The sequence below is a fragment of the Cetorhinus maximus genome, chromosome 15 (genome assembly GCF_964194155.1).
Source record: "Cetorhinus maximus chromosome 15, sCetMax3.hap1.1, whole genome shotgun sequence".
NCBI lineage: Eukaryota > Metazoa > Chordata > Chondrichthyes > Lamniformes > Cetorhinidae > Cetorhinus > Cetorhinus maximus.
Window position 1 is genome coordinate 41,843,799 of NC_135893.1, and position 144,179 is coordinate 41,987,977.

The 144,179-nt window shown below is 44.0% G+C and overlaps 1 protein-coding gene across 2 annotated transcripts; it reads left to right on the forward strand.

The window, feature by feature from the left end:
* The first annotated feature begins 39,013 nt into the window (after positions 1-39,013).
* LOC144690619 (mucin-5AC) lies at positions 39,014-96,485 on the forward strand. 2 transcript variants are annotated; one of them, XM_078558299.1, is made up of 16 exons: positions 39,014-39,205; positions 43,206-43,234; positions 55,287-55,320; positions 55,420-55,440; positions 61,279-61,453; positions 61,553-61,650; positions 78,118-78,292; positions 78,401-78,498; positions 81,820-81,994; positions 82,103-82,200; positions 85,491-85,665; positions 85,774-85,871; positions 89,147-89,321; positions 89,430-89,527; positions 95,175-95,349; positions 96,051-96,485. In XM_078558299.1, exons 1-16 carry the CDS (start codon positions 39,178-39,180, stop codon positions 96,151-96,153), a joined length of 1,755 nt encoding a protein of 584 aa, XP_078414425.1. In that variant the 5' UTR covers positions 39,014-39,177; the 3' UTR covers positions 96,154-96,485. The 2 variants fall into 2 exon arrangements, with proteins under 2 accessions (XP_078414425.1, XP_078414426.1); XM_078558300.1 differs by lacking the exon at positions 39,014-39,205 and having other exon boundaries at positions 42,572-43,234.
* The last annotated feature ends 47,694 nt before the right edge of the window (positions 96,486-144,179 follow it).

Genomic DNA, 144,179 nt, shown 5'->3' on the forward strand with positions numbered 1-144,179 from the left:
TGCAGGAGAGGGTTCAGAGTGTCGATGTACTCTGCTAGGAGGCATTCTTGAAGGTTCTTCTAGCTTCAACTGTTTCATCAACATTGGTTTATGTTTCATAAGTTTACCTTTTATTTTATAGATTGACATTATTTCTTGCTCACTTATAAATGCACATTGCTCAAGTGCATCTATCAACCTGTCACACATCTTAATAATATTGTCTATGGGCACTTTCTCTACTGGATTCACTATGTCATTTTTGTCATTACTGTTCCTATCATTTACATTTCATGACCCGAAAATTGCCTTGCTCCATCAGCTGAATTAATGATGTTACGTTGCGGGGGCAGCAAACAGCGAAAACACTGTTCTTCACCAAGATTTCAGCAGGGGGATGTGCTTAACAATTGTCCACACGCAACATCATTTTACAGCTTTTTTCTGATACCTGACAATGCACACATGCCTCTGATACAAAGTAGCTGTGAAACAAGTCAGAAAACATGTCCCTGGTTACCCAGTCTCTCTTATTGGCATAATGGTGAACAGGTGCTGCCCGCATACCCTTGAAGCTCCTGGGACATTTGCTCTTCCCAGTTACATCCAATTTACATTTGTATGTACCAGTTGTATTGGCACAGCCAAGAACAATCAACCTATCCTTAGCATCCTTAACACCCGCTGGTGCACTCTCCTCAGCCACTGCTGGCATTTTCCTGGGGACGTGCCACCAGAATAGACTCATTTGGTCAGCATTGTAAATTTGTTCAGGCGAATGATTTTCTTCTGAAAGTAGTATAGCAAACTCATCAATAGATTTTCCAGCGGTGGCATGGTCTGCAGAGGCTTTATCACCACAAACTTTCAAAAACTTGATAACATGACACTTCTTGGGTTTCTGAAACCTATAATTTCCACCACGGGCCCGGGTCCACAAGTGTGCTAGAGGGAGAGGCTGGTCTTGTCCTTGAGTCCTCTGCCGATCGGTGACATCACAGCCAGGTTGTGACGTATGGTGTTGGATCTCAACACGTCAGGAGAGGGGTGCATTTTGTCTGACAAATATGAGTGCTGAAACCCGGCTTATGAGAATTCTTGAGCGTGCTGGTGTTATAATTAAGTTAATTTGATTAAATCCACACTGACATTTTCAACTGCTGCGTAGAATTATTTGTGTACAATTTAGTAATGGTCGTAAATCCTGGGGAATGTGTTGCCCAGCTTCCTCCACATAATTTCTGAATGCATTGATTACAGAAGCAGCTGATAATTTAAACCACTTGCAGAGAGAAGCTATTGCCGATTCTCCATAACTTGGTGGCATTTCAGCTGGCCAATTGTCTTTGTCAAGAAAGCGAAATTGGTCAATCAGAGATGCATAACTAGATAGGGCTGCAGAAGCTGAACGAGAGCCTTTCAATGACAAGGTTGTGAACATTTGATTTTCTAAATTATTAACAAGACTGGTAAGAAACTGCTGATAGTAGATGCTGATAACCTTACTGTTGCTTCCCAATGAGACCGAACCAAACTTTCCCTGTGCGACTGCAACTTTGGCATCAAGAGTATTTGTGCCAGGTCGCTCTTTCAGTCCATGCAAAAAGTGTATGTTGTGAAGGATCAGTTTGTCTGCATACACAATCGTTCTAGTGCGTTTCTGCAAAGACTCTGATAGCATGCCGAGTTCACCACTGGACACATGGGAACATTTATACAAAGGTAGAAAGCTTGAAGACATCAGAGCTGTGCTATGCTAAAAGCAAAAAACTGCGGATGCTGGAAATCCAAAACAAAAACAAAAATACCTGGAAAAACTCAGCAGGTCTGGCAGCATCTGTGGAGAGGAACACAGTTAACGTTTCGAGTCTGAATGACCCTTCAACAGAACTAAGTAAAAATAGATATATTTCACCTCTCTTCTATTTTTACTTAGTTCTGTTGAAGGGTCATTCGGACTCGAAACATTAACTGTGTTCCTCTCCGCAGATGCTGCCAGACCTGCTGAGTTTTTCCAGGTATTTTTGTTTTTGTTTCAGAGCTGTGCTATGTTCTGCTCATAGGCAAAAGTGAAACTAAGAGTAGAATCATCCCAGATTTGCACTAAGTGCGGTAGCGGGTGGGTAAAATAACATTTTACCCACCGGCCGCGATGGTGGGTTTTCACACCTATTGTCCCAAACCTGCCATATTATTTATGCATTCCCGGGAAACACGACGTTTCCATGGCAGGCGGATTCTCATTCGCCCGCCTGCCATCACCCGGCTGCTGCATCATGCCAGGTGCCATATTTAAAGTCTAGCGCACGCACACATCTCAGTGCTTCCAGCCCACGACTGCTGCAGGGGAGATGTCCATGAAAGGCAAGAAGACTGCAGCCCCCAGGTTTAATGTCACATCATTGAAATGCCTTTTGGACACCATGGAGGCCCACTGCGATGTCCTCTACCCCCGCTCTGGCTGTAGGATGGGCAGCAGCATCACCAACCAGGCTTGGGAGGCAGTGGCAGCGGTGGTCAGCCCTTCAAAAGAGGACAGCCACCCAGCCAGACAGGAGTCAGACATTCCAGAGGCTATGTGAAGATCTATGGCGTGTCCTCACCGCATGTCATCATCATCCTCCTGCAATCAAGCAATTATTAGGGCTTCCACTGTGTCTCCATGACAGGAGCATTCTCACAGAGGTATTCGTGCTGCCATAGGCCAGACTGGAGTCAAACATTCAAAGATACAATATGAGGATCTATGGGGTCACCTCACTGCATATCGTCATCATCCTCCACAATTCTAGCAGCTACAAGGGTCTTGCGAGTGCACCTGCTTTGTCTAGCCAGTGCGAGGGCCTCATCCCCATCATCGTCGCCTTCAAGGACCTCCTCACCCTCACCCTCACCCTGAGTGCCACATGAGTGCAGTCGATTGCACCCTGCACCTGTGGGAAACATGAGATCTGGGCAAATCTAATTGCTCTTGCATCTTGGCTGTCCTGGTCCTGGGCGAAAAGCACAAAGTTGTGTGCCCTCGTAGATGGTATCCATGATCTCATGGGTGCATTTGTGGGTGGAGGCTTGAGAGATTTCCACAGAGGTCACCTGTGGAGCTCTGAAAGGAGTCACTGATGTGAAAATTGAGTGCCACGGTCACTTTCACAGCCACTGGATACCCTCCATGTCCCTGTGGCGCCAAATCCTGCAGCAGGCGGCAGATCTGACTGACCAGTTCCCTAGACATGCGCCTGTGAGAGTATGGAAAATGCACCCCACTTCATCACCGAGGAAGTAAATATTAAGATTACCCTCTCTCATAGACCTCTCAGTCCTCCCCCTGTATCCCTTGATCTCATTGTTCTTGTGGTATATATCCATTAGTTAGCCCATGGACATTTTTAGGTGGAGATGCCTATGTCTTGTGTCCACCTCAGCCCTCAACATTGTGAGGCCACTTGCACTGTTAAACATGTATCCTCACTCACACCCAGGGATTCGTCCCCTTCATCAAGCAAGCCCTCTCCCTGCTCCCAATCTCCAAACTTGCCAAAGTCTACTTCCCTCCTTCGCCAAGCAAGGCCTCGCCACACAGCCATTGCAAAGACACCCCCGCTTTACCGCTGGTCTGGTGGGTTGAGACTTTCATGTTAGCCCCCCTGAAACTGATGTGGTGCTGCCAGTGAGGCCTGGCACTGAATACCGCAAACACTGCCTGAAACAAAGTTGGCGAATGGTCCTCGAGTTGAGGAACAAAGTGCAGGTCGCCAGTTGCACCTCATTTATGAAACATTCGGTGTGCAGGGTCTCATGATTTAGTTTGGGGGGGGTGATTCTGATGAGCTGAGGTTATAATTACATGCAATCAATGGAAATGACGTTCCTGAAGTTCAGCAGCTGGAAACGTGCCCTGCCATTGATGGTAGGAGCAGACGATCACAAATTGGTTTTACAACAACGTAAAACCGACTTTTGTGACCTTGCGAGATTTTCCACTCCTGCCCGCCATGCTGCTCGCCACAAATGAGAGCAGAAAATCCTGGCCAATGATGTTCCCTCCATCATAAGGCCAGAAGTGGAGATGTTTCCTGATGATGGCACAGTGTTTAGCATCACTTGCAACTCCTCAGATGCCGAAGCAGTCTGTGTCCAAATGGCCCCTGGGTTCAGCCTGTCTGCCAGCTCTAACGTGAACTCTCCACAACTGTCCACATCAGCACTCTCTGCTCATGCTCACTTGTACCATTACAATCACCATGTGATATCCCATCTAACTGTCTAACAGGCTCAACCGATGTGCTCATATCTGCACTGGTGCCTGCAATGCACGTGAAATGTGATGGTCCACCTTCAGCAGGAAAGTGCTCCTCTGGGGAGTCCATGTCATGTCCGAGAAGGGGCTCATTTTATTTGTGTGATGGGACTGGAGGAGAGAAGAGACTGGATAAGATTTAGTCATGGAACTTTACAAATGTTAAAATGCACATGATTAAAGTGATCACATTTCATTAAGTGTCAAAGCCAACTGAAGATGACTTTATGTTATAGGAGGTGTGGCTCTGAGAGGCTATTATTTCAACCCCTGCAGCAACACATTACCACATTCAGCATGAGTAAGGCAGAGATACTGTTAATTTCCAAAGCCTCCTCCTCCACCGGCTGGGGATCAGTCTCCAGTCCTCATTCTCTCTTTCTGCTCTCTTCTCTTGCAAAGGAGGAACAACAGCCCTATGAGTCACTCTGAGGCTTGGGTGGCCCCAATGCATGCAGTGAAGGTGACAACCATATACATGATGAGCAGCTCTGACGTATTTGAGAAATGCATTGATTGAGTCATTTAAGAACATGTATTAAGAATCGAGGCAGCTGAATGAGGTGATAGCAGTTTCCATAATGAGGTTCGAGTGATTGGCAATGGTGGATGGAGAAGGAAGTGGTGAAAATGTGGGTAACCCTTTCTTTATGAAACTACAGATGCTGATGAAAATGAAGTGTGTGTGAGAATTGCTGTGAATAGGATACGGTTGATAAGGCAGAGTAAAAGAAAGTTCACGACAGGTTGTAGAAAAGCTATTTCCTCTAGTGAGAGAGTCCAGAACAAGGTGACATAACATTAAAAGTAGAGCTTCAGGGATGATCTCAGAAAACATTTTTTCACACAAGTATGAAACTCTCTCCCCCAGAAAGCTGTTGAGGCCACTTCAATTGAACATTGCAAAATTAATAGAGCTTTGAAATTGGAAATGTTATTCAGGAACTATCCTTGACTTCCTCTTATTTCTCATCTACAAGCTTCCCCTTGGCAACATTATCTGAAAGCACAGCATTAATTTTCTCATGTATGCTGATGACACCCAGCTATACCTCACCACCACCTCTCTCAACTCCTCCAGTATTTCCATATTACCAGGTTATTTACCAATGTTCAGTACTGGATGAGAAGAAATTTCCTCCAATTAAATATTGGGAAGACTGAAGCCATTTTTTTAGTCTTGGCTCCAAACTATGTTCCCCAGCTACTAACTCTCCCTCTTACAGGCAACAGTCTGAAATTAAGCCAGTCTGTTCGTAAACTTGGTGTCACATTTGATCCCGAGATGAACTTCTGCCTCATATTCGTGCCATCACAATGACAGCCCGTTTCCACCTCTATATCGCCTAACTTTTCCCGTCTCATTTGTTACCTCTCAACATGAATATTGCAGTGCACTCCTGACTGGTCTCTTGCATTCTACTGGTTTGTGGTTTGGTTTCCACTTTGAATACTCTCTTTATGTAACTTGTGGCCTGTTCTAGATTGGGAAGGTTTCCCACTACTTATGAGTGACTTAGGTCTAACTTCAGTAGGTTTCTTCAAAAACTCCTTGATTTATACAAAAGTACATTCTAAGCTTTTAGGCAAGTACATCTTTCTCTTGTACAGACTATTCCATCTTCGCTTCTCAGTCTCTTGCACATGACTGCTGATGTCACTGTTACATTATGGTACACATCACTATCTCATTACCATAACTATTAACCCATTGTTCTACATTTCCCCTCAAGTATAATCTCAACTATTTTAATACCAATCCTAAAGTATTTGCATTACATTTCTGAGCTTCTGTAAACTTCCTGTACTGTTACAGATTCTATCCAACTCCTACCCTTCCCCCGCTCCAAATCACTGTCATAAAGAGTTTCAGTCTCCAACTGTGTTCTCAGCTCTTTTGAACAACATTGTGGACATATGCGATCGCTCGTCTTTTCCCTGGAAGAAAAACACAGACAGAGTGAGATAGCAGCTTTGCATGACTGCTGATAACTGGGCTGTGATCTCTGTGGTGACTAAACTGTAAGGGTCGTAAAACCTTTTCAATGAAAGACCGATTCAAGTGATAAGATTTCAGGATATGGACAATCACACTTTCCTGAACAGGAAGAGGACAAACTGGCACTCTCTCTGGAATCTTCTGCTCCTTCTTAATATACTGGAGAAAGACCTGAGAAGATGCAGTTTCTTCAACCTTGTTGAAGAATTTCACAGTTGTATCATTCACTGTTGCATTGGGGATGAAAAAGGTATTCAATATCTGAGATTTGAAAAAATCTGGAAGACGAGAAGAATGATAGAAATCATGTAGACATGGCAGAATATGAAGAAAATACAACTTCTCTACTACACTTAGGAATCTGGTTACACTTTCTGTAGACAGCGGTAACATTGCCATGCTTGCTTCAGCATGGGGATGCTCCACTGTAAGCAATGGGATGACTGTGTCAGCATAACAAGGTGAGGCTACACCATCTTCAAAAATGGAATGAATCTCCAGGGCTGAATCTAGATGAAGTTCCTGTATAGGACTCTTCAGCTGTTGAAGCTCTGTAGTTTTGGGCGCTGCTTCTGCACTGAAGGATGACTTTAGTGGAAGGATGACTTGTTGAAGAGATTGAGGTATGGGCGTCAACTCACTTGCACAGAAACTAATAGGCGCTACCTTCTCTCTGGCAGTTTGATCTAACTTGGAATCAAGCATTTGGTTTTCCCTGGTCAGCTCACCTTGGTCACCCAGCAATATACAATGCATCTCATTGGTGGGTTCAGTGGGACAAATAAACAAATTCAGCTCATCAATAGCAAACACAGCTGATTCCTCAAAAAATACAACAGAGATTTCATATGCTTTGGTAGTAGATTCAAAAAGTGTAATGAGGTTTAGCACCTCATCCTCCAATGGATCATCCATTGCTACAACAGCCTCCTTCTTATAATCTTTGTCAGGAACGAACCAACCTAGGTCTAGAAGCTCCTCTAGCAGATGGTCACCGTCTGCTTCAGTGCCTTTTATTTCCACGCCTTCTAGCCAGAATACGAAAAGAACTGAGAGATCAGCAATCTCCTCCTGGGATCCAGTGGATGGTGCTTCCGTAATGAAGAATGCCCCAGTGCTCAATGAATAAACCTCACCAGCTGCTGCTGAATCAAAATCCATCGGTTTGTCATCCAACCTTGGAAATTCCTCCTTGAATGGTACCCGGCTGTCCTGCTGTAGGACTTTGTTTACCTTTTCCAGAGACTCAGTTGTATACATGCATTTCTGCTCAGTAAAGATGTGCTTTGATTGTTCGGGATGTAGAGGGTCTTGGTAATCTCACACCCCTTGTGGTTAAGGGTGTCTGTCTGGAAGTGTGGTGGAAGCAGGTTTGATTGAGGAATTCAAGAGGGCATTGGATGATTATTTCAAAAGAAACAATGTGCAGGGTTATGGGGAAAAGGCAGGAGGTTGGCACTAAGTTAAAATGCTCAGAGAGCCAAATGGCCTCCTTCTGCACCATAACAATTTTGTGATTCTGTCTGGGTGGCAGTTATCTGACCTTTTTCTTGAATATCCATACCACCTGGGCCTTGCAATTTAATTCTTGGTGGTTGGATATCTACTGCTTTGAGCCATTCCAAATGGTCACGTAGTATTGTAACACCGGCACCAGTACCAAAGTTGAACTCAGTTTTAAAGCCTTTAACTTCTAAAGCAACTGACCAGAACTTTTGTTCTTGACCCTTCACTTCCCCAAGGAAATCTATATTCCCATCTCTTTTCTTATTCCAAATTTCCTGGGTTGTCTGCTTTTCATAGACATTCTCTTGCTTTCTTCCCTTAATTTCATATTCAGATTTACAGAACTGTTTGAAGTGTCCTGTCTTTCTGCATTGGAAACACTCTGTGCCCACTGCTGAACAATCTTGCCTTCAGTGCTGCTTTTTAACTAGATTGCGTTGGCACTTTAAAATGGCTGCTGCTGGTTTACCCGCTTTTTCCTCTGATTTGGCAGGCCTTTGAGTGGGCAGGGCTGCCACCTTTGGGCCTATCCAACTAACAGACTCATCCAAAACCTCGATATTTCCATGGATTATGGCACAACTTTGCTCCCTAAGTTTGACCTGTTTGGTGTGTTGAACTGCTTGTTCGAGTATTAGGTCATATTTTGTCTGCAAGAAAAATCTGTCAGCTTTTCGTTGCAGTCATGAATAAGTTTGACTTTTAATGCACCATGCCCACAAAATCTGGCTAACCTATACAGGTCTGTAAGGAACAATTCAGTGGATTCCCCTGGCCTTTTGGATCTCTGATTGAATCGCGCTCGCTCAATTATGAGGTTCCATTTTGGGTTAACATGTGCATTGAATACTTTCAGGACGGTTTCAAAATCTGCAGAGAGCCCTGCCTTAGGACGACACCATCACAATGGACCTTACTGCATACAGGAATGTACTAGCCTGGTGCTTCTGCTCTTTGGCATGCAAACCCGACACTACTTGATACCTCTGGAATTGCTTTTTCCTCAACTTTCCACATTGGCCTCTTTATGGACATTCAAAGTTTTCAAATGGCTGTGCTAAGTTGTAGCCTGCCACTTTGTTCAGGTCCCCCCTGCCCCAGAACCAGCCTAGTGCCTCAAAAATCTAAAGTCCTCCTTTCTGCACTATCTCCAGCCAGGCATTAATTTGCTTTACCTAGCTATTTATTGCGTGCAATTCTGGTCGCCACATTATCAGAAGGATATGGAGGCGTTGGAGAGGGTGCAGAGGAGTTTTACCAGGATGCTGCCTGGTCTGGAGGTTATTAGCTATGAGGAGAGGTTGGAGAAACTCGGATTGTTCTCACTAGAGCAACGGAGATTGAGGGGCGACTTGATAGAAGTTTACAAAATTATGAGTGGCATGGACAGAGTAGATAGTCAGAAGCTTTTTCCCAGGGTGGAAGAGTCAATTACTAGGGGACATAGATTTAAGGTGAGAGGAGAAAACTATGGAGGAGATGTGCGGGGCAAGTTTTTTACACAGAGGGTAGCGAGTGTCTGGAATTCGCTGCCAGAGGAGGTGGTGGAAGCAGGTACGATAGTGGTGTTTAAGAGGCAGCTTGACAAATACATGAATAGGGTGGGAAAGAGGGATACGGATCCTGGAAATGCAAAATGTTTTAGTTGACGGGCAACATGATCGGCGCAGGTTTGGAGGGCCGAAGGGCCTGTTTCTGTGCTGTACTTTTCTTTGTTCTTTCTTCTATTTCTATATTCACTAGTATTTGGCACTGCGGTAATCCTAAGATTACTGCCTTTGAAGTCCGCCTTTTTAATCTCTTTCCTAAATCTCTAAAATCTACTTTCACAAATTTACCCCAAATACTCAATGATGGGGGAGAAAAATTCAAGAAAGGTCACCCCCATATATTTTGACTGAAGCGTGGGAGTCAGAATCTGTGAGGTGCTGCTCCTCCAATCACAGGTTCTGTCTCTCCGATGTTGCTGCTCCAGTTTCTCCAATCACTGATCCTCTCCCTCTCAGTCAATTATTTTTTGACCTTGTCCTTTTACCTTGTCGAGGTGTCTGGTTTTCTTGGGCAACAGCATGGCCTGGATGTTGAACAGGACCCCGCTCTGGACAATGGGAGCCCTCCCATGTTGAGCTTGTTCAAATCTTCATCATTGCTGATGGCGAGCTGAAGGTGGGGGAAGAATGGTGCATTTCTGCTGGTTGTCCTGGCCTGCATTGCCAAGCAAGCTCCGGGATCACAATGGCAGTCAGGTAAGTGGGGGCTCCGATTTCGATATGCTTGGTATAGTGACACTAGCGCAGTAGTTGGTGGATGTGGCTGATGGAGAACTGGAGACTGGATCTGGAGAAGCAGCTCTTGGCTTTGGCCTGAGCTGGTACTAGCTGCCATGGCCACTGCCCATCAGGGAGGAGTTGTTAATGGTTCTACTATCTTTACCCCCCTGCAGGGGAAAGCTAACCAGCCAAACTTATTGTTAACCTAAAACCTCAACTAAGAGAAAATTCAGATCATTAGGAGAACTTAGTCAGCTTTACTATCTATAGACTGGGTCCTCCAATGAAATGTCCTCCCTCCTAGGGGTTTTCAAACTAGCAAAATTATCTCAGGGCAGAATATATCTATAGGTATATTTTAACAGAAACAACTTTTCTTAAGTTTACTAATATCAGCATTTATAATCAAAACTTAAGAATTCTAGGATATTATGATCTATATGCGGGCTCGTGAGAATACAAGTATGAGACTACAACTCTTTTATACTTGCTTATGAATATTTATGATAAGAATCAATTATAGGTTACATTGTAGTAATGAATACAATATCATAGAATAAATGGTACGAAAAGTCAATCACTTCACTTATACAGATAGGGTGGAATTGTCCCAGATTAGCCCAAAGTGTGGTAGCGGGAGTGAAGAAAGTCGTTGTACTGGCCGGCCGCAATGGCGGGTTTCCGTGCCATGTTGTCCCATTCCTGGTGCATCCCACCTCATTAATTACGCATTCATGGAAAACATGCCAGATTGCTGGTGGGGCAGCCTCTGATTCGTCCGCCCCACCGTCACTTCAGGCCTTCAGTAACCCGGGCGCTATATTTAAAGGGTGCCCCAACACAGAGTGAGCACTCTCTAAGTCATTGGAAGCTGCTGTGAAGTCATAGCTGCCAAAGGGAGGAAACAGGCTGCCCCCAAATTTAGCGATGCATCCCTCAGGTGCCTACTGGATGCAGTGGAGGCCCCGCTTTGAAGTCTTCTACCCCCGCTCTGGGCGAAGACCAGCAAGCAAGGTCAGCAATCCAGCATGGGAGGAGGTGGTCAGTGCCAATGCCCTGCAAAAGAGGACAGCCACCCAGCGCCGAAAAAGGACGAATGATCTCCTCTGTTGTGCCAGGGTAAGTCACTCTCTTGATCACTCTCAACTCACACACTCACAAACCCATCACACACACACAGGGATATCACATACTGCTAGTTCAAGGGGCATCACCATTCACTCTCTCTCACATACCTTCATCTGCCCTGTGGATCATGTCCCCATCTTGTCCAGGGCACCACTCACCACCCACACAGGCCAAGCATTCTTCTCATCTGGCCTCGCAGGTCCTGCTTACATGCTCTCCATCTGTATTCGTGCAGGAAAAACTGGCACACCACAAAAGGGAGAGGTCGCAGACTGGTGGAGGAATGCCCGACATCAAGGTCCTCACAGACTTTGAAAATTGTCATCCAGTTGGCCAGCGATGACCAGGACCGTTCCTGTGCTAACTGTGAGGTCGGCGGTGCTCAACCAAGTGAGCATCCAGCAGTGCAACCTCTATCAGACAGCCATGCCGTGAGTCAGTTCCCCTGTTCCGCAGATCCCTGCCATGCACTAATGATCTCTCCTTGCTTTCACAGGCACATCTGGGAAGCCAAGGGGATCCACAAGCCAGGTCCTTGTCTCAAGTCCCGAACACACCTTGGAAGAAGAATCTGATGACACCTGAATTGAAGACCCATCACAGCGGCTCACCCACACCCTCCACCCATAGACACACACCTTGGTGGGACCTAGTTCTAGAGTAGTCTGGTGAGCACATCAGAATGTCTGATCCACAGCAGGCGGTGGCAGGGACTTCTCAGGTTTCCGGCACTTGGAGCACTGCTGGAGGCCAGAAATCTGCTGAGTCTGAGTCAGATGAGGAGCCTCTGGACTCGGTCATACCTTAGTTGCTGGAGCTGCAAAGGCAAGCTCGGGAACATTAGGAAGGGATGTTCGCTGCACTCCTCAGTTTGCAAGGCACAATAGGGGAGTCTGTCCACCTTCAGGCTGAGGTGATGGCACCAGCATGGCAACGCACCGAGATCAACACTGGTAGGATGGCGGCTGCCATGGAGACCTTGGTCCAGGACATCACTCCTGCACTGCTGTGCGGACTGAACTCCAATGCTGATGCCATAGTTGGCTCCAGCAGTTTCAATGAAAGAGGAGTGTGGGGCAGCTTGATCTCATTCCAGTTTCTGCTTCCCCTCAAGGAGTCAACCAGGGGCCATCGGGCACCCATAGGGACGAGGACCAGCAGCTCGACAGCCCGGGGCCATCCACCCAGGTGAATCTGGGAATGTTCTGCCCAACCAAATCCCCTCTGCTTGTGACCCCCACATTTCCAACTCAACAGGCTGAGGTGGGTGCAGCTGGCCCACAAAGTGCAGCACCGCGCCCCTTAGGTGCAGAGTAAGGTGCAGCAACGGCCTGGCACCGGCTCCTTGACCCCAAGATCTCCAGCTGAAAATGTGGGGCCAACCCCGCCAGAATTGGAGTCTAGGTGACTCAAGTAGAACCCCTCCCCCCTTTGACACTCCAGGAGCCACGTAGCTTTGTCTCCCGGAATGGTATGGGTTTCCTGCAGGATGCACAAAGCATACTTCCCGTCCCTGAGGACCGAGAAGTTATGGAACCTGCGTTGTGTGTCCCTGCTGCCATGGATGGTGAGGCTGGCTATGGTAGTCTTCATTGTCAGAAGTATGTGCTACCATCACCTAGTGCAAAGTGCAAGAAGGAGAGGACTATTTTAATCCTTCCTCTCCTTCAGGAGCCCAGTGAGAAATGTGTGGACCCTTCTCTTAGTGTTCCAGTCCAGCCCAGGGGCCTTGAGGGACTCACGGGCGGACCAGAATACAAGAGGAGAAGAATGCCACCAGTCCAGGGCTGCCTGAACCCTGTCTCGGTACCCGCAATTACTTGATCAAAAATCCTGGAGTTCTCTTAAAGAGATGAGGAGCGAATTGGTGGGGGGCAATGGGGGTTCAACCCCCTCACCCGGGTGCTCACCACCGAAACCCTGCCCTCCTCCAGGTCATTGGCTCCAGCTTCCAACCCTGCCCCTGTATTGAGGACAGGGGCTGGTTCACAGCTGCCAGTCAGCTCCACCTCCACCTCGATCCCACCCCCTAGGAGCAAGGGCAGAGGGGTCCTCTCTGGTCTCCTCTTGGGGACATAGGCCAAAGGGTGGCAGCGGCTAAGAGCCCTGCTACCCCACAGGCACTGGGTCACCCGGCAAGTCTGGAAAAAGCTCTGGACCTAGCATGGAGGTGCCCGGCGCTGAAGGTTGGGAGGGAGCCTGGAGGCTTTCTTCACCACTGCTGACCGATGACCCAGTTGTTGGGGCCATGAAGGGGCTGCTGCAGGCCCCTGGTGGGCCTGATGGCATTTCGGGGGTACAAGGTGGGTCACCGCCACAAGGGCGTTACCCTCACCGACCCCCGAGGGGCCCAGCTCATGGGACTGCAGCAAGGGGTCAGGGATTTGGGCTCCCCCAAGAGAACAGAGCGAGGACTAATGGGTTGGAGATGCCACCACCTTTTCATTGGGGGAGGTGACACATCCGACCTCGCGAGTGACGAGGTCCTCCTCCTCCGAGGGGTGGCGTCTCTTCAGGGGTAGGCTGGGGGCTAGGGAGACCTCCATCTGTGAGGCACCCGCCACCTCGTCCAGCCCTCCCGGACGTTCCGACCTCTGGGGTTTGGGCAGGTCCACCCTATTTAATAGATCCACAGGCTCGGGGTTGCACGCCTCACCACTGCTGGACCCGGGAACCTGCGTGGGGGCAATGCTGGGCCCAGCACATGGCGCTCAGGCATACTCGGGCCCAGGAGCTCGCGCGTTCACGACGCCGGGGCGGGATGCATTTTGTCCCCCCGAGCCAGTGTCTTCAGGGATTTGAAGATCAGCGTGGGTTTGAGGAGTTCAGGGGGGTTGGGGGGGCCGCCTTCACATGGTGGGCCTTTTTGTGGTTCAGGGTCTCTCCCCGCTGGCCTCGCCGGCAGCCGAGATGGTGGTGGCTGCTGGCAGCACCTCCTCATGCGGGGAAGAAGATGGAGTGGTGGCCGTGGATGGAGCCGAGAGGTGCCAGCCGCGGCCGCCTGAGTGAAACTGGCAGCCTTGGAGACTGGGCAGTTCTTTTGGGTGTGCCCCAACTCCTTGCAGGCATGGCACCGCACGCCGTCCACCCACCAGAAGGCATCCCCTCAAAGGTGACAACAGAGCACCCCTCCGTGCACTCCTTCTGGGCTAGGCAAACAAAGACCTGGCGCCGGAAGGAGTACACATGGCGGAGACGGGCTCCCTGAGGCCAAGCAGAATCTGCACCACCTCAGACCATTAGCTCCCCCAATTGGTGAAGATGGGGGAGGAGGAGCTCACCATGAACGAAGGATAAGACAAGCCTCTCCATGGAGGCCTCAAGAGGATCCACCGCCAGATAGGTCCATCCTACAGTGAGCCTCTTGGCCAGGGCCAGGTGCACTGCCCGCTCGGACCTCAGGATGAACACCGCTTTCCCATACATGCACAAGGCTGCATCAATGGCCGAGGGGCCAACAACCCCGGCCAAAACCTTCACGCATGTTTCTACAGTCATCTCGGGGTGAATGTAGCCCCATGGCCCTGGTCTGGAGGTGGAACGGTGACAGGGCTGCGGGAGCAGCGGAGGCCACAGAAACAGTCACTCCTGCATAGGTCTTCTTGGCGGGCCCCACACTGGTGATAGCGCCGCCTCCATAGTTGTGTGGGTGGCCTGGCCACCGGTGACCCTGCAGCAGCATTGTGGGATGAGCCACACTCACCCTGAGCCCTGTCAGTGGTAGCAACAACATTTATGAAAGGGGAGAGGGGGAAATGAAGGATCACCCTGTCCCTCCTGATGGTGCATAAAGACGGAAAGGGAGGAGAGAAAGAGGGAAAAAGAACAGGGGGGCACAGAAGAGGAAAGGGTAATGAAGAGAAGAGTGCAGGGTAGGTGGACGTCACTGGGGCAGGATGGTGGGGGCCTGGCTGTTTTTCCCGTAGGGGGAGGGCGATGTCTTTGCCAGGCAGCCAGTACTGCCTGGCATATGGAAGTCAGGTCCGTCCCTGTTCACCAGGCAGCACTTGCTACCTAGACTTGGACATGGGCAGGCTGAGAAGGGAGGGGGCGGTGGAAGATCTTAAACAGACACATGCATGCATCCCTTCTCCCCGAGTCCATTCAGCAGTCTTCTTCCTCCCCCTACAAAGCAACACGGTCTTCACAGCCCCCACTAAACAAAAGTCCAGACACCCACCGTAGATGTAATGAAAAACAAATCCTTGCCTCCCTGTCTTGCAGCACCTCCTTTCTCTCTCTCTCTCTCTCCTCCAATTCTTCAGGCCTCAAGCCTTGCAGACTCCGGGCCCTAGCAGGAACAGCCACAGGAAATTCCACAGCAACAGGAACAGTCACAGGAAATTCCATAGCAGCAGCAGGAACAGACCGCAGGAAATCCCACAGCAGCAGGAACAGCCACAGGAAATCCCACAGCAGCAGGAACAGCCACAAGAAATCCCACAGCAGCAGAAGCAGCCACAGGAAATTCCACAGCAGCAGCAGGAACAGCCTCAGGAAATCCCACAGCAGCAGCAGGAACAGCCGCAGGAAATCACACAGCAGCAGGAGCAGCCACAGGAAATTCCACAGCAGCAGGAGCAGCCACAGGAAATTCCACAGCAGCAGGAGCAGCCACAGGAAATCCCACAGCAGCAGGAGCAGCCACAGGAAATTCCACAGCAGCAGGAACAGCCACAGGAAATTCCACAGCAGCAGGAACAGCCACAGGAACACAGCAGCAGCAGGAACAGACCACAGAAAATCCCACAGCAGCAGGAACAGCCACAGGAACACAGTAGCAGCAGGAACAGTCACAGGAAATCCCACAGCAGCAGGAACAGCCACAGGAAATCCCACAGCAGCAGGAACAGCCACAGGAAATTCCACAGCAGCAGGAACAGCCACAAGAAATCCCACAGCAGCAGGAACAGCCACAGGAAATTCCACAGCAGCAGCAGGAACAGCCTCAGGAAATCCCACAGCAGCAGCAGGAACAGCCACAGGAAATCCCACAGCAGCAGGAACAGCCACAGGAAATTCCACAGCAGCAGGAGCAGCCACAGGAAATTCCACAGCAGCAGGAACAGCCACAGGAAATTCCACAGCAGCAGGAACAGCCACAGGAACACCGCAGCAGCATGAACAGACCGCAGGAAATCCCACAGCAGCAGGAACAGCCACAGAACACAGTAGCAGCAGGAACAGCCGCAGGAAATCCCACAGCAGCGGGAACAGCCACAGGAAATCCCACAGCAGCAGGAACAGCCACAGGAACACAGTAGCAGCAGGAACAGCCGCAGGAAATCCCACAGCAGCAGGAGCAGCCACAGGAAATTCCACAGCAGCAGGAACAGCCACAGGAAATTCCACAGCAGCAGGAACAGCCACAGGAACACCGCAGCAGCATGAACAGACCGCAGGAAATTCTACAGCAGCAGGAACAGCCACAGAACACAGTAGCAGCAGGAACAGCCGCAGGAAATCCCACAGCAGCAGGAACAGCCGCAGGAAATCCCACAGCAGCGGGAACAGCCACAGGAAATCCCACAGCAGCAGGAACAGCCACAGGAACACAGTAGCAGCAGGAACAGCCGCAGGAAATCCCACAGCAGCAGGAACAGCCACAGGAAAACAGTAGCAGCAGGAACAGCCGCAGGAAATCCCACAGCAGCAGGAACAGTCACAGGAAATCCCACATCAGCAGGAACAGCCACAGGAACACAGTAGTAGCAGGAACAGTCACAGGAAATCCCACAGCAGCAGGAACAGCCACAGGAAAACAGTAGCAGCAGGAACAGCCGCAGGAAATCCCACAGCAGCAGGAACAGCCACAGGAAATCCCACAGCAGCAGGAACAGCCACAGGAAATCCCACAGCAGCAGGAACAGCCACAGGAAATCCCACAGCAGCAGGAGCAGCCACAGGAAATTCCACAGCAGCAGGAACAGCCACAGGAACACAGTAGCAGCAGGAACAGGCACAGCCACAGCAACAGCACATGGCTCAGGCAGTAATAAACTGCACTTGCGCCCAATCAGGAAGTACCCTGGGCACGGGTGTTAATCACTTGTACATAACGTTCACTATTGTAAATAAACTCCCAAGAATGTCTCCCTGCCTGTGGCTCCTTGGTCGTGTCACTCAGATGTGAAATCTTGGTTCCTGCACAGGATGAAGGCAGGTGTCTCAGTCCAGGGTCTTTTCCCTGTGCAGTGTGTAACCTTCACACTCCCTGGACACATTACTGATGTCTGCACCTCAATGGTGCTTCTTATTGCTGCCACAATGTAATGGTCAGGTGTCACAGAGTTCAGTCATTCTCTCTGAGTGCTCTCAGCACCTTTGAGGTGAGGCTGCCCCACCCCCCAGCATCTCTTCAGCATCTGTGACGGGTGACGCTGTGCTCCTGAAGGGGTCAGGTGCTGAAGGCTGACAAAGGATCAGGTGCATTTAAAGTTTCACAGCTGCATCTCCAAAATATGACCCTGATCACAGAGCACAAGTGAACTGGCCTCAGCCAATCAGGAGTCAGGTATTCACAGAGGCAATGTGAAGATATGTGGAGTGTCCTCACTGCATGTCATCATCATCTTCTGGAATCTAGTGACTATTAGGGCCTCCGCTCTGCCTCTCCAAGACATGAGCCTGAGTACGGAGGGTATGTGCACTTGCAGCAGCAACCCAGGAGTCAAACATTCACAGATGCAAGATGCAGGACTGTCCTCACTGCATCCCTCCACAAATCTTACGGCTGTGAATGGCTCCCGAGCGCGCCTGCCTCGTCTGGCAAGTTTGATGGCCTCATCGCCAGCATCCTCGCCTTTGAGGACCTCATCATCGTCATCCTCTTTGACATCTTCCTCATCGGGTGAGATGTGCAGTTCCTCCATCTCCTGCTCTGCCAGGTTGTTCTCCCCGTTGCAGCACCAGTCTGTGTAGTGCGCAGCGAGCTACAATGTTGCGCGACACCCTCGGTGGACTGTATTGCAGTGCTCCTCCAGACCTGTCGAGGCATTGGAACCTCCTTTTCAAAATGCATGTCGCTTGCTCCACCAAAGTCTGGATCGTTATACTGCCACTCTGCTGTAGCCTGAGGCTGCCGCCTGGGAATCATCAGCCATATCCTCTGCTGGCAGCCTTTGGCCCCAAGGAGCCAACTTTGCAGCTATTCTGGACCCTGGAAGACATCAGGGATCTGATACCTGTTAAGGATGCAGGAGTCATGGACACTCCCTGGGAATTGTGTGCAGACCTGTAGGATACGTTTATGGTGGTTGCACACCAGCTATTGCCATGGAGATCTAAGCGCCATGCAAGGGCAGTCGATGGCACCCTGCACCTTCGAAAACCAGAGATCTGTGGAAATCCCAGCGCTCTTGCTTCCTGGCTTTCCTGATCCCGGGAGAAATGCACAAAGTTCTGTGCCTTCACGAGGATGACATCCATGGCCTTCTGGATACACTTGTGCATGGTGGCTTGTGAGATCCCATACAGGTCACCTGTGGAGCCCCGGAAGGAGCCACTGGCGTAAAAATTGTGTGCCGCAGTCACTTTCACGGCCACTGGCAGTGGATGCCCTCCATGTCCCCATGGTGCCAAATACGGCAGCAGGTGGCATATGTGACCAACCAGTTCCCTAGTCATCCGCAGTCTTTGATGACAATGGTTCTCAGTCATCTGCAAGAATGAGAAGGGCCATCTTAGACCCTGGGCCTAGCGAACGATGGCAAAAATAAAAAAATTTCAAACTAATTTCTAACATGTCCCTGCTCATGTGACAGAGTCACATGAGGGGACATGTTGTTAACATTTTTAAAATCTTTCTTTTTTATTTTCAAAAATCTTCATCTCCCTGAGGCAACTCTGTGCCTCAGGGAACTTTTCCTGCGCACACCCTTGCACATGCGCGAACTTCCACGCTCACCCTCCTTCCCCCTACACAGGCAGCGCTGAGCGCTGCAGTGCATGTTTCATGCTGGGAGGGCCTTAATTGGCCCGCCAGCGTGAAATCACAGTTGTGGCCCAATCACGGGCTTCCCGACCACTCCCACTCGCCCCTTCCGAGCCCACCAAACGAGGGCAAAACCCTGGCCATAATTTTGTAGTAAAGCCAAAATAAGGACACATCCATGTTTTTATGTTGATAATTTCATGCCTTTTTACTTCAGATATTAAGGCAGAATTTGGTAATTTTCCGAAAGGCTTAGTAACATTTAACTTTTCTTTGACACCTTGGGGTGTAAGTTCCCATCGCACTTTTTCAGTTGAAAGTGTTACAAATCCCATTTTGAATTGACCGAGCAAGCTATTTTTTGTATTTCTGATAGTGGTCATAATTTTTTATGAGAGAGTTCCATCTGTATCCTGACTTATTGTACATCTGCAAGCTGCCTGATCGGAATATACTTGAATGGTTTGAGTATATCCATTGTGTTCTAATCCCACTGGACACCTTTTTAAGTTGTCCACTGATACCTTTTTAAATTGTCCACTGATACCTTTTTAAATTGTCCACTGATACCTTTTTTATAACTTTCTTATCACTTGGTCCCGTAGATTCAATCTCGACCACTCCATCACTATGGACTTTTACTATCTGCATTGGTTTTTTTTCCGCTTTGGTCTCAATGAACCCTGTGCTGGGTTCCTTTTTTCTTGTACTGGTTCTCCAATTTGAGGAGGCCAGACTTTATTAAATAACGCTTTCTGTCATTTGTGTTCTCTCTGTTTCTGTTCAATTTCATGTATCATCGAGTGACTTTCTGTTTAAGCTGTAGCTGTGCTACTCTATGTCCTGTAATGTCTGCAGTTACTAGGCTAGTGTTCTGTGTGAAACCAAACAATATTAATGTGGAGTTACAGGTGACACTGTACCACTTGACTGTAGTGGTTGATTATTTAAAGCCATTTGTACCTCTTTTAGTGTGGTGGCCCACTTACTGCCGCATATCAAAAGTCATTTAATTAGACCTTTACTTCATAGTTTTTCCTTTCCACCATCCCTGCTGATACAGGGTGATAAGGAATCCTCAGCTCGAGGGAGATCTTTTTTTCTTTTGTCCAATCTTGATATGCTTTAGAAATAAAGACATTGTCTCGATCAGAGTTCAATACCCTCGGCATTCCAACAATAGGAATTAACTCTCTTTCAAGAGCGCTAATAAGTGCACTGTCCGTAACATTTTTGGTGAGATTACAGCATACAAAATTAGTACAATGGTCAACACAATCAAGCACATATTTGGTAAAGGCCCAATAAAATCAATTATAATCTTATCCAATGGATGGTCTGCCTTTTTAACCGCTATTGGTGGTGCTTTTATGGCAGAAGATTTGTTCACCTGGTTACAGGCTGTACAACTTGCAACATAAGTCTTGCAATGTTTCAGCATGTTAGGCCGCCAATAATGTTTTGTTCATTTACCTGACAGAGGTTTGACCTGAATTATGTAGAGGCTTGACTGCAGAAAGCCTCTGCAATGATTTAAGCCTGCTAAAGTAATGTCAATGAACAGGATTCCTCACTAAATAATCAGTAATGCACAGACTCACAACTCAATTTGAAACTCTGACCTCCTCATCTCTCTATTCCTTCTGGCCCTTATATCCTGCCCTGGATCCAGAAAGTCGAAGTAATCCCGAATCCCGGCTGCCCATATGACCCGTGCACCAAATGTAAAACTGCACAAGCCTCTCAAAATTCAAGACATTTGGACCTTTAATGGCCTTAATAGGCCCTTTTATTGACAATGAGCACGCTTCCAACATTTGAGCGCATCCGCCAACTGTAATTACATGAGCTGGCGCGAGGAACCCCTCCAGACATCATCACGTGCAATTTAATGCTGAGTCAGGACCGCAGGGCGTCCGCATGGGCCACGAAAAATTCTGGTCATGGACTTTCTCTCTATGGTTCATTGAAACAGGCTGGCATTGTCCATTGTATACCACAAAAACAATTATTTTAATAAGTCTTATCAATCCTTACTTTAGCTGTCTTTATGTGAACCTTTGAGGGTCATTTTGTTTTAACCAACTAATTTCTGTCACAGGTGTTTGGCTGTTTTCCAACAGTAAGACATTCAAGGTTCTTACGAATTCCTGCGCTTCTGTGTCGTGTTTTTCATGAGCTTCTTTGCACTAGCAAATGCTATATAGTGTATTTTGTTTTCTCAACTTCTAGTAATTTAAATAACACCTTAATTTTGTCAATAAATGGGTCACTTCCTTTACAGAGCTGCCACAGGCTCTGTGCTCACTCTCTGTCCATTGCTTGTTCCCCGGCCAGCAGAGACTAACTAGGCCCCGGCTCCAGGTCCTGGTGAATCCAGATTAAACTGTGTCCTGGCCTGCCGTGAACTGGGATGGGTTTGCACCATGTGAGGAGTCGGCACTGGTGGGCAGCAGCCCAGACTGTGTGTGTGTGTGTGTGCATGTGTACGTGTTTGTGTTTGTGTATCCCACTCTACCAGGGGGTTATTTGGAAGAGATAATAGAGCATTATCTGGTGGTTCAGTTTTTGTAAATTCTGTTCAGTAACTCAGTACTTTGAATTGACATTTCTTAAAAGGTGTCATAAACCAGAATTGAGTTGCAAGGATGTAATTTATCCTGCACAGTGAGGAAACATTCATCAAAGTTGTCAGCGAAACTCAAATGGCCTAAGATTGAAATTCTTGATTAGATGAATCTCATTTCTTACGTTAAACTTTTTCTGTAGGTTTTACTCCTATGCTCTTTTGTTATAATCCTGTGATTTCTGTTTCATTGCATCAAATAGTTAGACCTCGAGATTAATCTCATCTTAGTTTATTAATGCAAATTGGAAATTGCAATTAGAATCCAAATGTAAGAAAAAATACCAAGGAATTAAGGAAGAAAAGTATCCCGAATGCCTCATGTGAAAATGAGAAAGGAACCCCTGAAACTCAAAAAATAGCCCTTGAGAAAATTTCAAGAAGAGCCGTCGGAAAAAAAAATACTTTGACCCATGGTCAAGAGATCTTGTTTCCGGACCCTAGTCCTCTTGCTCATGCCTCAGTCATGCACAAACTTGCTCCCAGACTCTGCTAATTCTTTAGGTTTATGTTGTAGTGTGGCCTTGTCGCCTATATGTAATAGAGTTGATCTGCAGACAACTTTCTAAGTGGAAACATTAGGTTTATTTACAATATAGCCAGCAGCAGCTACACGAGTGCTTTCAACTCCACCTCTATCTCTACACTGACTGTGCAGGTAGCCTGCACTGCTAACACATTGGTTTACACAGATCATGTGATCTTACATCACAGGACTATTCTTAAAGGTACAGTCCAACATTTAACAAAACCATAATTACTACAGTTTACCTCTTTCCATGAAGAATTCGTGCTTTCCCTATCTTGTGGGTAAGTGAGGCTAGTGGCTATGGTAGGCATCATACATTTTAACTCTTCTCCATTCCTGCATTTCCTTTTCACAGTACATATGATTTTTCATGTCACCTGCACTAATTTGGTTCCCCTGTTTTTTAAGAATGCCACTTAAGGAATTGATTAACTCGATCTTTTATTTAAAAATTTGTTTAAATCTACCTCTTTTTGCTTAACTTTCCATGTTAATTTCCTTGCACCTACCTGTCGAAGGTAATCTACTGATGTGGCTAAATTTGTGTTTTCTTCATATTGTTTTTAATCTATTTGGATTTTCACATTTTTAATGCAAGCGCTGTCTGTTTGGGAGTTTTGATTGAATTAAATTTCTAGGCTGCGATTATTCTCTGTTTCTAGTTGTCTTTTTATAATTTTCCTTCCTTGTCAGAGCACAAAGCACTGCTTTCCAATTTTCCATTTTTTAAATGTTTCTCATTAGTATTTTAAGCAGCTTCCCTAGCTGTTCTGTTTTCTCAATCTACTCCTGGGGTTGCTATAACCGGCTCAAAATCAAAATTTCCATCTTGAAGGGAGTACATCTGTGTATTGGAAACAAATCAATCTATTACAACCCACTATCTCCAAATAATTAATTCATGTCCACTGGGGTGCTAATTGTTGGTGGATTTTCCCATCGGTAATGTACAACAAAGGGACACTTTGACCATTTAAATTATCTTAAAGTATCGTAACAGTGTCTAAGGTTAGTTGATCGCTCAGATCGCTAAAGTGTAGTAGATTTGGGTATCATTTTGACAAAGCAGCTTGACAGATCGCTGTAGGTCTTTCTGTAACAACTCAGGGAGAGAAGACATTTTCTAATCTATTCTTTCTACAAAGTGATATAATGTGGGAGGCTGGGATGAATCTCTGGAGCTTCAAGGACCTGTAGTGACACTTGTCATAGGGTGGCTGCTGTTCCAGAAGGACCGGTTTCTGACAGCTGCAGTAGCAAGAGGTGTAGTGTTCGTACTTGATGTTCCTCAAGTGAAGACATCAGAGGAAGCATGCGGAAACAGATTCATTACCACAGTCAGGGCCATCTATTAAAAGCAATGAAGAGGTCTATTGGGATGTTGGGTTTTATCTCGGGGTGGAGGATGGGAGAGGGGGTTACTTGGAATACAAAGAAAAGGAAATTATGCATCATTTATGCAGAGCCTCGGTCAGACCCCATTTAGTTATGGGCACTGCATCTCCAGCAGGATATAATGCCCAATGGGTAGGTGCAGTGAAGATTGATCAGAACAATATCAGGGCTTAGAGAGTTAAATTATGAGGATTGATTTCACAAACCTGGCTTGAATATATAATATTGAGGGAGAATGATCTGATCAAGGTATTTAAAATATTAAAACGATTTGATAGGGTATATTTCCTCTGGTGGGGGAATCCAGAGCATGGGGATATATGATTAGAGCTGAGCCATTCAGGAATAAAATCAGAAAGCATTTTATTTTAAAAAGAGCAATGGAAATCTGAATTTTCTTCCCCAAAAGGCTGTGGATGCTGAGTCAGTTGGAGCTTTCAGGACTGAGATTAATTGATTTTTTTTATTAGGTAAAGGTACCAGGAGATATGGAGCAAAGGCAGAAAAATTGGAGTTGAGGTACAGATCTGCCATGATCCAATTGAATTACGGAGCAGGCTTGAGAGGTTGAATAGTCCCTAATATTCCTATATTCCATTCCTTGCAGCCCACAGGTGTAGGGCACAAGCTCATGGGTATTATTAGTCAATGTTATCACAGACTGAATAAGCACAATGTGATCTTGGAAGCCCAGGGAAGTGAAGTGGTCAGACTGATTTCTGACAACGTACTACAGATGCACGCAATTATCCATCACCGGCGCAATATACATGGAAGCTATATGCACTGCCTCCACATAAGACTGGTGTTCCTGAATTGTTGTTCTTTTGAACCTTGGGCCCGAGGCCTAAGTTCCTTCATTCCTTAACCTCAGGCAGTCATTTCTCCCCCGGCAAATGCACACCCCCCTCACCCTCTCTTCCCCTCCCAGGCTCTCATTCTCACTGGTGCTCATCGATTACATAATAACCCTTGTGACTGCTTAACTCGTTTCTCATGAGTGGGTGCTTCTGTGTTATTTGCTTATTCAGGTAAGATGCCAGGGCAGAATTGATGAGGGTGTGGCAGCAGCTGTGGATCTGCAAGTGCCCAGGAAGTCATTAGTGAGGTTGGCATCTTCCTCCAAGGATGTGGAGGACAGAAGAGCTGGTTTAGCTACGCAAGAGTGACATTGCACTCGAAGAAATAGCAGATGAGTGTAAAGATATTTCACTAGTTTAAGAAAGCAGTTAAAGCTAAAACTGTGTGATGAGCCTTGACCAGTGTTTATTGTTCTTCTTCTTATCAGCTTACCTTCAACCTCATCCTTTTTTATAGGGTATCCTGCTCGTTTCCCTGTTAAGTCTAATGCCTCTTCTTCCTCCAGACACACAGTTTCCAATGATGCTGGTCAGGTGTTTTTTCTGTGGTGTGCTTCTATGCCATTGTTTTCCTTTGAAGAGAGAGAAAACTATGTTACAAACCAATGTCACCTTCCAAACCCGTGATCAATACCACCTAGAAGGACAAGAACAGCAGATGCATGGGAACATCACCACTTGCAAGTTCCCCTCCAAGTCACACACCATCCTGACTTGGAACTATATCGCTGTTCCTTCACTGTCACTCGGTCAAAATCCTGGCACTCCATCCCAAACAGCACCATGGGTGTACCTATGCTACATGGACTGTAACTGTTCAAGAGGGTGGCTCGCCACCAACTTCTCAAGGACAATTAGGGATGGGCAATAAATGGGCTAGCCAGTGATGCCCACATCCTGTAAAAGAGTAAAATAAAAACCTATGTGCCATGGAGACTTTGCTTCGGATTCAGTGGGTCATGAGTATGTGGAGAGTGGTAGAGGCAGGGTCATTGAATATTTTTAAGGCAGAGGCAGACAGATTCTTGATTGACAGGAGAGTCAGAGGGGACTGGGGGTATGCAGGAATGTGGTGTTGAGGCCACAATCAGATCAGCCATGATCCTATTGGATGAGAGGAGCAGGCTCAAGCACTGAATTGATTACTCTTGCTCCTAATTCATATGTTCATTTGTACTTGTCCCATATTAGTACACGCATGCCATGAGTGATCTAATGCATCCAAGTTTACAATGTCAGGTGGGAATGCAAACTGTGAGGAAGACACACAGAGGCTGCAAAGAGATATAGACAGGTTAAGTGAGTGGGCAACAAGATGGCAGATGGAGTATAATGTGGGGAAGTGTGAAGTTATTCACTTTGGTAACGCGAATAGCAAAGCAGAATACTTTTTAAAAGGAGTGAAACTTCTAAATGTTGATGAAGAGAGAGTCTTTTGTGCACTCATACAAGGAACACAGAGAGTTAGCAGGCACAGCAAGCAATTAGGAGGGCAAATGGCACATTCACTTTTATTGCAAGGGACTATCACAAGATGTAGAAGGCCTTGTGGTGCAGTGGGTAATGTTCCTGCATCTGAGGCAGAAGCTCCAGGTCCGAGTCTTACCCCTAGAATTAATGGCCAAGGAAGGTACGTTCATAATGCGGCCAGGCAGGTTGAGGATCAACCTTCAAATCCAACATACACCAAGAGCAGATGGTAAGATCAGGAAAGATTGCTGGTCAGCCATGTGATGGAAAGAACATTGGAGCCTCTACCATCACTATCCATAGCTCCAGACTACAAAATGCATGTAAAAGTGCATGTTATCACAGCATTTGGACTCCCTGAGTGAACTGTAACACATCACCAGCACTTTTTCAAAGACAAGGAAGTCTTGCTACAATTGCATACATCTTTGGTGAGACCACATGTGGAATACATTGTGCAGTTATGATCTCCTTTTCTCAGGAAGGATATATTGCCTTGGGGGTGTAAACGTTCACTGGATTGGTTCTTGTGATGAGAGAGTCAACCCATGGTGAAAGGCTGAGTAAATTGGGTTTGTACTCTCAGGGATTAGAAGGATGAGAAGTGATCTCATTGAAACATACAAGATTCTGAAGGGTAGATGTTTGCTCTTGTGTTCGGGGTCTAGATGGGGTTTCTTTAGGGTTTACCTGTTACCTTAAGAATGCTACCATAGACTGTTATCCGTAAAAACAATTCTTGTTTATTTACAGATCTTTTTACATCTCAGTGCTCTACACCAGGTTGCACTTCTGCTTCCCTCCAGATCTCAGTTTCTTAGTCATTTGACATTACACCACAGTTACATCATTTGTTGCATCAGTATCAGGTGCTCCTGATGTTAACCCTATTAGGAGCTCAAACTCATTCTATGTGGCATCTTTATTGAATTGAATGTATCATGGCTGCCTGCAGGGTGTACCTCATGGTACAGTTCACATGACTATGGTAAGCCAGGTAGGACATGTAGTAGTGACTGCATTTCAAAACCCAAACACCCCCTTTCCCATAATGAACGACAGACAACTTTGCATGTATAATCATGAGTTACCCAAGTTACCCACGATACCACAACTGTTCTCATGCAATTAGCAAACTGTTTGTTATTCTCGTCAGTCTCTACACATGCATTGCATACATAGTCATTAAATAAGGCAGGTCTCTTAATGGTGCACGTGTGCATTGTCATTGGCTATTCATCTGGATAATGTTCCCTCTTGGGGGGAGAGTTATTCCTGTAGCACCTGTTGTTGCCCTCACAACTGTTGTTGCTGTTCCATTTCCGTTGTTGGGTAACGGTGGACCTCTGGGAGTGATGGTCATTCTGTATTCTATGTAGCTGGTGAGATCCCATCTTTCTGATTGACCAGCTAAAGTGAAGGAACAGCTTCTCTAGTCATACAGACTGGAAACATTAACTCTGTCTTTCTCTCCACAGATGCTGTTAGACCTGCTGAGTTTTTCCAGCATTTTCTGTTTTTGTTTCGGCTTCTCTAGTTGTTTGTGTATGCCTGTGGTTGCACCAGTATATTTAGTTGCTCACTTCCACCATGTATGATTGAGGTGTCAACTGTTCTATGCATGTCTCAAGTTTCCACATGGGCTGACTCCTGTCGAGAGCATTGAAATTTTGTACCCTGACAAGCTCTCCGATGCTCAACTCTAGCAATAGTTTGGCAGTCTTGTCAAAATGAAATATGGCTTTCTGCCATTTCACCTTTATTTTTTTCATCAATGCCCATTACTACTTCTGGATTCACTAGCTTTATTGCAATTGGAAGAGTAGTTTGGGTGTGACATGCCATTAGTCTTTGGGCTGGACTAATTTCCATGCCTTCCAGTGTGTTTCTCCACTTGAGGATTGCCTTGCAAATCTAACACAGATGCATACTTGATCTCTTGATGATTCCTTTGGTGATTTTCACAGCCGCCTCAGCCTTTGCATTCGACTGGGGATAGTGCGGAGATGATATATAGTGTTGAATTTCCCAGTCCTTTGAGAAATGGCTGAATTCTTCGCTCGTGAACTGAGGGCTATTGTCACTCATCACAATATCTGAAATGCTGTAACAACTGAAGTGTGTTTTCAAGCGTTCTACTATCTCCCCTGTTGTCACTGAAGTTAGCTGGTCTACCTCCCAGTTGTCAGAGTAGTAGTCTACAGTGACAAGATAATCAGTTCCTGCTATAGTGAAGAGGTCTACTCCCAGTATCATCCATGGAATGTCTGGGAAGTCACGTGTCATCAATGGCTTTCTAGCTTGTTGAGCTTAATACTTGTTACAAACACCACACTGGCTGATGTGTTCTTTAATTTCATTGCTCATGTTTGGCCAGTAGAGCACTTCTCTTGCCTTCCTCAGACTTAATTCAATTTCTTGGTGGCTTTCATGGATGCGCTTCAGCATCTCTCCTCTCATCTCCTTAGGGATTATGACTCTATTTCCTTTGTACAAGATGCTATCTTGGACAGTCAATTCATCTCGACATGCCCAATATGCTCTTGTGACCACAGTTACGCCCTTGATGCTCTCAGGCCATCCTTTCATCACTACTTCTTGCAGCACTTTATTAGGTAGTTTGCTTGATTTGAGCAGACAGCCTCTGAAATTCCTGAGTGGATGACCCAGGGGTGTTCCGCTGCAGCTTCTCCTCCCTTTGGGTGCCCAAGGGCCCCAGCCTGACTCCTTGAGGGGAGGGAGCACCTGAAGAAACATCAAGGTGCCCCATTTCCCCCTCACATTGCCTCTGCAAAAATAAGAGTGATACTGCCAAATCTAGACCTCCCTGGTTGTCTAGAGGAATACAGGGGAAGATAAAAAAAAAAGAAAACGTATGATAGGCACAAAGAACTAAGCACTGCAGATGGCCTAGACGAATATAGGAAGTGCAGGGACGAAGTAAAAAAGGAAATAAGGAAATCAAAGAGAGGGCATGAAAAAAAGTTAGCAAGTAAAGTTAAAGATAACCCAAAGATGTTTTACCAATACATTAATGCTAAAAGGTTAGTTAAGGAAAAAGTGGAACCTATCAGAGATGAAGATGGAAACTTGTGTGTAGATGTAGAGGCTGTAGGAAGGGTTTTGAATGAATATTTTGTCTCCGTGTTTACAAAGGAAAGGGAAGATGTAGATATAGTAGTCCTGGAGGAACACTGCAAGATATTGGACAGGATAGTCATAAAGAGAGAGGAAGTACTCGAAGGGTTGAAATCCTTGAAAGTTGATAAGTCACCAGGGCCAGATGGATTGTTTCCGAGGCTGCTGATTGAAGTCAGGGAGGAGATAGCAGATGCTCTGAGGATGATTTTCCAATCTTCACTAGATACAGGGGAGGTACCGGAGGTCTGGAGAAATGCAAACGTAGTTCCATTGTTTAAAAAGGGATCAAAGGAAATGCCAAACAATTATAGGCCAGTTAGTCTTACATCGGTGGTGAGCCAATTAGTAGAATCAATCCTGAGAGATAGGATTAACTGTCATGTGGAAAGGCATGGACTAGACAGGGATGGTCAGCATGGATTTGTTAAAGGAAGGTCTTGCCTCACAAATTTGATTGAATTCTTTGAGGAAGTGACAAGAAGGATTGATGAAGGTAGTGCAGTGGATGTTGTGTACATGGATTTTAGCAAGGCATTTGACAAAGTACCACATGGCAGATTGGTCAGGAAAGTAAAAGCTCATGGGATACAGGGTAATGTGGCAAACTGGATAAAAGGTTAGCTTTGTAACAGGAAACAAGGGGTAATGGTCGATGGATGCCCTTGCGAATGGAAAGTTGTCTCAAATGGTGTTCCACAGGGTTCAGTGTTGGGACCCTTGTTGTTTGTGTTATATATTAACGATTTGGACGTGAACATGGGGGACACGATTGGGAAATTTTCAGATGACACAAAGATTGGCCGAGTAGTGGATAGTGTAGAGGATAGCCATAATCTCCAAAATGATATAGATGGGTTGGTGGAGTGGGCGGTAAAGTGGCAGATGGATTTTAACATAGAGAAGTGTGAGGTCATACATTTAGGGAGGTCAAACAGTTGCAGGGATTACACAATAAATGGGAATATACTAAGAGGGGTAGATGAAGTGAGAGATCTTGGCGTACAAGTACACAGGTTCCTGAAGGCAGCAGTTCAAGTAGACAAGGTTGTAAAGAAGGCATATGGAATGCTCCCCTTCACTGGCAGAGGTATAGAATATATAAGTAAGGATATAATGTTGGAATTGTATAAAACACTGGTGAGGCCACAACTGGAGTATTGTGTGCAGTTCTGGTCACCACATTACAGGAAGGACATAATAGCTCTGGAGAGAGTGCAGAGGAGGTTTACAAGAATGTTGCCAGGGTTAGAAAAGTGTAGCTACGAGGAGAGATTGGATAGGTTGGGGTTATTTTCCTTAGAACAAAGAAGGCAGAGAGGTGACTTTATTGAGGTGTACAAAACTATGAGGGGAATAGATTGAGTGCACAGGATAAAATTGTTTCCCTTGGTGGAGAATTCTAGAACCAGGGGACATAGATTCAAGATAAATGGCAGAAGGTGTAGGGGGTGCATGAGGAAGAACATTTTTACGCAGAGGGTAGTGGGTGTCTGGAATTCACTGCCCAAGTTGGTGGTAGCGGCAGAAACTCTAATCTTTTTTAAAAAGTACCTGGATCTGCACTTTAAGTGCTGTAAGCTGCAGGGCTATGGGCCGGGTGCAGTAAGGTGGGATTAGAGAGGGCACCTGGGTGTCCTTGGTCTGGCATGGACAAGATGGCCTCCTTCTGTGCTGTAACTTTTCTATGGTTCTATGGTTCTTTGCAGGAACTCATCCGTGGCTACCATGATGGAGTGCAGGTCTAGGCCCATCTCGGCATTCTGCTTGACCAGGGCCTCCATGGTGTCCACTATCCTTCTTATGGAGACCGCCATATGCGGTCTCATCAGAGAGCATTGGACGCACTCCTCTTCCTCAAGTGCCACTCTGTTGAAGGCTTCCAACAGCTCTGCATGATGTTCCCCCATCTTCTGCTGGCTCTCCAGGATGAGTTTGAAGTCCAAATCCAGAGGCTCATCAACTGACTCAGACCTCACAGATGCCTCTTCGCCAACAGTCCTCTGAATGCCAGGGAGCTCGGCTGAACCTGCCTCCTCCTGATGTTGACACGTGTCCGTGTGGTGACCACCAGATTGTGAACCCGAGCCTGCTCTAAATCCTGGTTCCACTGAGGTGTGTGTCTCTGCACTGGTGCAGGGTGCAGGTAAGCACTGTGATGGTCTTACAGGCTGCTTGTTTCCAGTTTTTCAATGGAGGAGGTGTCTTCTTGGCTGGAGATGAGAACGTGGATGGAGCTGAGGGACTGTCTGGGTGAGGGTGTCGGTCACTTGGCAGAGCTCCCAGTGAACCAGAGTAGAGATAATTAATGCATAGCAGCAGAGTCAAAAACATGTTGAGAGGGCACTCACAGTTGCTTTGAGAGAGGGATGATGTGGTGCAGGATCCTCACGTGGGTGTTCGCTGCTGACCTCACCAGTGTCACAGACACAGTCCACATCCTCATCAGTCAGCAGGATGGCACGTTCCTCAAAGTGAGTGAAGGGCCTAATGTTGGCCACTCCACCTCCAGTCTAGGACCTCTCCCTGCTGTTGTGAGCCAGCTTCTCCTGCACGAAAACAGATGGAGAGAGTGAGCAGGACGCATGGCACTGCATTGTCTGTGCGGTGAGTGGAGCCATGGGCAGAATGGGGACATGAACTCCAGAGGATATGAGCCTGATGGAAAAATGAGGGTGCGTGTGAGAGCTAGTGGTGTCGTCCTTTCAGGTGTGAGATCCCTGTGGATATGTGATGGGTTTGGGGGTGTGAGTTGAGAGTGATGAGATGGTTGACTTACCCTGGCGGAGCAGTTGAGAGCATTCATCCTCTTCTTGCACTGGATGGCTCACCTCCTCTGTGCTCCATTGGCACTGACTGACAATCCGCCTCTCAGGCCAGATTGGTGACTCTGGTGGACTTCCTGCGACCAGAGTGGGGGTGGAGGACACCATTGGTGGCCTTCGCCCCAGAGAGGCATCACTAAGTTTGGGGGCTACTGTCACCTTTGCTTTCAGGGCCATCTGTCGCCTGGAGAAGTCCTGGTTTGTAGACATGAGGCAGACAGCACTCTGGTGCACTTTAAATATGATGCCCAGAATAAGGAAGCATTGACAGCCCGCCCACCAGCGATCCAGCATATCTCCTGTGAATGCAATACTAATGAGGAGGGTGCAAAAATCCGCCAGTGGGTCACACTCTTTTCTCATGCCTGCTACCGCACTTAGTGCAAATCTGGGACAATTCCACCCTAAAACAATTCTATCTATAATGAGATCGTCTTTTAGGAGCCCAAATTCACATGATTTGGCAAACTGTGTTACTGCAGTCACAAACTGATCAATAGACTCTTTTTCACCTTGAACCCTAATGTTGAACACAGACTGTTCACTTGGGGTTTAAACCAGGCCTTCAAGGCATTCAAAATCTCTGTTGTCTGTTTTTTTTCTGTACTTCAGATAGAATTAGGATGGAATACAATTTGTAGCAGTCTCTCCCTAGCAGTGTTAAAAGTGTTGCCATTTGTATCGGCTGAGGCCTGTTAATTAAATCTGTTGCAATCTCATATTTTTGCCAGTGCAAGTGGAAAAACTGGCAGTTCTGCCACACATCACCTTTCATTTCAACAGGAGCTAGGAGTGGGAAATTTACAGCTATTTTGTCTCACTCAGTATTTTATTTTCAGCCCTTAGTTTGTGTTAACTTTTCCTTGTATGTGTTTTTTTAAGCAGCTATTAGCAGGTTGGAACATTTCAGTGTTCCTCTTTCAGCAGCTGTGGCTTCCCTTCCAGCTTTCTAAAACTCAATCTCAGCTCCACTTCGGACACCTTGCTACAAACTCAAAGATTATAATCTTTCTAGTGTGGTGTCTTTATTGAACGGAATGTGTCATGACTGCCTGCCATGATTGTCCCTCGTGTTGGAAGTCACATGACTTTGGCAAGCCAGGTAGGACATGTAGAAGTGATTGCATTTCAAAACCCAAACAAACCCTTTACTCTATGTCGCGGAAAAACGGAGTGAACACTCAGACCCTGGAGGCTTGTCTAGGAAGTCTTTATTAAAGTCGTCATACCACGGAGAGCCTAGTCGCATACAACGGAGCGAACCAGTCTCTGCCTAACACCTCTTTACACACATAGATATAGCAAAAGGTTCGTGACAGAAACTTGGGCAATTACAATAGTTTCAAATGGTTTCAAAAGATAGCGATCAGTGTTAATGGTTTAACGATTAGACAGGACAATGTCAATGGTTAAGCAAATAGACAGGACAATGCCAATGGTTAAGCAAATAGACAGTGCTAATTGGTTACATATCCTGGGCAATGCACACACACAATAGTTTTTTCTCTTAGATTTTGCCACCGTATCTGACATCTGGAGCCCCTTAGTCTGGGAAGGTAGCACTGGCCCTTTGATTTGCCAAGTTATGTGCTGGCTGCGTGACTGTTTGGGGACAGTCTACAGTAAATTTCATTATACATGTATTTTAAGTTTATTTCTCTCACAAATAGAGGTGTATTTTATTTATTTCACAATTGTACGTGTATTTTATTTCATTCACAATTATACACGTATTTTATTTCATTCACAATTATATACGTATTTTATTCCTCCACACTCTACAGTCGACACCAAGAAGTTATTTCCCTGGCTGGGGTATCTATGACAATAGCCTCAAGAGAAGAGGCCAATCATTTAGGACTGAGATGAGGGGAAATGTATTCACTTAGAGGGTTGTGAATCTTTGGAATTCTCTCCCCAAGAGGGTTGTGAATGCTCCTCATTGGGTATATTCAGGGCTGGGATAGATAGATGTTGGGTCTATACCCATTGGAGTTTAGAAGAATTTGAGGTGATCTTATTGAAACATATAAGATTCTGAGGGGGCTTGACAGAATAGATATTGAGAGGATGTGTTCCCTCATGGGAGAATCTAGAACCAGGGAGCACAGTTTAAAGAAAAGGGGTTTCCCATTCAGACGGAGATGAGGATATTTTGCTTTCAGAGGATCATTAATCTTTGAAGTTTTCTTCCACAGGGACCAGTGGAGGCTGGGTCATTGAATATATTCAATATTCAAGGCTGAGTTGGACAAATTCTTAATCCACAAAGGGGTTTGAAGGGTTATTGGGGTTAGGCAGGAAAGTGGCATTAAAGGTCATGATCCTATTGAATGAATAAGGAGGCTCGAGGAGAGAAAATAGCCTACTCCTGGTGCTATTCCTTCTGTCCTTATGTTCTTTCTAGAACTTCATGGCCTTGTGTGTACCCTGGTATCTTGAAATGTTTTGGTAATGTGCCAAGAATTATGGACAGACAACCCTTCTTTAAAATGTTCCTGGCTGTATCCTCACTAACTACTCACTGTCAATATACATCTCTCTCTGCCAGTTCAAGAGCAGAATGGTGCTGTTTCTCTGACACAAAATGTGATATATTACTGGTTATGATGATCTAAGGCTATCCTTGATAGTCAATGAGGCCTTGGTGATGTAACATCCTGTCCACCATTGATCTGTAAATGATATAAAAGAAGTTGTCAGGTAACTTTTTTACTGTAGACAAGGAAGGAATCCAATTGATCATGGTAGGAGCGCTGCCTCCAAGGGAAATAATTGTTGGAAGGAGAGAGGCAATCAAAGGGGGAACTCGACTCATCTTTGAAAGAATATCTGTTCTGTGCTCAGAATTTGATATTTAAAGGGAGCCTGACCCATCGTTGGAAGAGTATTTAAGGAAGCCCAACCCATCATCAGAAGGATATCTACGGTCAAAAGGAGTTCGCTATTCCGGGGTAGTTGTGTGATCACTTACTAGAGCATACTTGGGCATTGTGTTTCTAGAGCAACAGTATTGCTAAGAGTAGAGTGGGAAGGGCATTGTATTGCCAGATACATTACGAAGGTCTTATACTCTGCTTGAAACATATAATCGTACGTGTGTATGTGTGTGTGTGTAAATGTGTGTGTAAATGTGTGTCTGTGTAAATGTGTGTGTTTATATGCAGCGTGCACAAGTAGCATTATTGGTCTGAACTCCATGGTTTCTCTTTGAATCTGCTTAGAACAGTTATTGTTTGTGTTACATAGTTCAATATAATTTTACATGGTATGTCTGATCTAATAAAGCTTATTATTTCATTCAGATATTCTAGTGTGGTCTCAATAATTTTGCATTTTTCAAGCTACAGAACAACCTATCAAAGGTAGAAGATTACATCCTACAGGAAATTTGCTATTTTGCTGCCTGTTTTAAATTTCACTTGTTGTCTGCGATGTTTATCAATCCGATCTACGGCGACAGTGCTGTGATATTATTGGTTTTGTTTGACTTTCTTTTAGCTTTTGTAATTTTACATCCTCATTACTTTAAGAGAACTTTCACTGTCACTAGATATCTAGGTGTGTTTTGAGATTGTGTCCAAGTTTATGAAAAGAATACATTTCTTTAAAATTTAAACGGCCCTCAACCGTGTCTGACACATCTCCCACGTATCCGCCCTCACACCTTTCTCTCTCTCCCAACACCAGCCTCCGCATTCAAAGGATCATCCTCTGCCATTTCCGCCAACTCCAGCATGATGTCAAACACATTCCCTTCACTCTCCCTGTCAGCATTCCGTAGGGACTGCTCCCTCCGGGACACCCTGGTCCACTCCTCCATCACCCCCTACACCTCAATCCCCTCCCACAGCACCTTCCCATGCAGCCGCAGAAGGTGCAACACCTGCCCTTTTTCTTCCCCCCTCCTCACTGTCCAAGGGCCCAAACACTCCTTTCAAGTCACCCAGCACTTCAGTTGCATTTCCCTCAATTTGGTCTACTGCATTCGCTGCTCCCAATGTGGTCTCCTCTACATTGGAGAGACCAAACGCAGACTGGGTGACCGCTTTGCAGAACACCTTTGGTCTGTCCGCAAGCATGACCCAGACCTTCCTGTTGCTTGCCATTTCAACACACCACCTTGATCTCATGCCCACATGTCCATCCTTGGCCTGCTGCAATGTTCCAGTGAATCTCAACACAAACTGGAGGAACAGAACCTCATCTTCCGATTAGGCACTTTACAGCCTTCCAGACTTAACATTGAGTTCAACAACTTCAGATCATGAACTCTCTCCTCCATCCTCACCTCCTTTGATCCCCTTTTTCTAATAATTATTATATATATTTATATATATATTTTTCTTTTCCCACCTATTTCTATTATTATTTTAAAAATTTATTTCCATCCATTGTTTTATTTCCACCTTTTAGCCTATTTCGATCCCCTCCCCCCACTCCTCCCCCACTAGGGCTATCTGAACCTTGCTCAACCTGCTTTCTACCCTTAATGTTACCATTAGCACATTCCTCAGTTAATATCACCACCATCAACACCCCTTTGTCCTTTTGTCTATGACATCATTGGCAATCTCTCCTTTGCCTCCACCTATCACTGGCCCTCAATCCAGCTCCACCTGTCCCATCCTCCTTAAACAGCTTATATTTCACCACTTTTCTATTTCTATTTCTCTTTAGTTCTGATGAAGAGTCATACGGACTCGAAACATTAACTCTGTTTTCCTCTCCACAGATGCTGTCAGACCTGCTGAGTTTTTCCGGCAATTTTTGTTTTTGTTTCAGATTTCCAGCGTCCGCAGTGTTTTGCTTTTATTCTAGTTTTCCATGTTGTGCTCCAGCTTCCCCACCCCATCAAACCCATTGTCCCTCATTTCTCTGTCATCCTTCATCCCTTCCAACCCCACAATACCCCACTAGCCTCCATGTCCCCATTATCCCTTTCCACCCTCGGTCATAATGCTGGTCTCTGTTTCAGAGTGCAGCCCTGCCAGAGAGATGCAGCACACATTGGGTGCTGTCTTCCCACAGTACAGAAGCACCCACCATGAGCAGACCAACCCTACACCCCCAGCAGCGTGGCTGCACACTGGCATTGCTGAGAACACGGAGCAGGGCTGCTGCAGGTAGGCTCTGAATGTTGCACTCACCTCGATGTCACGAGTGGAGTGAGGGTGGACAGCTGCATGCCACTTAAATCCGATCATGATTTAGATCAGTCTAAATTCCCCCTGTCATGGCACGTAAGTGGGAGGGGAATGTGATTCCAGTGAGTCGCATTTCTAATGAGCCTCCATGACATGGTAATGCATGCAAATGGCGTTCCCGACACAGATCTGTGAGAAACCCGACCCGCCATCAGTTCGCTAAGGAAGTGGTGAGGGGAAAATTCTGATTCGATTTCCCACCAGCGGGATTCCAATTTTTGGGCTCTCTCTGAATTTTCCACACCTGCTCACCACGAAAGCCCCCGCTGGCAGGACCGGAAAATTCCGTTGTTCCTGCAGATCTGCTGCAAAAAAGGCTTTTCTTCTCTCCAGTGTTTTCTAGAGGAGGAATTCCCAAACTGTGCCATGGAAGGATACCATTTATCTTCTTGGGCAGAATTTAAAGCCCCCCACCTGAAGCGAGTTTAGTGCCAGGAGGGAGGCATTTAATCAGGTGGGAGGGTGGAGGTGCCTTCCTGTCTCTGCCGTAAATAAATCTGGAGTGAGAAAGCTCATGGATTGTCTTCCCATCCCACTGCCAATTAATGCCTACTTTAGGGCCTCATCCTACCACTGCTGGCATTCAATGAGCAGCAGATGAGGGACTCGCCCATATGGGAAGCCCAAAAAGCAAACCCTGCGGGGGTCGCTTGTGAGTTCTGGGAGGGTGACCTCATTCAAGGCCACTCAGTGCCTGATCAAGAGCCCCAGCATCGGGTAGGGGAGGAGCATGCTGAGAGCCATATCTGTGCTCTTGGTACTTCCTCCTCCCCTGCAAACCTACCCCTTGACTCACATTCCACAATCACTCACTTGTGGCCTGTGTTCCTTCAGTGATCCTGGGCCTCTGGTAGGTGCATTACCGGCAGCTACCACCATTCCTCCAGTAGCACTGCTGAGCAATGCACAGCTGCCAGCCTCTGATTGGCCGATAGCTCTTGGTGGTGAGATTTTTGCACCTGAGTTCCTTGATTCTGGGGAAGGCCTGCCACTGCCCAGTTAAGTGAGAGGTACTTAATTTGGTGTACCTTCCCAAAAGGAGGTGATAGGGCTGGCTATCCAGCTGGCCGGCAGGGCCCTGTCACCTCCATTAAACACCACCCACTGAGTCCACTGCAGGCATTTCTATCCCTTAATAGAATTACAATATTAAGATAATGAGCAGAAATTTAATATGTTGTGTGTAAAGCATTGCAGAAAAGCTAATGTTGCTTCATAGCATAAAGTCAGCTCTTTAGGGTACAGGCATAAGCAGTAGCTAAAAAGCAATGTATTCCTGAGCTGCATTTGTATGTTTTTCCAATACATACTACCACTGGGTTAGGTTCCATCCTGCCGTATGAAAGCAGAAAGTTTATCCTGAGCTTTATTGGGGTCCAATGTCAAATATACCAGGCAAGACATACAGGGCCCAGTTTAATTCTTAAGCCATCCCGGATATAAAGCTGCTGCTTCATGTGTTGTCCCTATCGCAGTTTTGAGGGTGCCAAAGAAATTACTAATATCACCAACGTGTTCCCGGTTAATGTGCTGCTAATGTCAACAAGACTGTTGTGTTAAAAAATAAACTGATTAAGCATTGCAATGCGAAGAAATAAAGGTTAATTAACAGTAGGAAGAAACACAAATGCAAAATATAAAAAAGGAATCTGAAAACAAAAGTAAAGCTTTTGAAACCATCTTTGTGTATTTAAGGATTGATTATCAGTTGTCACTAGTTCATAGATTACATGGCTAATCTATATTATGCAAGAGGAACAAGATGGGAAAATTGGCACGAGAGCAAGTTGCTTTTGCGTCAAGGCTAAAGTAAAACTTAGGCTGTGTTGGCTCCCGGCAGGGGTGGGGCCAGGGGCATTAAATGCACCCAGGACCGCGGTTTAACATTCCAATTAAAAGACAGTACCTCCAATAGTTCATCATTTCCTTACTATTACACTGAACTGGCAACACAGATATGCACTTAAGTCAGTGGAGTGGAATTTGAAACTACAATCTTCTGACCCAGAGTGAGAATGCTACAACTGAGCCACGGCCGAATTGGTTTGTTGCACACTTTAGTTATTTCTTACCATAATGTTAACGGTGTAATGCCTTTGTGTTGCATGTTAAATGTTACTCTTTATTTTTATCAGAGTTGTAAAGCTATTTCATGAATTTTCAAACAGTTCAATCTGTTTGCTTTGACTTGGCAAAGTTCATAAGATATGAATTTGCTAATTTCTGTTGGCCTAATGCTCTTCACGGAGGTATTTTCACATGGCTGCAGCTTTGCTAAAGGACGTCTAGAATCACAATTTACAAAATTGTGATTTAAAAAAAATATTTTTTTTAAATTTAAGGAAAGCATTTTGAATCTCCTGGAGTTTACAAGGAGCTCTGACAGTGTGTGCCTATGTATGGTGTGTAGAATGCTGTTCTATAGACATTAGAGGTGACTATTTAGTGATTAACGACCAGTACACCTATACTTAAAACTGAACTCTTTTGTAAAGTGAAATAATGTTGTATCAAAATGTTTGATGTGCTTGATCATTGTGCCATATCCTTAGTATAATTTTCAGAATATAATAACTAGGAAAAAATGCTGCTCATATTAGATTGTAACATTGGTCTGTTAAACCTTCCTATTTATCATTTTAACAATCATGATACTTTAGGTAAAATATTTACATAATTATAGCTCTTTGAACACCTCCTATTTCACTATTGATCCCTTGTGGATGAATATATAAGCATTAAGCTAATAATTGCTTCCACAACAATAGTGTTATCATCTATATTGTTGTTCTAGCTGGCTCCCCACAGGTAAGTTCTTTAATATCTTTGATTGACTATTCCTTCATATTCTTTTTAATTGAAAAACAAAGGTCATGGACCAAGACATATAGCACAGACTATCACCAGGATATGAGTGAAGTAGGGTAAAATACAGCCTTTTAAATGGGAAGCTTGTATTTTACAAGTGTAAACTTTGAGCTGGAATGAAATACTGAGAGAGACACGATGACAAAAGCAAAATACTGGGGATGCTGAAAATCTGAAATAAAAACAAACAATGCTGGAAAGACTCAGCAGATCAGGCAACAACTGTGGAGAGAATAGCAGAGTTAATGTTTCAGGCCTGTGAGTTGGGGATATGAAGATGTTTTAGAAGAATTGAAGGAAATAATCACAGGTGAGATATACCTATCTAGTTTAGAGTTTTTTAGGATCTGATAGGTATGATTTGTTGTATACATTTATTAATAAATAAACGATTGGACTGTACTTTTAGTACTAAGTTATAATATTGTTTGGAATACCTTGTATTAATCCTGTCCAGTTTTATTATCTATTCCCAAGCACTGTCAGGAAAGGAAGATTTCCTACTTTCACTATTTGTCAGGAAATGGTAAAAAAGTTCTTTATAAATGTGTTTGTTACTCTGTTACAAATAGCAAATAGTATTACACACCATTGTTAATTCCCATCATCAATCTCAATCCAACTGTAGAATAAACCATCATTTAATGAGCTTTGTGTAAAAAGGAGCTGGAACTCTGTCCCTGTATGGGAGCTAACCCTGAACTACGCAAATTTATGATGAAACTTTATTGTACTGGTAAACTGTGTCTTGGAAGAATCTCCTGATGTTCATCCCCTCAAGTGTCAGCTATAGCCCTCAGAATAATTGCCTGTAAGGTTGTGAGCTCAAGTCTCACCCCGTAGCTTGCAATTTAGGCTGATACTCCCAGTGGAGTACTGAAGGAGCAGGAGGAGCTGTCTTTTGGAGATTCTGGACTCTCCAGTAGATGGGAATAGATCCCATGACATTATTTTGAAGAAAAGCAAGGAAGTTATCCCAGTTAATAATTATCCCTCAACCATCTGGTTATTGTCTCATTGCTGTTTGTGGGAACTTGCTGTATGCAAGTTTGCTACAATGTTATATCACAACAGTGTCTTTGGTTCAAAAGCACTAAATTGGCTAGGCAACATATTTTGATGCCCTCAGTTTGTGAAAGGTGTTAACCAAATACAAGTCTTTCTCTACATGTTTCTTTTCTTTACATGTGCAATTATAGTTTCTAATGATATGTGAACTTCAACGGTATCAGAAAGTTTGAGTTAAAACTTGACCTGGACCTTCCATATATGTGGATAAAGTTCTAGATCTAGATGGGTGAATAAGAAGGGCTCATTTTACTTTATGACCGCCAATATTAGAAATCACTCAAGGCTCTTAAACGTTTCTAGAAATTTCCAATATTTTAATGCGTGTCTCTTACGATGTTATTTAATATGAGATTCCTGAGCCCCCATTTAGTCTTTTCTTCCTAGAAGAATGTAATTTTTTCAAAATGCTCCTTCACAGGCCTTGGGACAGGTTTCTATATCAGCTGTGGTATTCTGGGTTAGTTGTAATTTGTGAATGGCAGAATCAGACATTCCATTGGAGAGGTGATAACAATACAGGTGAGATTTTTGATGGAAGGGTTGTGGGGGTGGTTGGTGCGAGCGTCGATGCTGGTGCTTTAATGAATCAAGGCAGTCTTGGTGGTGGATTCCATTTGGGAGAAGAAGCTGAGGTTGGTTCAAGCAATGCACTAGCTGAGCTAAGCTTGAGGCAGCAGCTGACAAGTAAATCTCATGAATGTTTGTTAAGAACCAGTATTCATCATGTTAGATTGGAAAAAAATATTGACTTTGGGCATTGTTAATGGTCGAGGATAGGAAATCACAGTTCATCTGGTTTGAGCAGGGCAGCAAACTTGTTCTGGTCCAACATAGGAGCTTGAGGTGAGGGGCAGGAAAATCTTTTCCAATCGTATCATGAGAGCCATGAGGGTCATCGTTAGTCATAGTGGATTTTGCATGGAGACTGGTCACTAGTAGAGTCCTATAGGGTTCCAGGTTTGGACTATTACTCTACACTATCAACATTAATGATCTTGATGAAGAAATCAGTGGTCTTGTCAGCAATGTCACAGATGACATAAAGAATTGTGATGTTAGATGTGAAAAAAATCTACAATCAGGTTTAGTTGCAATAGCAGAATGGGCCCATGTCTGATGAATGAAATTTAGGCCTAGACACCAGATACGATCCAGGACAGTATGCAAGTATTAAGGTCATGAACAGGATCAGGGCTGCAGAGGCAGTTAGCAAGTCACAGAGGGTCTTCAGGTGGGTCTGGGGAGGGGGAAGCAATTGGAAGTGGGCTAAGCAGCAGTCCATGGTTTCAGTGAGAAGCCAGAAGCGGGACTGCTGAACCTCCCTGGCTCCACATTAAGGTAAAACATTAGGCATTCCTGCCAGGTGGCAGCTTCCAAAAGTCCCTTTAATCAATAGTTTGACTGCTCTGTGTCTGAGAAAAATAACTGAGGTATTCACATTGAGCGCATGCTGCAGTCAGTTAACAATGTAGTTTACAAAGGGCCTGATGCCAGTTTCAGATGGCACACTGAGTGACTACGAGGAGCTCTAACCAATGCAATGCTTTAGTGTCTAGTGCACTTTCGGTGCAGAGTGTGTGCTTGCTGCATGCCATACCAGCAGGAGCCAGCATCTGTTTATCACCTAAAAATGAATAATGCACATTCAAATTTTTAGGTCAAAATGCCGATAAATGTAGTGAGAACAAAGAACCCTTGTTCAAAGAGCTCTTGTATAACCTGAGGATTTGGTGAGGCTTCATCTAGAATAACAAGTCAAGTTTTTGTCCTCTCATAGTGAAACATGTAGTTCCAGGAAAAGGTTCAAAGGAGAGCAACTAGAACAATAGCCAGTTTAAAACCTATTAGTTATCAAGAGGAGCTAAGAGCTTTTCACTCTCGACTTCAGGGAGATTTGATTGAGGTATTTAAAATAATGAAGGGAACAGAACAGGTGGAATAATACATGGGCCTATTGGCCCTGTGTTCAGAGGTAGTCCCATTATAGTGTGATATTTTGTAAAGTAAAATATCCACACATCACATTAATATGGACATGTATCCTCACACTGTTTATGACATGTTTTTATTTTAATGGATCGTATTAATGAATTTTGTTTTCCAGAATTGGAGGAAAATTGTCAAATGATTTTGGTAAGTAAGTCAATATTCAATTTAGAGAGACAAATTTCTGTGTCTTCGCTAACTGTCTGTATAGGTAATATTAGAAGAATTTGCTGTGAACCCCTTTCAAGGTATGAATGTTATAATTGATTCAGTTTGTAGGTTGCAACTTGAATTTGTATCCTACTGCAGCATTGTCAAGCATTGGAAAGCATTCAAGAGCTTTAGGTGCCTGAGTGCTTGACATTGGGCAGCAAATAAGACAGCAACATAAAACCACAGAACCATAGAATGATTACAGCAGAGGAAGAGGCCATTTAGCCTGCTGTGAGATGCTGCCTCTCTGCAAGAGTCATTCATAGTCCCACTCCCTCACCTCTTCCCCATAGCCCTGCAATTTCTTTCTCTTCAGATAATGATCCAATTCCCTTTTGGAAGCTTTGATTGGATCTCCCTCCTCTCAGGCAGTGCATTCCAAATCCTAACCATTCATTGTGTAAACAAGTGTTTCCTCATGTCGTCTTTGGTTCTTTTGACATTCACCATAAATCGGTGTCCTCTTGTTCTTGACCCTTCTGAGAATGGGAAAAGTTTCTATCTACTCTGTCCAGATCCCACATGATTTTGAACACCTCTACCAAATCTCCTCTCAACCTTCTTTTCTCTGAGGTGAACAGGCCCAAATTCTCCAATCCATCCATGTAACTGAAGTCCCTCACCCCTGGACCATTTTCATGAATCTTGTAAACAGTTATGGAGAAACACGTTACTATATGGCATAGGAAGCTGTTAGATGGCCATACATTGGCATCTCCTGAGGTTAACCACCACTTTTCTCCTTTGGATCCAGGCCTCTTCTGAACATTGCTGATCTTGTCCAGCATTTTAGACCTCTCTCTCCTGGCAAGGGTATCCTTAAAGCAGACAAACCTCATTCATCTCACTTCGTTCAGTATGGTTTCAAGGGCGGAATTCATGTATTTGAATAGACAGGAACAAGGATCCTCCATTTCCCAAGAAGAGGACAGCTTCAGTACACTTCCCTTGATAAGTGGATCAGAATTCCACTTGCGGAATGGCTGCTTCAACCCTTTAAATGGCTACTGCAGCACTTTGAAATTCCTGCCAGCTGTATAAGTGTTTCCTTAGGAAACCTGTTGTGCAGCAGCTCATTCTGATCAACAGATTAAAGCAAATACATTGGAGATACCCATGTGATAAAACTCAACAAATTGTCCTTTCATGGTACGTTGGCAGAAGTATCGCTGCTCAAGAAGATACCAACCTCAGTAAGCAATACTCTTCTTGAGTTCTCTGCCGGGAGGCAGGTCCAACCCACCACACAACAGTAAGGAGGTAGGTCCCGAACCTATCACAGCCAAAACAGGGATCAATCCTCATGCCATTGGCACCAACCTAATCCACTGAGCTAACCAGCCCCCCAGGACTCCATGTTGCTGTGGCAACAAACACTTTTACATGCAAGTTGTAGCCTGGAGCTTTGGATAGTGATGGTGGACACTCCAATTTCTTTCCATCACACAGCTGACCAGGAATCTCTCCTGTTCTTACCACCTGCCATTGGTGTGTGTTGGAAGGATTTACAAACTGATACTCAGCCTGCTTGGCCAGGTTATGAACACACCTTCCTTGGCCATCAAGACTTGGAGTAGGATTTGAACCCAAAGCCTCTTGCTCAGAGGCAGGGATACTACCCACTACACCACAAGAACTTTTAGTGAACAATATATAAGAACATAAGAACTAGGAGCAGGAGTGGGCAACTCAGCCCCTCAATCCTGCCCCGCCATTCAATACGATCATGGATCAATTGGATCTCCTCTCATCCTTCTAAACTCCAGCGAGTATAGTCCTAAACTGCTCAATCTCTCCTCCTAAGACAAGCCCCGCATCTCTGGAATCAATCTAGTGAACCTCCTCTGAACCGCCTCCAATGCAACTACATCCTTCCTCAAGTAAGGGGACTAAAACTGTGCACAGTATTCCAGGTGCGGTCTCACCAATGCCTTGTATAGTTGCAACAATACTTCCCTATTTTTATACTCTATTCCTTTAGCAATAAATGCCAAAATTCCATTTGCCTTCCTTATTACCTGCTGCACCTGCATAATAGCTTGCAGTGATTCATGCAAGAGGACACCCAGATCCCTCTGCACTGAAGCATTCTGAAGTTTCTCTCCATTTAAATAATAAGTCACCTTTTTATTCTTCCAACCAAAATGGATAACCTCACACATATCCATGTTAAACACCATCTGCCAAATTTTGGTCCATTCACCTAACCTGTCCATATCCATTTATAAATTTCTTATCTCTTCATTGCAACTTACTTTCCCACCTATTTTGGTGTCATTTGCAAATTTACCTATAGTACCTTCTATCCCTGAATCCAAGTCATTAATATAGATTTTAAATAGTTGGGGCCCAAGGACCGAACCCTGTGGCACTCCACTAGTTACAGCTTGCCATCCAGAAAAAGACCCTTTTATCCTGACTTTCTGCTTTCTGTTGGTTAGCCAATCCTCTATCTAAGCTAATATATTACCCCTAACTTTGGGTGATCTTATCTTGTGTATTAATCTTGTGTGGCACCTTATCAAAGGCCTTCTGGAAATCCAGATATACTACATCTACAGGATCCCCATTATCCACTTTGCTTGTCACATCTTCAAAGAACTCAAGCAAATTAGTCAAACATGATTTATTCTTCATAAAACCATGCTGACTCTGATGGATTGCATTTTGACTTTCCAAATGCCCCATTACTACTTCCTTAATAATGGATTCCAACAATTTCCCAACGACAGACATTAAACTAACTGGTCTATAGTTTCCTACTCTCTGCCTCCCCCCTTTTTGAATAAGGGCATTATATTCACATTTTTCCAATCCACTGGAACCTTTCCAGAATCCAGGGAATTTTGGAATATTATAGACAATGCATCCACTATCTCCGCTGCCACTTCCTTTAAGACCCTGGGATGTAGGCCATTAGGTCCTGGGGACTTGTCACCCTTTAATCCCAATAGCTTGCTCAGTACTTTTTCGCTAGTGATGGTGATTGTTCTAAGTTCCTCCTTCTCTATACCCTCTGCACTACCTGTTACTATTGGGGTGGTACTAGTGTCCTCCACCACGAAAACTGAGGCAAAATATTGATTAAGCGTCTCTGCCATTTTTGTGTTCACCACTATTAACTCCCCAGTCTCGTCCTCCAAGGGACCAACATTCACTTTAGCTAGTCTCTTTCCTTTTATATACTTGTAGAAGCTTTTGCTATCAGGTTTTACATTTTGCGCTAGTTTTCTTTCATAATTTATCTTTGCTCTTTTTATTATTTTTTTAGTAACCCTTTGTTGATCTTTGTTTATCACAAACAAATTTATTTTAATATGGTGAGAAGTCAGGAGTTTCCATATTTAATTTTTTGTTGGAAAAAAAATCATTAGCAATTAATCATATGACCGTCATCTCACAAAATTTATTTTCTAAGCACATATGACTATCAGGATCCCGATACTAATCTCGCTGACAAGCATTCTCTTCTTTTTAAATCTCTTAAAATACCTTTCATTTGTCCTGTGTCATGAAATGTAAGGACACTGGTTCCTTCTCACGATTCCGTTCATGATTAGGTTAGTGTCAAACAAGCAAGTCGAAGGGCAAATCCTCCCAGAATTCTCTTGTGCCAGGCCTGCTGTTCTTTGCCAGCACAGAGTTGGTATAGGGTGCGACTAGACTGAGGGCTAAAGGAAAAAGGAGAATGCATTTTTTAAAAACTACCAGGGGCCAAAGCAAATAAATTTTTCTCCAGACTCGGGATTGTTCCTCTGCTCTGTAAGGTTAGACATTTTGTGAGATGTTCTTGATTTAGTCAAATGGCTGATAGGTTTCAATTGCCTCCAATATCCGGCTTAATTAATGAGTAGCTGGTAAAGTATATCTTCTGCCCAAAATAAGCTGCAGTATGAAGGCACTGCATTATCCCTCACTCCACACATCTACTTTGAACTGGAATGGTTTTCAGAAGCATTTTACTGTTGTAGTTTCTGAAAGCTTTTTATATATTTTGACACATGAGCTTCTGACATATCTTGCTTAGTGATTATGATGGGCTGTGTTCTTTTGTAAATACTTAAAACACTATCTGTTCTTATATTACGTGCATAAAACCATTTCAAATAAATGCAATAAATTAGTGCAGAGTGAAAGTTGGTATTCCCAACATAAATTAGCCCATCCAGTATCTTAACCCATATCAAGTTCTGTTCACCCATCACCTCTCTATACACTGACCTCCATTGGCTCGTGGTCCCTGAACACCTCCATTTTAAAATTCTCATCCTGATCCTCAAATCCCTCCATGGTCACATTTCCTCCCTATCTCAGTATATGCCTCCAACACTATAGCATCTGAGAACTTTGCATTCCTCCAACTTTAGCCTTTTGTCCAGCATACCTCACCACTACTCCCACCCAGCATTCCTTCATTCAAGCATTGGCAGCTGTGCATTCATTTTTTAATTCGTTCATGGGATGTGGACATTGCTGGCTAGGCCAGCATTTATAACCCATTCCCAATTGCCCTTGAGAAGGGAGTTCCAGGATTTTGACCCAGTGACTGTGAAGGAATGGCGATATAGTCCCAAGTCAGGATGTTGTGCAACTTGAGGGGGAACTTGCAGGTGGTGGTGTTCCCATGCACCTGCTTGTCCTTCTAGGTGGTGAGTTTGTAAAGTGCTGTCAAAGGAGCTTTGGTGAGCTATGCAGTGCATCTTGTAGATGGTACACATGCTGCCACTGGAGGGAGTGAATGTTTGAGGATGTGTTGCCAATCAAGTGGGCTGCTTTGTCCTGGATGGTGTCAAGCTTCATAACTTTTGTTGGAGCTGCACTCATCCAGGCAAGTGGAGAGTATTCCACCACACTCCTGACTTGTGCCTTGTAGTAGGTGGACAGGCTTTGAGGAATTGAGAGGTGACGGTAATGCCATTGATTGTCAAGGTGACAATCACCTTAGATTAGATTCGCTCTTGCTGGAGATGATCATTACCTGACATTTGTGTGGTACGTATGTTACTTGCCAGAATGTTACTTGCCAAGCTTGAATATTGTCCAGGGGCAGGATTTTAACCTGATTGGGTGGGTGCGGCGGGTGAGCCCAGGAGCAGCCGTGAAATCAACCACCGCCTGCGATTGGACCCCAACCGCGATTTCATGTTGGCTGGCCAATTAACGGCCAGCCAGCGTGAATTACGCGCTGCAACGCTTAGCACTGCCTGGGTGGTGGGGGGAGGAGGGTGAGCATGGAAGTCAGTGCATGCGCGTAGGTGCACTCAATGAAAGCTCTCTGAAGGCACAGAGCTGCCTCAGGGAGCTGAAGGTTTTTAACATTAAAAATAAGCAATTGAAAAATAAGGAAAACATGTCCCCTCATGTGAATCTGTCACATGAGCAGGGGCATGTTAAAAATTAGTTAAATTTTTTTTAAAAATCACTCGTTGAAACCTTATCCCGCCCGTGGATGAGGTTTCCTGAAAAATGCAGAGGCCGCTTGGCCTATTCACCCACCCACCAACTGAACAGTTGGGCGAGCAGCGAAAAATCCTATTTAATTAATTGATTAAGGGCTTTAATGGGTCTCTTAATTGACAGTGGGCGTGCTGCTGCCTCTCGCATGTGCCCGCCAAGTGAAATATCGTAAAAGTGCACGATGACATTGGGCTGCACTATTTTTTTCCTGTTCATGTCGGGCATGCGCCTGCCCAACGAGGGAGAAATTCTGCCCCAGGTCTTGCTGCATATGGACACGGTCTGCTTCAGTAACTGAGGAATCACAAATGGTGCTGAACATTGTGCAATCATCTGCGAATATCCCCACTCCTGACCTTATGATGGAGGGAAGGTCATTGATGAAACAGCTGAAGATAATTGGGCCGAGGACACTACCCTGAGGAACTCCTGCAGCAATATCTCTGGACAGGGCTGATAGTTCTCTAACAATCACAATCATCTTCCTTTGTGCTAGATATGACTCCAGTGGAGAGATCTCCCCCTGATTCCCATTGACTCCAGTTTTGCTAGGACTCCTTGATGTCATATTCTGTCAAATGCTGCCTTGATGTCAAGAGTAGTAACTCACACCTCACCTCTGGTGTTTTACTCTTTTGTCCATATGTGAACCAAGGCTGTATTGAGGGCAGGAGCTGGGTAGCCCTGGCAGAACCTAAACTGAGATTCATATATAAACTGAGCATATTGACTACCTCTGGAGTTTCCTTCCTAAACATTTCTCCTTTAAGGCCCTTCTTATAACATACCTCTTGGAAACCTATATGTTTGACCAACCTTTTTGTCGTTTGGCCTAATATCTCGGTTTTTGGCACGTTGTCAACTTTTTTCTGATTGCACTCCTATATGAACCTTGGGACACCTTTCCACATTAACTTGGTAGCGTTCCATCTCCGAGACGATGGTTTGCGCTGCTGTAGCTAACTCTGTGTTAAACATCACCTGGTGTGGCTCAGGAACCCAAATCTGGCATAGTAGTCTCTGCCGTATTTGCTGCAGAGGAAGACAGTGGGCTGAGAAGATGCATGATTCACTAGCCTCTGTTTTCTCTGGGTGGTCTTCTCTTCTCTGAGCTTTTCATTTCTGTTTGCCTTTTCAAATGCCCTTCCAAATAATCAGCCTCCAGAGGTCACAGCCGTCAGTGACTGTCTCCCAGTTATCAGTGTTAATGTCCGCCATTTTCGTGTCTTGCTTGCAGGTGTCCCTGTAATGAAGATATGGAAACCCAGGTGGTCATGACCAGTGGTCAGTTCACTGGTCTTTAGGTAAAAGGCATGGTCAAGCCAGCGCAGACATCTTTGGTTCAGCAATGGGTGAATGCTGATGAAATTAGCACAATCCAGGAGCTCTGAGTCGGTGACCTTGTCCTGCTAAGAGATGCTGAGGATATCAGCGAAGGTGGAAGCTGTTCAGCCTTTTCCTTTGCCTAGCAAGTGTTGTCCAGGCCTCAGCCCTGTAGAGGAAAGTGCTGAAGACGCAGGCCCGGTAGGCTCAGTTTAGTGTTCTCAGTCAGGTTGTTGTTGTTCCACACTCTCCTATTCTGCTCAGACAGAACAGCTGCAACTTTTTCAACGCACATGTTGATTTCAGCATCAAGTGACAGGTTGCTGGTGATTGTGGAGCCTAGATATTTGAAGCTATCAACAACCTCAAGCATCAATTGTCAATGCTGATTGATAGTACAATGGCAACATCCTGGATCAAGGCATTTGTATTTCTGATGCTGATGGTCACATCAAACTCTTTGCAGGTGTGACAGAGCCTGTCCAATTGTCCCTGAAGGTGTCCCTCGGTGTGGAATGTTAGTACGGCATCGTCAGCATAGAGCAACTCTCTGATGAGGACTTGGTGCACTTTTGTCTTGGATCACATGCGGGAAAGGCTGAACAGCTTTCTGTCAGTTCTGTTATGTAAGTAGAAACCCTGGTCAGAATTTTACGCGCAAGTAGAGGGCGCATGCATGACCCGGAAGAGCATTTAATCTCGTGAGAAAATGTCAGACGTGCGTCCCAACGTCATTGTGCACTTGAGTGATATTTCGGTCAGTGGGCGTTCACGGGACTTGGAAGCGCACCCACCGACAATTATTCAGGCAATTAAGGCAATCAAAAGTCATAGCACCCTCGCCTTTGAATCAGAGAGTTGTGGGTTCATGTCCCACTCCCGGAAACCAAGAACTGTGATTGTACTCGAAAGAGATGCAATCTGTGACTGTTGATAACTCGAAAGAGTTTCCCTGTTTTCAAAGGAGCCATTTTTTTGCTGATTGACCTGTTACCTTTTGGATTCCATCATGCATGCCCCTAGCATTCCCTGTGTTAGAGAACATCTGGATATTCCAGTAAAGCTATTACCAGTAGTCATTGGCGCACCGCCTATCAATCTGTTGGACTTTACTTGGGGCAACTCTTATTGTAACTTAGAGTCCTCTTACCCGGATCTCTCTTGCAATTAATGAGAGCAGACCACTTGGCTTCAATAACAGGTTATGTCACAGTGATGTTAGCCTCGAAACAGCCTCGATATGTTGAGAGTGCAGTACTGTAGATGGTGCCTTGAAGTTTCGCTTCTGCAATCTGTGTGAGAATGACAGAGAGCATCTGTTCAATCAAGTTGAGGAACTGTTGGTTTTTATCTGGTAGGCACTATGGCTGATGTTGATACAAGGAAGGCCTCCTTGCTTTAGCGATACGTTTAGAAATGAAAGCTGCCACAGCCTTGGGTTTAATACATGCTTGGGAAAAATTGATAGATAGCTTACCTGTTCTTAACTTACCTGTGACCCAAGCTATGTTGTTGATATCCCGAATTTGGTCTTTATTGTACCTCTGTCTCCAGTATACAAATAGTCATTTGGTCATACAAAACTGAGTATTGCTGAAAAAAGACCATACCCAACCAGACCATGCTTGCAAAACTCAAAACACAGGGCAGAATTGTTCCAGATTTGCACTAAATTTGGTAGCGGACGGGTAAAATGATGTTTTATGCATCGGCTGCTATGATGGGTTTTCACGCCATATCATCCCAAACCCGCCGCATCAGTTGTGCATTCCAGGGAAACACAGTGTTTCGATGGCGGGCGGGCGCTCATTCGCCTGCCATGCCATCACCTCGCCGCTTCATCAAGCCGGGCGCCATATTTAAAGTCCAGCCGCGTGTAAATATCTCAGTGTTTCCAGCCCATGACTACTGCAGGGAAGATTTCTAAGGAAGGCAAAAAGACTGCTGCCCCCAGGTTTAGTGACGCATCACTGGAACGCCTTTTGGATGCCATGGAGGCCTGCTGTAATGTCCTCTATCCTCGCTCTCACTTCAGGATCGGCAGTGGCGTGACCAACCAGGCTTGGGAGGCAGTGGCAGTGGTGATCAGTCTCAATGCTGCACAAAAGAATTTGGCCATCCAATGCAGATAGAGGATGAATGGTCTCATCCGTGCATCCAGAGTATGGCAACCATCTCATCACTCTAAACTCACACACTCAAGCCCATCACTGATTCACTGGCATCTCACTCACTGTCAGCTCAAGGGACATCACCACCCATTCTCACACACATACCATCACATGTCCATCTGGCCTCATCTCCTCTGGAGCCCTCACCATCTTGAGGCCACTTGCACAGATCAACATGTGCCCCCCCACACACCCTGGGTTACCCTCCTTCCCTAGTACAGTCCTTGTCCAGCAGCCTCTTCCCTTGCTTGAGGCCACTTCTCCCCCTTCGCCAAGCAAACCCTAGCCCTGCAGCCATTGAAAAGCCACCCACATGTGGCTGATATGGTAGGTAGAGACCTGCTGTGAGCCCCCTTAAAAATGATATGGTGTTCTCTGTGAAGCCTGGCGCTGATGACTGCAAGTGCAAGGTACGCAAACAAACCTTGAAGTCTTAAGCGAAGTGCAGCCCGCCAGGATGATTCCGGTGGTCAGGCCTAATAATGATATGCTGATATATTGCAATGAGGTTCCTGATGTCCAATGGCTGAGAACACAGCCCACCATCGGTGGGCTTTGCGGACAATCACAAACTGGTTTCACGCCATCGTGAAACTGATCGTGCCATATTGTCCGTTTAAGTCACCAAACATGTCCAATGCTGCAGTGTCCAACCACAGTTGTCCCGGCCACAGTGTCCAACATTAGACTTGATTCTGCGATTGGACAACATTTGCTAAATAATCCTCAATGTGCTCAGAATTACGCTGACAACCAATCTAAGATTGTCAGTCGGGCTCGCAGTGTGGCGTATTTGCATATACTGGAAGCTACATATATTTACACACAGGGCCCTGTTCTTTGCAGACAGAAAGAACATGTACACACATTGTGCCTGTTTCAGCTAAACAAAATAAGTGATAGCCATTCACTGGTTCATTCCTCAGGGCAATGCCTTGACCAATCAACGTCAAGCTACGTGGTTTAAATTTCGAACAATGCTTAGCAGTTACCTGTCAGTCACCATTAACTGGTGCATTCTTCATGGCAACGCCTCTACCAATCACAGTCCACTTGCCAATCAATCAGCACTCTCTTCTCATACAGTATAAAGTTGTTGCTCCTCCTGACATTGATATTCTTGCAATTGTCCTGATGAGTGCAAGATGGAAAGCTTCAACAAAATGTCCTTTTTCAGCAATACTCAAGCTCTGTACTACCAAATTACTAAAAATAAAAGAACTTTGAGGCTTGCATCCTAGCTCTGGCACACACGCTGTGGTTGCAGCATGTATTCAGAATGCTGTTCAGCGAGCCACATCTGATGATGATCAGATCCAGCTGGTGCCAATGATACCTTGTGGCATGGTTCATTCTGAAAGAAGGTGTTAGTTACACAAAGCTCATGGTAGCAGTGAAGTTCAAGTAGTCTCTGTCCATCTTCATTTATCTTTCCCGGACTATGATGCCCAAGGCAGGACGGCCACGCCTCATGGTCCTAATCCATTCCTGTTGAAATCCCCCAGTAGGTAAAGATATTCTGTTTTTGGGATTCTGCTGATAGCAGTGTCAAATTCCTCATAGAACTGATCTTTCGCCTCTGTAGTGGAGCACAGTATTGGAATATAGGTGCTCATAAGGTTAACTGACCCTGTTTGAGTTGATAGGGGGATGGAGAGAACATGTTCTGAACCATTTGTGGGGGACTTTATCATTGAGGAGTTGGCATCTTCTTTCTTTTTGTTTGTTTTGTTTGTTTGCCTGGTGCAATGAATTCCATCCACTTATCAAGCAGAGACTCCAAGCTCCAAACAGCCATTGAAACAGATGGATCATAGCAGGTCAGCACCTTACTAAATCGGAGTCTGCCCCCTTGAGAACCAGTGGCTGACCACTGGGACATGATGGTCCCTCCCACCATCAGAGTATGCATTCTCTACAACAATTGAGTTGAGCTTATCCCTCATAACTGCTGTCTCCCATGTTGGGTTAATGCTTTGCGGAAAAACTTGAGTTTCCTCTCTATGATGCAAGCCTGGTTAATATTTATGGAGACCCTGGGCTGCCCAAATGTCAGGGTTCCCCTCTTGACCTCCCCGTCTGAATCCAAAGGAATGCAAAGCACTACATTTGGCACTGGCATGGTCGTAGGAGCTGCCGGGGTGATGACATATTTAGACATCAGTCCGCCTTTGGGCTCCACTCCAGATTTTTTGTCAGGGTTTACTCTCTTAGTCTTCAACTCTCCTGAGGTATCCACAAGGCAGTGAAACTATTCCCCCATAGCTGGAGTGTCAGGGCTTGTCCATATGCTGGTGAACCTGCACACTGCATGTCTGGGGGCCAATCTCCTCCTAGTTCCTCTGAAGCCTTGGCCTGGGGCTGTGAGGAACCCAGTTTCTGTGTGTCGCCACAAGGAGGCACAACTGAGGAATTGCTGATGGAAAGACTGTGTATTAACAGGGAGAGACTTACACATTGAACTCTTTTTTTGCATTACTGCTAGCCAGCAGAGTGGGATGGAAACGAGAAGCAAACCAAGACATGAAAAGAGGGAAGCATGCTTACTCTCTTTGCCTACACACTAGATGCATCACATCGACATGTTGGGCACATTGCAAATCTTGCACAGTTTTCAACATTAAAGCTACTATATAAATGCAAAATATTGCTGTTGAGCATTCTATTAGTGCACAAATGATGAATATGTTTAAATGACAGTCCTCCATCTGCTATTTTAATTAATGGATTAATTACTGGGTGAATATTTTAGTTGAAATATAGGGCGCATGAATGTCAAACCTTAGTTTGCACATGTCGTGAATAATAATTACTTATCTATAGAGCTGTTTTGTGGTCTCTCCTCTGTGAGAGTTTATTAAATATTGTAATGCAGATATACTAAACGTTCCTATTGAAAGAGATCTATAAATCATAATTTATTGTTGCAAAGCTATGCATGTTTTAGTTGGTTCAACCATCACTCCCCGCAGTGATTCTTTATTAGCCAGGTGTGCTGAAATGTTTCTTAACTGTATCTTTATATCTAATTCTAGACATTCATAATTATTTCCATACTTTGCACCAACAGTAAGTGTTATCATTTATATTTTGCTGTTTAAGATCTTTTTATTCATTTTGAACAATTTTCAAATGGCATCTAACTGAACTATTTGTTTCTGTTACCAGGTTATGCTTTTGAATGCCAAGGTATCTCTCCAAAGAATTTGTTTTTTTTTGATCCATTCCAGCTTTTATAATTTTGACTATAATATCTAAGGTGTAATCTTAAAATCTTCATCCGGTATGTTTAATTTTAAGACCTGCTGCAAGTTAATTCACTTATTGGCAGGTCTCAGTGCAGAGTGGCTCTTGTAACAATGGGCAGGATTTTCCAGCCCCACCCAGAAGCAGGAATCTCTGGTCCCGCCGAAGTTAACGGATGTTTCAATGGCTCACCACATCTGCCACAGGGGAACCCGCCATGGCAGGGCTGGAAAATCTCTGCCAATATCTTGTGCAGTGTCAGTTACAAGTACATGTGTTCATTAACATATTCATCAGCATGGAATTCCGTTCAGGGCTGAGGTGGAGGAGTGGTGGATCTCCACTGCAGAAACCATGAAGCTAACAGCATGGATGCCCATTTGCCAATGTTATATTCTGGCCCAGATAGGCCTGTGTTCCCTCTGATGGGGCAACAGCGTCGCATTCAAGTTCACTCAGTCCACGGAGAAGATGTACAATTTATGCCATCATTGGCAGGGGTGCCAGCCCATAGAGTCAAGTTTTTAAAAATTATTTCACAGGATGTGGATGTTGCTGGCTTGGCTAGCATTTATTGCCCATCCCTTGAGAAGGTGATGCCTTCAGGAATTGGATTGAGAAGGAGGCGGTGATCTGCCTTCTAGAACTGCTGCAGTCCATGTGCTGTAGGTACATCCATTGTTGTTAGGGAGTTCCGGTATTTTGTACCAGTGACAGTGAAGGAACAGCGATATAGTTCCAAATCAGGATGATGAGTGACTTGGAGGGGAACTTGTAGGTGGTGGTGTTCCCATGCATATGCTGCCCCTGTCCTTCTAGTCTAGGTGGTAGAGGTCACAACAAGATTCTGTGATCCTGTGTGAAGTTGAGTGAAGGGCAGCAATTGGAAACAAATTGGATGAAGTTTCCCACCATTAACTGGAAGTTCCTCTACAAGCCACTCACCATCCTGATTTGGAAATATATTGCCGTTCCTTCACTGTCGCTGGGTCAAAACCCTCCCTTATAGCACTGTGGGTGTACCTACACCACATGGACTGCAGCAGTTCAAGAAGGCAGCTCAACACCACCTTCTCAAGGGCAATTAGGGATGGGCAATAAATGCTGGTGTAGCCAGTGACGCCCACATCCCATAAATTAATTTTAAAATAGTTTCAGGCAAGAGCAAGAAACAACACTGATACAGTCATCAATGTACCAGGAAAAGAGTTGAGGGAGGGAACCTGAGTAGGGCTGCAACAAGGACAGTTCCACATATCCCAGAAAAGGACAGCTAGGTGCCATATGGATACCAATATTTTATTTGGAGGAATTAAGTTGAGTTAAAAGAGAAATTGGTCAATGGGGGAAAAAGTTTACCGTAATTCTCCCAGTTTCTTTACTTCCGTTGCACCTGTTCTGATGATGCAACCTTTCAGAACAGTGCTTTTGAGATGTCTTCTTTTTTCCTCAAACGAGGATTTCCCTACTGTGGTTGACAGGCCCTCAACCGCGTCCTCCCCCAATTTCCCACATTTCTACTCTCACCCCATCCCCTCCTTCAAAGAAGCATGTGAAGGTTCCCCTTGTCCCCACCTTCCATCCCACCAATCATTTCCAGCACCTCCAGCCTGATGTCACCACCAAACACATCCTTCCCTCCCTTCCCCTTTCAGCATTCTGAAGGGACTGTTTCCTCTGCAGCACCCTAGTCCACACCTCAATCACCCCCACTCCCGTCCCCTTTCCACGGCACCTTTTTATGTGAGCACAGGAAATGTAACACCTGACCTTTACCTCCACTCTAACTCACTATCCAAGGCCCAAAACACTCCTTCCAGGTGAAGCAGTGATTTACATGTACTTCTTTCAGTTTAGTATGCTGTATTCACTGCTCAAAATGCAATCTCCTTTACACTGGAAGGCCTCACGCAGATTGGGTGATCACTTTGCGGAACACCTCCACCATGTCCCCAAACTTCGGATTGCTTTCCCTTTTAATTCCCCAACTTGCTGTCATTCTCTCATTTCTGTCCTTGGCCTACCACAGTGTTCCAGAGAAGCTCCATACAAGTTTGAGGAACAGCACCTCATCATTCGATTAGGTACTTTGCAATTTTTTCCACTCAACATTGAGTTCAACAATTTCAGACCGTAATCTCTTGCTCACCCCCCATCCCCCCTCCCCCATTTGTCTCATTTTTGATCTTAACCTTGATTTTCTGGTTTTTGATTTTAGACAGCAGCTGATTATTATTCTGCCATGCATACCTCACCTGGACATGGCTTTTTTGTTGTTGTCCCATTTCCATTCCCTTTGTCTATTCTCACCAACTCTTTTGCTGTTTGATTTCTCCTGTCTTCCAATCACAGATCATCCATTTTGTTTCTTTTGCACCCTCCCCCTTTTCAGCTCTTTAAAAGCTATACCATTTTGAAATTTTCCCAGTTCTGCTACAAGATTACAACCTGAAAAGCTAACTCTATTTCTCTCTCCACAGATGCTGCCTGACCAGCTGAGTATATCCAGGCTAGCACTTTCTGTTTTTATATTAGTCATTTCTATTCCTGGACCTTTTCTATTTACCCTTTGATTTATGAATTTTATTTTCTAATAAAACTCATTAGGTATGATTTTGTCTGCATTTATTTACTGATCTAAAGTTGGTGAGAATGTTTTCCATAATGCTACGGGAAACTGACCTTTACTGGAAAGTTATTAAATAAATGGGAATGAGGTCCATGGTCAATCACCCATTCCGTAAGAATCTACAGCCCACCTGCCACATCATTCAACATGTGCCTAAAAAAATTCCAGGAAACCCGCTTCCAATAGTTGACCTGGAACAGAATTCCAGGTTGGGGGAGATGGTGATGTCATGGTAATGTCACTGGACTATTAATCCAGAGAGCCAGGCTAATGTTTTGGGACAAGGGTTCAAATCCCACCAAGGCAGCTAGGGGAATTTAAATTCAGTTAATAAATCTGGAATATAAGCTAGTCTTAATAATCGTGAGTGTGCAACTATCATCAATTGTCAAAAGACATGTCTAGTTCTCTAATGTCCTTTAGGGAAGGAAATCTGTCATTCTTACCTGGTCTGGCCTACATGTGACTCCAGGCCCACAGCAATGTGGCTGACTCTTAACTCCCTCTGAAATGACCTAGCAAGCTATTCAGTTCAAGGGCAATTAGGGATGGGCAGCAAATACTGGCCTTGACAGAGATGCCCACATTCCATGAAAAGAGCATTCCACCTAGTCCCAATCTGTACTTACTGAACAGTATCAACCATCTGTTTCATTTCACTTCAACCAGATTATTCTTCAGTATGCTTACATAGAAACACAGAAACTAGGGGCAGGAGTAGGCCATTTGGACCTTTGAGCCTGCTCTGCCATTCATTATGATCATGGCTGATCATCTAACTCAATAGCCTGCTCCCACTTTCTCCCCACACCCTTTGATCCCTTTCGCCCCAAGAGCTATATCTAACTCCTTCTTGAAAACATACAATGTGTTGATCTCAACTACTTTCTGTGCTAGCAAAGGAAGGATTGGGAGCAATTTAGAATTCAGCAAAGGAGGACCAAAGGATTGATTAAGAAGGGGAAAATAGAGTATGAGAGTAAGCTTGTGGGGAACATAAAAACCGACTGTAAAAGTTTCTATAGGTATGTGAAGAGAAAAAGATTGGTGAAGACAAATGTAGGTCCCTTACAGTCAGAAACAGGGGAATTTATAATGGGGAACAAAGAAATGGCTGGCCAACTAAATACATACTTTGGTTCTGTCTTCACAAAGGAGGATACTAATACTAATAACTCCCTATATTTTGCTTTTAGGACCTAATCCCTTTTTTTACCTATGTTGTTTGTACCAATGTGTACCACGACCACTGGCTGTTCACCCTCCCCCTTCAGAATGTCCTCTAGCCGCTCTGAGACATCCTGTACCCTAGCACCAGGGAGGCAACATACCATCCTGGAGTCTCATTTGCAGCCACAGAAACGCCTATCTATTCCCCTTACAATTGAATCCCCTAAAACTATTGCATTCCCACACATTTTACTCCTCCCCTGTGCAGCAGAGCCAACCACAGTGCAATGAATTTGGCTGTTGCTGCTTTCTCCTGAGAGGCCATTCCCCCCAACAGTATCCAAAGCGATATATCTGTTTTGCAGGAGATGAGCCACAGGAGATTCCTGCACTGCCTGCCTAGCCCTCTTGCTTTGCCTGGTGGTCACCCATTCATTCCCTTCCTGCTTGTGGACTCTTTGCCTGCGGTGTGACCACCTCTCTATACGTGCTATCCACGATACTCTCCGCCTTGCGGATGCTCCACAGTGTCCCCAGCTGCTGCTCCAGCTCCAAAACCCGGGCTTCCAGGAGCTGCAGCTGGAGACACTTCGCGCACACATGCTGGCCCTGGGCACTGGAAATGTGCCCGGCTTCCCACATAGAGCAGGAGGAGCACACCATGGCTTTGAGCTCTCCTGCCATGACTTATCTCTTTAAATTAAACCAAACCTTTTGGAAGATACTTAATATCAATTACTCTTGGGCCCTTCTTCCCTGCTCCACGTTGTTACAGAATATAGCCCCTACAAACGATGAACCACAAAATAAGACCTTAAAAACTATCAGCAATAAAAGTAGTAAATGCTTACCCGGCCGTACTCACGGTACTCAAAGGGTCACCTCGTTCCCTCCTCACTGAACTCCCTCAGTCACCCCTGCTCTCCCAGCTTCTCTTCAACACCTGACTTCTCTCGCGCTTCACTTCAACTCCCGGCTCCTCTCGCGCTCCTTTTCAACTCCCGACTCCTCTCGCGTTCCTCTTCAGTTCCCAACTCCTCTCGTGCTTCTCTTCAACCCCTGGCTCCTCTCGTGCTCCTCTTCAACTCCCGACTCCTCTCGCACTCCTTTTCAATTCCTGATTCCTCTTCATCTCCCGGCTCTTCTTGCGCTTCTCTTCAACTACCGACTCCTCTCGCGCTCCTCTTCAACTCCTCACACCTCTCGCGCTCCTTTTCAACTCCCGGCTCCTCTTGCGCTCCTTTTCAACTCCTGACTCCCCTAGGTGCTGCTGCCTTCCTGTCCCAGAGTCCTCTTCTCACTCTCTCCTCCAGGTGCTTCTGACCGCCTCTCCGAGAGTCCTCCTCTTGCACTCTTCTCTAGGTGCTGCTGACTGCCTGTCCCAGAGTCCTCCTCTCGCACTCTCCTCTAGGTGCTGCTGACTGCCTATCCCAGAGTCCTCCTCTCGTTCTCTCCTCTAGGTGCTGCTGATTGCCTGTCCCAGAGTCCTCCTCTCGCACTCTCCTCTAGGTGCTGCTGACTGCCTGTCCCAGAGTCCTCCTCCCACTCTCTCCTCTAGGTGCTGCTGACTGCCTGTCCGAGAATCCTCCTCTCACTCTCTCCTCTAGGCGCTGCTGATTGCCTGTCCCAAAGTCCCCCTCTCGCACTCTCCTCTAGATGCTGCTGACTGCTTGGCCCAGAGTCCTCTTGCTCTCTCCTCTAGGTGCTGCTGACTGCTTGTCCCAGAGTCCTCTCACTCTCTCCTCTAGGTGCTGCTGACTGCCTGTCCCAGAGTCCTCCTCTCGCACTCTCCTCTAGGTGCTGCTGACTGCTTGTCCCAGAGTCCTCTAACTCTCTCCTCTAGGTGCTGCTGATTGCCTATCCCAGAGTCCTCCTCTCGCATTCTCATCTCTGTTATTTATCTCTTTATACTCTTCACGGACTAAGCCACATCCTTTCATTCCACCTGTAAATGTGTTACTTCTTGTTATTACTTTACCTAGGTGCTTTCAAAACCGAGTGGTTTGACCGAGATAACCCATCAGGCAATGGCGATTATGAAGATCTTGTGAATCTCCGAAAAGAATATCTTGATCAGATCTGCAGTAACCCGACTGCCTGTGAAGTGGAGACAACATCAGGAATTCCAGCATCAAATACCGGAGACAACATCCCTGAGTAAGTAATGATTCCTCTCATCTTATTTTGATACTATGACCTGATTTCAAAGCTTATAAAGTGTTTTAACCTATAATTGTTTTAACCTGTATTAAACAGGTGCAGCATTTCTAGTGGATTTGCTTGTGTGAATGCACAGCAAAAAAACAGGATTTGTCAAGATTACAGAATTCGGTTTACCTGCCCTGAGTCTATCTGTAAGTACTGGATATCTGTAAAGTTGATGTGTTGAATTTTAGTGTTACATATTTTTTTCTACTCCTCTTATACGAGATTTTTTTTGGCCTCTGTACTTTTGATCAATCAGACAGGTGTATGCCAAATCCCAAAAGCCTTTGAGAAATTTGCATTAATATCAGGGCATTTTTTTGGGTATAAACATTGACATGGAAGATCAGAAGAGCCCCAAATTTTCAACCCTTTCTTCATTCTTGTATTTCCTCATACAAGGCGCATCCTGATGAATCTTTGCCTTATACTTTCTATTGCTTTATTCCAGGAAGCCAGTTGATGTGGGTTAGAACTGGGGCAATATTTTAGGCACTTTTATATTTATTTGCAGAGTTACACATGACAAGCATAGACCTGATAAACCAACAATCACAGTCTCAATCTGTATCTATTTATAGGATTCATGTGCATCACCAGTTAATGCCCACCACATGTGTTCAATTAATATACAATTTACAGATCCCCTTCTCCTTTTAAGAGTTAACATGTACAATCAAAACTTCAAACAAATCAAAAAGCTCCAAAGCATTATACTGAATCACTCCTCCTCAAGGGCCCCTAACAATTTCTTCCTTTTATGTATTTTTGAAAACAGTTGAGGACTTGCATCCACCCATTTACTTTCAGACTTTTTTTTTTCTCCAACATTTGCTTCAAGTCAGAAAGGTCATTGAGTAACTTTTCTCACTCACACTTTTCATACATTATCCCACAATGGACAATTATCTAAATAAACATTCAGTGGGTAAGCTATCTTCAATACGTCCTTTGTATAGAATCTCACTCAAAATATTTGACAAATAGAATCCTATATCCAATGCTTCCACAAAAGCCAGTGTCTCAGCTGCCAAAGTACTTTTAATAACCATTTTATTTCCTTAGCTTTCCAAGCTAAGGGACAACATGTAAATAGTGGCATTAAATACAGAAGCAAGGAGGTTATGGTCAACGTTTATAAAACACAGGTTCAACCTCAACTGGAGTATTGTCTTCCAATTTTGGGTGCCACGCTTTAGGAAGAATAAAAGATTTACCATAAAAATTACAGGGTTCAGGGACTTCAGCTATGAGGATAGATTGGAGAAGCTGGGGCTATTCTCCTTAGCATTGCATCTCTAGCACACAGTTCCATAAGTGATGAGACCTGAATCCCTTGTGTCACTGAAATTTGAGAGACCCCATGCATAGAGCCATAGAATGGTTACAGCACATTTGGCCAGTCGTGTCTGTGCTGGCTCTGTGCAAGCTCATCCAGTCCCACTCCTCTGTCCTAACCGTGCAACATTGCAATATTTTTCTCTTCAGGTGTTCATCCAATTATGTTTTGAAAGCTATGATTGTATCTGCCTCCAACACTTTCTCAGGCAAAGCATTCTGGATTCCAACTCCGCTCTGTATAAAAAACAAATCATGTCCACATTGGTTCTTTTGAAAATCACTTTAAAATTAGCATCCTCCGGTTCTCGACCCTTCTTACAGAGGAAACAGTTTCTCTCTCCATCAACTCTGTCCAGATTCCTATGATTTTGAACACTTTTATCAAGTCTCCTCTCAATCTTGTCTTCCCTAAGGAGATCAATCCCAGCTTCACCAATCTATCTACTGAACTAACGTCTCTCATCATAAAGATAAAAGCAAAAAACTGCAGATGCGGGAAATCCAAAACAAAAACACCTGGAAAAACTCAGCAAGTCTGTCAGCATCTGCAGAGAGGAACACAGTTAATGTTTTGAGTCCGAATGACCCTTCATTCAACAGAACTAAGTAAAAATAGAAGAGAGGTGAAATATAAGCTGGTTTAAGGGGGGGTGGGACAAGTAGAGCCAGTGATAGGTGGAGATAACCAAAAGATGTCACAGACATCTTTGTCCAAAAGGATAAAGAGGTGTTGAAGGTGGTGATATTATCCAAGGAACGTCTCTTAGCCCTGGACCATTCTCATTAATCTTTCCTGTAGTCTAACGCCTGCACTTTCTTCCTAAAGTGTAATGCCAAGGATTGGAGGAATTACTCCAGTTGAGTCTGAACCAGTAATTTATAAAGATGCATCATAACTTCCTTGTTTTTCTACTCCATGGGTTGGTATTTTCCCTACTGCGTCAGATAGCTCGGGTTGGGAAATTTCCCAACTCAGTGGACCTGTCTCGGCTTAAAGGGCCCTGTTACACCCAATTTTTGCTCTGGGGAGGCGGTGGTGGAATTGAGTCAATCCCACCAATCCCAGAAGCAGCCATGGAGGCAGACAAGTACTAAGGTATGCTGGTTAGAAGGCCAGCCTCAGTTCTTCCCCGTTGGAGGTTGTCAGGCCCTCTAGCTGCCAATCTCCTCAGGCTCTCTTTTTACCTATCATATTTCCTTGTTTACTTCTGTATTCAGCTTGGTTCTCACTTGTATTATTGATCTAACATCTGCCATGTGTACCTTTTTCAGCTTCATCTTCCTCTCTATCTCCTCCGTCATCCAGGGAGCTCTGGCTTTGTTTATCCTACCTTCCTCAGGACTGTACCCTGGCTGTCTCCTCAGCCCATTATTCCATTACAGTTTAGCCTGCCAATCTTTGATCCAATTTACCTGGGGCAGATAATTTCAGCCCACTGAAATTAGCCCGCCTCCAATCTTGTACTGTTACATTAGATTACTCCGTGGCTTTTTCCATGGCTAACTAACTATGATACCAAGATCACTATCTCCTAAAGGTTTATGGCTGACTCTTTAGCTGCTTTACAGATCTTATTTCACAGAATCAGATCCAGCTAAGTATTTCCAGCATTTTCTGTTCCTATTTCAAATTCAGCAATGCCTCTTCCCTCTTTGGGTTGGAAACATTCGGCTCAAGAAAATTCTCCTGAACATACTTTTGAAACTCTCTGCCTCTCTGCCATTTTCACTATTACTATCCCAGTTTATATTAGGATAATTAAAGTTCCCCGTTATCATTACTTTATAGTTTTTGCTCTGCTCTGTAATTTCCCTGCCAATTTTTGCCTCCGTATCTTTCCCACTAGTTTGTAGCCTATTGAATACAATCAGTAGTGTAATGATATATAAACGACATAGATGACTATGTGGGGGGTAGGGTTAGTAAGTTTGTGGATAACACAAAGATTGGCAGGGTGATTAACAGTGAGATTGAGTGTCTTGGGCTACAGGGAGATATAGACGGGATGGTCAAATGGGCAGATAATTGGCAGATGGAATTTAACCCTGAAAAGTGTGAGGTGATACACTTTGGAAGGAGTAATTTGACAAGCAAGTATTTAATGAACGGCATGGCACTCGGAAGTTCTGAGGAACAAAGGGACCTTGGCGTGTGTGTCCGTAGATCTCTGAAGGTGGAGGGGCATGTTAGTGGGGTGGTGAAAAAGGCATATGGGACACTTGCCTTTATCAATCGAGGCATAGATTACAAAAGTAGGGAGATCATGTTGGAGTTGTATAGAACCTTGGTGAGGCCACAGCTGGAGTATTGTGTGCAGTTCTGGTCACCACATTATAGGAAAGATGTGATTGCACTGGAGAGGGTGCAGAGGAGGTTCACCAGGATGTTGCCTGGGATGAAACATTTAAGTTATGAAGAGAGGTTGGATAGAATTGGGTTGTTTTTGTTGGAGCAGAAAAGACTGAGGGGCGACCTGATCGAGGTGTACAAGATTTTGAGGCGCATGGACAGGGTAGATAGGGAGCACCTGTTCTCCTTAGTTGAAGGGTCAGTAATGGGGGGACACAAGTTCAAGGTGAGGGGCAGAAGGTTTAGGGGGATGTGACGAAAAACTTTTTTACCTAAAGGGTGGTGACGGTCTGGAATGCGCTGCCTGGGAGGTGGTGGAGGCGGGTTGCCTCACATCCTTTAAAAAGTACATGGATGAGCACTTGGCATGTCATAACATTCAAGGCTATGGGCCAAGTGCTGGTAAATGGGATTAGGTAGGTAGGTCAGGTGTTTCTCACGTGTCGGTGCAGACTCAATGGGCTGAAGGGCCTCTTCTGCACTGTGTGATTCTGTGATTCTGTGATTAGCTTTAGTCTTTGGAATCATGAATTTTCATACCTATCTATTTGGCAAAAGATTCGTGTTAGAGACCGACTACAAACCACTGGAGGTGATTTGGTGAAAACCACTAACCAATGCACCGCCAAGATTGCAATGTCTCTTGATAAATGTTCAAGGTCACGGCTGTGAGATTAGGTAAAGCCGGGTAACTCGATGGTCACATCAGATACACCCCACAGATTGCCCAACCCAGTGAAAACAGAAGATATATCCTTGGATCTACAAGTTGACTTATTGACAGTGAACTTGAAGATGTTTTCCAAATTGATCAGGTACATTTTGCACAACACAAATTCCAGTGGATACCAGAAGAAACAGTGAAAGATTCCACACTGCAGAAACTGTGGAAAACCATCATCAAAGGATGGCATGATTCAATTCAACATGTCCACGAACACGTGAGACCAGTTTGGCCTTACTGGGATGAGCGTGACATCTCCCAGAGAGTCACTTTAAAGGCAGGCAGGTTATCATAGCAGAATCTTTGTGACTTGATATTCTGCAACAGTGTGGGAGGTAAAGGGCAGAAAGAACAGTGTGGGAGTGGGGGTGAGAAGTAAAATGACAGGTGACTGGAAATGCAAGATCATACCTGCAGACCGAACCGTGGTGTTCTGCGAAGCAGTTACCTAATCTACGTTTTGTCTCCCTAATGTAACGGAGACTGCATAGTGAGCAGCACATAGGGTTATACTAAACTGAAATATGTACAAGTAAATCATTGTTTTACCCCATGGGATCTTGGGAGTGTTGGCTGGTGACAAAGATGGAAATAAAAAGGCAGATGCTGCATCTCCTTTGCTTGCATGGGAAGGGGGATGCTCTCTTCTGCTAGATTATCTGTTGCTAGATTATCAGATTTACCCGACACCCAGTACTGAATGAGCAGAAATTTCCTCCAATTAAGTATTGGGAAGAATGAAGCTGTTGTTTTTATAACTTGCTCGAAACTCAATCCCCAACTTTTTTTTAACTTGCTTGCGGGATGTGGGCATTGCTGGCTAGGCCGGCATTTATTGCCCATCCCTAATTGCCCTTGAGAAGGTGTGGCAAGCTGCCTTCCTGAACTGCTGAAGTCCATGTTGTGTAGATACACCCACAGTGCTGTTAGAGACGATTTTGTCCCAGCGGCAGTGAAGGAATGGCAATATATTTCCAAGTCAGGATGATGAGTGGCTTGGACAGGATCTTCCAGGTGTTTGTGTTCCTATGTGTCTGCTGCCCTTGTCCTTCTAGATGGTAGCAGGCATCCATTTGGAAGATGCTGCCTAAGGAGGCTTGGTGATTTCCTGCAGTGCATCTTGTAGATGGTACACACTGCTGCTACTATGCGTCGGTGGTGGAGGGAGTGAATGTTTGTGGATGGGGTGCCAATTAAGTGGACTGCTTTGTCCTGGATGGTGTCAAGCTTCTTGAGTGTTGTTGGAGCTGCACTCATCCAGGCAAGTGGGGAGTATTCCATCACACTCCTGACTTGTGCCTTGTAAATGGTGGACAGGCTTTGGGGAATCAGGAGGTGAGTTACTTGTCTCATGATTCCTAGCTTCTGACCTGTTCTTGTGGCCACAGTATTTATTTGGCTAGTCCAGTTCAGTTTCTGGTCAATGGTAAACCCCAGGATGTTGATAGTGGGGGATTCAATGATGGTAATGCCACTGAACATCATTGTTGTATTCTCTCTTGTTGGAGATGGTCATTGCCTTACACTTCTGCAGCGTGAATGTTACTTGCCACTTGTCAGCCCAATTCTGGATATTGTCCAGGTCTTGCTGCATTTGGACATGGGCTGCTTCAGTAGCTGAGGAGTTGCGAATGTTGTTGAACATTGTGCAATATTAAGCAAACATCCCCACTCCTGACCTTATAATGGAAGGAAGATCATTGATGAAGCAGCTGAAGATGGTTGGGCCAAGGACACTACCCTGACAAACTCCTGCAGGGATGTCCTGGAGCTGAGCTGGGGCCTAGTTCCAGGGAGCAGAGTCGGAGGGTGGAGTTCCAGAGTGGTGAGTATAAAACCTTACCTCGGGGAATTGTGGCCTAGTTCCAGGGAGCAGAGTCGGAGGGTGGACCTCGGGTCTTAAAAAAAAATTAAAACTGGCGTCACGGTAAATCTGTGACCTGATTGGCTGTTAGGGAATCTACCCTGAATTTGAAACTAAAGCATTGTTAAACTAATTAAACCAAATAAATTAATCACTAAATTAATAAGTAGAAGGTATCTAGACCAGAAGCAGGGGATTACTGTTCTTAGAATTTAGCATTTATAGTAGAAATCTAGCCCTAGGGAACGTATAGTTAATAAGGAGTCAATAAGCAGTTATTAGATTTAAATTAATTTATTAAATATTTCTAGAAATGGCAGTTGCTGGGGTGAAGTGCTTCACCTGTGGGATGTGGGAAATCTGTGATGCTTCAAGTGTCCTGGGGACAACTACATCTGCATGAAGTGTACCCAATTGTAGCTCCTCACAGAGCACATGCATCGGTTGGAGTAGCAGTTGGATGCGTTCAAGTGGCGGAAAGTGCCACAGACAGAAGTTTTGCAGACTGGGTCACACCCAAGGTACAGACAGATAGATGGGTGTCCGCTAGAAGGGGCAGGCAGTCAGTGCAGAAATCCCCTGTGGCTGTCCCCCTCTCTAACAGGTATACCATTTTGGATACTGTTGGGGGGGATGGCCTATCAGGGGAAAACAACAGCAATAGCCAGCGCAGTGGCATCCCAGCTGGCTCTGTTGTTCAGCAGGAGGGATCAAAGCACAGAAGAGCAATTGTCATAGGGGACTCTATAGTCAGGGTCTCAGATAGGCGCTTCTGTGGTCGTGAATGAGACAACAGGATGGTATGTTGCCTCCCTGGTGCCAGGGTCCAGGATGTCTCTGGTTGGGTATGGGACATTCTGAAGGGGGAGGGAGAACAGCCAGAGGTCGTGGTACACATTGGTACTAACGACATAGGCAGGAAGAGTGACGAGGTCCTGCAGCGGGAGTTCAGGGAGTTGGGCAGAAAGTTAAAAAACAGGCCTCTAGGGTTATAATCTCAGGGTTACTCCCTGTGCCAAGTGCCAGTGAGGCTAAAAATAGGAAGATAGTGCAGCTAAACATGTGGCTGAACAGATGGTGTAGGAGGGAGGGTTTTCGATATCTGGATCATTGGGATCTCTTCTGGGGCAGGTGGGACCTGTACAAGAAGGACGGGTTGCATCTAAACCGGAGGGGCACCAATATCCTGGCTGCGAGGTTTGCCAATGTCACTCGGGAGGGTTTAAACTAGTATGGCAGGGGGGTGAGAACCAGAGCAATAAGGTCAGCAGGTGAAATAAGTGACTGAGAACTAGTGAATATGTTCAGTAGGACTAAGAGGAAGAGCAGGCAGGGAGAAATTACTGAACACAGTGGGACTGGGGGTCTGAAATGCATTTGTTTCAATGTGAGAAGTATAACAGGCAAGGCAGATGAACTTAGAGCTTGGATTAGTACTTGGGACTATGATATTATTGCTATTAAAGAGACTTGGTTGAAGGATGGACAGGATTGGCAGATAAACGTTCCAGGATTTAGATGTTTCAGGCAGGATAGAGAGGGATGTAGAAGAGGTGGGGGAGTTGCACCGCTGGTTAAGGAGAATATCACAGCTGTACGACAGGAGGACACCTCGGAGGGCTCATGCAGCGAGGCAACATGTGCAGAGCTCCAGAATAGGAAGGGTGCAGTCACAATGTTGGGGGTTTACTATAGGCCTCCCAATTGCCGGCGGGAGATTGAGGAACAGTTATGTAGGCAGATTTTGGAAAGATGTAAAAGCAATAGGGTTGTCATGGTGGGTGATTTTAACTTTCCCTATATTGACTGGGAATCACTTAATGCTAGGGGTTTGGAAGGTGCATCCAGGAGGGCTTCCTGAGACAATATGTAGATAGTCCAACTAGGGAAGGGGCAATACTGGACCTGGTATTAGGGAATGAACCCGGCCAGGTGGTTGAAGTTTCAGTAGGGGAGCATTTCGGGAAAAGTGACCATAATTCAGGAAGTTTCAAGGTACTGGTGAATAAGGATAACAGGAGTCCTCGGGTTAAGGTACTTAATTGGGGGAAGGCTACGGAACTGACGAATCTAGACTGGAGGTGGATGTTTGAGGGCAAATCAACAACTGACATGTGGGGGGCTTTCAAACATCAGTTGATAAGAATTCAGGACCGGCATGTTCCTGCTAGGATGAAGGATAAGTATGGCAAGTTTCAGGAACCTTGGATAACGAAGGATATTGTGAGTTTAGTCAAAAAGAATAGGGAAGCATTCGTAAGGGCTAGAAGGATGGGAACAGATGAAGCCCGTGGAGAATATAAAGAAAGTAGGAAGAAACTTAAACAAGGAGTCAGGAGGGCTAAAAGGGGTCATGAAAAGTCATTGGCAACCAGGATTAAGGAAAATACCAAGGCCTTTTATACATATGTAAAAAGCAAAAGAGTAGCCAGGGAAAGGGTAGGCCCACTCAGGGACAGAGGTGGGAATCTGTGTGTGGAGCCAGAAGAAATGGGAGAGATACTAAATGAGTACTTCTCATCAGTATTCACCAAAGAGAAGGACTTAGCGGTCTATTTGTCCAGGGAAGAGTGTGTAGATAGCCTGGATCATGTTGAGATCAAAAAGAGGAGGTGTTAAGTGTCTTGAAGAATATTAAGGTGGATAACTCCCCAGGGCCAGATGGGATCTACCCTAGAGTACTGAAGGAGGCAAGGGAGGAGATTGTTGGGGCCTTGACAGAAATGTTTGTATCCTCACTGGCTACGGGTGAGATCCCAGAGGACTGGAGAATGGCCAATGTTGTTTCATTGTCTAAGAAGGGCAGCAGGGATAATCCAGGAAATTACAGGCCGGTGAGCCTTACGTCAATGGTAGGGAAATTATTGGAGAAGATTCTTCATGATAGGATTTACTAACACTTGGAAGCAAACGGGCTTATTAGTGAGAGGCAGCATGGTTTTGTGAAGGGGAGGACGTGTCTCACTAACCTGATCGAGTTTTTGGAGGAAGTGACAAAGATGATCGACGATGGAAGGGCAGTGAATGTTATCTACATGGATTTCAGTAAGGCCTTTGACAAGGTCCCTCATGGCAGACTGGTATAGAAGGTAAAGTCGCAAGGGATCAGAAATGAGCTGGCAAAATGAATACAGAATTGGCTTGGTCATAGAAGACAGAGGGTAGCAGTGGAAGGGTGCTTTTCTGAATGGAGAGCTGTGACTAGTGGTGTTCCGCAGGGATCAGTGCTGGAACCTTTGCTGTTTGTAGTATATATAAATGATTTGGAGGAAAATGTAACTGGGCTAATTAGTAAGTTTACAGGTGGCACTAAGGTTGGAGGAGTAAAGAGGATAAAGAGGATTTTCAAAGGATACAACGGGATATAGATCGGTTAGAGACTTGGGCGGAGAAATAGCAGATGGAGTTTAATCCGGACAAATGCGAGGTAATGCATTTTGGAAGGTCTAATACAGGTAGGAATTATACAGTAAATGACCCTTAAGTGAATCGACGGGCAGAGGGATCTGGGTGTACAGATCCACAGGTCACTGAAAGTGGCAACGCAGGTGTATTGAGTATAAAAGCTGGGAAGTCATGCTGCAGCTGTATTGAACCTTGGTTAGGCCACACTTGGAATATTGCGTGCAATTCTGGTCGCCACATTACCAGAAGGATATGGAGGCGTTGGAGAGGGTGCAGAGGAGGTTTACCAGGATGCTGCCTGGTCTGGAGGTTATTAGCTATGAGAGGTTAGAGAAACTCTGATTGTTCTCACTAGAGCGACAGAGATTGAGGGGCGACTTGATAGAAGTTTACAAAATTATGAGTGGCATGGACAGAGTACATAGTCAGAAGCTTTTTCCCAGGGTGGAAGAGTCAATTACTAGGGGACATAGATTTAAGGTGAGAGGAGAAAACTATAGAGGAGATGTACGGGGCAAGTTTTTTACGCAGAGGGTAGTAAGTGTCTGAATTCACTGCCACAGGAGGTGGTGGAAGCAGGTACGATAGTGGTGTTTAAGAGGCAACTTGACAAGTACATGAATAGGATGGGAATAGAGGGATACGGACCCCGGAAGTGCAAAATATTTTAGTTTGACAGGCAATATGATCAGCGCAGGCTTGGAGGGCCGAAGGACCTGTTCCTGTGCTGTACTTTTCTTTGTTGAGATGACTGACCTCCAACAAGCACAACCCTCTGCCTTTGTGCTAGGTATGACTCCAACCAGTGGAGAGTTTTCCCCCTGATTCCCATTGACCCCAGTTTTGCTAGGACTCCTTGATGCCACACTCAGTTAATTGCTGCCTTGATGTCAAGGGCAGTCACTCTCACCTCATCTCGAGAGTTCAGCATTTTTGTCCATGTTTGAACCAAGGCCGTATGAGGTCAGGAGCTGAGTGGCCCTGACGGAACACAAACTGGGCATCAGTGAGCAGGTTATTGCTAAGCAAGTGTCGCAAAATAGCACTGTTGATGACCCCTTCCATTACTTTACTGATGATCGAGAGTAGACAGATGGGGTGGTAATTGGCCAGGTTGGATTTGTCCTGTTTTTGTGTACAGGACACACCTGAGCAATTTTCCACATAGCCTGGTAGATGCCAGTGTTGAAGCTGTACTGGAACAGCTTGGCTAGGGGCACAGCAAGTTCTGGTGCACAAGTCTTCAGTGCTATGACTGGAATATTGTCCGGGCCCATAGCCTTTGCAGTATCCAGGGCCTTCAGCCATTTCTTGATATCACGTGGAGTGAATCAAATCGGCTGAAGACTGGCTGCCTGAAGAAGGGAGGGTAGCAGCAGCTCCAGGGATCCAAGTGTGGGGAGAGGCAGTTCCAGTTCAAAATCTTCCTCTCAGACAAGCAGAATGATGCTGCTAGCTTGACGGGAGTTAATACCGATCCGATTGCTGTTTAAATGTGGTGTCTGGTCCTTCGACCCTTTGAGGAAATGGCAGGATCGGCGACTTCCTGCCCAGCCCTGCCACACAACTGGCTGGGCCCCCAACTGTGCATTGCTAATTAACTGGCCATCAAGTGATTGTACATGGCCAGCTGTCCTGCCTCCTTTCAGTTCTGCTGTGGCGACACTCACCACCCATATGTAGTGCAGCGTGCTCCTGAGGCTGTCAGTTGAGGGCTGCAGAGTCAGACACAAACCTGGAGTGGTGGTGGTGGTGGGGGTGGGGGGTCATGGTTGGGGGGGCGTCAGGAGGTCCAGGAGTGGGAGGGTTGTTGGCTGGTCCAGGAGTGGAGAGAGGTTGGGAGGGTAAATCAGGGCGGGGTCGGGCGGGTCAAGGGGTGCAGTCTTGGTGGTCGGGGGTAGTCGGGAGGGTCTCACGGAGGGTCGGTGAGGAGGTCCTGTGGGGGTGGGGGGACTGTAATGGGGGGTGGGGCTAGTCAGGTGTCTTATGGGGTGGTGAGGGGATGCAAGTGCAATAGTTACCCAGAAGCTGGAAATGGTTTTAATTCTTCGAATTTTTTTCTGCATAACTATTGCTGTAAGAAAGTTAGAACCATCCGAAGTTTATGATTTAAATCACACTTTCAGATAGTTCTGATTGCAGGGCAATTGCCTATCAGAAGTTTGAACTAACTGGGTGATTGCCATGCAATCCTTACCTGGGAACCTCCAGGGTGTGGGTGGGGTAAGGGGGGCATGGGGAGGTGGGCCAGGATGGTGGTAGTGGAGGGGTTTCCGCTGCACACCTTTGGGGTACCCACCAGATACACTACCCTGGAGCTCGGAAGTTACAGGCCAAGGCTTCTGACCTCATATTCGTGCCATCTCTAAGGCCGCCTATTTCCACCTCTGTCACATTGCTGGCTGTCGTCCCTGCCTCAACTCATCTCCTGCTTAAACCCTCATTCATGCCTTGATTACCTCTAGACTCGACTACTCCAACACACTCCTATCTGGTCTCCCACATTCTACCCTCCTTCAACTTGAGGTCATCCATATCTCTCTGTCCATACCTTAACTTGCACCAATTTAATTTGCACCAACTCATCCTTATTTACAAATCTCTCCATGAACTCACTCTTCCCTATATCTGTAATCTGCTTGTCATGAAGCTATTCTGTATATATTTTGGAAAATATTTTTCTTTTAAAATAGAGGTTTAGTCTCGTGGATGTGTCTTAATTGGATTAAAGCCAGCTAGTCTGGGTGCTTTGATATGTACTAGTTTTGAGATGTAAATAGAGAGGTAGAGTGCATTTGCATTTTTTGAATAGAGCATTCAAGAAGTGGGGTGAAAACTGATACCTATCTAGCAGCTACCAAACCATATGTTTATACTACTAATACAATTGGTGCTATGAAAGGGGTTTTATTGTTAGAGAGGTTTAGTTCAGAGGTTGTTGATACAATGAGAATTAACATTCATTTGGCAGTGGAAAGTAAAACTTTAGTAGTTTTTGGGTGTGCAGAGCAGAGGCACTGTGAGATCAAAAGGCAGCTGTAAGCCTCCAACTGGCTCCACAGGAACCAAAGTGAAAATAACTTCATTTTGAATTCGTACAGTGAAAATGCCTTGCCTGGTTTCTGGTTAAGCCTATGGGAAGAATTTTCACCCCATCAGGGGAGAAGTGCAGGAGCGGGTGCAGGCAGGCGTGCCTCCGATCGGCGACCCAATTGGGGCGCGCTGCCATTTCACATGGGCGGGCCAGTTAAGGCCCGCCTAGTGTGACATCCGCCAGAAAGCGCTATTCGCTCCCTGTGCGGGTGGGGGGGGGGATTCCCTCAGCCGAGAGTGCGCACTTTCGCCCATGCGCGCAAAAGAAAGCACTCATCTCCTTGAGGCTAAGTGCTGCCTCAGGGAGATTGGCTCCAAATTTTAAAATGGTAAAGGTACAAAAACAAAATTTCCCTGACATGCCCCCTCATGTGACACTGTCACATGGGTTGGGACATGTCCATCACTTTAAATCAAACATTTATTAAATTTTTAAGAACCCTCACGAAACCTCATCCCGCCCGTGGATGAGGTTTCATGCTTTTTCTGAAGCCTGCCAGGGCTCCCAGCCTGCCCGCCAACCCTAAGGTTGGACGGGCAGGTCCGTTAATGAGATTAATGACTTTGTCAATGGCTTCAATAGGCCGTTGACAGGTTGGCGGACGCACAGCTGATTCAGCTGCGTCCCCGCCGACCTGAAAATTGCAATGGCGTGGGATGATGTTGGGAGTTCCGCCATATATGTGTATACATATTTTAACCTATGTAAATTAATAAAATGTTTCACTTCGTTTAATGTAAAGCCTCAAGGACTGGTGGTCTGGTTCCTGAATTTAGAGTTGCATCTCAAATGTAGCACTTAGAATTATAGGTTTGACAGTTGTTTAAAGTATCCCTCTGGGATTTTTAAATAATTCCGCTTTACCAACTGCATCGGTCATGACAATTTGGGGCTGTGCCGGGATTAAATTATATTTCTAATTCCCTGATTGGTTTGGAATTAGTGAATCTTAAGCTTACAAGTACAAGAGGCACTTTGAATTCAGGAGCTGGTGAGGTATTTTAGATGTGGTAAGACTGCAAAATCACTTTGGCAATTGCTAAAACCTGTCCAGGAGTAGAAGAGATAACTCTAATTGGGTTGGAGAAAATAACTAAAAGTAAGTTAACAGAGTTGGCAGATAATTTAAAATTGGGGTTACCTGTGGGAGCTAGGAAATTAGATATAGTTAAAAGTATAGCACAGCATCTACAGTTGGAAGTGAAACCTGACACTATTGAATCACAGCTAGATTTAGTGAGACTTCAGTTACAAATGAAGAAGCGAGAATTTGAACAAGCAAAGGAACTGAGAAAACTTGAATTTGAAGCAAAGGACAGAGAAATGGCTTTTAAAAGGGAATTAGAAATTGTGAAGGTAGAGAAGGAGGAAAGGGAAAAAGAGAGGGACAATTTCAATTACAAATATTGGCAGTTAGAAAAGAGATGTCAGTAGGTGAGAAGGATTTATCTCTAGAGTAGCACCCAGTGGGGGTATGTTTAAATTTGTACAACCTCTTCCAAAGTTTGAGGAAAATTATATTGAAGCATTCTTTATTTCATTTGAGAAGCTAGTTAAACAGATGAAATGGCCACAGGAAAACTGTACATTATTATTACAGTCTAAGTTGTTAGGTAGGGCACTGGATGTATATGCCTCACTTTCAGAAGAAATGTTGGTGAATTATGATGTGGTGAAAAAAGCTATTTTGCGTGCATATGAGTTGGTCCCTGAAGCATATAGGCAGAAATATAGGAATATGAGAAAACAGCCTGGGCAAACTTATATTTAATTTGAAAGAGTAAAACAAAATAATTTGACCTGTGGATAGGGGCATTAAAAATAGAGACTACCTATGCAGCTCTTAGGGAAGTAATTCTTTTGGAAGAATTTAAAGATTCAATCCCTTCGGTAGTGAGCACCCATGTGGAGCAACAGAGTGCTGATTCTGTAAAACAAGCAGCAGAGATAGCTGATGATTATGAGTTAGTTTATAGAGCTAAACCGTTTTTCTGTCACCCTTTCAAATTGGAAAAGGATAACAAGTGTGAAGGTGAAAGGAAGGTAGGTAGTCAGTAGCTGGAAGTTCCAAGGAAGTTTTTTCTCAACAAAAAGGAAGGTGCTGAAGGTAGAAGTGACATTTGAAATTCAAGTATTTTCATTGTAATAAAGTGGGGCACACAAAGTCAGTGTGTCGGAGATTGCAGGGAAAATCTGTAGGAATTATTGGGGTACATGGAAGCTCTGGAAATAAAATTAATTCTGAAGTTCTGAGGTTCAGATACAGGAGAAACCAATGGTTTGTGTCAGGTGAAACAGGGAGAATCAGTGAAACGTAAAGAAGTGGGAATGTGTTCACAGTTTACTCGAGAGAATGACTTCCCTAAGAGCTGCATAGGTTTTCTCTATTTTTAATACCCGTATCCACTGGTCAAATTACTTTGTTTTACTCTTTCAAATTCAATATAAATTTGCCCAGGCTGTTTTCTCATATTCCTAAATTTCTGCCTGTATGCTGGGGAGCAGGTTGCAGAAATGTTTAAAGATTTTGTATGCATAGGGAAAGTCTTTCCATGTGTACAGGGTGCTGTAAGTAAAGATGTTACCATTTTTAGAGGCACAAGGGCTAGTCGATCCTTAATATTGTGGGATAGTGATATTTGTTGTTGTGGAGGAGTTAATTAACACTGTTCCAGCCCCACAACCCTCTAGGTATCTGCACTTCACTAATTTTGGCCTCTTATCAACCCAGTGCTCACTACGTTGACCTACATTGGTCAAACAGCTCCTGATTTTAAAAATCTCATCATTGCTTACAAATCCCTCCATGGACTCAACCTTCCCTATATCTGTATTCTACTCCAGCCCCACAACACTCTCAGTATCTGCACTCCTCTAATTTTGGCCTCTTATGCATCCCCCAGTTTTAATCACTCCACCATTGGTGGCCCAGCCTTCAGTTGCCTGGGCCCCAAGCTCTGGAATACCCCTCCCCAAAACCTATCTCTTTAATCAAGCTTTTGGTTATCTGATCTAAAATCTCCTTATTCAGTTTGGTGTCATATTTTGTTTTTTAATACTCCTGTGAAGTGTGCTGGGACATTTCATTATGCTAAAATTGCTATATAAATATAAGTTGTTATTTATTAAGAAGTGGACCAAGGGATCATGGAAGGAGCAGCGCCTTCAGAATTCTGAGAGGGGGAAGATGTAATTGGTGGTAGCATCATTATGGCAGTGGCGAAAACAGTGAAGGATGATATGTTGAATGTGAAGGCTGGCAGGGTGGAAATTAAGGACAAGGGGAACACTATCGTGGTTCTGGGAAGGTAGGGGAAAGGGACGAGTGCAGAAGTGGGAAAACAGAGCAAACACGGTAAAGGACACTATCAACCATGATCAGGTTGAATCCTTGGTTGAGGAAAAAGAAAGGCATACAGGAAGTCTTGATTTGCAAGGTTGCATGTCCAGAACAAATCCAATGGAGATGGAGAATCTAGGAGAATGGAATGGAGTCCTCAAAGTAGGCGCGGTGGGAGCAAGTGTAATCTGATAGCTGTGAATGAGGGCAAATTTTTGCACTCAATTATTGGAATCTGGAAAACAATACCTGAAATGTCATGAAAGCTATTCCATAAAAAAAATTTAAAAGGAGTTTGGACAGTTCCTTAAGGATAAGGATTTTTTAGGGTTACGGACAAAATGCGGGTGTGTGGGACTAAGCATGACTGCTCTTTTCAAAGAACAAGTACAGGCACAACAGGCTGAATGGCCTCTTCCTGTGTTGTATGTTTCTATAATTCTATGAGCTCCATCTTTAGAGCATTAACAGCGTAGACTTGTTTATTCTTTTTACCAGGCAAGTGCAAAACCCAGTGGTTTGACCATGATAACCCTTCAGGGAAAGGCGATTATGAAGACCTTGTGAATCTCCGAAAAGAATATCCTGGCCAGATCTGCAGTAACCCGACTGCCTGTGAAGTGGAGACAACATCAGGAATTCCAGCCTCAGGCTCTGGAGACAACATCCCTGAGTAAATAATGATCCCTGCCAATCTATTTTGTTATAATCACATCATTTCAAAGAGTATAAATTGTTTTACTTATTTTATTATCATTCCTTCCCATCCTGTATTAAACAGGTGCAGTATTTCTACAGGATTTGCTTGTGTGAATGATGGACAAAATGATGGGAGCTGTGAAGACTATAGGATACGATTTATCTGCCCTGAATCTTTTTGTAAGTATTGGAAATCTTTTTAAATTGATTTGCATTACCTTCTAATTTTGAAATACTAATTCCACATTTAATGTTGCAGTTTTGGTGTATGGTTAATGATATAAAAATTACTGTTTAAGCCTTGGTATCCCACTTTAGGAAGGATGTCAATGCTTTGACGATGATCTAGAGATTTACTACATCCCACATGGGATGAGGAAATTCAATTATGTGAAGAGACAAGAGAAGTTGGGTTTGCTCTCATAACAGTGAAGGTTAAGTTGAGATTTATTAGAGGCATTCAAAATCCTAAAAGCTATTGATAGAGTAATAAGGAGAAGCAATTTACATAACAAAAACAAAAATACCTGGAAAAACTGAGCAGGTCTGGCAGCATCTGCGGAGAGGAACACAGTTAACGTTTCGATTCTGCATGACTCTTCAACAGAATTAAGGAAAAATAGAAAAGGGGTGAAATATAAGCTGGTTTAAGGGGGGTGGAGGGGGGGGTGGAGGGTGGGACAAGAAGGGCTGAATAGAGGGCCAGTGATAGGTGGAGATAACCAAAAGATGTCACAGACAAAAGGAAAAGAGGTGTTGAAGGTGGAGATATTATCTAAAGGAATGTGCTAATTAAAGGTAGAATGCAGGACGAGCAAGGTACAGATAGCTCTAGTAGCGGTGGGGTGGGGTGGAGGGAGTGAAGGAATTGAAAAAGGCTAAAAGGTAGAGATAAAACAATGGATCGAAATACATTTAAAAATAGTGGAAATAGGTGGGAAAAGAAAAATCTATATAAATTATTGCAAAAACCAAAAAGGAGGGGGAAAATCGGAAAAGGGGTGGGGATGGAGGAGAGAGTTCGTGATCTAAAATTGTTGAACTCAATATTCAGTCCGGAAGGCTCAATGTCCGGAACAAGGGCTATCTTTAGTGCAGTATATTGGAAAATTGACTCACAACATCATCAGATTTTAGAACCCAAAATATTGGCATAGAGATTAGGCCCATTGTAACCCCATTAAATGCCCTCCTTAGCTTTTGATGTGGTGGACAGGAAATGCTCACTCATTACAAGCTAAAATGCACTCAACACCATGTTGGTACAGGTAACAGCATTGGCAGTGACATTAGAAGTGCATGCCTTGATTATTCAACAAAGCAAATATTACTCAAATTAGAATCCTGCACTGCGCTTTGCATGTTTTATCACTCTGAAAAGCTCACTTTGTCTAAAAGAGAATATTGACATTTTAGCTGAAGTTACCATGTTGTTGGCTGCTTCAGAAAATGTTCATATTCAGTCATGGTCTCACGGGACATGGGCAATATACACATTACAAATGTAAACTCTTCAACAGTGCAGTTTCCCTCCATTAATACAATTGCTTGAAGGAAGCAAAATAATACTATCCAACTTTGATCCTACTTTGATCCATTGGCCAATGGGACATGGTCAGTTTTCAGATTGTTCAGGTAGTACTTGGCTATCATCAGTAATCTCAGGATTTGGGGCTGGAAGATGAGGGACAAAGAACAAGGAGAGACCAGACTGCAGGAGATGTTTGTCAAAGGAGGGAGGAGGAGAGCACTACACAGGAGGCCAATTCCTTAGTGGGTATTCAGAGAGCATTTCTCCTCCATTAATTTTACTCTGGAGCAATGTCTCAGACACATTTACTTCACCAAGGAGGCTGTCACCAACCTGTTGCAGCCACGAATCAAGCCTTGCACTAGTGCTATTTATGTCACCACTGTCCTGAACGCTTATGCCACAAGCTCCTTTCAGGCCAGAGGAGCTGACATTAATAACACATTCCAATTCACAGTCAATGCTGCATCAGGGAGGTTATCAAGGCTCTCTACACCAGCAGAAACACTACATTTTCTTTCCCATGGACATACTGATGAAGAACACAACAGCACTAGGCTTCACCCACAGAGCAAGCTTCCGCCACAGTACAAGGTGCTCTTGGCTGCGTCCACATTGCCTTGCATGTTTTTTATCACCAACCTGACACCTTTACCAATCATTGCAGGGGATTCCACCACCTCAGTCTTTAGCTAGTTTGTGACCACATCACATCATGCAGGTCTGTGCGCCATATCTGGGCAGCAGTCATGACTTTGACAATCCTCAGTGCCACCTCTATTCCAAATAGGCCAATAATAAGTTAAAGGTGGGCGACAAGGGCTCATGTCTGCTCATGTGAAACTGGGCCTAGCGGCAGTTAAGGCTTACGACGCCACGAAGAACATCATCAAGCATACAATTGGTGTGTAAAAATAATGTTTCCACAGCCTGGAGAATGCTGGAGGAGTTTAGCAGTACAACCCTGAGTGGATATCCAGATCTATCACCATCTGCATGTTCCACAACTTTTCCATCATGAGGGATCTGCCCTTACCATCCATCACTTGGGTAACAACAGGTAGAGGAAGAGGAGGAGAAGGGGAAGCAGTGCCACTTGCTGCCTGAGGTCACAGAAATCGAGCAGTTCATTGAGGAACTCTTCCCTAAATCATCCCTTTGATCCTCGACAGGCCCCAATTCTTTCTATTGCTCTTGTTACCATTGTCTGATTACCTTCACTCAGTCCAGACTTATGGGTCTTGTATTCACTTCAGTTTAAAGGTAAACACCAACTTCAAATCCAAAATAGAAAAACGAAGTTATCAAACAAGTATTGTCACAGTATGTCAACATTGACAAAAATACTCACCACCTGAACCCTCAAAGCTGTTATACCGTTTACAAGGCACAAGTCAAGAGTATGATGGTATATTCTCGACTTTCCTGGATGAGTGCAGCTCCTACAACACTCAAGAAACTTGACACCATCAATGACAAAGTAGCCTGCTTGATTGGTATTCCTTCCACCACCTTAAACGTTCCCTCTCTCCACTGCCGATGCACAATGGCATATTTTTCCTTTTACTCACTTGTGGGATGTGAGAATCATCTAGGCTAACATTTATTTCCCATTCCTAATTGGCCTTGAGAAGATGGTGGTGAACACCTGCAATCCACATGGTGTGGGTACACCCACAGTGCTGTTAGGGAGGCAGTTCCAGTACTTTAACCCAGCGACAGTGAAGGAATGGTATATAGTTCCAAGTCAAGATGGTGTGCGACTTGCAGAGGAACTTTCACATGGTGGTGCTCCCATACGCCTGCTACACTTGTTCTTCTAGGTGGAGGAGGTTGCGGGTTTGGAAGGTGCTGTCAAAGGAACCTTGGCCAGAAAGAGTTCCACTGTTCTTCATCCATTAAATCAAAACCTTCAATTCTATATTATCAATGTTCCTCACAGTATGCTTTTGGTTTGTTCGTTAACTCAGGCAACTGCAAAACCCAGTGGTTTGACCGTGATTACCCTTCAGGGAGAGGCGATTATGAAGATCTTTTTAATCTCCGAAAAGAATATCCTGATCAGATCTGCAGTAACCCGACTGCCTGTGAAGTGGAGACAACATCAGGAATTCCAGCCTCAGGCTCTGGAGACAACATCCCTGAGTAAATAATGATCCCTGCCAATCTATTTTGTTATTATCGCTTCATTTCAAAGAGTATAAATTGTTTTACTTATTGTATTATCATTCCTTCCCATTCTGTATTAAACAGGTGCAGTATTTCTACAGGATTTGCTTGTGTGAATGATGAACAAAATGATGGGAGCTGTGAAGACTATAGGATACGATTTGTCTGCCCTGAATCTTTTTGTAAGTAATGGAAATTTTTTTAAATTGATTTGCATTACCTTCTAATTTTGAAATACTAATTCCACATTTAATGTTGCAGTTTTGGTGTATGGTTAATGATATAAAAATTTCTGTTTAAGCCTTGCTATCCCACTTTAGGAAGGATGTCAAAGCTTTGACGATGATCTAGAGATTTACTAGAAGGGTACATGGGATGAGGAAATTCAATTATGTGAAGAGACAAGAGAAGTTGGGTTTGCTCTCATAACAGTGAAGGTTAAGTTGAGATTTATTAGAGGCATTCAAAATCCTAAAAGCTTTTGATAGAGTAATAAGGAGAAGCAATTTACATAACAAAAACAAAAATACCTGGAAAAACTGAGCAGGTCTGGCAGCATCTGCGGAGAGGAACACAGTTAACGTTTCGAGTCTGCATGACTCTTCAACAGAACTAAGGAAAAATAGAAAAGGGGTGAAATATAAGCTGGTTTAAGGGGGGGGGTGCGGTGGGACAAGAAGAGCTGAATAGAGGGCCAGTGATAGGTGGAGATAACCAAAAGATGTCACAGACAAAAGGAAAAGAGGTGTTGAAGGTGGTGATATTATCTAAAGGAGTGTGCTAATTAAGGGTCGAAAGCAGGATGAGCAAGTTACAGATAGCCCCAGTGGGGGTGGGGTGGGGTGAAGGAATTGAAAAAGGAAAAAAGGTAGAGATAAAACAATGGATGGAAATACATTTAAAAATAATGGAAATAGGTGGGAAAAGAAAAATCTATATAAATTATTGGAAAAACCAAAAATCGGAAAGGGGGTGGGGATGGAGGAGAGAGTTCATGATCTAACATTGTTGAACTCAATATTCAGTCCGGAAGGCTCAATGACCGGAACAAGGGCTATCTTTAGCGCAGTATATTAGAAAATTGACTCACAACATCATCAGATTTTAGAACCCAAAATATTGGCATAGAGATTAGGCCCATTGTAACCCCATTAAATGCCCTCCTTAGCTTTCGATGTGGCGGACAGGAAATGCTCACTCATTACAAGCTAAAATGCACTCAACACCATGTTGGTACAGGTAACAGCATTGGCAGTGACATTAGAAGTCCATGCCTCGATTATTCAACAAAGCAAATATTACTCAAGTTAGAATCCTGCACTGCGCTTTGCATGTTTTATCACTCTGAAAAGCTCACTTTGTCTAAAAGAGAATATTGACATTTTAGCTGAAGTTACCATGTTGTTGGCTGCTTCAGAAAATGTTCATATTCAGTCATGGTCTCACGGGACATGGGCAATATACACATTACAAATGTAAACTCTTCAACAGTGCAGTTTCCCTCCATTAATGCAATTGCTTGAAGGAAGCAAAATAATACTATCCAACTTTGATCCTACTTTGATCCATTGGCCAATGGGACATGGTCAGTTTTCAGATTGTTCAGGTAGTACTTGGCTATCATCAGTAATCTCAGGATTTGAGGCTGGAAGATGAGGGACAAAGAATAAGGAGAGACCAGACTGCAGGAGATGTTTGTCAAAGGAGGGAGGAGGAGAGCACTACACAGGAGGCCAATTCCTTAGTGGGTATTCAGAGAGCATTTCTCCTCCATTAATTTTACTCTGGAGCAATGTCTCAGACACATTTACTTCACCAAGGAGGCTGTCACCAACCTGTTGCAGCCACGAATCAAGCCTTGCACTAGTGCTATTTATGCCACCACTGTCCTGAACGCTTATGCCACAAGCTCCTTTCAGGCCAGAGGAGCTGACATTAATAACACATTCCAATTCACAGTCAATGCTGCATCAGGGAGGTCATCAAGGCTCTCTACACCAGCAGAAACACTACATTTTCTTTCCCATGGACATACTGATGAAGAACACAACAGCACTAGGCTTCACCCACAGAGCAAGCTTCCGCTACAGTACAAGGTGCTCTTGGCTGCGTCCACATTGCCTTGCATGTTTTTTATCACCAGCCTGACACCTTTACCAATCATTGCAGGGGATTCCACCACCTCAGTCTTTAGCTAGTTTGTGACCACATCACATCATGCAGGTCTGTGCGCCATATCTGGGCAGCAGTCATGACTTTGACAATCCTCAGTGCCACCTCTATTCCAAATAGGCCAATAATAAGTTAAAGGTGGGCGACAAGGGCTCATGTCTGCTCATGTGAAACTGGGCCTAGCGGCAGTTAAGGCTTACGACGCCACGAAGAACATCATCAAGCATACAATTGGTGTGTAAAAATAATGTTTCCACAGCCTGGAGAATGCTGGAGGAGTTTAGCAGTACAACCCTGAGTGGATATCCAGATCTATCACCATCTGCATGTTCCACAACTTTTCCATCATGAGGGATCTGCCCTTACCATCCATCACTTGGGTAACAACAGGTAGAGGAAGAGGAGGAGAAGGGGAAGCAGTGCCACTTGCTGCCTGAGGTCACAGAAATCGAGCAGTTCATTGAGGAACTCTTCCCTAAATCATCCCTTTGATCCTCGACAGGCCCCAATTCTTTCTATTGCTCTTGTTACCATTGTCTGATTACCTTCACTCAGTCCAGACTTATGGGTCTTGTATTCACTTCAGTTTAAAGGTAAACACCAACTTCAAATCCAAAATAGAAAAACGAAGTTATCAAACAAGTATTGTCACAGTATGTCAACATTGACAAAAATACTCACCACCTGAACCCTCAAAGCTGTTATACCGTTTACAAGGCACAAGTCAAGAGTATGATGGTATATTCTCGACTTTCCTGGATGAGTGCAGCTCCTACAACACTCAAGAAACTTGACACCATCAATGACAAAGTAGCCTGCTTGATTGGTATTCCTTCCACCACCTTAAACGTTCCCTCTCTCCACTGCCGCTGCACAATGGCATATTTTTCCTTTTACTCACTTGTGGGATGTGAGAATCATCTAGGCTAACATTTATTTCCCATTCCTAATTGGCCTTGAGAAGATGGTGGTGAACACCTGCAATCCACATGGTGTGGGTACACCCACAGTGCTGTTAGGGAGGCAGTTCCAGTACTTTAACCCAGCGACAGTGAAGGAATGGTATATAGTTCCAAGTCAAGATGGTGTGCGACTTGCAGAGGAACTTTCACATGGTGGTGCTCCCATACGCCTGCTACACTTGTTCTTCTAGGTGGTGGAGGTTGCGGGTTTGGAAGGTGCTGTCAAAGGAACCTTGGCCAGAAAGAGTTCCACTGTTCTTCATCCATTAAATCAAAACCTTCAATTCTATATTATCAATGTTCCTCACAGTATGCTTTTGGTTTGTTCGTTAACTCAGGCAACTGCAAAACCCAGTGGTTTGACCGTGATTACCCTTCAGGGAGAGGCGATTATGAAGATCTTTTTAATCTCCGAAAAGAATATCCTGATCAGATCTGCAGTAACCCGACTGCCTGTGAAGTGGAGACAACATCAGGAATTCCAGCCTCAGGCTCTGGAGACAACATCCCTGAGTAAATAATGATCCCTGCCAATCTATTTTGTTATTATCGCTTCATTTCAAAGAGTATAAATTGTTTTACTTATTGTATTATCATTCCTTCCCATTCTGTATTAAACAGGTGCAGTATTTCTACAGGATTTGCTTGTGTGAATGATGAACAAAATGATGGGAGCTGTGAAGACTATAGGATACGATTTGTCTGCCCCGAATCTTTTTGTAAGTAATGGAAATTTTTTTAAATTGATTTGCATTACCTTCTAATTTTGAAATACTAATTCCACATTTAATGTTGCAGTTTTGGTGTATGGTTAATGATATAAAAATTTCTGTTTAAGCCTTGCTATCCCACTTTAGGAAGGATGTCAAAGCTTTGACGATGATCTAGAGATTTACTAGAAGGGTACATGGGATGAGGAAATTCAATTATGTGAAGAGACAAGAGAAGTTGGGTTTGCTCTCATAACAGTGAAGGTTAAGTTGAGATTTATTAGAGGCATTCAAAATCCTAAAAGCTTTTGATAGAGTAATAAGGAGAAGCAATTTACATAACAAAAACAAAAATACCTGGAAAAACTGAGCAGGTCTGGCAGCATCTGCGGAGAGGAACACAGTTAACATTTCGAGTCTGCATGACTCTTCAACAGAACTAAGGAAAAATAGAAAAGGGGTGAAATATAAGCTGGTTTAAGGGGGGGGTGCGGTGGGACAAGAAGAGCTGAATAGAGGGCCAGTGATAGGTGGAGATAACCAAAAGATGTCACAGACAAAAGGAAAAGAGGTGTTGAAGGTGGTGATATTATCTAAAGGAGTGTGCTAATTAAGGGTAGATAGCAGGATGAGCAAGTTACAGATAGCCCCAGTGGGGGTGGGGTGGGGTGAAGGAATTGAAAAAGGAAAAAAGGTAGAGATAAAACAATGGATGGAAATACATTTAAAAATAATGGAAATAGGTGGGAAAAGAAAAATCTATATAAATTATTGGAAAAACCAAAAATCGGAAAGGGGGTGGGGATGGAGGAGAGAGTTCATGATCTAACATTGTTGAACTCAATATTCAGTCCGGAAGGCTCAATGACCGGAACAAGGGCTATCTTTAGCGCAGTATATTAGAAAATTGACTCACAACATCATCAGATTTTAGAACCCAAAATATTGGCATAGAGATTAGGCCCATTGTAACCCCATTAAATGCCCTCCTTAGCTTTCGATGTGGCGGACAGGAAATGCTCACTCATTACAAGCTAAAATGCACTCAACACCATGTTGGTACAGGTAACAGCATTGGCAGTGACATTAGAAGTCCATGCCTCGATTATTCAACAAAGCAAATATTACTCAAGTTAGAATCCTGCACTGCGCTTTGCATGTTTTATCACTCTGAAAAGCTCACTTTGTCTAAAAGAGAATATTGACATTTTAGCTGAAGTTACCATGTTGTTGGCTGCTTCAGAAAATGTTCATATTCAGTCATGGTCTCACGGGACATGGGCAATATACACATTACAAATGTAAACTCTTCAACAGTGCAGTTTCCCTCCATTAATGCAATTGCTTGAAGGAAGCAAAATAATACTATCCAACTTTGATCCTACTTTGATCCATTGGCCAATGGGACATGGTCAGTTTTCAGATTGTTCAGGTAGTACTTGGCTATCATCAGTAATCTCAGGATTTGAGGCTGGAAGATGAGGGACAAAGAACAAGGAGAGACCAGACTGCAGGAGATGTTTGTCAAAGGAGGGAGGAGGAGAGCACTACACAGGAGGCCAATTCCTTAGTGGGTATTCAGAGAGCATTTCTCCTCCATTAATTTTACTCTGGAGCAATGTCTCAGACACATTTACTTCACCAAGGAGGCTGTCACCAACCTGTTGCAGCCACGAATCAAGCCTTGCACTAGTGCTATTTATGCCACCACTGTCCTGAACGCTTATGCCACAAGCTCCTTTCAGGCCAGAGGAGCTGACATTAATAACACATTCCAATTCACAGTCAATGCTGCATCAGGGAGGTTATCAAGGCTCTCTACACCAGCAGAAACACTACATTTTCTTTCCCATGGACATACTGAGGAAGAACACAACAGCACTAGGCTTCACCCACAGAGCAAGCTTCCGCCACAGTACAAGGTGCTCTTGGCTGCGTCCACATTGCCTTGCATGTTTTTTATCACCAGCCTGACACCTTTACCAATCATTGCAGGGGATTCCACCACCTCAGTCTTTAGCTAGTTTGTGACCACGTCACATCATGCAGGTCTGTGCGCCATATCTGGGCAGCAGTCATGACTTTGACAATCCTCAGTGCCACCTCTATTCCAAATAGGCCAATAATAAGTTAAAGGTGGGCGACAAGGGCTCATGTCTGCTCATGTGAAACTGGGCCTAGCGGCAGTTAAGGCTTACGACGCCACGAAGAACATCATCAAGCATACAATTGGTGTGTAAAAATAATGTTTCCACAGCCTGGAGAATGCTGGAGGAGTTTAGCAGTACAACCCTGAGTGGATATCCAGATCTATCACCATCTGCATGTTCCACAACTTTTCCATCATGAGGGATCTGCCCTTACCATCCATCACTTGGGTAACAACAGGTAGAGGAAGAGGAGGAGAAGGGGAAGCAGTGCCACTTGCTGCCTGAGGTCACAGAAATCGAGCAGTTCATTGAGGAACTCTTCCCTAAATCATCCCTTTGATCCTCGACAGGCCCCAATTCTTTCTATTGCTCTTGTTACCATTGTCTGATTACCTTCAATCAGTCCAGACTTATGGGTCTTGTATTCACTTCAGTTTAAAGGTAAACACCTACTTCAAATCCAAAATAGAAAAACGAAGTTATCAAACAAGTATTGCCACAGTATGTCAACATTGACAAAAATACTCACCACCTGAACCCTCAAAGCTGTTATACCGTTTACAAGGCACAAGTCAAGAGTATGATGGTATATTCTCGACTTTCCTGGATGAGTGCAGCTCCTACAACACTCAAGAAACTTGACACCATCAATGACAAAGTAGCCTGCTTGATTGTATTCCTTCCACCACCTTAAACGTTCCCTCTCTCCACTGCCGCTGCACAATGGCATATTTTTCCTTTTACTCACTTGTGGGATGTGAGAATCATCTAGGCTAACATTTATTTCCCATTCCTAATTGGCCTTGAGAAGATGGTGGTGAACACCTGCAATCCACATGGTGTGGGTACACCCACAGTGCTGTTAGGGAGGCAGTTCCAGCGACAGTGAAGGAATGGTATATAGTTCCAAGTCAAGATGGTGTGCGACTTGCAGAGGAACTTTCACACGGTGGTGCTCCCATACGCCTGCTACACTTGTTCTTCTAGGTGGTGGAGGTTGCGGATTTGGAAGGTGCTGTCAAAGGAACCTTGGCCAGAAAGAGTTCCACTGTTCTTCATTCATTAAATCAAAACCTTCAATTCTATATTATCAATGTTCCTCACAGTATGCTTTTGGTTTGTTCGTTAACTCAGGCAACTGCAAAACCCAGTGGTTTGACCGTGATTACCCTTCAGGGAGAGGCGATTATGAAGATCTTTTTAATCTCCGAAAAGAATATCCTGGCCAGATCTGCAGTAACCCGACTGCCTGTGAAGTGGAGACAACATCAGGAATTCCAGCCTCAGGCTCTGGAGACAACATCCCTGAGTAAATAATGATCCCTGCCAATCTATTTTGTTATTATCGCTTCATTTCAAAGAGTATAAATTGTTTTACTTATTGTATTATCATTCCTTCCCATTCTGTATTAAACAGGTGCAGTATTTCTACAGGATTTGCTTGTGTGAATGATGAACAAAATGATGGGAGCTGTGAAGACTATAGGATACGATTTGTCTGCCCTGAATCTTTTTGTGAGTAATGGAAATTTTTTTAAATTGATTTGCATTACCTTCTAATTTTGAAATATTAATTCCACATTTAATGTTGCAGTTTTGGTGTATGGTTAATGATATAAAAATTTCTGTTTAAGCCTTGGTATCCCACTTTAGGAAGGATGTCAATGCTTTGATGATGATCTAGAGATTTACTAGAAGGGTACATGGGATGAGGAAATTCAATTATGTGAAGAGACAAGAGAAGTTGGGTTTGCTCTCATAACAGTGAAGGTTAAGTTGAGATTTATTAGAGGCATTCAAAATCCTAAAAGCTTTTTATAGAGTAATAAGGAGAAGCAATTTACATAACAAAAACAAAAATACCTGGAAAAACTGAGCAGGTCTGGCAGCATCTGCGGAGAGGAACACAGTTAACATTTCGAGTCTGCATGACTCTTCAACAGAACTAAGGAAAAATAGAAAAGGGGTGAAATATAAGCTGCTTTAAGGGGGTGGGGGGGTGGTCGGTGGGACAAGAAGGGCTGAATAGAGGGCCAGTGATAGGTGGAGATAACCAAAAGATGTCACAGACAAAAGGAAAAGAGGTGTTGAAGGTGGTGATATTATCTAAAGGAGTGTGCTAATTAAGGGTAGAAAGCAGGACGAGCAAGTTACAGATAGCCCCAGTGGGGGTGGGGTGGGGTGAAGGAATTGAAAAAGGCTAAAAGGTAGAGATAAAACAATGGATGGAAATACATTTAAAAATAATGGAAATAGGTGGGAAAAGAAAAATCTATATAAATTATTGGAAAAACCAAAAATCGGAAAGGGGGTGGGCATGGAGGAGAGAGTTCATGATCTAAAATTGTTGAACTCAATATTCAGTCCAGAAGGCTCAATGTCCGGAACAAGGGCTATCTTTAGCGCAGTATATTGGAAAATTGACTCACAACATCATCAGATTTTAGAACCCAAAATATTGGCATAGAGATTAGGCCCATTGTACCACCATTAAATGCCCTCCTTAGCTTTTGATGTGGCGGACAGGAAATGCTCACTCATTACGGGCTAAAATGCACTCAACACCATGTTGGTACAGGTAACAGCATTGGCAGTGACATTAGAAGTGCATGCCTCGATTATTCAACAAAGCAAATATTACTCAAGTTAGAAACCTGCACTGCACTTTGCATGTTTTATCACTCTGAAAAGCTCACTTTGTCTAAAAGAGAATATTGACATTTTAGCTGAAGTTACCATGTTGTTGGCTGCTTCAGAAAATGTTCATATTCAGTCATGGTCTCACGGGACATGGGCAATATACACATTACAAATGTAAACTCTTCAACAGTGCAGTTTCCCTCCATTAATACAATTGCTTGAAGGAAGCAAAATAATACTATCCAACTTTGATCCTACTTTGATCCATTGGCCAATGGGACATGGTCAGTTTTCAGATTGTTCAGGTAGTACTTGGCTATCATCAGTAATCTCAGGATTTGGGGCTGGAAGATGAGGGACAAAGAACAAGGAGAGACCAGACTGCAGGAGATGTTTGTCAAAGGAGGGTGGAGGAGAGCACTACACATGAGGCCAATTCCTTAGTGGGTATTCAGAGAGCATTTCTCCTCCATTAACTTTACTCTGGAGCAATGTCTCAGACACATTTATTTCACCAAGGAGGCTGTCACCAAACCTGTTGCAGCCACGAATCAAGCCTTGCACTAGTGCTATTTATGTCACCACTGTCCTGAACGCTTATGCCACAAGCTCCTTTCAGGCCAGAGGAGCTGACATTAATAACACATTCCAATTCACAGTCAATGCTGCATCAGGGAGGTTATCAAGGCTCTCTACACCAGCAGAAACACTACATTTTCTTTCCCATGGACATACTGAGGAAGAACACAACAGCACTAGGCTTCACCCACAGAGCAAGCTTCCGCCACAGTACAAAGTGCTCTTGGCTGTGTCCACATTGCCTTGCATATTTTTTATCACCAGCCTGACACCTTTACCAATCATGCAGGGGATTCCACCACCTCAGTCTTTAGCTAGTTTGTGACCACATCACATCATGCAGGTCTGCGCGCCATATCTGGGCAACAGTCATGACTTTGACAATCCTCAGTGCCACCTCTATTCCAAATAGGCCAGTAATAAGTTAAAGGTGGGCGACAAGGGCTCATGTCTGCTCATGTGAAACTGGGCCTAGCGGCAGTTAAGGCTTACGACGCCACGAAGAAATCATCAAGCAAACAATTGGTGTGTAAAAATAATGTTTCCATAGCCTGGAGAATGCTGGAGGAGTTTAGCAGTACAACCCTGAGTGGATATCCATATTTATCACCATCTGCATGTTCCACAACTTTTCCATCATGAGGGATCTGCCCTTACCATCCATCACTTGGGTAACAACAGGTAGAGGAAGAGGAGGAGAAGGGGAATCAGTGCCACTTGCTGCCTGAGGTCTCAGAAATCGAGCAGTTCATTGAGGAACTCTTCCCTAAATCATCCCTTTGATCCTCGACAGGCCCCAATTCTTTCTATTGCTCTTGTTACCATTGTCTGATTACCTTCACTCAGTCCAGACTTATGGGACTTGTATTCACTTCAGTTTAAAGGTAAACACCAACTTCAAATCCAAAATAGAAAAACGAAGTTATCAAACAAGTATTGTCACAGTATGTCAACATTGACAAAAATACTGACCACCTGAACCCTCAAAGCTGTTATACCGTTTACAAGGCACAAGTCAAGAGTATGATGGTATATTCTCGACTTTCCTGGATGAGTGCAGCTCCTACAACACTCAAGAAACTTGACACCATCAATGACAAAGTAGCCTGCTTGATTGGTATTCCTTCCACCACCTTAAACGTTCCCTCTCTCCACTGCCGATGCACAATGGCATATTTTTCCTTTTACTCACTTGTGGGATGTGAGAATCATCTAGGCTAACATTTATTTCCCATTCCTAATTGGCCTTGAGAAGATGGTGGTGAACTCCTGCAATCCACATAGTGTGGGTACACCCACAGTGCTGTTAGGGAGGCAGTTCCAGTACTTTAACCCAGCGACAGTGAAGGAATGGTATATAGTTCCAAGTCAAGATGGTGTGCGACTTGCAGAGGAACTTTCACATGGTGGTGTTCCCGTACGCCTGCTACACTTGTTCTTCTAGGTGGTGGAGGTTGCGGGTTTGGAAGGTGCTGTCAAAGGAACCTTGGCCAGAATAGCGTTCCACTGTTCTTCATCCATTAAATCAAAACCTTAAATTCTATATTATCAATGTTCCTCACAATATGCTTTTGGTTTGTTCAATAACTCAGGCAACTGCAAAACCCAGTGGTTTGACCATTATAACCCTTCAGGGAAAGGCGATTATGAAGATCTTGTGATGGGGCTTGAGCAAAGTTTAACAAACAAAACTGTTTAAAGGATGTCCATGTGTTCAGCCAGATGTTCAGCCAGGTCACTATTAAACCAAATAAGTTCTGAATTTCATTTCCTGCATCGTTTTCAATTCTAAGATTTTTCTTATTTTTGTTTGTGGAACCCTTTACTCATTATTTCTATAATCTCCTCCAGCTCTACAACCCTCAGATATCTGCCTGTCTGTTCCCCTAATTATTGAAACATAGAAACAAAGAAAATAGAAGCAGGAATAGGTCATTTGGCCCTTCGAGCCTGCTCCGCCATTCATTATGATCATGGCTGATCATCCAACTCAATAGCCCGCTCACGCTTTCTCCCCATACCCTTTGATCCCTTTTGCCCCAAGAGCTATACCTAACTCCTTCTTGAAAACATACATTGTTTTGGCCTCAACCACTTTCTGTGGTAGCAAATTCCGTAGGCTCACTTCTCTCCGGGTGAAGAAATTTCTCCTCATCTCAGTCCTAAATGGTCTACGCCATATCCTCAAACTGTGACCCCTAGTTCTGGACTCCCCCACCATCGGGAACATCCTTCTTGCATCTACCCTGTCTAGTCCTGTTAGAATTTTATAGGTTTCTATGAGATCCCCCCCTCATTCTTCCCAACTCCAGCGAATATAATCCTAATTGACTCAATCTCTCCTCATATGTCAGTCCCACCATCCTAGGAATCAGTCTGATAAACATTTGCTGTACTCCCTCTATAGCAAGAACATCCTTCCTCAGATAAGGAGACCGAAACTGCACACAATATTCCAGGTGTGGTCTCACCAAGGTCCGGTATAATTGCAGCAAGACATCCCTGCTCCTGTACTCGAATCCTCTTGCTATGAAGGCCAACATGCCATTTGCCTTCTTTACCGCCTGCTGCACCTGCATGCTTACCTGCAGCGACTACAGGTCTCGTTGCACATTCCCCTCTCTCAGTTTATTGCCATTCAGATAATAATCTGCCTTCCTGTTTTTGCTATCAAAGTGGATAACCTAACATTTATCGACATTATAATGCATCTGCCATGCATTTGCCCATTCACTCAAATCACACTGAAGCATCTCTGCATCCTCCTCACAGCTCACCCTTCCACCCAGCTTTGTGTCATCTGCAAATTTGAAGATATTACATTTAATTCCTTCATTTAAATCATTAATACATATTCTGAATAGCTGGGGTCCCAGCACCGATCACTGCGGTACCCCACCAGTCACTGCCTACCATTCGGAAAAAGATCCGTTTATTCCTACTCTTTGCTTCCTATCTGCCAGCCAGTTTTCTATCCATCTCTATACACTACCCCCAATCCCATGCACTTGAATTTTACACGCTAAACACGATTGAATACCCAACCACAATTGCTTTCCCTCCAGCCTTCCTCCTCAGTCTTCTTCCAGCTCCACCCCTTTAAAACAAAGCCACCTATGATGCAAATATAAAAACAAAAAACTGCGGATGCTAGAAATCCAAAACAAAAACCGAATTACCTGGAAAAACTCAGCAGGTCCGGCAGCATCGGTGGAGAACAAAAGAGCTGACGTTTCGAGTCCTCATGATCCTATGATGCAGTCTAGTTGGCACTCGCTGCACTCCAGAGGCGCCATCACTCTCACCAGTGTTCAGAACTGACTACCATTTGGAGAACAAAATGCATGCAGAGGACTTCTGCACTGCCTGCCTTATCTGTCTGGCAATAACCTATTCCTTCTCTACTTACATACCCTTAAGCTCCAGGATGACCACTTCTAGAAACATGCTATCCACAAAACACCCAGTTTCATGAATACTGCATTGCCTGCAACTTTTGCTAATGCACCAAAACTCAGGATTTGAGCTCCTCCAGCCAAACACTCTTCCTGGACACGTGGTTGTATCGGACATGTGAAGTGTCCTGGTGTTCCCACATGGATTAGGATGTGCATCCAATTGGACTGAGGTGTCCTTCCCTGCCTTGCCTATATTTATTTGGGCTACTAACTAAACTTACCAGAAATAAAACATAAGATTTTTCAAAAAAATCAACAGTTGAAACGTCACACTTCATTTTCCTGCTACTTCTTACCTAACAGCACTATGGGAATACATTCACCGCAAAAACTGTCACTGTCATCACCGCCTGTTCAAGGCCAAGTAGGGATGGGCAATTGAAGCGACCTTTAGTAGAGATATCCTATATTTTATTTATTTATTTTAAACCACACAATCCATCTTTAAAAGTGTTGTTTGCACCATGTTTATTTCCATGAATTAGGCAACTGCCAAACCCAGTGGTTTGACCGTGATGATCCATCAGGTAAAGGCGATTATGAAGATCTTGTCAATCTCCGAACAGAATATCCTGATCAGATCTGCAGTCACCCAACTGCCTGTGAAGTGGAGACAACATCAGGAATTCCAGCATCAAATACCGGAGACAACACCCCTGAGTAAATAATGATTCCCCCAATCTTATTTTGATGCTATGACTTTATTTCAAAGAGAATGGGGGAATTTTACATGGAGGCAGTGGCTCTGCGCCCCGGCTTAAAAATTGGGGGCTCGCCTACCTCTAGCTTGTTTGGGTTTCCCTGGAGCAATTTAATGGCTGATAGGCTGTTAATTGGCTCAGGGTGGGGCTTTTGCCCTCATCAAAGAGTAAGTCCAGTCTCTGAGAGCTGCCGGCCAAACAAATGGCTAGCAGCTATCTTATCCAGGCTGCACTACTGCAAGCAATGAAGGGGAATCATGGAGACAGATATGGAGGTAAGTCCAGGGTTTCAAGTGGGGCCAGGCTGGCAGGACCTAGCAAGGGGTTTCGGGAGCCAGACTCTGCAGGGCAAGGGAGAGAACACATTAGCATTGGGGGCGGTGGGGTTGCGGGGGTTTGGAAACGGACATAACGAGGGGCATTTGTTGGGCATGGACTCACCACTCGACCTAGGCACCCATGAGGAGGTCCTTACTGACCATTAATTGCTCACTTAAGGGACTCAATTGGCCCATGGGCATGTGGGCTACTTAACACACCCCACCCCCCACACACTCCTTCTGCCAGCCAGCTCCAGGGTGGCAGGTGGAGAGAGAGCTGGGGTGGTGTGAAGTTGTTTCAGTGAACTACATTATTACACCCCCCATTCTGTATTAACAGGTGCAGCATTTCTACGGGATTTTCTTGTGTAAATGAAGAACAAGGTGATGGAAGCTGTGAAGATTACAGAATACGATTTACCTGTCCTAAATCATTTTGTTAGTATTGACCATTTGTAAAAGATGGTTTATTGTGATCTTTGGAAATAACTACTCCACAATCAGTGCTATAGTTTTGCTGTGTGTTAAGTCAGAAATTGCTTTCAGTTTGCTATTCAAACTGAAGGGTGTTATTGCACCGCTAACCACCAAGAACCATCTATGGGTGCAGAGCACTGCATACTCAGTCACTGCATCATCCAGTGATAGAAAGCCAAGACCCAGAGGATTAATCATGTTTATGTCATTGTAGGAAGCAGTGAATACACACCAAACACTTACAAAAGCAAAATGTTGCTGATGCTGCAAATCTGAAATAAATTGTACCTTTGAACTTATACAAAGTTTATTAATTTGTATTATTCTTTCAAGGGATGTCAGTGTCACTGCCAAGGTGAGCATTTATTGTCCATCCTTAATTGCTGTTGAAAAAGCGGTGGTGAGCCACGTTCTAGCTGGAGTCCATGTGTTGCACGCACACCGACAATGTTGTTCAAAAGAGAATTCCAGGATTTTGACTCAGTGACAATGAAGGAACAGCAATATAGTTTCAAGACAGTATGGTACCTAAGAACATAAGAAATAGAGGCAGAAATAGACTACAAGGCCCAGCGAGCCTGCTCCACCATTCAATTCAATCAAGGCTGATCTTGGGCATCAACTCCATTTTCCAGTCGCTCTCCATATCTCTAAATTCCCTGGGAGACCTAAAATCTGTCTATCCCAGCCTTAGATGTATTCAACAATGGAGCATCCACAACTCACTGGGGCAGAGATTTGCGAACATTCACAACGCTTTGAGTGATGAAATTTCTCCTCATTTCAATCCTAAATGATTGGCCCCTTATCCTGAGACGGTGCCCACCCCCATGTTCTAGACTTCCTGCCCAGTGGAAGCAATTGCTTATAAATAAAGATAATTGCAGGGCTAAGAAAAAAGAACAGAGGAGTATGTGACTAGAAGGGGAACTTACAGGCGTTGGAGCTCTCAGATGCTTGCTGCCCTTGTCTTCTAGTTGAAAGGGTCAAGGGTTTGGAAGGTACTGTCAAAAGAGCCTTTGCAATAGCTGCAGTGCATCATGTAGATGGTACACACTACTGCCACTGTGCATCGGTAGTGGATGGGGTGCCGATCCAGTGAGCTAATTTGTTCTGGATGGTGACAAAGGTTTTTGCAGCTTGCTGTAGTGCACTCATCCAAGCAACTCCCAAGTATTCCATTCCTATCTTGGCTCTTGGGAGTCAGGATGCAAAGTACCTGCCAAAGAACTCCTGGCCTTTTACCTGCTCTCGTAGCCATAATTATTCATATGGCTGGTCCAGTTAATTATCTGATCAATGGTAACCCCAGAATGTTGAAGGTGGAGAATTCAGCGAATGCAATACCATTGAATGTCAAAGGAGGATGGTTACCTTCTCTCTTGCTGGTGACAGACATTGCCTGGCACTTGTGTGGTGTGAATGATACTTGCCACTTAACAACCTAAGCCTGAATGGTGCCGAGGTTTTGGTGCATGTAGGTATTGTTCTGACTAGGTTATGATGGGTGAACTGACTCCTTTCTTTGTCCCACTTGTGAGTTGTTTATAACAGTTTGAATTTAAAAAGATGATATTGCCAATTCAGTATAAATACTTAACTGTGTGTAGTTCAGTGTAAGAAATAAGCCAGCCAGATTCCTTAACAAGTAAAGATTTAAGCTAGGATATCCTGGCCCTGCTGTGGCTGGACCCTCCACAGGGGCTACAGTGGGCCCGCCAAAATTCCACTGACTTTCGGCAGGACTGGAAGATCCCAGCAGTGGGCTAGGCCATAAAATGCCAGCCTTAGTTTTATGCTAAAACTTACTCAGGTAAAGATGCAGAAACTTTGAATACTAATTTTAAAATGTACAAATATGTCCAACTACCCACTAATGCAAAAAACAACACACACACAACCCCCAAGCATGCAAAAAAGAAATAAAAATCTGCAGAATATCAGATTTTAAAACGTGACCAAGCAAAAAGTTGTCAGAAAAGAAAAGATTCACTGATTGTGTGGATGCTTGTTTACAGCTGAAGGGTCATTTTCCACAGTAGCCACTGGTACTGGGATTTCTCTCTGGAGGAGACTTGGCTGCTTGATTCTCTTTCCCCTTGGAGACAGCCGTGTTGATTTGGAATCCTCGTTTAAGAACTCTGTTTGCAGCATGAGGTTTTCTGGTGGGTTATCAAATCACAAATGGCTCAACTTTGATGAGAGAGGTTTTGGAGAAAAAGAGAGCTGGGGTAAGGCTGCCCCTGTGGCAGTCACTTTGACTGTAAGTTCAAAAACAGTAGACTTTATACCAAGAGCAGGGTCACGTGTCTGCTGTCTGGTTTCAATTTGGGCCTCTATCTCTGAGAGCTCTGTCGACTCTGTCTCCATAAAGTAGGCTGTGTCCTTTGCAAATGCATCAGAATAGCTGCTATAAGCCAGTGTCCTTTACTTAGTAAAATGGTTTTTTTCAAAAAGTTCAGTAAATAATTATGTTCAGCCAATGCCTTAAAGTAATTTATTCTATAAATACATCCTCATAAAAGTACGGACTGCTTCAATATCTGAAGAGCCGCGAAAGTATTGAACATTGTGCAATCATCATCAACCAAACCTACTTCTGTCCTTATGATGGAGGAAAGGTCATTGATGAAGCAGCTGAAGATTTTTGGGCCTAAGAAACTGCCCTGAGGAATTCCTGTGTTTTGCCCTGAGGCTGAGATGATTGACCTCCAACAGCCACATCCATCTTCCTTTGTGCTAGGTATGAATCCAACTAATGGAGGGTTTTCCCCCTGATTCCCATTGATTTCAATTTTCGTCAAGGGTCCTTGATGCCACACTTGGTCAAATGCTGCATTGATGTCGAGGACAGGCACCCTCACCTCACCTCTGGAATTCAACTTTTTTATGCATGTTTGAACTAAAGATGTAATGAAATCTGGAAATGAGTAGCAGAATCCAAACTGAGTACAGATCAGCAGGTTATTGCTGTCTAAGTGCCACTTGATAGCACTTTCGCCAACAGCTTCCATCACTTTGCTGATGATTGAGAGTAGATTGGTGGGTGGTAATTGGCTGGGTTGGATTTGTCCTGCTTTTTGTGGACAGGACATACCTGGGCAATTTTCCACATTGCAAGGTAGATGCCAGTGTTATAGCTGTACCGGAACAGCTTGGCTAGGGGCGCAGCTAATTCTGGAGCACAAGTCTTCAGTACTATTGCCGGAATATTGTCAGAGCCCTTAGCCTTTGCTGTATCCAGTGCCTTCAGCCATTTTATGATATCACTTGGAGTGAATTAAATTGGCTGAAGACAGGCATCTGTGATGCTGGGGGCCTCAGGAGAAAGCTGAGATGGATCATCCACTCGGCACTTCTGGCTGAAGATGGCTGCAAATGCTTCAGCCTTATCGTTTGCACTGAGTGCTGGGCTCCCCCACCATTGAGGATGGCGATATTTGTGTAGTCTTCCCCTCTGGTTAGTTGTCTAATTTTCAACCACCATTCACAACTGAATGTGGCAAAGATTTGTTGGTTCTGGGATCAATTAGCTGCATCTGTTGCATGCTACTTTCACTGTTTGGCATGCATGTTGTTCCGTGTTGTAGCTTCACCAGGCTGGCACCTCATTTTAGGTACGCCTGGTGTTATTCCCGGCAAGCTCTGCTGCACCCTTCATTGAACCATGGTTGATCCCCTGGCTTGATGGTAATGATAGAGTGGGGGATATGCTGGGCCTTGAGGTTACAGATTGTGGGTAAGCACAGCGCTGCTGCTGATAGCCCCCAGTACCCCATGGATGCCAGTTTTGAGCTGCTAGATCTCTTCTGAATCTATCCCATTCAGCATGGTCATCTTCACAAGAACTATGCAGTGGTCATTCCTACAAATACTGTCATGGAACTATGCACCTGCAACAGGTAGATTACTGAGTGTGAGGTAAAATAGATATTTTTCTCTCTTCTTGATTCTATCACAACCTGCCAAAAGCCTGGCAGCTACATTATTCAGGACTCAGCCAGTTCGGTAGGTAATGCTGCTACCAAGCCACTCTTGGTGGACATTGATCATCCCCAGCCACAGTACATTCTGTCTCTCTGCTACCCTTAGTGCTTCTTCCAAATGGTGTTCATCTTAAAGGAATACTGATTCATCAGTTGAGGGAGGGCAGGAGGTTTCCTTGCCCATGTTTGATTCGATACCATGGGACTTAATGGAAGACACAGTCAATGTTAAGGACTCCAAGGGCCACTCCCTCTGACCGTAGATCACTGTGCCGCAACCTCTGGTTGGTCTGTCCTGCTGATGAAACAAAACATGCTCAGGAGCGGTGATGGAAGAGACTGGAACATATGGGTGTAAGGTATGATTCTGTGGCTATGACTATAACCAGCTGTTGCTTGGCTACTCTGTAGGATAGTTATCCCAATGTTGACACAAGTCCCCAGATGTTAGTAAGGAGGACTCTGCAGGGCTTTCTGGGCAGGGTGTGCGTTTTTTCATTTCCGGTGCCTAAGTCAATGTTTCGTGGTCCAGCTAGCTTTATTCTTATTCAACTTCTCTGGAGGGTTGTGATACAATTGAGTGGCTTGCTAGGCCATTTCAGAGACCACTTCAAGAGTCAACCGCATCATTGTAGTCAGGAGTTGTTTGTAGGCCAGACCAGATAAGGATGGTAGATTTCCTTCCCTAAAAGACATTAATGAACTTGATGGTTTTTATGACAATCCAGAGGTTTTATGATCATAATTCCTGTGGTTAGGCCCTTCGAGCCTGCTCCGCCATTCATTATGATCATGGCTGATTATCCAACTCAATAGCCTGCTCATGCTTTCTCCCCATACCCTTTGATCCCTTTTGCCCTAAGAGCTATACCTAACTCCTTCTTGAAAACATACAATGTTTTAGCCTCAACTACTTTCTGTGGTCGCGAATTCCACGGGCTCACCACTCTCTGGGTGAAGAAATTTCTCCTCATCTCAGTCCTAAATGGTCTACCCCATATCCTCAAACTGTGACCCCTAGTTCTGGACACCCCCACCATCGGGAACATCCTTCTTGCATCTACCCTGTCTAGTCCTGTTAGAATTTTATAGGTTTCTATGAGATCCCCCCTCATTCTTCTGAACTCCAGCAAATATAATCCTAATTGACTCAATCTCTCCTCATATGTCAGTCCCACCATCCTAGGAATCAGTCTGATAAACCTTCGCTGTACTCCCTCTATAGCAAGAACATCCTTCCTCAGATAAGGAGACCGAAACTGCACACAATATTCCAGGTGTGATCTCACCAAGGTCCGGTATAATTGCAGCAAGACATCCCTGCTCCTGTACTCGACTCCTCTCGCTATGAAGGCCAACATGCCATTTGCCTTCTATACCGCCTGCTGCACCTGCATGCTTACATTCAGCGACTGGTGTACGAGGACACGCAGGTCTCGTTGCACATTTCCCTCTCTCAGTTTATAGCCATTCAGATAATAATCTGCCTTCCTGTTTTTGCTATCAAAGTGGATTACCTAACATTTATCGACATTATAATGCATCTGCCATGCATTTGCCCATTCACTTCAATCACACTGAAGCATCTCTGCATCCTCCTCACAGCTCACCCTTCCACCCAGCTTTGTGTCATCTGCAAATATGAAGATATTACATTTAGTTCCCTCATTTAAATCATTAATACATATTCTGAATAGCTGGGGTCCCAGCACCGATCACTGCAGTACCCCACCAATCAATGCCTACCATTCGGAAAAAGATCGGTTTATTCCTACTCTTTGCTTCCTGTCTGCCAGCCAGTTTTCTATCCATCTCAATACACTACCCCCAGTCCCATGCACTTTAATTTTACACGCTAAACACGATTGAATACCCAACCACTATTGCGTTCCCTCCAGCCTTCCTCCTCAGTCGTCTTCCAGCCCCACCCCTTTATAACAAAGCCAACTATGATGCAAATATAAAAACAAAAAACTGCGGATGCTGGAAATCCAAAACTAAAACAGTATTACCTGGAAAAACTCAGCAGGTCCGGCAGCATCGTCGGAGAAGAAAAGAGTTGACGTTTCGAATCCCCATGACCCTGTGATGCAGTCTAGTTGGCACTGTCTGTACTCCAGAGGCGCCATCACTCTCACCAGTGTTCAGAACTGACTACCATTTGGAGAACAAAATGCATGCAGAGGACTTCTGCACTGCCTGCCTTATCTGTCTGGCAATAACCTATTCCTTCTCTACTTACATACCCTTAAGCTCCAGGATGACCACTTCTAGAAACATGCTATCCACAAAACACCCAGTTTCATGAATACTGCATTGCCTGCAACAGTTGCTAATGCTCCAAAACTCAGGATTTGAGATCCTCCAGCCAACCACTCTTCCTGCACATGTGGTTGTATCGGACATGTGAAGTGTCCTGGTGTTCCCACATGGATTAGGATGTGCATCCAATTGGATGAGGTGTCCTTCCCTGTCTTGCCTATATTTATTTGGGCTACTAACTAAACTTACCAGAAATAAAACATAAGATTTTTCAAAAAAATCAACAATTGAAACGTTACACTTCATTTTCCTGCTACTTCTTACTTAACAGCACTATGGGAATACATTCACCGCAAAAACTGTCACTGTCACCACCACCTGTTCAAGGCCAAGTAGGGATGGGCAATTGAAGTGACCTTTAGTAGAGATATCCTATATTTTATTTATTTATTTTAAACCACACAATCCATCTTTAAAAGTGTTGTTTGCACCATGTTTATTTCCATGAATTAGGCAACTGCCAAACCCAGTGGTTTGACCGTGATGATCCATCAGGTAAAGGCGATTATGAAGATCTTGTCAATCTCCGAACAGAATATCCTGATCAGATCTGCAGTCACCCAACTGCCTGTGAAGTGGAGACAACATCAGGAATTCCAGCATCAAATACCGGAGACAACACCCCTGAGTAAATAATGATTCCCCCAATCTTATTTTGATGCTATGACTTTATTTCAAAGAGAATGGGGGAATTTTACATGGAGGCAGTGGCTCTGCGCCCCGGCTTAAAAATTGGGGGCTCGCCTACCTCTAGCTTGTTTGGGTTTCCCTGGAGCAATTTAATGGCTGATAGGCTGTTAATTGGCTCAGGGTGGGGCTTTTGCCCTCATCAAAGAGTAAGTCCAGTCTCTGAGAGCTGCCGGCCAAACAAATGGCTAGCAGCTATCTTATCCAGGCTGCACTACTGCAAGCAATGAAGGGGAATCATGGAGACAGATATGGAGGTAAGTCCAGGGTTTCAAGTGGGGCCAGGCTGGCAGGACCTAGCAAGGGGTTTCGGGAGCCAGACTCTGCAGGGCAAGGGAGAGAACACATTAGCATTGGGGGCGGTGGGGTTGCGGGGGTTTGGAAACGGACATAACGAGGGGCATTTGTTGGGCATGGACTCACCACTCGACCTAGGCACCCATGAGGAGGTCCTTACTGACCATTAATTGCTCACTTAAGGGACTCAATTGGCCCATGGGCATGTGGGCTACTTAACACACCCCACCCCCCACACACTCCTTCTGCCAGCCAGCTCCAGGGTGGCAGGTGGAGAGAGAGCTGGGGTGGTGTGAAGTTGTTTCAGTGAACTACATTATTACACCCCCCATTCTGTATTAACAGGTGCAGCATTTCTACGGGATTTTCTTGTGTAAATGAAGAACAAGGTGATGGAAGCTGTGAAGATTACAGAATACGATTTACCTGTCCTAAATCATTTTGTTAGTATTGACCATTTGTAAAAGATGGTTTATTGTGATCTTTGGAAATAACTACTCCACAATCAGTGCTATAGTTTTGCTGTGTGTTAAGTCAGAAATTGCTTTCAGTTTGCTATTCAAACTGAAGGGTGTTATTGCACCGCTAACCACCAAGAACCATCTATGGGTGCAGAGCACTGCATACTCAGTCACTGCATCATCCAGTGATAGAAAGCCAAGACCCAGAGGATTAATCATGTTTATGTCATTGTAGGAAGCAGTGAATACACACCAAACACTTACAAAAGCAAAATGTTGCTGATGCTGCAAATCTGAAATAAATTGTACCTTTGAACTTATACAAAGTTTATTAATTTGTATTATTCTTTCAAGGGATGTCAGTGTCACTGCCAAGGTGAGCATTTATTGTCCATCCTTAATTGCTGTTGAAAAAGCGGTGGTGAGCCACGTTCTAGCTGGAGTCCATGTGTTGCACGCACACCGACAATGTTGTTCAAAAGAGAATTCCAGGATTTTGACTCAGTGACAATGAAGGAACAGCAATATAGTTTCAAGACAGTATGGTACCTAAGAACATAAGAAATAGAGGCAGAAATAGACTACAAGGCCCAGCGAGCCTGCTCCACCATTCAATTCAATCAAGGCTGATCTTGGGCATCAACTCCATTTTCCAGTCGCTCTCCATATCTGTAAATTCCCTGGGAGACCAAAAATCTGTCTAACCCAGCCTTAGATGTATTCAACAATGGAGCATCCACAACTCACTGGGGCAGAGAATTGCCAAGATTCACAACGCTTTGAGTGATGAAATTTCTCCTCATTTCAATCCTAAATGATTGGCCCCTTATCCTGAGACAGTGCCCACCCCCATGTTCTAGACTTCCTGCCCAGTGGAAGCAATCGCTTATAAATAAAGATAATTGCAGGGCTAAGAAATAAGAACAGTGGAGTATGTGACTAGAAGGGGAACTTACAGGTGTTGGAGCTCTCAGGTGCTTGCTGCCCTTGTCTTCTAGTTGAAAATGTCAAGGGTTTGGAAGGTACTGTCAAAGGAGCCTTTGTAATTTGCTGCAGTGCGTCTTGTAGATGGTACACACTGCTGCCACTGTGCATCAGTGCTGCATGGATCCAGTGAGCTAATTTGTTCTGGATGGTGACAAAGGTTTTTGCAGCTTGCTGTAGTGCACTCATCCAAGCAACTCCCAAGTATTCCATTCCTATCTTGGCTCTCGGGAGTCTGGATGCAAAGTACCTGCCAAAGAACTCCTGGCCTTTTACCTGCTCTCGTAGCCATAATTATTCATATGGCTGGTCCAGTTAATTATCTGATCAATGGTAACCCCAGGATGTTGAAGGTGGAGAATTCAGCGAATGCAATACCATTGAATGTCAAAGGAGGATGGTTACATTCTCTCTTGCTGGTGACAGTCATTGCCTGGCATTTGTGTGGTGTGAATGATACTTGCCACTTAACAGCCTAAGCCTGAATGGTGCCCAGGTTTTTGTGCATGTAGGTGTTGTTCTGACTAGGTTAGGAGGGGTAAACTGACTCCTTTCTTTGTCCCACTTGTGAGTTGTTTATAACAATTTGAATTTAAAAAGGTGACATTGCCAATTCAGTATAAATACTTAACTGTGTGTAGTTCAGTGTAAGAAATAAGCCAGCCAGATTCCTTAACAAGTAAAGATTTAAGCTAGGATATCCTGGCACTGCTGTGGCTGGACCCGCCACAGGGGCTGCAGTGGGCCCGCCAAAATTCCACTGACTTTCGGCAGGACTGGAAGATCCCAGCAGTGGGCTAGGCCATAAAATGCCAGCCTTAGTTTTATGCTAAAACTTACTCAGGTAGAGATGCAGAAACTTTGAATACTAATTTTAAAATGTACAAATATGTCCAACTACCCACTAATGCAAAAAACAACACACACACAACCCCCAAGCATGCAAAAAAGAAATAAAAATCTGCAGAATATCAGATTTTATAACGTGACCAAGCAAAAAGTTGTCAGAAAAGAAAAGATTCACTGATTGTCCGGATGCTTGTTTACAGCTGAAGGGTCATTTTCCACAGTAGCCACTGGTACTGGGATTTCTCTCTGGAGGAGTCTTGGCTGCTTGATTCTCTTTCCCCTTGGAGACAGCCGTGTTGATTTGGAATCCTCGTTTAAGAACTCTGTTTGCAGCATGAGGTTTTCTGGTGGGTTATCAAATCACAAATGGCTCAACTTTGATGAGAGAGGTTTTGGAGAAAAAGAGAGCTGGGGTAAGGCTGCCCCTGTGGCAGTCACTTTGACTGTAAGTTCAAAAACAGTAGATTTTATACCAAGAGCAGGGTCACGTGTCTGCTGTCTGGTTTCAATTTGGGCCTCTATCTCTGAGAGCTCTGTCGACTCTGTCTCCATAAAGTAGGCTGTGTCCTTTGCAAATGCATCAGAATAGCTGCTATAAGTCAGTGTCCTTTGCTTAGTAAAATGGTTTTTTTCAAAAAGTTCAGTAAATAATTATGTTCAGCCAATGCCTTAAAGTAATTTATTCTATAAATACATCCTCATAAAAGTACGGACTGCTTCAATATCTGAAGAGCAGCGAAAGTATTGAACATTGTGCAATCATCATCAACCAAACCTACTTCTGTCCTTATGATGGAGGAAAGGTCATTGATGAAGCAGCTGAAGATGGTTGGGCCTAAGAAACTGCCCTGAGGAATTCCAGTGTTTTGCCCTGAGGCTGAGATGATTGACCTGCAACAGCCACATCCATCTTCCTTTGTGTTAGGTATGAATCCAACTAATGGAGGGTTTTGCCCCTGATTCCCATTGATTTCAATTTTGCCAAGGGTCCTTGATGCCACACTTGGTCAAATGCTGCATTGATGTCGAGGACAGGCACCCTCACCTCACCTCTGGAATTCAACTTTTTTATGCATGTTTGAACTAAAGATGTAATGAAATCTGAAAATGAGTGGCAGAACCCAAACTGAGTGCAGATCAGCAGGTTATTGCTGTCTAAGTGCCACTTGATAGCACTTTCGCCAACACCTTCCATCACATTGCTGATGATTGAGAGTAGATTGGTGGGTGTTAATTGGCCAGGTTGGATTTGTGCTGCTTTTTGTGGACAGGACATACCTGGGCAATTTTCTACATTGCAAGGTAGATGCCAGTGTTATAGCTGTACCGGAACAGCTTGGCTAGGGGCGCAGCTAATTCTGGAGCACAAGTCTTCAGTACTATTGCCGGAATATTGTCAGAGCCCTTAGCCTTTGCTGTATCCAGTGCCTTCAGCCATTTCATGATATCACTTGGAGTGAATTAAATTTGCTGAAGACAGGCATCTGTGATGCTGGGGGCCTCAGGAGAAAGCTGAGATGGATCATCCACTCGGCACTTCTGGCTAAAGATGGCTGCAAATGCTTCGGCCTTATCGTTTGCACTGATGTGCTGGGCTCCCCCACCATTGAGGATGGGAATATTTGTGTAGACTTCCCCCCTGGTTAGTTGTCTAATTTTCCACCACCATTCACAACTGAATGTGGCAAAGATTTGTTGGTTCTGGGATCAATTAGCTGCATCTGTTGCATGCTACTTTCACTGTTTGGCATGCATGTTGTTCCGTGTTGTAGCTTCACCAGGCTGGCACCTCATTTTAGGTACGCCTGGTGTTATTCCCGGCATGCTCTGCTGCACCCTTCATTGAACCATGGTTGATCCCCTGGCTTGATGGTAATGATAGAGTGGGGGATATGCTGGGCCTTGAGGTTACAGATTGTGGGTAAGCACAGCGCTGCTGCTGATAGCCCCCATTGCCCCATGGATGCCAGTTTTGAGCTGCTAGATCTCTTCTGAATCTATCCCATTCAGCATGGTCATCTTCACAAGAACTATGCAGTGGTCATTCCTACAAATACTGTCATGGAACTATGCAACTGCAACAGGTAGATTACTGAGTGTGAGGTAAAATAGATATTTTTCTCTCTTCTTGATTCTATCACAACCTGCCAAAAGCCTGGCAGCTACATTATTCAGGACTCAGCCAGTTCGGTAGGTAATGCTGCTACCAAGCCACTCTTGGTGGACATTGATCACCCCCAGCCACAGTACATTCTGTCTCTCTGCTACCCTTAGTGCTCCTTCCAAATGGTGTTCATCTTAAAGGAATACTGATTCATCAGTTGAGGGAGGACAGGAGGTTTCCTTGCCCATGTTTGATTTGATACTATGGGACTTAATGGAAGACATTGTCAATGTTATGGACTCCAAGGGCCACTCCCTCTGACCGTAGATCACTGTGCCGCAACCTCTGGTGGGTCTGTCCTGCTGATGAAACAAAACATACTCAGGAGCGGTGATGGAAGAGACTGGAACATATGGGTGTAAGGTATGATTCTGTGGCTATGACTATAACCAGCTGTTGCTTGGCTACTCTGTAGGATAGTTATCCCAATGTTGACACAAGTCCCCAGATGTTAGTAAGGAGGACTCTGCAGGGCTTTCTGGGCAGGGTGTGCGTTTTTTCATTTCCGGTACCTAAGTCAATGTTTCGTGGTCCATCTAGCTTTATTCTTATTCAACTTCTCTGGAGGGTTTTGATACAATTGTGTGGCTTGCTAGGCCAGTTCAGAGACCATTTCAAGAGTCAACTGCATCATTGTGGTCAGGAGTTGTTTGTAGGTCAGACCAGATAAGGATGGTAGATTTCCTTCCCTAAAAGACATTAATGAACTTGATGGTTTTTATGACAATCCAGAGGTTTTATGATCATAAATTGCTGTGGTTAGCTTTTTCTTCCAGGTTCATGAATTAATTGAATTTAAATTCCCCCAGCTGCCATGATGGGATTTGAACTCCTGTCTCTGCAGCATTAATCTGGACACCTGGATTACTGGTCCAGTAACATTACCACTATGTTACCCTCCTCCTGTTCCATGCTTTATTCCTCATATTCCTTATTTATAGAAACCTATTTTCCATGCATTTATTTTTTTCAGATGAGTGGACAATGTTGGATATTTGTAATTGTTGGTTTCCTAAATCGTACCTTGCACTTGGAAATAATTAAAAATACACCAACTGTTTTCTTCTTACATTATATTTAGCCATTAACAGTGTTAATTTTTACAAAGGTTTATGTTATCTGGCCTTAGTCATTTGGTGGTGCAGAATTTGAGTATTGCTGAAAAAAGAGACATGTTTTATTAAAGCCTTTAATCTTGCACTCATCAGGACAATGCACAAGAAAATACCAGTGTCAAGAGAAACAACATATCTGCACTGTATGAGACTGCTGATTAGTGAGCAAGTAGACTCTGATTGGTACAAGCATTGCCATGGAGAATGCACCAGTTGATGGTGACTGACAATTAACTGCCAAGCATTGTTTGAAATTTAAACCAGGCAGCTTGACTCTGATTAGTCAAAAAAATTGCCCTGGGGAGTGAACCAGTGAATGGCTATCACTTATTTTGTTCAGCTGAAACCTGCACAATGTGTGTACATGTTCTTTCTGTCTGCAAAGAACAGGGCCCCGTGTATTAATATAGGTGGCCTCCAATATACGAAAATGTGCCATACTCCGAGCCTGACTGACAGTCTGAAATTGGTTGTCAGCATAATTCTTAACACACTGAGGATTATTTAGCAAATATTGTTCAATTGCGGAATCACATCTAATGTTGGACACTGTGTTTTGAGTTTTGCAAGCACGGGCGAGTTGCGTACAATCCGTACCTTGTCTGTTGTGACCAGTGGAAAAGGCATGTTGGTAAAAGCAAAATACTGCAGATGCTGGAAATCTGAAACAAAAACAAAAATTGCTGGAAAAACTCAGCAGGTCTGACAGCATCTGTGGAGAGAAAGACACAGTTAACGTTTCAAGTCTGTATGACTCTTCTTCAGAACTAAAGAGAAGTAAAAATGTGGTGAAATATATACTGTTTGAGGGGGGATGGGACAGGTGAAGCTGGATAGAAGGCCAGTGATAGGTGGAGGCAAAGGAGAGATTGCAAAAGATGTCATAAATAAAAGGTCAAAGGGGTGTTGATGGTGGTGATATTGGCTAAATGGTGACATTAAGAGTAGAAAGCAGAATGAGCAAGTGACGGATGACCCTAGTGGGGGTGAGGAGAGGGGACAGTGTGGGGAAAAAGGTTGAAATGGGCTAAAAGGTGGGGATAAAACAATGAATGGAAATAAATTTTAAAACTTAATAATAATAGAAATAGGTGGGAGAGAAATATATATATAAATTTAAAAAATAAATATTTGGAAGAAGGGGATCAAAAAGGGGTGAGGATGGAGGAGAGAGCTCATGATCTGAAGTTGTTGAACTCAATGTTAAGTCCGAAATGCTGTAAAGTACCTAGTTGGAAGATGAGGTGCTGTTCCTCCAGTTTGCGTTGAGCTTCACTGGAACATTGCAGCAGGCCAAGGACAGACATGTGGGCATGAGAGCAGGGTGGTGTGTTGAAATGGCAAGCGACAGGGAGGTCTGGGTCATGCTTGTGGACAGACCGAAGGTGTTCCACAAAGCGGGCACCCATTCTGTGTTTGGTCTCTCCAATGTAAAGGAGATCACATTGGGAGCAGTGAATTTTTGTTTTTATTGGAAGAGACATGTTGTTTGATACAATCCACCAGACTTTGGGACGTATGGCCTACATACCTAGCATCACATAGGCACTGAAATTCATATACCACATTACTCATTTGTGTGATAGGCAGAACGTCTTTCGCATTTTCTTGCAAGACACGCAAGACGAAAAGCTTCAACAAAAAATGTCACTTTTTTCAGCAATACTCGAATTATCTGACCTTGTCCTCTTTAACTCAACAGATTTACTTTGATTCTGACGAGGCTTTAATCAACTAAGGCAAAAGCAGAACTCTGGATAGTAAATTTTAAAAGAAGTGTATTTTTAAACAAAACATGTATACTTCTTAAATACACAACCAACTTCCATAGCTTCAGCTGGATGCTCAAGCCAGGTAGAAGTGTGTATCTTCCTCAGGTTCCAGAATCAACAGTGATTTCCCAAAATCCTGCTCCAGGGAGTGCTCAGTACTTTCATGACTATAGTCAAACTTGCAAGCAACAAGATGGTTCCCGAAACCCACTTTTAACCCTTGAATTAGCATTACATCGTCTCAAATCAGGCCTGTTGTAATTAGCCAATTGGCCACTGTTCAAAGAACATGCAAGGCCTAATATTTTGCAAAGAGTAACTGTATTCAGATGTGGGTATTTACTTAAAATGAATTTATTTACACTATGTACGACATGTACAAGGTGGGTTATTGAGAAGGCACATCTCCTCTAAGAGTTGCCTGCCTACTGTGCAAAGTCTCTAGCACATGGCTGCTGATATCACAGGTACATCATAGTCCTCATCAGCATGTCTAATCCATTAACCCTTTACACTATAACCATTTCTTGTTTCTGGGTTAATTTTATTGGATTTAACCATTTATGTACATTGCTCCAAGAAGTGGAACAATGAGACAGTTCATGATTGTTCTCTAATCTGGATGTATACAAGTCTTCATTCAATCTACTGACTCTACCCCCAGGGGGCCAAGGACAAATGGGGCCGAGTAGTATCTGGCTGCTCCCTTCTCCCCACAAAACGTACAGCCACAAACTAATATTTTGAACTATAAACCTAGCATTAATAACTACTTGATTAATTACTTATTCTTCAATTATACACTGAGGCTCATGACTTATTTAATCATTTGTTTCTGGCTGATTACTTATTATACAGTAATTCTTATTTAATACATGTGTGTGGTACAAAGTACAGAATACAAATGGCTTCTTTAGCCCAGTGTTAGTTAAAAATGGCATATTGACCTTGTTAGCTTGCTACAATATCATGTGAAAACTTCCTAAAGGTGGCCAAGTTAAACTAATACCTACTGCTCAGGCCTACTTACACTGGATGGTTTTATTGTTTGAGATATAATTTTATTCACACTAATAACTTGTGCCGTGTGGCATACTGGAACACTACTGCACTGTATCAGAAGAGTGAGACCACAGGACACTGTGTTTTGGGTCATGGGGTGGAAGCTCCAAGCAGCTAACAATCACTTTTTACCACCAGATATGGTACAATAGTTGCCCAGAATGCTGTTCCACCAGCAAAGAGCTTGAAACATTCCGAATTATTTTCTGGAACCCATATCCAATCGTCAAAAATGTAACTAGATCAATGTTACAACAGCAACATGCATTTAGATAGTGTGTAAATTGTCAAAAGACACATAAAAGAGCATTATCAAACAAAATTTAACAATACATAAGGAGATATTAGGACAGATAACAGAAAGCCTGATCAATGAGATAAGCTTTAAGGAAAGTTTTAAACGAGAAAAGAGAGATAAAGCAGCAGGTAGGTTTAGGAAGGAAATTCCAGGATTTCGGCCCTCAGCATTTAAAAGCACAACCGATAGTGCAGTGATTAAATAGGGGATGCATAAAAAACCAGAATGGGATCAGCGCAGGAATCCTGTAGATTTATGAGGCTAGAAGAGGTTGGTAAGACTATAGAGACGTCTAAAAATAAAAGTGGAAATTTTAAACTTGAGGCATTGCTGAACTGAGAACCAACTGAGTAGGTCAGTGAGTGGGTGACAGGAGAACAAAACTTGCAGTAAGTTAGTTTATGAACAGCAGAGCTTTAAATAAGCTCAAGCTATTGGAGGATGGAAAATGTGAGGGCAGCTAGGAGAACATTGGAATAGTCAAGTCTAGAGGTAACAGAGGCAGAGACGAAGATTTCAGCAGCAGATCAGCGGAAGCGGCAACTGAGTCAGATTATGTTATGGAATGGAAGTATCCAGTCTTGATGATGGTACAGATCTGTATTTGGAAGCTCATCTCAGGGTCAGCTGCAACACCAAGATTGAGAACATTCTGGTTCAGCCTCAGATAGTTGCCAAGGAGAGGGATGGAACAGGTGGCTATGGATTGAAGCTTGTGGCAGGGAACACAGACAATGGCTTTGATCTTCTCAATATTTAATTGGAGCAAATAATAAGGGAAAGGTGGTGGCATAGTGATAATGTCACTGGACTGGTAATCCAGACCCAGGGAAATGTTCTGGGGACCCGGGTTCAAATCCCAACATGGCAGATGGTGGAATTTGAATTCAATAAAAATCTGGAATTAAAAGTGTAATGAGGAGCATGAAACTCATCTAGTTCCCTCATTCTTGGAAGATTACTACCAGTGCATCCACTATCTCTGTAGCTGCTTCCTTTAATACCCTAGGATCAGCATCAGAATTGTACTCAACCACAATCTGTAATTTGTAACCTCATGGCCCAGTCTACCATTACCACCAAGCCAAGGGATCAATCCTGCTTCAATGAAGAGTGCAGAAGGACATGCCAGGAGCAGCACCAGCACCTGCTGAAGCTATAACAAGTGATAGACAGAGCTTAGTAATTCCACAACAAAAAGATCGATCTAAGCTCTGCTGTCCTGCCACAGTCAGTCATGCATGGTAGTGGACAATTAACGACTCACTGGAGGAGCAGGCTCCACAAATATCACCATCCTCAATGATAGGGGAGCAAGTTTGGAACAAGCTTCAGCCAGAAGTGCCAAGTGAATGATACATCTCAGCCTCCTTTGGAGGTTCCCAGCATCAAAGAAGCCAGTCTTAAGCCAGATCGATTCACTCCACATCAAGAAATGGCTGAAGACACTGGATACTGCAAAGGCTATGGGCCCTGACAATATTTCGGCAATAGTACTGAAAATTGTGCTCCAGAACTTGCTGTGCCCCTACCCAGCTATGTGGAAAATTGCCCAGGTATGCCTTGTACACAAAAAGCAGGACAAGTCCAACCTGGCCAATTACCGCCCCATCACTCAACTTTCGATCATCAGTAAAGCGATGGAAGGGGTGGTCAACAGTGCTATCAAGTGGCACTTGCTTTGCAATAAACTGCTCACTGATGCTCAGTTTGGATTCCACCAGGGCCAAAAATCTGCTGAACTCATTACAGCTTTGGTTCAAACATGGACAAAAGGGCTGAACTCCAGAGGTGAAGTGAGAGTGACTGCCCTTGACATCAATGCAGCATTTGACCGAGTGTGGCATCAAGGAGCCCTAGCAAAACTTGGGATCAATGGGAATCAGGGGGAAATCTCTCTGCTGGTTGGAGTCATACCTAGCACAAAGGAAAATGATTGTGGTTGTTGGAGGTCAATCATCTCAGTTCCAGGATATCACTGTAGGAGTTTCTTAGGGTAGTGTCCTAGGCCCAACCATCTTCAGCTGCTTTATAAATGACCTTTTGTCATCATAAGGTCAGAAGTGGTGATGTTCGCTGATGTTTGCACAATGTTCAACACCATTTGCGACTCCTCAGATACTGAAACTGTTCATGTCCAAATGCAGCAAGAACTGGACAATATCCAGACTTGGATTGACAAGTGGCAAGTAACTTTCGCACCACACATGTGCCAGGCAATGACCATTTCCAATAAGAGAGGGTCTAACCATCTCCCCTTGACATTCAATGGCATTAGCATCACAGAATGCCACAATACCAACATCCTGGGGGTTACCATTGACCAGAAATTGAACTGGACTAGCCATAGAAATACTGCAGCTACAAGAGCAGGTCAGGGCCTAGGAATCCTGTAATGAGTAACTCACCTCCTGACTCCCCAAAGCCTGACTACTATCTACAAGGCACAAGTCAGGAGTGTGATGGAATACTCTTCACTTGCCTGGATGAGCGCAGCTCCAGCAACACTCAAGAAGCTTGACGCTATCCAGGACAAAGCAGCCCATTTTATTGGCAAAAATGAAGAGTCGTACAGACTCAAAATGTTAACTCTGTCTTCCTCTCCACAGATGCTGTCAGACCTGCTGAGTTTTTCCAGCTATTTTTGTTTTTGTTTCAGATTTCCAGCATCTGCAGTATTTTGCTTTTATCCACTTTATTGGCACTCCATTCACAAACATTTACTCCCTCCACCACCGATGCACAGTGGCAGCAGTGTGTACCATCTACAAGATGCACTGCAGGAACTCACCATGCCTCCTTAAACAGCACCTTCCAAACCCATGACTGCTATCATCTAGAAGGACAAGGGCAGCAGACACATGAGAATACCACCATCTGGAAGTCCCCCTCCAAGCCACACACCATCCTGACTTGGAAATATATCGCCATTCCTTAACTGTCGCTGGGTCAAAATCCTGGAGCTCCCTCCCTATCAGCACTGTGGGTGTACCTACACGACATGGACTCCAGCGGTTCAAGAAGGCAGCTCACCACCACCTTCTCAAGGGCAATTAGGGATGAGTAATAAATACTGGCCTAGCCAGCAATGCCCATATCCCAGGAATGAATTAAAAAATTCTGCTCATCCAAATCTGGAAGTTGGACAAGCAGACTGACAAATTAGAGACACTGGAGAGGTGGAGAGAGCTCACCATGAGGTAGAGCTGGGAGTCATCAGCAGACAGAAGGAAGTGGGTTTTTTTTTTGGAAGATGGTGTTGAAGGGCAACATGTGGATGCAACATAAAAGGGAGCCAAGGAAAGATAAGCAGAGGAGTAGGAAGAGAATTCATGTAATTTGATTCTTTGGCTCCCATAAATATGTTAATACAGATATGCTGTCTTTGCTGTATATTATTCTTAGTATTTGCATTTGTGTCATCACATTTATCTCTATCAGTGTATATATTTCACTAGGATATTGGTTAGCAATTTAGCCTAGAACAGTCATTCGCCTGGGATATAGGCCGGAATTTTACTGCCACGTTGCAGCGGGAATGGGGCCGTAAAATGCGGTGAGCCTTTCTAAACTCCACCGACTTCGGCAGGACCGTAAAATCCCGTTGGTGTAAAATTCCGCCCACGGTTTTAATCCAAAACATCAGTTGGAGGAATACCTTATTTCATGACTGCTGTAAAGTTCTTGATTGAAACAGCTGTAGGAAGCTGTGAATTCACTTAAAAATGTACATGTTTTTGCTTTCAATGGGCTACGACACTCCAATGGCAGCCATTCATCTCATGAACCAATGGTTTGAGGCGTGATGGCTATCTCTGTATTAAACATTGCCTGAGCGTGGCAGAGGAAGACAGAGTGCTGAGAAAGAGCAGGATTCGCTGTCCTCTGTTTTCTCTGGATCCTCTTCTTGGCCAACACAGCTTTTCATTCTGGTCACCTCTTCCAATATCCCTTCAGTCAGTCTTCAAAGGTCATGGCCATCAGCGACTGTTTCCCAGTTGCCAGTGTCAATTCCTGCCATCTTCATATCTTGTTTTCAAGTGTCCTTGTAGCAGAGGAATGGACACCCGGAGGTCATGATCCACAGGCCATTTCACTGTATAGAAGGTCTTTGGAAGGTCATCCATCCATTGAACATGTCTGAGCCAGTGTAGACTTTGTTAGCTTAGCAACGAGTGTATGCTCATGGAATTAGCATGATCTAGCACTTCTGAGTTGGTGACCTTGTCCTGCCAAGAGATGCTGAGTATATATCTGAGGCAACAAGGGTGGAAAGCGTTCAGCCTTTTCTCCTGCCTAGCATATGTTGTCCAGGTGTCACTGATATAGAGGAGTGCGCTGAGAATGCAGGCTTGGTAGACTAGCAGTTTGGTGTCAGGGTGCTGTTATTCTACATTCTCTTACTCAGCTTGGTCATAATAGCTGCAGCTTTTGCAATGCGTGTGTTGATTTCAGCATCAAGTGACAGATTCTGGTGATTATGGAGTCTAAATGTGTGAAACTATCAACAACCTCCAAAATCACATTGTCAATGCTGATACATGGCGGTATGGCAACACCTTGGACCATGACATTTGTCTTCCTGGTGCTGATGATCAAACTAAACTCTTTATAGGCATGACAGAGTCTATCCATTTGGCACAGTGTGTGTTCTTCAATATGGAATGCTTGTGCGGCATCAACAGCACAGAGGAGCTGTCTAATGAGGACTTGGCATACCTTTGTCTTGGATCACAGGCGAGCAAGGTTGAACAGCTTTCCATCAGTTCTGGTATGTAAGTAGACACCTGAAGGCATATGACCGCAGCAAAGAGCATATGTCAAGAATGTCACTGCCAGAACACAACCCTGTTTGAACCACTCCAGATATCAAAGGGTTCTGATGTTGCCCCATCATAGCTGTTGTCATCATGTTGGCTTGAATTGCACAAAATGGCAGGACCAATGGGAGATGGCATTCAATGCCAAATAATTCGATGTCGTGTGCATCACCAACAAAAAGGATCCACTAACAGATAGCTTTAATTTCTGTAATCAAATTCTCCAACAGGTAAATACACAATCATACCTGGGGGTTCATCATAAATGCAATCTCCAATGGGGATTCCACATTCAGTAGATAACATCTAAAGTAAAGAGTGTTTTCACGTGTTACCATGTCTTAATAAGGTTTCCCTTATCCTATGAGTGACTTGAGATCGTCAGTCTACAGTTTTTCTTGAAACTATTTATTAAGAACTATTTACAAAGACACCATGTTAAACTCATGTTCTTAGACACAGACTGCTCTGTGTCTTACTCTCTTGGAGCCTCTTGGTCATCTGACTCTGACTTCATGCTTACATAATCGCTACCAACATTGTCTCATTAACAGAACCATTAACGTTTTATATCTCCCCCAAGTATAATCTCAAAACTGTTACATTCTTGTTTAAACTATTTACATTTCATTCCCATAACCTGTAACCCTCATGTACTGTTTACAGTCTCCATCCAACTCCTATCTCAGCACTCCTCCACCACCACAACCCCGCCCCCCCACCACCCCACCCCCCCACCCCCCCCCTGCCCACCCTGATCCAAGTCACTGTCACCAAAGGTATCAATCCCCCCAATAGTGTTCTTGGCTCTCTTAGAGGATATGTCGGAGGATGTGTTCCGTTATCTTCTCCTTGGAAGACAAATGCATTGGTGCAGTGGGATAGCAACTTCTCATGACAGCTGATTCCTGGGCTGGAACTCTTACGACAGCCTGAATGTAAAAACTGTGAAAACCAATCAAGGTAAAACTGATTCAAGAGAGAAATCTTCAGGACTCAGATAATCACAGCCCCCCGAAAAGGAAAAGAACAAACCGACATTCTTCTCTCTAATCTACTTTTGTGTTGCACGCTGGGGAAATGTGGTGCTTTACCTCCTATGAAGAACTTTGCAGCTGTATCATTCACTGCTGCAACAAAAGAAGTATTCAATACCTGAGTCATGAATGAATCTGGTAAATGAAAAGAAGAATGAAAATCATCCTGAAGACACTGCAGGATACAAAGAAAAGACAACTTCCCTATTTCTCTTAGGGTAGGGATTTCACTTTCTGTAGGTAGTGTATCATTTCCACACTTGCTTCAGCGTGAGGCTGCTCCACTCTAGACAATGGGATTGCGGGGTCAAATGAGGAAGTAGGATTGCATCATCATCAACAATGGAATAAACCTGCAGATATGGATCCATATGAATTTCATGCTGTAGAAGCTGTGCAGTGTTTCTACTGGATTTGCTTGTGTGAATGCAAAGCAAGAAGATGGGAGTTGTGAAGATTACAGAATACAATTTACCTGCCCTGAATCTTTTTGTAAGTAGCGAACGTTGTAAAAGTTCTTCATTGACTGTTGTCTTCCACACTGGAAATGATTTGAGATTTGACCATGAAGTGCCCACAAAAAGACTTCCTATGCTTCCTAAATGTTGAGCAAGAAATGTATGCCCATTACGCTGGCCATACTGACGAAGGCAAAATGATAGGTGAACAGTGTCCATGCCAGTCATCAGGCTCTTTGCATATTCAAATAAGGTGCCCAACACCTGCTTGAAGGATCTCTGCAATGCTAGGTTGCCCTGAATGTAGCTGCGACTGGGCCTGCTGAATTCAGGAAAACCAGGTCTTCCTGTGACCCAACAGGCAATGGACCACAGCTAACAGGGTGATTTCAAAAGAAACTCCTCCCAACATTAAAATTAAGTTCTCTGCTGCCAGCTAGTACACCCCCTGCTCCCGTTTGCCATCATTTCCCCACTGATTAGCATCTCAGTCCTGCCTTTAGCCTCCACAACCCAAAAAGTTGCCCACTTTTCTGCTCACTACTAAGCCCTCCCGATCTCCTGCTTTAACAATTTAGCTGAGGGCCATTGCCTTCATCACATCTTAAACCTATTTCTCACCAAAAAGAAAACTCCCAAGTTCCTCTGCTGGTTTGCTGGGAGCTTCTCCAATCCAGATTTGCTCGGCTAGGGTATCTTAATCCCATCCTCACTTCCCAGACTGTGATGATATCTTTGCAGGTCATAAACAGTGTGTGCAGTGTGGAGCCTGGTGCCCAAGTGTAAACCTCGAGTATTTTTTTTGACAAGATGCCTGATAGATGGAAGCTCACCTGCTTGATGGTAATATGCTGAAGTCCAATCTCATATGCACCTCAGGCTTATCCCTAAAGGTGCAGAGATTGTTCCCTGTGACCCCATTTTTGTTTAAGAGCTAATGGCTATACAAGCAATGCTGTAGTTTAGCTGTATGTTTAATTAAGAAGGTGATTTAAATTGTGGGTACAGCTGAAGTGTGGTAGTTACCATGACAATGTCTTATATGCTGTTTCATGAAGCAGCGAGACCTCTGGGACAACATAAAGCAGACTACCTAGTTTTAGTCTATCAGGTCTGATAGAATGAAAATCAGCTTTCATTCCTGCTGTAAGTATCTTTTAACCTATTTTCTGGTCCACCAGACACCACCATCATCATCCCTGGGTATGTCCTGTCCCACAAACAGGACAGACCCAGCAGAGGTGGCAGCACAATGGTATGCAGTCAGGAGGGAGTTGCCGTGGGAGTCCTCAACATCTACTGAAGTCTCATGGCATCATGTCAAACATGGGCAAGGATGTTGTTGGAGGTCGGGCATCACTGCAGGAGTTCCTCAGGGTAGTGTCCTCGGCTCAAACATCATCAGTTGCTTCATCAATGACCTTCCTTCCATCATAAGGTCAGAAGTGGGGATGTTCACTGATGATTGCACAATGCTCAGCACCATTCGTGACCCCTCAGATACTGAAGCAGTCCATGTCCAAGTGCAGCAAGACCTGAACAATATACAGGCTTGGGCTGACAAGGGGCAAGTAACATTCGCACCAAACAAGTGTCAGGCAATGACCATCTCCAACAAGAGAGAATCCAACCATCGCCCCTTGATGTTCAATGGCATAACCATCACTGACACCCCTGCTATCAAAATCCTGGGGGTTACCATTGACCAGGAACTGAACTGGACTAGCCATATAAATACTGCGGCTATAAGAGCAGGTCGGAGGCTAGGAATAGTGCGACGAGTAACCCACCTCCTAACTCCCCAAAACCTGTCCACCATCTACAAGGCACAAGTCAGGAGTATGATGGAATACTCCCCACTTGCCTAGCTGAGTGCAGCTCCCACAACACTCAAGAAGCTTGACACCATCTAGGACAAAGCAGCCTGCTTGACTGGCACCACATCCACAAACATTCACTCCCTCCACCACCGACGCACAGTAGCAGCAGTGTGTACCATCTACAAGATGCACTGCAGGAATTCACCAAAGCCCCTTCAACAGCACCTTCCAAACCCACGACCACTACCACCTAGGAGGACAAGGGCAGCAGATAGATGGGAACACCACCACGTGGAAGTTACCCTCCAGGTCACTCACCATCCTGACTTGGAAATATATTGTCATTCCTTTACTGTCGCTGGGTCAAAATCCTGGAACTTCCTTCCTAACAGCATTGTGGGTGTACCCACACTACATGGACTGCAGTGGTTCAAGAAGGCAGCTCACCACCACCTTCTCAAGGGCAACTAGGGATGGGCAATAAATGCTGGCCCAGCCAGCGAAGCCCACATCTCTTGAATGATTTTTTAAAAAAACTCTCTTCATAGCCTTGTAATTGCCTTTATTTAAGCTCATAACATAATTCTTTCACTCTTGTTTCACACCATCAAACTGCATGTGAAATTGAATCATGTTTTGATCACTGTTGCCTAGAGGCTCCTTTACTATGAGGTCATTAACTAACCCTGTCTCATTTCACATTACCAGGTCTAAAATAGCCTGCTCCCTGGTGGGGCTGTAGAATGTATTGCTCTAAAGAATTGTCCTGAATAACTCATCTTCCAGGCTACCTTTACAAATTTGATTCATCCAATCTATATGAAGATTAAAATTACCTGCGATTGGTGCAACACCTTTCTTACAAGCCCCCATTATTTCTTCATGTATACTAATTCCCACCACGTAGTTACTGTTAGAAGGCCTATAAACTACACCTGCAGGTGACTTTTTTCCTTTGTTAATAGTATCTCCACCCAAACTGATTCTACACCTTGCTCTTCTGAACTGCTGTACTAATCCCAAGTTTTAATAACAGAGCTTACCCCACTATCTTTTTCCTTCTTCCTGTCCTTCTGAAATGTCAAATACTCTTGATGTTCAGATTCCAGCCCTGGTCTTCTTGCAACCATGTCTCTGTAATGGCTATCAGATCATACTTATTTATTTCCATTTGTACTATCAATTCAACCTTTTTGTTGTACGAACATACAAGTTAGGAGTAGGCCACTCGGCCCTTTGAGCCTGCTCTGCCATTCAATAAGATCATGGCTGATCTGACTGTAACCTCAACTCCACATTCCTATATACCCCCAATAATCTTTCATCCCCTTGATTATCAAGAATCTATCTCTGCCTCAAGAACATTCAGACTCTGCTTCCACTGCTTTTTGAGGAAGGGAGTTCCAAACACTCGCAACCCTTTGAGAGAAAAACATTCTCCTCATCTCTGTCTTAAATGGGCGACCCCTTATTTTTAAACAGTGAACCCTAGTTCTAGATTCTCCCAGAAGAATAAACATCCTTTCCACATCCACCCTGTCAAGGTCCCGCAGATCTTATATATTTCAATCAAGTTGCCTCTTACTCTTCTAAATTCCAGCAATACAAGCCAAGCCTGTCCAATCTATGAACTGCTTCTAATGCATTTACATCCTTCCTTAAATAAGGAGACCAATACTGTACACAGCACTCCAGATGTGGTATTACCAGTGTCCTGTACAACTGAAGCATAACCCCCAACCCTACTTTTAAATTCAATTCCCCTCATACTAAATGATAACTTTCTATTAGCTTTCCTAATTACTTGCTGTACCTGCGTACTAACCTTTTGTGATTCATGCACTAGAACACTCAGATCTCTCTGAATCTCAAAGCTTTGCACCATTTAGAAAATATGCTTATTTTTTATACTTCCTGCCAAAATGGACAATTTCACATTTTCCCACACTATACTCCATTTGCCAGATCTTTGCCCATTCACTTAATCTATCAATGTCCTTATGTCCTCTTCACAACTTACTTTCCTACCTATCTTTGTATCATCAACAAATTTAGCAACCATACATGCTGTCACTTCATCCAAGTCATTTATATAAATTTTCTAAAGTTGAGGGCCCAGCACTGATCCCTGTGGCACACCACTCGTTACATCCCGCCAACCAGAAAAATACCCATTTATGACTAACCTCTGTTTCCTGTTAACTAGTTAATCTTCTATCCATGCCAATATGTTGCCCCCTGTACCATGAACTTTTATTTACCGCAATAACCTTTGATGTGGCACCTTATCAAATGTCTTCTGGAAATCTAAGTACAGTACATCTACTTATTTCCCTTAATCCACAGCACATGTGACTCCTTCAAAGGACTCCAATAAATTGGTGAGACATTTCACAAAACCATGTTGATTCTGCCTGATTGCGTTGAATTTTATATATTTTTTGAGTTATGACTTATGCATGCATTCAGCTAGCCTTTAATTTTGTCTTTTTACCGTTCTTCCACACTCTGACCTTATCTACTGGTGCACTCTTAATTTTGTACCATCTGTCCCTTCCGGTCACACACTGTCCCTACCTTATCAGTACCCTGTACTTGGTAGATGTAATATAATGTGGGAAAAGCAAGGTTATCCCCTTTGGTGGGAAGAATAGAAAAGCAGAATATTACTTAAATGGAGAGAGATACTGTGGTACAGAAGAATCTGGGTGTCCTTGTACATGAATCACAAAAAGTGAGCATGCAGATACAGCAAGTAATTAGGAAAGCAAATGGAATGTATTGCAAGAGGGCTGGAGTATAAAAGTAGGGAAGTGTCGCGGAAAACGGAGTGAACACTCAGACCCAAGAGGTTTGTCTCGGAAGCCTTTATTGAATCGTGATATCACGGAGAGCCCAGCAGCATACAACGGAGCTAGCCGGCACTCTGAGGAAGCATCAGAGTACACACATCGTTATAGTAAAAGCGTGCGTAATTAATAACATTGAAATTTTATCTTTGGCATGCACACAATTGTTCTGTCTTAGTTTATAATTATGCAAAAACCTTGAGTAGTTACACAAAACCTTGAGTAGCCCATCTGGCGACTACTCATCTGGACAGACAACAGATAGCATGACTAGGCCCTGTCTCATGTGCCGATAACAGACATCCTAACTTTGTTTCAAGGACTCTTGGTAGTTTGTTTATGATACTTGTTTTTCTTCCTTCACAATAGCTGACAGCGCAGGTTTGTCTGCTACTGCTGCAAGGAGACTTCGTTGTAGTTTTCCACTATGGTTTAACCACTTAACCCTTTGTTATCCTGTAGATGTATTTTATTCTCCCACAATCCCTCCTTGTTAATCTTCTAGATTAATACCAATGAGGAATAGTATCTTCATTATCATAAGGGGGTTCATAGCCATAAGGAAAAGGCCGATCTCTGGCAGGGTAAACCTTTTCTCCCCACCAGTGGGCCTCACTGGGACCAGTGCACATCATTTAAGGCTCAACTGGAGTTCCTTCTAATCCAGTAGAGACACTGTTAATAATCTGGGAACAGCAAATTCGCAGAGTAAAACATGCACAACACCCTATAACACATGCTATGACCAATCCAATTTAAACATACAGCAGCCAACTTCCCCAACCGGAGAACCACCCCATTACTGTAGGCCACCAGGAATCCTTGTTATAAAAATTACTGAGTCTTTCCCCAACTTTCTTTATTTCTTGCACTTTATCCATAACATGCTGTCCCAGGTTATAGATACCGGTTGCAAGGTTCGAACACCAACAAGTGGCGTTTATCGGCTCCTGAGGAGGCTTGATTCTTAGCCCATGATTTGTATAGTTCCACCCATTAGCAGGTGGAGAGCGATGGAACCATCCCCTGAACGTATTGGATTCTGCATCATCTGACTGGGTGTGGAAATTTGTGAGGTCCTTCACTTCTTCCTCAGTCATTGGTTTTGCCTGATAGGTGCTTGACTCACCTCCATGTTGGGGAGTCTGGGCACATATCCAACAGGCACCCTGTCCTACTTGTCTAGCATAGGCACGGCATAAAGACAAAAAGGTGTTGGGGTGAAAATCCTTTGGGTATACTTCACAGAATATAGCAAGAAGCAGAATATAGCAAAAGGCAGTATCCGATACATAACGCAAATTAGTTCACTGGTATCGACGGTTATAGGACTGCCGGACAATGCTTTTTTTCAACGAGTGGCGTGGACCCAGTCTTCCTTCCCTTTAATCTTCAGGGCCGTTCGAATTGTTAGCAGCACAAGGTAGGGTCCTTTCCACCCTCTCATGCAATTCAGCTGCTGTTTTGCATAGAGGAAAATGAGTACAAATCTAACATTTAGTCCGATTAACTTGCGAGGCTACGGCCTGCATTCGTTGAACCGCAGAATTGGTATTCCATGCCCCCGCAAGGACCACGCAGGACCGGATCCAAATCAGAGTCAGCATTCCGACGGCTCAGTTAAAGTTCTTCACAAGCACTTCCGTCCGAGGTCAACGTCTGCTTGACGTGCGATGCGTGGATCCACAAGGACGTCCTTCAACCTTTACGGCTATATGGGTGGTGAGCAGGACTTGGAAAGGCCCTTCACATCGATGTTCCAAACAGTTCTTTCTCCTGAAGGTCTTTACTAGGACTAGGTCCCCGGGCTGGTATTGATGGCAATTTTCAATGGTGGGCTTTTTCTGAGCTTCTACGACCTGTATATGCAAGCTCTTGAGATAGTTAGGGTGAGAGCGCATAGTCATGAGCGCCAAGGGTAGAGCTTCAGGCCCTTTCAAACTGGTTTCTTCACATAATTTAGCTAGTTTGTTTTTCAGAATACGATTTTGTCTTTCCACCGCTCCAGTAGACTGGGGGTGGTATGGGCAGGAAAGGTGATGCTTGCATTGTAAGGCCTTCAACAGTTCCTTTATCACTTTAGCAGTAAAATGAACAACAATTTTACAACAACAACAGCAACATTTCGTCGGGTGGGATACGCCTCCACCCATCGCGAGAACAAACATACTAGAACAAAAACATAATTATATCCCAAACATTTAGGCATTTGTATAAAGTCTATTTGTAGGTGTACAATGGGCCCCATGGCTGGGGTCCTGTACCAGCAGTCACTGTGGGCATCTTGCCTGGGTTAAGTCATTGACATAGGTGTGACAGGTATTACTAATACAATGCCTATTAGCACATTACTATTCACTATACATTCAACATTCATTCTACATACACGTGTTAAACCCCTGAGCTGGCAACTGGTCAAGTCATGATTTTTGTGTCGTGAGAGATTCAATAAATGCTCATTAGTTACCCATAAAGGGACTACCCCTTCTTCAGTCTGTCTTAAATTTTCTCGGGCTTGTTCCAGTACCCAAGATCCATAGGTGTTGCATACATCATTTCTGCTCACTTCGTCTGAAATATTTTTCCCTATTTCAATTAATTTATTGATAATCCCCACATGATTTTTGAGCACGGTAGCCAGACTTTGGATTAACCAATGATGTCCCTATATTGAATATCATAGTGGCACCATTTATCAGGCTGCGCTTAACGCGGTTCCCTCCCAAGCCTGATCGCATCTCGCCACTGAACTGAACCGCTTCAGTCATCAATTGGCGCGTCAGGGCCGTATAGAGTGCTTGGGCATGGGTTGAGCACCATTGGGGCAGGACGACAGCGGATACATTCAAGACTACGGGTACCAGCTCATAGTGTACATTATCATACAAAACTTCTGATTAACCAGTACCAAACCATTCGTCGGTCCTGGATGCATAGTCAGACAAGATGGATCAGTCGGTGTGGTTTGAGGGGCTTCAATTATCTCTACTCAGACTGTGAAAGCAGAGGTGGGAGGTGGCTGGGTAGCGGCGGACCTCCCATGCTCAATCTGAAGCAAACCCTTACTACAATTTGAAAGCACTTGTTCTCCTACTGTTACATTTATCATCCCCCGTTGCGTGTCGCATTCGGCACTGTCCGTGCTGTACCAAAGTTCCTCCTGCAGTGCAGGATGAACGGTGATGATCCCCAACCTTGTTGCCAGTACTGATAGGCCCACGACCAGGATCGTAGATCTGTGGAGACATTAACATCGGCTCCCGTTCTCTGGGTTACCACTTGGTCAATTGTTGCTCTTTGGATTTGCCTGTTTCTATATCCTTAATCACCTGTCGGTCTCTGACTTCCTTCCTCAACTCATGTAATTGCCTACTTAATTCCCTTTCATTGTCCTGTATTTTTCCTTTCAGTGGCCCTACACCTCCTACTATAATGCCTTCAGGTAATTGCATAGCCCTTACCTGTTATCATTTCAAATGGGGTGAACCTGGTAGTCCTATTTGGTGTTGCCCACAGTACATTAGAATATTAGGCTGTTCCCTGTCTCTTGATTGATGTTTTTTTTTAAAGTTCAGTTCATCCTTTCCACCATCCCTGGACTCTGGGGGTGGTAAGGAATATGGAATTTCTGTTTAATCTCCATAAGATTACACACTTCTTTAATGACTCTCCCTGTGAAATTAGTTCCCTGATCTGAATCCATTTGGGTAGGGACCCCCACTCCTGCCAGTTTACTCCCTCCTGCTGTTGTCTCATGTCAGACCTCAATTCCTTAAACAACTCTACAATGCACCTTCTTATCCTATCTTTCAATGGCTCAGTATCTTCACTTCCAGTGATGCTTCTCTCTGGGAACCGCTTAACTCTGCCTGTCATCAAGGTGTTAATCCTATGGTTTTACTTTTTGTAGCTCACAGGCACATTAATATAGTCAGTAATACATCTATTTAGCCTTTTTCCAGCTTTCCCTTTACCTGTATCCATCTTGTGGTAAATTGTTGTTAAGTATTATTTCTCCTTACATTTCAATTCCTGAACTACAGATTCCTCATAGTTTTACCTGTAAGTTTTCTTTCCTGACCATGATCATCCTAAGGTTCTCTTGAGTTCAGTTTCTCTATTGTCTTGATTGTTTAAAATGTTTCCTTACTCTTTAGGCCATATTAACTATTCCATTTCAATGGGGATCTCTGTCTCTAGATCTTTGCTTATCTCCCCCTGTGCAGTTCCAATGCCTCAGTTGATGGCCAGATTATCAAATTCATTTCCCTAAAACAGTTTGCACATTATGTCCTCTTTCTCTGACTCATTCTCCTAATTTCCTCATACCAGTTTACACTTGCAACAGCTACCATCTTATCTTGTTCAGGTTGTCTGGAGAGACTTTACAATCCAATAAAGTATTCTCATAACAGTTTTAAAACAGAAATCAAACATTGACATGTTTTGCTTCCTTATCTTCTTCTCAAAGATTTTATTGTCTTAAAAGTAACCCACTAAATTGTGTCTGACCCTTTTCTTTTAGAATTAAACCAGATTCATTAACTCGGCCAAAAATTGGATTTCTGCCGAACTTTGCCAAGGTCTTGAGCTTAGCTTCATATTTTGGGAACAGACTTACAAACACAAAAGCTTGTAGCATTTGAATTAGTGCCAATTGTTGTCAGACCTTTTAAAATGAAAATTCCCGTTTGAGAACTTTATCAAGAACCAAACCTCAAATTTTTAAACTTTGTAAGAACTGTAATCTACACTATCAAAATTAAAACAACCTCTTTTTCATGTGTAACGATTTGTATCCAAGTTATAATTTTCGTATGTTTATCGACACATTATTTATCTTAGATAGCATCCTAGTGATTCAAAAGTAACCTGTTAAATTACACTGCACTTTACATCTCAAGATTGACCCAAATTCAAATTCCAGTGCTTTTGGAAAGCAGATTTCCTTTAATATTTAATTCATCTCTTCTTAAGAAACCCCTTTTTATCCATTGGAACCATCTAGACCTTGTGTTTATGTCTTTTCGTTTTCCTAGAATCCTTCTGAATTTCAAGTAATTTCTTTTTCTCAGAATTTTAGAATACTAACTCGTATGTATTAATCCCAGTCAGCTTGGAAGCTGATGATGAGGGTTAGTCCCTACTAGTCTGCAAGGGGGTGGTACAAGGGTTGGTTCATCTCAAACAAAGGCAAGCCCTGTTTTATCTTTACACTACCTTCAAATTATGATTTTTTTCCAGAAATCTCAACTCAAACCTTATACTCAAAACTTTGGAATATTTGAATAAACTTTTCCTTTAATCTAATATGGGGCTTTCGACTCTAAAGTGCTCAACTACACACACAAAAGACAATTCAGGGAAGAAAACACATTAAAGCTCACATACAAATGCTTCATTGCACACAAACAAACACATATATAAAGGTATGTATCAATACTCCTATAATATTGAACTTAACTCTAAACGAAGCTTCAAGTAGCAGTGGGGGAATAAAGGGATCTTGAAGGCTCCACCTATAGGGACCTTCAAACTGACGAAAGCTCACATTTTCTCTGCTGCTGCTTGTCAATTGCTCATTAATCCCCTAAGGGTACCGTCTCTCTCTCTTTCTCTCTTCAGCACAAACAGCTCTTGTAACTTAGATCAATTCATTTTTTTTTAAGTTACAGAAAATTCAGTAGCGGACTATCTACCTCCCTTAAAACATATTATAAGCGCTCAAATCTGTCCCGATTAAAAAGTTCCAGCCGGTGGGAAGCTCTCTCCTTTACTTTGAGTCCATTTAACCCAATCAGAAACATATTGGATAATTTCAGGACCATAATGGACATACATATAAGCATTTGGGGTTCCCTTCAAAGTGGAAACCTGGGGTTTCTTTGATATCATATTTCCCATTTTACTTAATAATATACACAAAAGAAAACACAGAAATTACTTACTTTTCACCAGGGGACTCGAACCCCTGGGTATACTACTACTACTTTTTTTTTCGTTTTCTTACCCATCTTCAAAGTTCCTGATTTAAGCTCCGGTTTCGCCGGTTTCAGTTTGTTCTTAGTACTTTGCGAAGCGGGGGGAGTGGCAGAGCCCGCTCTGCTGTTGCGACCTCCCATTTTTCTGAAAAGAAAACACAATTAACAGCGCGGCGCTTTTCCTACCCTACGTGCTCACCGGTGTTTAAGAGTTCCTTAACAAGTCCTCCAGTTCCTTGGGTCTTTTGAGTCTGGTCGGTAGCTACCGTTTTTCAAGCACTCCCCCTTTCAGCTAGGATGCTTTTCGTACTCTTCCCAACTTGGGAGAGTAGCTCCTCCCTGTTTCCGCGAGGGTTCTTTTTTAGAGATCTGACGGCCCAGAATTTCTTTTCGTCCCCCTTTCACCTCTCTAACTTAAGAGGTAGCTGGGATGGTAAGTATCACCTCTCCAACTAAAGAGGTAGCTGGACTTCAGTCGGATCCCATCCTCGTCGCCAATTTGTCGCAGAAAATGGAGTGAACACTCAGACCCAGGAGGTTTGTCTCGGAAGCCTTTATTGAATCGTGATATCACGGAGAGCCCAGCAGCATACAATGGAGCTAGCCGGCACTCTGGGGAAGCATCAGAGTACACACATAGTTATAGTAAAAGCGTGTGTAATTAATAACATTGAAATTTTATCTTTGGCATGCACACAATTGTTCTGTCTTAGTTTATAATTACGCAAAAACCTTGAGTAGTTACACAAAACCTTGAGTAGCCCATCTGGCGACTAGTCATTTGGACAGACAACAGATAGCATGACTAGGCCCTGTCTCATGTGCTGATAACAGACATCCTAACTTTGTTTCAAGGACTCTTGGTGGTTTGTTTATGATACTTGTTTTTCTTCCTTCACAATAGCTGACAGTGCAGGTTTGTCTGCTACTGGTGCAAGGAGACTTCGTTGTAGTATTCCACTATGGTTTAACCACTTAACCCTTTGTTACCCTGTAGATGTATTTTATTCTCCCACAGGAAGTCTTGCTACAACTGTACAGGGCATTGGTGAGACCACATTTGGAATACTGTGTACAGTTTTGGTCGCCTTATTTAAGGAGAGATATACTTGCATTGGAAACAGTTCAGAGAAGGTGCATTAGGCTGATTTCTGGAATGAAGGGGTTGCCTTATGAGGAAATGTTAACCAGGTTGGGCCTGTATTCATTGGAGTTCAGAAGAATGAGAAGTGATTTAATTGAAACCTATAAGATTCTGAGGGCCTTGACAGGGTAGATGCTGAGAGGATGTTTTCTCTTGTGGGGGAATGTAGAACTAGGGGACACAGTTTAAAAATTAAGGGGCTGCCCATTTAAGATGGAAATGAGGAGGAATTTCTACTCTCAGAGGGTTGTTAGTCTTTGAAATTCTCTTCCACGCAGTGCAGTGGAGATGGGATGATTGAATATATTCAAGGCTGAGTTAGACAGATTTTTGATCTACAAGGGAAGCAAGGGTTATGGAGGGAAGGCAGGAAAGTGGAGTTAAGGTCTTCCCACCAGGGACTTCATTGGAGTGGAGGTGGCAAGGCAGCTGAGGTACTACCCTTTCCCCCCATACCACCCCCCACCCCCGCTCCATTAAATGTGCTCCTCCCACCACCAAACTTACGATAGGGGAGGGCACAAGATTTCACCCATAATGAAGGAGTTCAAATACCCAATTATCAATTGAGATATAAAGGGAAAGGATGGGAAGGAATTTCTGAAAAGTATTCCGGAGAACTTCCTTGACCAGTATGTTCTTGGTCCAAAAAGAAAGGAGGCATTGTCCGATCTGATGCTGGGGAATGAAGTGGGCCAAGTGGAACAAGTGTCTGTGGAACACTTGGGGAAGAGTGATTATCGTATCAGAAGGTTTAGGTTAGTAATGAGGAAGAGCAAGAAACAAGCTAAAGTCTAACATCTAAATTGGAAGAGGGATAACTTCAGTGGGGTAAGAGAGGGTCTGGCCAGGGTAAAATGGAGCCAAAGTTTGACAAGAAATACTCTAACAGAACAATGGGTTATCTTTAAGAAGGAAATGCTTCAGGTGCAGGCTAGGGATATTCCAACAAGGACAAAAAATAAGCCAACCAGAACCGGGGCTCCTTGGATGACGAGGGAGATAGAGGATACAATGAAACAAAAAAAAGTGTATGATACATGTAGGTGAATTCTTCAAGCGAGGACCAGGCCAAATGGAATAAGTTGATAGGGGGAAGTGAAGAGGAAAATATGCCTGGTAAAGAGACAGTATGAGAATAGAATGGCAGTTCACATAAAAGGGGACCCAAAAATCTTCTGTTGACGTGAAAATAGTAAGAGGCCTGTTAGGGACAAAGAGGGTGATAATTGCTTAGAGGTGCAAGTCAAGGCTAGAATACTTAATGAGTATTTTTTAGAAGTGTTTACCAAGAAAGTGGAGGCCAATAAAATATCGGTAGAAGCAAAGATAGTAGAGGTAATGGGTGAGATGAAAATTGATAGGAATGATGTACTGGGAAGGCTGGCTGTGTTTATCTGGCTGACTTGCATCCCAGGTTGCTAAAGAAAGTGAGAGCAGAGATAACGGAAGAACTTGCCTTAATCTTCATATCTTCCCTAGGTATGGTGGAGATGTCAGAGGATTGCACAGCAGTAAATGTGGCGCTCTTATTCAAGAAAGGGTGGGAGGACATTCCTATTAACAACAGTCAGTTTAACATCAGTGGTGTGAAGCTTTTATAAACAATAACCAGGAGAAAAGTCAACAGGCACTTAGAGACGTTTGAGTAAATTAAGGAGAGCCAACACGGATTTGTAAATGGCAGATCGTGTTTGACTAATCTAATCAAATTTTTTGATGAAGTAATGAACAAGGTTGATAGGGGAATGCAATGACTGTTGTCCACATGAATTTTAGGAAAGTTTTGACAAAGTACCACCTTAAAGGCTGGTTAACAAAACTGACAACCAGTGTCAACTTGAATAAAAAATGGTTTAAGGTCAGAAAACAGGGAGCTGTGGTAAATGCTTTTTTGTCAGACTGGAAGCCAGTAACATCCCCCAAGGTTTTGTGCTAGGTCCACGTTTTATGATGTGAGTATGTACATATAATATAATATATAAAATATATATAAGACCATAAGACATAGGAGCAGAAATTAGGCCATTCAGCCCATCGAGTCTGCTCCGCCATTCAATCACGGCTGATAAGTTTCTCAACCCCAATCTCCCGCCTTCTCCCTGTAACCTTTGATCCCCTTACCAATCAAGAACCTATCTATCTCGGTCTTAAATACACTCAATGACCTGGCCTCCACAGCCTTCTGTGGCAATGAATTCCATAGATTCACCACTCTCTGGCTAAAGAAGTTTCTCCTCAATTCTGTTCTAAAAGGTCTTCCCTTTACTCTGAGGCTGTGCCCTCAGGTTCTAGTCTCTCCTACTAATGGAAACATCTTCCCCATGTCCATTCTATCCAGGCCTTTCAGTATTCTGTAAGTTTCAATCAGATCCCCCCTCATCCTTCTAAACTCCATCGAGTATAGACCCAGAGTCCTCAAATGTTCCTCATATGTTAAGCCTTTCATTCCTGGGATCATTCTCGTGAACCTCCTCTGGACCCTCTCCAGGGCCAGTACGTCCTTCCTGAGATACGGGGCCCAAAATTGCTCACAATATTCTAAATGTGGTCTGACCAGAGCCTTATAAAGCTTCAGCAGCACATCCCTGCTTTTATATTCTAGTCCTCTCGAAATAAATGCCAACATTGCATTTGCCTTCCTAACTAGCGACTCAACCTGCAAGTTAACCTTAAGAGAATCCTGGACTAGGACTCCCAAGTCCCTTTGCACTCCAGACTTCTCTCCCCATTTAGAAAATAGTCTATGCCTCTATTCTTCCTACCAAAGTGCATGACCTCACACTTCCCCACGTTGTATTCCATCTGCCACTTCTTTGCCCATTCTTCTAACCTGTCCAAATCCTTCTGCAGCCTCCCCGCCTCCTCAATACTACCTGTCCTTCCACCTAACTTTGTATCATCTGCAAACTTAGCCAGGATGCCCTCAGTTCCTTCATCTAGATCATTAATGTATAAAGTGAAAAGTTGTGGTCCCAACACTGACCCCTGCGGAACTCCACTAGTCACCGGCCGCCATCCTGAGAAGGACCCCCTTATCCCCACTCTCTGCCTCCTGCCAGACATCCAATCTTCTATCCATGCTAGTACCTTGCCTGTAACACCATGGGCTCTTATCTTACTGAGCAGCCTCCTGTGCGGCACTTTGTCAAAGGCCTTCTGGAAGTCCAAGTGGATAACATCCATTGGCTCTCCTTTGTCTAACCTACTCGTTACCTCCTCAAAGAATTCTAACAGATTTGTCAGGCATGACCTCCCCTTGATGAAACCATGCTGACTTTGCCCGATTTTACCATGCACTTCCAAGTATTCTCAAATCTCATCCTTAATAATGGACTCTAAAATCTTACCAATGACCGAGGTCAGGCTAATCGGCCTGTAATTTCCCGTCTTTTGCCTCACTCCCTTCTTAAACAGGGGGGTTACATTAGCGATTTTCCAGTCCTCTGGGACGCTCCCTGACTTCAGTGATTCCTGAAAGATCGCTACTAACGCCTCCACTATCTCTTCAGCTATCTCCTTCAGAACTCTGGGGTGTAATCCATCTGGTCCAGGTGGTTTATCCACCTTCAGACCTTTCAGTTTTCCTAGCACCTTCTCCTTGGTAATGGCCACCATACTCACCTCTGCCCCCCAACTCTCTTGAACTTTGGGGATGTCACTCGTGTCTTCCACTGTGAAGATTGACGCAAAGTACCTATTCAGTTCCTCCGCCATTTCTTTGTTCCCCACTACTACTTCTCCAGCGTCATTTTCCAGCAGCCCAATGTCCACTTTTGCCTCTCTCTTACCCTTTATATATCTAAAAAAAACTCTTGCAATCTTCCATTATATTACTGGCTAGTTTACCCTCATATTTAATCTTCTCCCTCCTTATTTCTTTTTTAGTTGTCCTCTGTTGATCTTTGTAGGCTTCCCAATCCCCTGGTTTCCCACTGCTCTTCACCACATTGTATGCTTTCTCTTTAGCTTTTAAGCTGTCCCTGACTTCCCTTGTCAGCCATGGTTGCCTCGTCCTCCCTTTAGTATGTTCCTTCTTCCTAAGGATGAATTTTTGCTGTGTCTCCCAAATTACTCCCAGAAACTCCTGCCATTGCTGTTCCACTGTCTTTCCTACTAGACTCATCTCCCAGTCAATTCTGGCCAGTTCCTCCCTCATGCCTCTGTAGTTGCCTTTATTCAACTGTAATACCGTTACATCTGATTCCAGCTTTTTCCTCTCAAATTGCAGGGTAAATTCTATCATATTATGGTCACTTCCTCCTAAGGGTTCCTTCACTTTAAGCTCCCTTATCAAATCTGCCTCACTGCACATCACTAAATCTAGAATTGCCTGTTCCCTAGTGGGCTCCACCACAAGCTGCTCCAATAAGCCATCGCGTAGACATTCCGCAAATTATTTTTCTTGGGATCCACTACCAACCTGATTTTCCCAGTCTACCTGTATATTGAAATCCCCCATGATCACTGTAACCTTGCCTTTCTTACACACCTTTCCTATCTTGTGCCCCACATCCTGACTACTGTTCAGAGGCCTGTACATAACTCCCATTATGGTTTTTTTACCTTTGCGGTTCCTCAACTCTACCCATCTACACCATCTGACCTTACATCATTTCTTGCTATCGATTTAATTTCATTTCTTACTAACAAAGCAACCCCACCTCCTCTGCCAACCTGACTATCTTTTCGACAGGATGTATATCCTTGGATATTTAGCTCCCAGTCCTGATTCCCTTGCAGCCATGTCTCCGTGATGTCCACTGCATCATACCTGCCAATTTCAATCTGCGCCACAAGCTCATTTACCTTATTTTGTATACTGTGTGCATTCAGATACAGCACCTTCAGTCCTGTATTTCCCGTCCCCTTTCTCATTGTCGTCCCTTTATCTGATGTGCTTGAAGTTAGATTCCTAGCCCTTTCCAAACACTCTGTCCTATTTTGTGTTCTGGAGACTTTCATAGCCTCTCCTGGGCTCTCCTTTCTTTTCAGTTTTTTCATAATTTTCCATGAAGTTGAATCCACCCCTCCACACGCTAACTTGCTGCTTTGTTTCCCATTAGTCGTATTTCTTGGAGTTTTACCCTTCCCTCCCCCCCCACTTTCTAGTTTAAAGTCCTGTTGTATATTTAAAGACTTAGAAACTTGGATCTTGGAATACAGAGTAAAATTCCAAAATCTGATGATGATATCAAACTTGGAGGTGTGAATGTATTCAGACATACAGACTAGCAGAATGGGCATATAAGTGACAAATGGAATTTGATACAGGTGATGCATTTTGGAAGAAGGGATAGGGAGAGGCAATATAGATTTCATGGGGAGAATTGGTCGGGAGCGGGCACGGAGCTGATCGCCACCTGCAATCGGCTGCATGCCACCATTTTACGTCGGCGGGTTAATTAAGGCCCACCCAGTATGATGCGTGCCCGGTAGTGCTCAGCGCTACCAGTGCAGGTGGGGGGGAGGAGGGAGAGAGAGTCGGGGCCTGTGCTTTTTCGCGCGCGAAAGAGCGCAGAAATCTCCCTGAGGCACAGAGCTGCCTCAGGGAGTTTGAGTTCAATTTCAAACTTCAAAACAAAAAAAGGTAAAAATCATTTATACATGTCCCCTCATGTGATAGTGTCACATGAGCTGGGACATGTTTATCAAATGTTTAAAAAATATTTATTAATTTAATAAACCCTTCATAAAACCTCATCCCGCCCGTGGATGAGGTTTCATGAAATTGCAAAGGCCACCTGGGCTCTTTGCCTGTCTGCCAACCTTAAGTTGGTCAAATTGGTTAATTGTTTTATTAATGGCCTTAACAGGCCTTTGACAGTTCGGCGGGCGCGCAGCCAACTCCGGTTTGAGCCCGTCGAAAGAAACATTGGAATGATGCGGAGTGACGTCGGGATGCATGCCTGACCTCATCGCGAGTCATTTTATGCATCAGTGTGCGGGGCCCGTTCCCGCACGCCAAACAGAAGATTCTGCCCCATGACATGTTTCTAAAGAATTTGCAGGAACAGAAGGACTTGGCGTTCATGTGCATAGATCTTTGAAAGCGGCAAGATATATTGAGAGTGGTTAGCAAAGCATATGGGCTTCATAAATAGAGATACGAAGTGTAAAAGCAGGGAAATTATGCTGAAATAAAAGCAAAATGTTGAGGATGCTGGAAATCTGAAATTAAAACAGAAGGTGCTGGAAAAACTCTTTGAAAAAGAGTTATATTGGACTTGAAACATTAACTCTGTTTCTCGCTCCACAGATGCTGCCAGACCTGCTGAGCTTTTCCTGCACTTCCTGTTTTTATTTCAAGTTATAATAAACCTTTATAAAGCTCTGGTTCGGCCACAACTTGAGTATTGTGTTCAGTTCTGGTCAGCACATTTCAGGAAGGATGTGAAGATCCTTGCGAGAGCGTAGAGGAGATTTACCAGAATGGTTCCAGTGATGAGGGGAGTTTAGCTGCCAGGTTAGATTGGAAAATCTGGGATCGTTCTTGGAACAGAGGAGATTGAGGGAAGTTTTGATGGGGGTTACAAGGCTATGACAAATGTACAAAGAAAAGGTCTTCCCATCAGCTTATTGTACAAGAACTGGTTTAAGGATTTGGGCAAGATATGCAGGGGGAATGTGAGGAAGAACTATTTAATGCAGCGAGTAGTAATGACCTGGAACTCACTGCCTAAGAGGATGGTGGAAGCGGAGACAATGAATGATTTCAAAAAAATAAACTTGAATGGCTATGGGAATAGAGTGGGAGAATGGAACTGACTGGTTTGGTGTCTAGAGAACAGAAATGGGCTCGATGGGCTAAATGTCCTCCTTCTGTGCCATAATGAATCAATGGGCTAAGTGTCTCCAGAAGGTAGTCCCATCGCCGGAACTGAAAGCGGGTGCCCAGTCCTCATGGGCCAACAGCAGCACCCGAGGGGCAATTTTCCACTTCCTCTCTGATGCTGAGGGTCTCAGGAAGAGGCCAAATGAATCATCCACTCGGCACTTCAGGATGATAATTTTTGCAGAATGTTTCAGTCTTGTCTTCTGCATTCACATGCTGGACTCCCTCGTCATTAAGGATGGAGGTACTTGTGGAGCCTCTTCGCCTGGTTAGTTGTTTAATTGTACACTGTGTTTATGACTGGATGTAGCAGGACTTCAGAGATCTCATCTGTTGGCTGTGGGATTGCTTAGCTCTGTTGGTAGCATATTGCTTTTGCTGTCTAACATACAAATAGTCCTGTGTTGTAGTTCGCCAGGTGAACATCTCATTTTTATGTATACCTGATGCTGCTCCTGGCATGCTCTCCTGCAACCTTCATTGAACCAGAGTTGATCCCCTAGCTTGATGGTAATAATGGAGTGAGGGTTATGTCAGGCCATGAGGTTACAGATTGTGGCTGAATACAGTTCAGCTGCTGCTGCTGATGGTCTTCAGCACCTCATGGATGCCTGGTTTTGAGCTTCTAGACCTTTTATGAATCTATCCCATTCAGCACAGTGGTGGTGCCACACAACATGATGTAGGATGGTGTTGTGACTGGGATGGGAGGAGTGTGCAGTTTATCTAGCCCCATTAGAGTAAATGTTTAATTCGCGCTTGAAAATGGCCAATTATTTACCTTCGCTACTGTTAGACCCAGAATAAAAGAGACTTTAACCAGGCTTCTTTCAATAAACTCAGAATGATTAATTTATTATAAAACAAAACCTTTTTTTCAAAAAAGTTGCAAAGTCTAGTTAACACACAATTTATCATCTGGTCATGTCACTGTCTATCCCTTTTAAAATTCCCCAACACACACACACACACACACACACACACACACACACGTACAAACAAAGGACAAACAAATAGGGTCTCTGCGGAGATGGGCATTTGAATAAAAATCTTTATGAAAAGAATAGAGTTCACAGGATCTTGACACTGTCAATCTGGTGCTTCCCTCGTGCAAAGACCCAGTAAATGCCTGGAGGTTCTCACCAAAGGAGCTTCAGCGTGTGGAGAATAGAGCCGGATCAAATCTTCTCACCTCGGCCTCTCAGGTTTCCAAATACAAACAAGTTCCACTGAGATGAGGATTCCTAGCTGGATCCTGATAACTACACTGTGTTTCAGGCAAGGCAAGGAGAGCGCGAGTTGGGCATCTTTCCCCTTCTCAGTTTATTCCCAACTGAGCTCAAAAACACAAGTTCAAAAACTAAAACTCATCTCTGCCAAGTGATTTCTAGTAAATAGTTAGGGCCTTTGCCTTTAAAACTGTTTTTTCCATCAATTAAAGTAATTACAGTTCAAACAAGCAAATAGCTCTCCTCCTCAACAGCCATGCTAGTCATTTAGCTGAAGTCATGTGATTTCTTGGAAAAGTCATGCTTGTTCACAGTTCAATGTGAACTTATGGCCTTTTTTCAAAAAATCCAGGTCAGCTCCCAAGTGTCCAAATAATGCAATGACCTTCCAAATCTTTAATGAAAATATAGTTCTTGAAGATATGGTTCTAATAATGTCCTCAATATGAAGACAGAACTAGGTCCCCCACGAGGACTGTGATGCGGTCACTACTACCAATACTATCATGGACAGATGCTTCTGTGAAGGTAGATTGATGAGGACAAGATCAAGTAGGTTTTTCCCTCTTGTTGGTTCTTTCCCCACCTGCCTCAGGACCAGTCTGGCCGATATTTCATTCAGGACTTGACCAGCTTGGTCCTCAGTGGTGAGATTGAGCCAGTCTTGGTGATAGATATTGAAGTCCCTGACCCAGAGTACATTTTGTTTCCTTTCCACCTTCAGTGCCTCGACAATGTGGAGGAGTATTGATTTATCAGTTGAGGGAGGGTAGGTGGTAATCCACAACAGGTTTCCTTATACATGGTTGACCTGGTGCCATGAGACTTTGTGGGGTCCAGAGTCATTGTCCCAACTACTTATCACTGTGCTGCCACCTCTGGTGAGTCTGTCCTGATGGTAGGACAGACATACCGAGGATTCATGATAGAGGAGTCTGGGGCATTGTTCGGTATCTTGTTCTCTCAATGGTGCTGAGCTTGGAGGCAGGAAGGGCATGTACTTAGGCCCATGGTCGACCTTCCTGCCCGCCACCAATTTAGGCCCTTAAGTAGCCAACTAATTACCACTTAAGGGCCTTATCACAGTGCCACTGGGGTTAATCCAGCCATCAGCATACTATGAGTACAGTACATAAGATCTACAGAATATATACAGAATCAATAGAAACTGGCTACAAGCAGGGTTAAAGGTAATCAGAGTAGTGGTAGATGGGGAGTATGTTCCATAGGGATTGGTGCTGGAAACACTGTTGTTCACCATTTATGTAAATGATTTCAGCTCAGGGGTCGGAAGTATTATATGGAAATTTGTAGATTGTGTGTAATCATTAGTAATGTGGAGATCTGTGACAAAATAAAAGAAAACATTAACAAACTAGCAGAATGTTGTATAAATGGCAAATGAATTTCAATATAGTTAAGTATGAGATGGTACTCTTTGTTAGGAGGAATAAAGGAACCACCTACTCATTGGAATATGAGTCAAAATGGAGTAATGGTGCAAAAGGATATAGATTCCCAAATCATTGAAAGTAGCAACACAGGCTAACAAAGCCAGAAAAAATGCAAACATAGCCCTGGGGTTTATAGAGTAAAGGGTTAAATCTAACACTACTCTAACAATAGCTACTGAGCAATTGTGTAAGGAGCTCTGTCATAATGATGTCACTCAGAGATGATGAGAAGAATCTAAAAGAGGAGCAATAGCTCTGTCCTGATGTTCTATAATCTTGTATATGGTTAGTTATTTAAATATAAGCACTTTTAAGGAAAGATCTTTTCCTCCAGCCAGATCTCTTACTAGAGTAAGACACCCAATGTCTTCTGAGACAACCCAACAATAACAGAGGGTTCATTTCTAGAATAATAGAATTCAAAAGCAGAGAAATTATATTAAATTTAAATAATCTCTTAGACCACGCAGCACTATGCACTGTTTGGGTCTCCATATTACAAAATATATAGAAATACTGGAAAAATGCAAAGAGGAATAATAAAGATGACACCAGAAATGAGAGTCCAATTATCAGAGAAGACTAAACAAGCTGAGGCTCTTTTCTCTAGAAAAAAGGCAGAGAGATGCTCTGATAGAGGCTTTTAAAATTATGAAAGAGCTGGATACTATTAATTTAGAGAAAATCTTTCCACTTATGGGACTGTCCAAAAGTGGGGGCAATAAATATACAGTAGACACTAGTAAATCCGAGAAGGAGCTCAGAGGAAAGCTCCTCACTCAGAGAGTGGTGAGAATGTAGAACTCTTGACACATGAAGTGGTTGAGAAGAATAACTGAAGCATTCAAGGGCCATTTGCTCACCTTGCAAGCTTGATACAGAACTAGAGTGTATCAAAGCTACCCTGCAGGACAGTGGCTACCCTGATCAGATCATTGTTCACTGTCTGTTGTGCAAACCCACAAATGGGCCAAAGGCTGTCACTTTGGAACCTGAAAAATGCCTGGTCTACTTCAAATTATGCTAGAAAAGCAAAATATCTCAAAATTTGAGCAACAGGTTAAGGAAGATGTTTGACACTGCTAATATGCAATGGCTACTCAAGTGGTTATTTTCCACTAATAGAACGATGCCGTCAGTCTAAAAAAGACATTTTCCCTACCACACAGCTGAGAAACATTGTGTATGATTCCATTGCCAGTGTGATGTCAGGTATGTAGGCCCAGCGATTGGTTGAATCAAACAGCATGTTTCTTCGGTTGTTCAGAGTGTGCAGAGTACAGAGTTCAACCAGCCACGCTTGCAATACCCAAAACAGCATGTCTGCTGTTAAATTGGGCAGCACTGGATGAACAATCCTGAGTGCACTAATAGTTACACTAACACCAAATTTAAGATAATCAGTTGCGCTTGTAGGGTGACTCATTTACACCGGCTAAAAGTGACAATAGTTCATGGACAGGAACCCATTCTCTACAAACAAAAGGAATTTGTTCAAATGTTGCACCCTTTTTGAATTACCCAGAAGCCTGGGGAACCTAGCATTCCTCACTATTTTCTCCATGGCAATGCCTTGCCCAATCAGACTGGCCAATAAATCAGCACCCTTTTCTCCTGCAGTATAAATTGTTGTGATTGTTTGAAATTTGGCATTCTTGCATTTTCCTGCTGCGTGCAAGATGAAAAGCTTTAGAAACAAGTCTCTCTTTTCAGCAGTATTCAAGGGGAAGTTAGATAGAAATATGAGGAGGAAAGGAATAGAAGGATATAATAATAGGGTGATTTGAAGTAAGGTGGAAGGAGGCTTATTTGAAACATAAGCACCAGCACAGACCAGTTAGGCTGAATGGCCGGTTTATGGGCTGTAAATTTTATGTAATTCTATGTAACCCTTGGAGGAGACAGGCAGTGTAAGGTTTAGGTGTATATACCTCTTCAAAGCTGAAAAATAAGAGATAGGTCAGCATATTAATATGATGAGAAAAGGATGAGTTGGGGAATATAAGAAAGAAACAGGGCATCTGTTGTGGTATCTAGTGTTGCTGTGGTGTATGGGCAGGGATCAGCTTCAGTTGCCCAGGTTTGAAAATATATGATAGGCACAGGCAATGATGTCAAAGTTGAAAATGTAAACAACACCATATTGAGCTTCTTCAGTGGCACAGACTGCACCTGGCAATGTAACACCAATCTTCAAATTGCCTTGAAGGGATACTTGAGTGAAAACTGGAGAGTTCACCAAAGTCATGTAAATTTCTCTGAGGTCAGCAAATGCATGGGGGTCAGGATGTCTGCAGTGGGAAGATATCCTACCATTCCAGAAGATATATCCCTATAATGGAAAGTATCAGCAGACATCTTCCCTTTTCTTAGAGTCTCTTCCATCGGCCATTTTCAATCCTGTGCCATATGACCGACAACATGTTCAATCCAATTATTATTTTATATAATTTCTCTTCAGTTAGATCTCCACCTGAAAGAGTCCAGTTATTATTATTTTACCCTTCAATTCTACAGCCAGTAAAGAACATTCAAATCCATATTTTAACATGTTGCTTACAATGTCCATTTACTTTGTTCCTTTAACAGGCAGTAAGAAGACTCAATGGTTTGACCGCGACAACCCATCAGGAATTGGGGATTTTGAAGATCTTGAGAATCTTCTGAAAGAATATCCTAATCAGATCTGCAGTAATCCAATTGCCTGTGAGGTAGAGACGGTGTCTGGACAGCCAGCCTCAAGCACTGGAGACATTATTCCTGAGTAAATAACTATACTTGTCATCATAGCTTGATACTGATACTTCATTTTAAAGAGTATGAATTGTCTTACCAACCACATTATCAGACTCCTCCATTTTGTATTAATAGGTGCAGCACTTTGGGTTTATTTGCGTGAATAAAGAGCAAAAATTTAAGATCTGTGAAGATTACAAAATACGATTTACTTGCCCTTAATCTTTCTGTAAGTATTGGACATTTTGAAAAGTTGATTTATTGAGTGTTACTTTCTAGTTTGAAAATAATAACTTGGATTTTTACTCCTATCAGTGGTTCTAGGTGGGAGAGGTTGGAACAATGCTCAAGTCCATCCTCCAATATATCCATCCCTCTCACCCCATTGCTAGGATCCAGGTTCCTATGGCACTGGATGTGCCTACCTCTCTACGGCTGGGCATCAGTAGATTAGAACCTAATGAAAGAAGTAAATGCTACAGAGTATTTTACAGCATTTACAGTTCCATGACCTGGAACTAACACTCGCATGCACAATGACAAAATCAGTAGATGAGACAAAACTATCGATAGTTATAAGAATGCAAGGCTGAACAGGATGAGTGACAGGAAATTGGGCAGACTGGCGGCAGATGAAATTCAGTACAAAAGAATGTAAAGGGGAAATTCGGGAAAATTATTACTGTGCTGTTACTTAAAGGGAAATAAACTAATATGTGTGGAAAATGAAAGAGATTTAGGGGTCATGATTGGCAATAAATTGAAATTATAGTAACAATGCATGGTGGCAGTGAGTAAAACAAGTCAGGTATTGAGATTGGGTGAGGTAGATTTAGTAAGGGGAGGTGGTGGCATCGTGGTATTGCCACTGAACTGGTATTCCAGAGACCCAGGGTAATATTCTGGGGACCTGGGTTGAAATCCCACCATGGCAGATGGTGGAATTTGAATTGAATAAACTGGAATTAAAAGTGTGATGATGTCCATGAAACCGTTACTGATTGTTGTAAAAACCCATCTGGTTCACTAATGTCCATTAGGGAAGGAAATCTGCCACCCTTACCTGGCCTGGCTCCATGTGACTCCAGACCCACAGCAATGTGGTTGACTCTTAAATGCCTTCTAAACAAGGGCAATTAGGGATGGGCAGTAATTGCTGGCCTAGCCAGCAACACCCACAGCCCATGAACTAATAAAAAAGGATGAATGAAAAGATTACCGAGCGAGTGTAGTAATCTTCCCTTGTTATAAATCATTGATTGGTAAGAACTACGCTTACAATACTACACAGCTTGAGTCATGGCAAAAAGATTATTGCGCCTATTTGAGATATGGGGCTGAATTCTCCCCCCCCATTGTGGGGGGGGGGGGGATGTTGAAGGGCGGGCTTCCGATTGGCGCCCCCGATTGGAGGAGCGGCGCCATTTTACGTGGGTGGGCCAATTAAGGCCTGCCCAGCGTTACGTCTTCAGGGAAGCACTGTGCGCTCCCTGTGCGGGCAGGGTGGGGGGTGGGGGAGTGGGGGGGCGGCGTGGGAGGGGGATCCCAAAATCGAGAGTGCGCTCTTCTGCACATGCGCACAAAAGAGTGCACTCATCTCCCTGAGGCTAAGTGCAGCCTCAGTGAGATCGG

Coding starts and splice junctions, on each gene's coding strand:
- LOC144690619 (XM_078558300.1), top strand. CDS start 43,175: ATGGATCGTATTAATGAATTTTGTTTTCCAGAATTGGAGGAAAATTGT. Junction 43,235..55,286: donor AAAATTGTCAAATGATTTTG/GTAAGTAAGTCA, acceptor ATCTAATTCTAG/ACATTCATAATTATTTCCAT. Junction 55,441..61,278: donor TTATGCTTTTGAATGCCAAG/GTATCTCTCCAA, acceptor TACTTTACCTAG/GTGCTTTCAAAACCGAGTGG.